Source organism: Sarcophilus harrisii, chromosome 2, assembly GCF_902635505.1.
Source record: "Sarcophilus harrisii chromosome 2, mSarHar1.11, whole genome shotgun sequence".
Classification (NCBI taxonomy): Eukaryota; Metazoa; Chordata; class Mammalia; order Dasyuromorphia; family Dasyuridae; genus Sarcophilus; species Sarcophilus harrisii.
Window position 1 is genome coordinate 47,428,004 of NC_045427.1, and position 114,301 is coordinate 47,542,304.

The 114,301-nt window shown below is 37.7% G+C and overlaps 2 protein-coding genes across 7 annotated transcripts in view; both read right to left on the bottom strand.

Moving 5' to 3' along the window:
- The window catches only part of IL17C (interleukin 17C), a 15,685-nt gene extending 386 nt beyond the window's left edge, over positions 1–15,299 (bottom strand). Inside the window, exons 1-4 of the mRNA XM_012540368.2 lie at positions 15,229–15,299; positions 13,888–14,050; positions 1,325–1,656; positions 1–198 (exon numbers count right to left, since the gene is read on the bottom strand). The exon at positions 1–198 is cut by the window's left edge and continues 386 nt beyond it. Coding sequence (XP_012395822.1) covers positions 1–198; positions 1,325–1,656; positions 13,888–14,050; positions 15,229–15,299 — 764 coding nt within the window. The remainder of the gene's footprint in view (positions 199–1,324; positions 1,657–13,887; positions 14,051–15,228) is intronic.
- Positions 15,300–21,532: 6,233 nt separating this feature from the next.
- On the bottom strand, positions 21,533–107,339 carry ZC3H18 (zinc finger CCCH-type containing 18). Of its 6 annotated transcripts, XR_004231631.1 has the most exons (19): positions 107,028–107,339; positions 98,255–98,871; positions 89,050–89,134; positions 85,234–85,382; positions 84,798–84,890; positions 82,725–82,882; positions 76,027–76,144; positions 74,596–74,864; positions 53,140–53,331; positions 52,384–52,509; positions 46,739–46,840; positions 39,607–39,750; positions 38,535–38,687; positions 35,398–35,558; positions 33,977–34,176; positions 31,506–31,602; positions 25,048–25,144; positions 22,962–23,451; positions 21,533–22,331 (listed from the first exon to the last, which is right to left on the bottom strand). XR_004231631.1 is itself a non-coding variant. In XM_031950154.1 (18 exons), exons 2-18 carry the CDS (start codon positions 98,855–98,857, stop codon positions 23,247–23,249), a joined length of 2,952 nt encoding a protein of 983 aa, XP_031806014.1. In that variant the 5' UTR covers positions 98,858–98,871; positions 107,028–107,339; the 3' UTR covers positions 22,509–23,246. The 6 variants fall into 6 exon arrangements, 5 of the variants coding, with proteins under 5 accessions (XP_031806014.1, XP_031806016.1, XP_031806015.1 ...); XM_031950154.1 differs by lacking the exon at positions 21,533–22,331 and having other exon boundaries at positions 22,509–23,451; XM_031950156.1 differs by lacking the exon at positions 21,533–22,331 and having other exon boundaries at positions 22,509–23,451; positions 106,925–107,339.
- Between the last annotated feature and the right edge of the window lie 6,962 nt (positions 107,340–114,301).

The window sequence follows — 114,301 nt, forward strand, 5'->3', positions numbered from 1 at the left end:
AAGGTGAAGGCCCCTGGGGTCACTTGAGCATCTCCCTTCAGAGCACAGGGCTTGCGGCGGAGGACCATCACTCTCTGTTCCAGTAGAATTGAGTTTAATGAAGATGTCTCCCGACCCGACTTCATGTCAATACAACCTTTGCACAGGCACTCGGCAAAAGCCAGTTTTGGGGGATACCGGTTCTCATCCATGTCAATTCTGCAAGACAAAAAAATGAATGAGCATTGATTGAGTGCCTATGATGTACCGGGCACTAACTACTGCTAATTCCTGGTGATACAAAAAGAAGCCAAAAGCTGTCCCTGCCCTTAAAGAGCTCAAAGAATTATAGAAATATAAGTGATCATTAAAAAGCAATTATCCCTGGGGAGTCGGAACATCCCTAAGTCCATATCTATCGTTAATAACTAAGGTAAGGGGCAGCGAGCTGGTGCAGTGGATAGAGCACAAGTCCTGGAGTCAAGAGTAACTGAGTTCAAATCCAGTCTTAGACACTCACTACCTGTGAGATACTGAGAAAGTCCTTATCGACTCAAAAAAGGCAAACAAGTAAGGTAGTAAGGGGCACAAAGATAGGGGGTGTATCCAGGAGGATCTCAAAGAGACTTATCCTCTGTTTTGGTATTTTGCCCAATTTCTGTTTCCCTCTCTGCTGAATATCCCCAAACCTGTTGTAGGCAATAATTTTCAACTCTTCTTTATCCTTTCCCCAATTAAAATCAATCAACTTATTGACTATTAAGGGGATTGGGCAGAGCCTCTTGTACATCAGGAGAGAAGCAGGTCATTGTAACAGGTACTTAAAAGAAAACTCCATCCAACTAATAAATATATACTCTCCACCCCCATCACTAAGGCAAAGAGGGAGTGGACCTGCCCCTCCCTTCTTCCATATCTCTTAAGGCTCCTCCCACTCAGGAGAATTCTTTCCCCATTCAAGGTTGCTTTTGATGCCCGTTTTGACAGCATGTAATTTTGTGAGAGTCTTAGGCTGGATGTTGGAACAGCAGGATTTAGTCCTGGTTCTGTCATCAGTGAGATAGCAAATTCCTTTTCTCCTGAGGGTCACAGTAAAATGAGAGGAGTGGCCCATGAGATCTCCAAAGTCTCTTCCAGTATGAATGCTCCATGTGCCAACAATTGTGTGCTCTAAGTTCCTTCAGTTCCTACACTTCCAGCTCAAAGGTCATTTTTATAGTGCTGGGAGCCTGACTTCATCTATGCAAATGTATTTTTATACAAGAATATACAAGGCTGCAAGGGCAGCCTTCTCTGAGCCCCTAGTCTGCAGACCTCTGTGCTCTTTGCTGTCTGTGGGGCTTACCGGTATCTCCACGGGGAGAGGGATCGCTGGTGGAACTCTGCTTCATACACATTTTCCAGCTGGAGAGCTGTACATCGGGACTCTTGGAGCTGCCGACGTCTCCGGCCTCCGGCCAGGTCACCAACTTCTAGACCAGCCACCAGCGCAGCTGGCAGAGAGCGGGCCGACCTGGCGGCTTTGCCCATCAGGTGGAGGGGAAGATGGCCGTGGGACAGCTCCTCGGGAGGGTAGCAGCGTGAAGTCTGGTGAAGATTTGGAGCTTCTGAAGGTAGCCAGTGTGGGTGCCGGGAGAAGCAGGCAGGGAAAAAAAGGAGAAGAATCCAGGCAGGGATCTGAGGGAGACAGAGTGGGGGAAAGGGAAGATTAGTGGGGGACTTTTTGTGGGACTGGGGACTTACTGTTCCTCCTGGAAAGCCCTGGGGAAATCTGCCAACTTAGCTAGTTGGAATGTCAGAGCCTCTGGAAGGCAGGACATCTTCATCCACCAGGGGAGAAGTACTTTTTCCACCTGCATCCAGGACAGAGGGACTCCCTAGTTTCAAAGTCATCATGACCTATCCCTTCTCAACCTCTTATGTTATGGACCCCTTCAGCTCCTGGGGAGCCTATTCCGTTCTCAGAATAAGATTCTCAAATGCATAAAATAAAATACACAAGATCAGTTATTTCAATTATATAAAAAAATTCTGTATTATTTTATCAAAATACATTTGGTATTTTTCTCATCTAAGTTCTCAGATCCCTCAAATTATTTCCAAAGAGTCCATGGACCTCAGGTTAAGCTAGCTGGGATGTCAGAGCCTCTGGGAGGCAGGATACCTTCATCCACCAGGGAAGAGGTACATTTTCCACCTGTCCCCAGGACACAGGGGCTCCCTAGTTTCAAAGTTACCATGACCCCCTATTCCTTCTTAACCTCTTATGTTATGGACCCCTTCAGCTCTGGTGGAGCCTATTTCCTTCTCAGAATAAGATTCTCAAATGCATAAAATAAAATATACAGGATCAACTCTGTCAATTATATCAAGAATATTCTCTATTGTTTTTATCAAAATATATTCTGTATTTTCCCCATCTGAGTTCACAGATCCCCCAAATTATATTCAAAGGGATCCATGAACCTCAGGTTAAGAATCCCTGCTCTGAACTTTTTTCTGGTGACTTCAGCCAAAGAAATAAACAAAAGTCTACCTCCCAATCCTCTCCCATAAACTCTTTCCTTGTCTATACCCATCCCTCCAATTCCCCTTCACAGGTTCAAATCCCCCCTCCCAATTTTACCCCCCCCCCAACACATTCTAACCACCAAGGGGAGTTGGGGAGTTGGAAATTATTCTTCCAGTTTTATTCAGGACAAAGCTGGGGCACCCAAATCCATAACCAGAACCCAATCCACTGCAAAAGTAGGAGTAGAAGGGAGGGCAGGAGAGGTAAGAGGATGACTATTTCAGCCCCGGGTTCTTTCTTCTTCCAGATCATGTTGCCAATCCCAGGAAGTCCAGTTTTCATTGTCTCTCTCTACCTCCATCCCTCCCTTCCCAATAATGAGGGCCGGCTCAGCCAGTAACACATCTCCAGCTGGTGAGTGGCCAAGGTACCTCCCACACTAGGCACTGATGCTCTTACCATGACAGGGGACTCCATTGGTTTCAGGAGGAAGAAGTGGAGGCTTCTTTTTGGTCTTCTCTGGTCCTACAGCAGGCACTGTCAAGGGGTCTATTTGGGCTCTGCTAGCTCTGCTAGCCTCCTTATACTCTGGCAGAGAGGGCGGAACACACCTGCGGAAACTCCAGGGGAAAACATTCCTCTGTTAATGCTCTGCTCTTCCTCCTTTGTAAGGAAGTGCCATAGCTCAGTTTTTTTCTCCTCCCAACAATGATCTGGCCTTTAAACGGGGGGTGTGAGAAGACACTTCCCAGAGGGTTCAAATTTCAATGTCACTTTGACCTCCAAGGTTTTTTAAACACTCCATCCAGTTTTCTTCTTGAAGTTATTGCACAGACCTGATCTGCTGCCTACTTTCCCTCTCCAAATCTGTTTCACCCCTATCCTCTCCACAATCCCATCTTCCCCAGTCTTCACTCTATCCTCTCATTCCCTCTTCCCCAATTCATGTCCTCCTCTCCACCCAATACTTTAGCTGTTCTCTACAAGCCCGCCAGCCTTGGCCCTCATCCTAATGAACCCCATTCTCAAACCCCAAACTTTTCTGTCACCAGCTATCTCTGTGTAGAAATTCATTTCCCTGTCTATATTATTTCAAAACACATTTATCTATGACCCTAACCCCAAAGCCATGCTCCCTGTCTGTATCTCTCCAAGAATTCTTTTTCTCAACCTCACTTTCACAAGCCATATCCTCTTTCCCCTTTCCCCAAATTTTTCCTTTCCTTCCTTCTTCCATACTAATCCATTTCCCACATAGAGGATAAATAATTTACTATTTCTTTTTTTAAAAAAAATAATTATCTTTCTTTTTCTTTTCTTTTTTTCTTTTTTTTCTTTTTTTAGTAACCTAACATTTTATTCCAACTATAACAAAGGAGAGCTTGTTTCAGGCATGAGTAGGGAATAAAATGAACTGTTTAACAAACAGACCCCTGTTGACACAGGTAAAGGGGGACAGCTAGATTCCCTTCAAAGAAGTCTGCCCCTTTGAGAGGCAGTATGACTTACTATTTTTAACTACCTCCTTCCTTTCTATAGGCAAATATATATAGTTTCTATATATATCTTTCGTATTATTTTATCTAGAAACACATTTATTCATTCATCTCATCCCAAATCCATTCCCCCCAACCTCTGAAAGAATCATTTTTCTCAGTCTCATTTTCCTTCACCTCTTTCCCCCATCCTCAAACCTGTGCCTCTCCTTCCCTCCCCCATACTCATCCATTTTCCACATTAAGGGGTAAATGACTTGCTATTTTTTAATCCCCACCTTCCTTTCTAAAGGCAGGATGCAAGGAGTCACGAGGAGGAGAAGCATTGGACAAGGAATTCTTTGAGCCCTGTTTTCCTACCTGAAAAATGGGGTCAGTGACTCCATTCTCTCCCTCCTCTCCACCTTTCCTTATTCCTAGGGCTCTCTTGTTAAAAGGAGAGGAAGGAATAGGTACAAAGGATGCATGAAAAATGAGCCCCTCAGATTGAGATGCACATACTGTTTTTCCCATTAATTCATATCCCAACCTTTCAACTCTAAGAAAACTGTAAGCTTTTTGAGGGCAGGGCTCATTGGAAACTCCTGTGGAACCTGATGTTGAGCACAATGGTGGACAGGTCCCAATAAAACATTAATCTGTTCCAAGAGTCATAATATTAAGATCCGGAAGGGATTATTTAATGCAACCCCTTCATTTCACACAGAAAAAAAATGGTCCCAGAATCCAATTCCGTATACTTCAATCGACATCTAGAAAGATTGTAAAGTAAATATACAGAGCACTATGCTGCATTCTGGGAGTGATAGAAAATATTGCTAAGACATGGTTCTTGCCCTCATCGAGCTTATGGTCTTATAAAGACTTATATAAATCTATCACACATATAACTGTCACACAAAATATTACACAGAATTAGAGAGGTACAGATAAAGTATTATGTGAGGGAAGAGCAGGAGAAGGGGAAGAAGCTATTGCTAGGAAAAGTCAGGGAAAGGTTCATGGAGATAATTGGGTTTCATGAATGTCTGGGTAGTGCAGTGAAAATCGTGTTAGTCCTGAAGTCAGGAAGACTTGAGTTTAAATGCAGCCTTAACCTGGCATTACCAGCTGAGTGACCCTGGGCTAGTCACAACCTCTCTACCTCAGGATATGAGGATGAAATGAGGATAAAATAGCATCTACTTCATTTTCATGAAGGATCAAATGAGATGTGTATAAAGTACTTTGAATACTTTAAAATGTTACATGAAACAGAACCAGGAGATCATTATATACCTCAACAACGATACTGTATGAAGATGTAATCTGATGGAAGTGGATTTCTTCGACAAAGAGAAGATCTAACTCAGTTTCAATTGATCAAGGATGGACAGAAGCAGCTACACCCAAAGAAAGAACACTGGGAAATGAATGTAAATTGTTTGCATTTTTGTTTTTCTTCCCAAGTTATTTTTACCTTCTGAATCCAATTCTCCCCATGCAACAAGAGAACTGTTTGGTTCTGCACACATATATTGTATCTAGGATATACTGCAATATATTCAACATGTATAGGACCGCTTACCATCTAGGGGAAGGGGTGGAGGGAGAGAGGGGAAAAATCGGAACAGAAGTGAGTGCAAGGGATAATGTTATAAAAAATTATCCTGGCATGGGTTCTGTCAATAAAAAGTTATTATAATAAAAAAAATGTTACATGAATACTAGCTATTATTATTATTTGTTGTTATTATTGTTTGGTCATTATACTTGTATCTGACTCTTTGTGACCCTATTTGGGGTTTTCTTGCAACTGGAGTGGTTTGCCATTTCCTTCTCCAGTTCATTCTCCGGATGAGGAAACTGAGGCAGAGTGAAATGACTTGCCCAGGGGGCACACAGCTAGTGTCTGAGCTAGACTTGAACTCAGGAAGATGAGTCTTCTTGACTCCAGGTCCAATATTCTAATCACTGTGTTAAGAGGTGAGAAATGTTGAAGGGTGAGAAATACCCTAACAGTGATGATGGGGGTTCCCAGGCCGGTGTCACAGGTTTTTGTGAAAGAATTCACATTCCCCATCTCCAAATAAGGTTTTTTGTTTGTTTGTTTGTTTGTTTTTTTGTTTTTTGGCAAAAGGTTTCCTGTGGGAATCAGGTAGCTTTCTCAGAGCTAGGAGATTCAAGTAGGTGGGGATCTTTCTTAGGAATTTCCCCAGGCTGGGTGGCCCACCGTCCACAAAGATTAGGGAGACAGTTGCTTATTACATCAACTGCACCTCCTAGTTGTCCTATTGTTGTTGTTGTTGTTGTTAAATAGTTAACAGGAGGAGAGAAGACATTCTGGACTTAGGGAATATCATCATCCACTGTTTGGAGAAAAGCAAAGTTGGAGGTATAGCCAGTTACTCAATTTGGTTACAAGGTAAAGGAATCAGTAGTGTTAGATAAGGCAAGAGGGTCGTCCCGAATTATGGAGCATCCTGAATGTCACAGAGCTGTGATGGCACCAGTGGCTGAGCCAGACCCCAGGCTGGTGCTGAATTGATCCAAAAAGGTAACTGGATCCTTGGAAGAGGCAGATTAGGGACTCACCCTTCTCCTCTCCCCCTCCTCCCCATTCTTTTCCACCAACTGACTACCATTAATGCTACCATTACAACTCCATCTTATGTCTGGTCACCGATGACTCCTTTTACATCCAGGAGCAAGCACAAAAACTTGTTTGAATAGTTTCTTGGCCTAAGATTAGGTATAGGAAAAAAAAATCCTGTTTGGATTTTCAGCTCAACCCAGCTTCCTTCCTACTTTTCCAATCTTTATGCCCTACCCCTCTCCCACTCTTCCATCCAGCGACCATGGCCTCTTCCAGTATGGTTTGAATTTAACCTTCCAGCTGTTCTGGGTTGTTCCATGGCTGAAACAATTTTTCCCCTCCTCATTTCTGACTCTGGACTTTCCTGGCTTCCTTCAAATCTCACTCAGCCTATTCCAGTCACCCTTAATCTTAGCACCTTCTCTCTGAGATTATCTCCAATTTATCTTGTTTATATCTTGCTCCTCCAGAGTGGTTTGCATAATTAATTGCAAGATCTTGAAGGCAGGGAATGTATTTTCCACCTTTGTTTGTATCTCTAGTTCTTAACACTGGAGTTTAAGAAATGCTTGCTGATTTGACTTTGACTATCTCTTTCATCTAAAGTCTTATTTTCTATTGGCAAGAGATAGCTAGCTGGAAGATGGCGGACTTTGAAATGAGAAAATATGGGTTCAAATCCCAACTCATCTACTTGTACTCTTGGATTTCGTTTCCCCATCTGTAAAAGGAAGGGATTTTGACTACATGACTTTTGAGATTCTTGAGATTTCTGAATTCCATGATCCTCTATTCCATTGCCTTGTCCTGGGGAATAAATGGTTAAAGCCTGTTTGAACTTCCATGTGGATGAAGGCTCCCAGGACAGGATTGAAAGAGGTAAGAGGAAGATAGAGGGAGACCCAGATGCTGAAAGAGGGTAGGAAGGGAAATGATAGGAAAAGAATTAAGAATGGTAGAACAGGTGGAGATCTAGACTTAAAAGGCACGGAGATTTTCCCTCCCCAAATACACTTTTCCCACAGTGCCCAGGACTGAATTAAGGTACTGCCAGCTCCACCCATTCTCTTTAAAAAGGTAAATGGGCTAAGACATTAAGCAATCCGTCACTAGTATCAGGGGATTTCAGAGCTCAGAACAGTATAGTCAGGGGAAGAACAATAGATTGGGACTCAGAGAATGTTAGTTCAAAAGTAGTTTTGCAATTTATAACCAGTGTTCTTGGGAAAGTCAGAAATTAATGATCTTACTGAGCTTTGGTTTGGTCATCTGTAAGATAGAAATGGCAGGGGAGTGCAGGGGATGAAGTCATAAAGACCTGAGTTCAAAACTGACCTCTGGCAATTAACTCCATTTGCCTCAGTTTCTTCATCTGGCAAATGAGCTGGAGAGAGAAATGGCAAACTACCCCAGTATCTTTACCAAGAAAATCCTGGACAAGAAGAGTTGGACATGATTGAAAACGAATGCCTTCAAAATGAAGGCAAAGTGGTAGACAGAGATTTGACATCAGGAAGATAGTGAAGAAGGAAAAAACAGGGGAGGGGAAAGCAAGTATAAAAGAGACTTTACCCTATTACTCTCAAAATCCATTTGGTGCTTTTGGTGCCTAGAAACAAAGACACCAGTTACCTCAAAAGAATCTTAGAGAGTATTTGGTCAATGTTGGGAAACTAAACATGCTCTGTAACCATTAATTATCCGTTGTTAAAATGAGCTTGGATTCAAAAGCAATGAGCAAATAGTTCTCAAAGGGAAAGTTGCAAATGAAGTCATATGAAAACTCATTCTGAAACACTGAGAGATGCAAATCAGAATAATTTGAGATCTTACTTCACATTCAGAAAATTTCAAAGGATGACAAGCAATGGAAATATTCAATATTGCAGGTGCTTTAGAAGGAATAAGTCTACTGATCATGTTATTGGTGATACTGGATTTGGCCAACCATTCTGGATTAATACCATCTTTAAAAAGTGACATGATACTGTAACCTTTGCTCCAGAGATCTTCCTTCTGGGTATCTAACCCAAGGAAACTAAAGACAGTCCTGTATGCCACAAAATATTCAGAACAGTGCTTTTTGTATTAATTAAGAACCAGAAATTAATAAGATGTCTATTGATTGGGGAATGGCTTAACACATCATAATACGTGAAGATATTAGTACAATAGGGACAGCTAGATGGTCCGGTGGATAAAGTGCTGGACCTGGAGTTAAGAATACTCACTAGTTGTGTGAGCCCAAATAAGTCACTTAACTTCTTCTATTTGCCTTAATTCACGGGAGAAGACAGTGACAAACTACTCCAGTGTCTTTGCCAAGAAAACCCCAAATAGGGTCACAAAGAGTTGGACATAACTGAAATGCCTGAACAGTGACAGGCATGAGACACCCGGGTGCTAGTGTAAGTGAACCAATACAGAGTACATTAAATGGAATTGTAAAGACAATGACTCTGAGGATGTAAATGGAAAGAACAAACAAACCAAAACTTAAATGTGATATAATCGATTATAATGACCAAGAAGCTTGTTCCTGGAGAAGAGCTTGTCTCCTTCTTTTCAAAGGTGGGGAAATATGGGCATTGAATATTATAAGTCAGCTTGTTGGTTGGTATTTTTGAACTGCTTTAAAAAAAATCTTATTAGTAAGAGATGATCTCCTGGGTAGAGAGGAACATGGAGGGCTATTTTTGAAAGAGGCAGTGTAAGAAAAGATTTCAAAAAAAAATTCAGAACAAAATAAACTCAAGTATTCTTTCTGGAACTCATTTTGCCTGGGACTCATTTACAAAATGGAGTTCTGGTATTCGGAGAGTGATAGAAGAATAGGGAAAGAATAAAGGAGAAAGAGAACAAAAAGATGAGAGGAAAAAGGAAAAGTTCAGAAGACAAACATTAAGTGTATTTCTCTCTCATCTCCCCAAAGTGAGGTCAGTTCTGTAGTGCTTCAAAGAATTCATCTCTGTGCCTCAGTTTCTTCAATTGTCAAGTGGGGATACTCATTTCTGCTCTGCCTATATCTCACCTTGTTAGGATCAAAAGAAAGCACCAAAATGAAAATATATTATAGAGAATAAAATATACAACTGCAGGAGATTATTCTCATTATTCTTATTAATTATTTCATCTCTCCTGTGTCATTATGAATTTCATGTTCTAGGATTGAATAAATATCAGAATTGGCCGCCTTTGGTCAGAACCAACCTCCCTCTAGTTCAGGGTTCTACCTTTGACATTGACAGTAGATTGAGGACAGGAGTAGAAGGACAAGATTTCCTTTGGGAACTACAACTCCAAAATTAGGATCTACTTTTGTTTCTTACAACAATTCATTTATTCAGGGTAATTGAAGAATTGTAAATGATAATCAGCAATGAAAGAAATATTAAGATAACATGATAAAATTAAAATCATACAATAAACCATCAACTCCAAAATATTTTTGATTTTTAAAGTTAATTTTAACTTTAATAAAAAATGAAGACAAAAAACACACCTGTTTGTTATAAGCTCCTTTTTTAGTGTATTTTGGGAAAGATTAAATTATAGTTATCTTGGTTCAAAGGTTCAAACATCTTAGCTGTCTTTCCTTTGTATTGCTTTGTTGTTGGCTCTAAATGGCTACTTTGATTCTTCTTTCATGGTGCTGCATCCTTTCATACATGTATTCCTATATTTTTTTGGTATTCTTCATAGTTGTTATTTCTTATAGTGTAACACTATTTTATTAGCTTCATCTGTTTCAATTTTGCCCGCTTATTTCCCATTTGTTGTAAATACCATTAATTTATGGAAACTTTCTATGGTCTGCTGGTGTGTGATTTCGGCCAAGTGATGTCACTTCTATTTTTTTTTTTTAACTAGATTGGGTAATAGCTAACTTTTACATAATATTTTAAGATTTGCAAACAAGCTTTATCTCATTTTATCCTCACATCAATCCTGGGAGGTAGATGCTTATTACCCCTGTTTTACAAATAAAGGAATTGAGGCAGACAGAAATTAAGTGACTTGACCACGGTCACATAGCTAGGAAATGTCTGGGGTCAGATTTGAACTCGGACTCTCCAGACGCCAACCTTAGTATTCATACTATGGTGACTAAAATTACTAAGTTTCAAGTCTTAGGTGACTTTCTTTTGTTTTGTAGATGAGGAAACTGAGTAGCAGAGTTCAAACCCATGAACACAAATATGGGGCTTTTTCCTACCTGCCTCGTGCATGATTAGACTGGAAGAATTTTGGACTAGTTAATTTCTAAGATTCCTTAAAGCTCGGAAACTCTATGAACTATTAATAGTTTCAGTTTATAACAAGTTGCACAAGTTTATAACTTGGGGGATAGTGTACAAGCTTTTCATTTCTACATGACAGAATATTGGGTCAGATCTAAAAAGAGGAAACATTGAGGATCAATGCAAAATTTTAACACTTGGGCTCTAAAAGTCAACTTCATGGGTACAAAATTGGGGAAACATGGTTATATGATTGTTTGTTGGAAAATAATCTGGGTTTCTTTGAGCGACTACTTTATGTGTTGACAGTGCAATAGAACAGCAGAAAGAGATATGAGCTTAGATTGCTTTAAGAGAAGCAGTGTCCCGAATAAGGAAATGTGATAGTCCCATATCCTTTTCCCTGATCAGAGCAGATCTTGAATCTTTTGTTTTGGAGAGAGTCTGGAGAAGGTTAGCCAGGATAGTGGCAGATTTTGAGACGAGGCCATTGTTTGTGGTGATTCTCCGGGGATGTTGAACTTAAAGAGAAGACATAGGGAGAACATGATGACTAACCTTCAAATATTTGAAGGGCTGCCTTGTGGAAGGATTCACTTTGGGAAGTTGCACAGAGGCAGATTTAGGCTGAGTGTAAGGTTTCTGCCTCAAAGCTGTGCCCAAACGAACTGCCTCTAGAGAGAGTGATGAGTTTTCCATTACTGGAGGATGAGGTAGGGCAGTTGGTCCCATTCAGGTTGGACTCCATGGATGGCCTCTCAGATCCCCTCCAGCTCTGAGGTTCTGATGATTTCAAGTAAGAAGGGGAAATAGAATGCCTGGTGATTCCAGGATTTGTTAGACAAGTTACTTCTTTTCCTTTCTCTTCTTGCTTAATCATTTCCTCTTACATTACATCTTTGCAGAAAATCTTTCAAGGGAAATCTGGGAGGTGATCAGTGCACGTAGAACTTCAGAGCAGCTTGACTCATCCCCAGCTCTCTTTTCCTTTTTTTAAGCCAATAATAGTCTCTAAATTCTTGATTTGGACTTGGATTCCACTCAGCCTTAGTTTCCCCGAGAGAGCAAAGCTACTGCTTATCACTTGCCTTGCTACTGGATTCAGGAGGGATCAAGATTGAAATGTCTCACAGGCAAAAGTTTTGACTAAGATCACCCAATTTCACTTCTTAGGTGACTCTCTTCTGTTTTACAGATGAGGAAACTGAGTAGCAGAGTTCAAATCCATGAACACAGATATGGGGCTTTTCCTGCCTGTTGGATAGGGAAGACACCTCAGGATATGGTATCTTAGAACAAGGAATGTTAATGAAAATATTACAGTAGAGCGGGGTTGGAAAGAGCCATCTGAATCCAGAGAGAGAACTATGGATACTGAATGTGGATTGCAGCATAGTATCATATCTGTATCCATCTTCATGAGTTCAAATCTAGCCTCAGATACTTGCTAGCTGTAGGACCCTAGGTAAGTCACGTAGTCCTGTTTGCTTCTAATTCCTTCTCTGTAAAACGAACAGGAGAAGGAAATGGTAAATCATTCCAGTACCTTCACCAAGAAAACATCAAATGGGGTCACAGAGAGTTGGACAGGGTGAACAACAATGGGTGTGTCTGAGACTGTGGCAACACTGGTGCCGGATTCCTAGGAGGGGCTGTTCCACATCTAGGGGAATGCTTTGTGGGTCAAGAGTCTGGCTTTTCCTCCCTCCGTTCCCCCTGGCAAAAGCAGACTCAGAGGCACAAACTCGTGTGTGTGTGTAAACGGGGGATAGAGATTTCCATCCCTTTGCTCGGATGGATGATGTGGCTGAGGAGGGTTTTTTTGGCTTCAGAAGTTTTGTTTGTTGTGATCTTTCTGGAGATTCTCACACGACGGGCTCTCACTGAGTCACTGACAGGCTAAAACAAGTCAGAATCACAAAAAATCCGAGGCCGATTAGTTCTTAGACGACCGGTGCCTCCATTTTCTAAAAGAGGAAACAAATCCGGAGGGGAAGGGATTTATCCAACGTTATCCGTCAGGGAAGTGACTGAGTCTGGCCTCTTGCCCAGAGAATGGGATTCCAGATTCCATGGTCTCTTCCGTGCGCCAACATCTTGGTCCTTTTGCCGACCAAAATACAAGGTCCAAGGTCCAAGGTCCGGCCTCCCCTTGTCTGATAGAAAAGAGCTTCGGGTTCTTGCTCCACACTTAACCACCCGACAAGTCATTTGTCTCTGCGTGCAAGAAGGAAACAATAACATTCTTTCTGACTCACTACCCAACAGCCTCTATGAGACTGACGAGGTCACTGGCCAAAATGAACAGTTCCATCCCACCTCAGGGAGAGCAGGGCTCGCCTCAGGATCCTTTGCTAAATTCAGGGGAAACTGTAGGGGATGGGGCAAAAACTTTCTCAGAATTGGGGAGCGAAAGCTGTGGTTGCTTCCAGGTTCATTTTTTTTCAGCAGCTGGGTATCTGTGACCTTTCTCTGATCCATTTCCTCTCGGGTCATCGCCAACTACCTGCCAGGCTCAAGAAGTCTGCTAGCGGTTGGGGAGGGGAAAAAGGTCCCCGGGTGGTCCGGGCTCCTCGGGGGCTGCAGAAGGGGGTAGGAGGGAAATTCAGTTCCCAGGTCTCTGCATTGCTCTTTTGGGGAAACGGGCTCCCCTCTGGGGATTAAGGAGGGTCCACAGCGAAGGAAAGGAGAAAGAAGGGTGGGGAGTAATTGTAATTGCAATTTTTAGAAGGCTTTAGAAAGGGCTCGCATTACATCCATTCCCCCCCCCCCCACCTCCCCAGGGGGAGGGGAAGTAGGACACGTATTAGCTTTATTTTCCAGACGGGGAAACCGGGGTTTGCAGAAAGGAAGACTTGATCAGCGCTGGAATTCAGGGAAGGCTCTAAGTTCGGCACCCCGTGGGTGGGGATGGGTGGAGAGGTCACGTAAGCCGGGTGCGGGGAGGAGAGGCCAAGGGAAGTGTGACTCGGGGGCTGGGAGGGAGCCGCTGCTGGGCAGCCCCGGGCTGGGGCAAGCGGCAGAAGTCCCAGGTTGGGCAAGACTGGAAAGGGCCCGCGAGCAAAGAGTGGAGCCCGCCGCGACCTCGGCCCCGAAAGGAAACCGAAGGGACTTCCTCCGCCGCCCCAGATAGCAAGGGCCCCGAGCCAGGGCCTCGCCCAGCAGCGCGCTCCGCCGGCCCCGTCGGCGCAAGGAGCCGCCGAGGTTCCAGTTCCGGGACTGTGGCCGGCTCGGTGGAGAGACGGCTCTGTGGGCAGACACGGGCACGGACAGGGAGGCAGAGAGAGACTGAAGGACTCTGAGAAGAGAGAGGCAGAAGGAGGACACGGAGGCAGGGGAGGCACGGAGGGAGGGGAGCCACGGAGGGAAGGGAGGCACGGAGGGAAGGGAGGCACGGAGGCAGGGGAACCACGGAGGGAGGGGAGCCACGGAGGGAGCGGAGCCACGGAGGGAAGGGAGGCACGGAGGGAGGGGAGCCACGGAGGGAAGGGAGGCACGGAGGCAGGGGAGCCAGGGAGGGAGGGGAGCCAGGGAGAGAGCGGAGCCACGGAGGGAGGGGAGCCACGGAGGCAGGGGAGGCACGGAGGGAGCGGAGCCACGGAGGGAGGGGAGCCACGGAGGCAGGGGAGGCACGGAGGGAGCGGAGCCACGGAGGGAGGGGAGCCACGGAGGGAGCGGAGCCACGGAGGGAGGGGAGCCACGGAGGGAAGGGAGGCACGGAGGCAGGGGAGCCACGGAGGGAGAGGAGGCACGGAGGGAGAGGAGGCACGGAGGGAAGGGAGCCACGGAGGGAGGGGAGCCAGGGAGGGAGCGGAGCCACGGAGGGAGGGGTGCCACGGAGGGAAGGGAGGCACGGAGGCAGGGGAGCCACGGAGGGAGGGGAGCCAGGGAGGGAGCGGAGCCACGGAGGGAGGGGAGGCACGGAGGGAGGGGAGCCACGGAGGGAAGGGAGGCACGGAGGCAGGGGAGCCACGGAGGCAGGGGAGGCACGGAGGGAGGGGAGCCACGGAGGGAAGGGAGGCACGGAGGGAAGGGAGGCACGGAGGCAGGGGAACCACGGAGGGAGGGGAGCCACGGAGGGAGCGGAGCCACGGAGGGAAGGGAGGCACGGAGGGAGGGGAGCCACGGAGGGAAGGGAGGCACGGAGGCAGGGGAGCCAGGGAGGGAGGGGAGCCAGGGAGAGAGCGGAGCCACGGAGGGAGAGGAGCCACGGAGGCAGGGGAGGCACGGAGGGAGCGGAGCCACGGAGGGAGGGGAGCCACGGAGGCAGGGGAGGCACGGAGGGAGCGGAGCCACGGAGGGAGGGGAGCCACGGAGGGAGCGAAGTCACGAAGAGGGAAGCGCAAAGACAGACGCAGAGAATGGGATTCGCGGAGGAGGAGGAGACACAAAGAGAAAGAAAAGATCATAACACTAATAAATCACCTTAATATGGCCCATAGCTTTGTCCACATTACCGTCTTGAGTCTAAACGGCAGCTTGGTATTTAGCGTCATCTCTATTTTATGGAGGAAAATTTACAGTGGCAGGTGAGGTTTAGGAATCCGTCTTCCGGACCCCCAGGCCAGCCCTCTCTCCACCAAGACAAGACTGGGGCATCTCGCGAAGAGAGCTGACTTTGGATTCCGAAGATTTTCGTTAGAATTTGCGCCCTGTCACTCACTCCGTCTGTGACCTCTTTGTAAAACGAGGCGCCCGGGATTAGGTAATCTCTGTGACCGATTTTGATCCCGAGATCTAAGATTTCCGAGACTCCGGAAAGAAAGAAGGAAAAGGAGAGGACAAAATCGGGCGAAGAGAAATAAGGAGCAATGCTGCCAGGAGGCCTTGCTACAGGTCGGAGCACCTGCAATTATCAGACATGCTTTAAAAAAAAAATTCTCCCCTTTAACCAATGGAAGTTCAAGAGTCTAATAAACTGCAGATTCTATCCTAAAGTCCTCCAAATCCTCTTCCCAAATCCAGTCACTAGATGAAGGACATACCCGTCATACTACAGGTAAATCAGTGGGAAGCGCAAAGGCCTTTAGCAGACACTAACTGCGTGCCTGGGTAACTCACTTGAACCTCTCTAATTTGCTCCAATTTCCTCACTTCTAAAATAGGGATAATAATAACAGCACTTAGCTCCCAGGGATTAAAGATCATGCTTATTTGCAAAATGCCTAGTCCACAGTAGACACTATAAATGTTAGCTATTATTCTTGCGATCCTATTGGTTATTAGACAAATAACTTTGTGCCTCTATTTTTTATTTGTGAAATGGAAATTTAATTCACTTTAATAAACATCTATCAAGTGCCTACCGTGTATTATGCTGTTCTAGGATACAAAGAAGAAAAAAAAGCACCCTCAAAGTACTTACATTCTAGAGGAGTGGGAGGGAGTTATAGCACAAATAAAAATAAATATGAAATATGTACAAAGTAACAAAATTAGAAGAGATGGATAATTGGGAAGATTCAGGAAAGCCTTTGTATAGGTATGACACCCATGCTATGCTTTGAAGTAAGCAAAGTGGAGGTGAGGAAGGGGTTTATTCTAGATGAGGATAATGGAGTGCAAAGGGATGGAGACTGGAAAGGAAATTTTATTATATGAGATTCACTATGAATGAAAAAGTATAGAAGGGGATCAATAAGAAACACCTAGAAAATGTAAGTGGGAGCCAAGGTGTGAGGTCAGATCTTAGCTTTGACAAACTCACTTGGAAATTATGAGGATTAAATGAAAAATTTAGTTTTAACATTAATATTTTCCCAGTAATGATATGGCAGGAAAAAAACAAAACAAAACAGAAGGACTCCTTTTCTGAAAAGTCACAATTGCCTGTGCTCCCAGAAGAGGTTACAGAGTATTATGAAAGATGTAACATTGAAAGGAAAAGTCTTAACAGATATTTATAGCAGTTACTTGTAACAAGAAATTGGAAACAGGTGCTCACTGATTTTGAAATGGCTGAACAAATTGTAGCTAATGGTTCAAAAGAGTTATGAAAATAAGGAATTTGGGAAAGTTGGACAGATGAAGTAATTCAGACCCAAGAGGACAATTTCCATAATGATCACGGTCATTTAGGAAAATACTAAAATCAGCTCAATGCAGTTGTCCAATCTGGACATTTCTCCAATCACACAACCAAAGCTCTGTACAGTCAGCTCAACCCCTGTGGATTCTGGTTCTAATGAAATATTGAATATTCACATTTTGGTTGACAAAGAACAGGACAATGATGAGGGTCCTCTGGTGATCTTCATTGCTATCTCCCCACTGCCTCACTTCTCCATGACATGCTATATCCCCCATAGATCAGGTCCAAATTCCTCACTTTTGATTGGAGGGCTTTATGAAGTATTTCTCAATCCCATTCTCTCTTGGGCAGTCCATGGAAATCCTGTCTCCTTCCACCATCCTTAACGTGTCTTCTCCAGAAATTTCATGCCAAGCTACCCGCCCAGTAATTACTGAATCACATTATCTAAGTATCCTTAAATTCTGTCTTGCCCTAGGGTCAATGATTTTGGAGTTTTGGAGGTGTCACTATTCTGAATCATGCATGGTTCTACAATGATGTTCCTCCTCTTTGTCTTAAGTCTTATGAAAAATTTTGCATTCCTCAAAAAAAAAAAAAGGGGGGGGGAGAGAGAATGAAAGTGGATTTTACTATGAGAATTTGATAATTTCATAATATACCTCAAGATAATTGGGTGACCCTTCTAGGATCACCATTCATTCACTGATTAAGTGCCTGTATAAAGTTTTGTCTTGATACTGGAGAAGATATAAGATATGGTCTCTGTCCCTAGAGAGCTTTCAATTTAGTTGGGGGAAGGGGAGACACAAGGGTGTAATAATTCAAAGAATTATAACAGAGGAGTCAACAGGGTGGGGGGGGGGCATTCATTGCTTCAGATGGTGCTTACAGAACTACCTTTGGGTCATTAAGGTTCTGTACCATGAAATATTTGGTCTACAAAATCTTATTGAATCGGCTCATCTCTGTACCCTTCTCATCACCATATCCCAACAGCTGCATCCATATCTTTTCCTAATGGGCGACGAGACCTCAGTGAAACCTTTGATCCATTTCTTCTATCTAATCTGTTTGTTGCCTGTCATACCTACTAGTCATAGTTGCTTAATGCATTTGCCCACATGAACAATTGTAGTTTACTTTTTTTTTGTTGAGGCGATTGGGATTAAGCGACTTGCCCAGGGTCACAGCCAGGAAGTGTTAAGTGTCTGAGGTCCGATTTGAACTCAGGCCTTCCTGACTCCAGGGACAAAATTCAGGGCTTGTGCTCTATCTATTGCACCACCTAGCTGCCCCTGTACTTTACTTTTGTAGAATTCTTCATGGTTAAAACATATTCTCATTATATATATATATATATATATATATATATATATATATATATATATATTTCATTAGTGGGCCAATACCTGTTATTATCATTTGACAGGTAATGACAGTCTGTGAGCAGTTAAATCATTTGCCAAATAAAAACTCATTCACAAAATGCTTTATGGTTCTCAAAGGAGTTGCACATCTGGCTCTTCCCTGCCTCCTTGTGGAGTCTGGTAGGCCCTGGCAGTCTAAATAAATAATCAAATAATTAGACAAGGGACCTTAATCCAGCGTTATCACAGAGCCTGGAGCATAGCAGGTGCTTCATAAATGCTTGCTGACTGATCTTGGGGTCTAGTCCAATCTTCTTCCACAACCCCATTTTACAGAATGGGTCTGGAGGGAACCAGCTCAAGATCACACGGGCAGTGGGTTGGCAGGACCAGGATTTAAAGCCTGCTTCCCCAGCTCAGAAGCTGTGCACCTTTCCTTGTTTCCTGTCTGGGATAATTCATCATGTCCTCATCAAAGCTTTCCCTGATGGATTTAACCCCTCCAGAGAGCCACTAGCATGCTAAACCAGAGTCCGAGTTCCAGCTCGGCCCCTTAACCACAGAGACATGTGACTTTGGACTGGTTCTAAGACTCCTTATCTCAGAAACGAAGGGGGTTTCACCAGATGAACTCTGAGGTTCTTAACAACTCCTATTTGCCATTCTAGGATTTCCTGTCTTCGCATAAAGCATCCCTGGGTTAACATGATGGGAGGTGGAATGGTCATCATGGCTACATCATCCCCTTGTTCTTTACCCCCAAATACATGTAGTTGCCTGTAACACAGATAATATACTTTTGTTATTTATGTGGGAACATGCTCAGTAGTCTTCTATATCCTTTGCATCCCCTTCCACATTCCTACAGAAATAACTTAAATTTATGTGATTTAGTGTTTTAAAAAAATCAATTTTGAATACATCAATTGATCTAATACAATCTTGTGAGGTAGGCAGTATGAGATATGATTATGCCCTTTCCACAAATGAGGAAACTACATAAAGCTCAGACCAGAGTCAGATCAGCAGCAGACCTAGAACTTGGGATCTTAAGGTCAGTTTGATGGCCACTGCATATTTTATTTTGCACTATAAAACAGCAGGGACTATTTGCAGATTATGAAAAAAGTCTATCATTGGAGCAAGTGCAATGGAATACTTTGTGGCAAAGATTACAGGAGATCCTCAAAAGGCCAGGACTGAGGCTTTCTGCTGAAAGTTTCTTTTGAGTGACTTCCAAAGAGCCCCCAATCATGTATAAAAAATGAAGGAGGTTAAGATTGGATGATCTCTAAGCTATTTTGGCAGCTCTAAATCCTAGTTCATAATCCTCCCCAACATACAGAGCTCAGATAACTAGCCTCTGGAGACCAGTGGTCAATAGCTTCATTAGGAGGTGGAAGTAGGATCCTGTGCTAGGAATCGGGCAGCATGGGTTCTAGCCATGGCTCCACACTATCTAGCTGAAGCTGCTTAGGAGGTCAATTCCTCTCATCTGTGTGATGAAGGTATTGAACGTATTGAACCAATTAAGCTTCTGATTCCACACCAGATGATCAGGAAGCGTGGTTCTGGATCTAAGGTGTTAAGATTCTATTTTGTAAGCCTTTCTGCACCATTTGTTTTAAATTTTACCAGAAGAATTTTTTACCAGAAGAAAGCAGCTACTCTCTGTGGATGTCACAATTAAACTATCAGCCCATATGTTTTCCCAGAGTATAGAGGGCTGTGATTATGGAAAGAAGCTTGATTTTGTAAAGTGAAGAGCTGGACTCAAGTCCCAATGATTATAGACAAAATTCCTCCATTAATAAGAGAATCAACGTACTTGTACCATCTCCTTCACAGAGTTGCTAGGTCAAACAAGATGCCAGAAAATGTTTATTCTTGCTAAATGTCCTGTCCATAGTATTAATTCTTTTGGCATTTCTGTTGGAAATAGCACACAATTTCAGAGGCCATCTGAAAGAGCTTTTTCTACTACTTATTGAACTTGTTTGAGACCTTAGCGATAAATAACTTCTTACCTTTAACAGAAGCTAACCAGTTGACTTTTGGATAGTTCTGATTTTTAGGAAGTTTTCCTTCTATTAAATCTAAATTTCTCTTTCTGCAGCTTCTACCCCACAAACTGATGCACAGAATAAGCATAATAATGTCTGGTTGAAGAGAACTCAGTAAGTACCAGCCTTAAAAGTTGTGTCCACACACATAGGCCTTTAAAACAAAGCAAACAGAAATGAGCCACATTTACCCCATATTGGATTGATTATATTTTAAGTCTAGTTCACAAGAGAACAAAGCTGTATATTTATTAGTCACCAAGCTCTAGGGCTGCCAGATGACTTATATAGGTAGTAGTCAAAGCATAAGCCATTTAAAATGAGCTAAGTCAAGCTATTCTCACTAGGTAGAGTAAGAGAAAACATTCTAAGTTAAAATCAGTAACTTGTTCTCTGGAACAAGTGTTCTTACTGGGGAGGCGGGGGGGAGAGGGGGAGGGGAGGAAGGAGAGAGAAGAATTTGGGTGGGCCTCATGTGGGAGACATATCTCCAACCATTACATACATCAAAATAGTCCTGGCTCTTGGAAAGGAACCCATGAAAGCAAGAATACGGATTGATCTAATTGACCAAACATTTGAAGACATTCTACTCATATCACATTCCTTAAATCAGCAATAATGCCTTCCTCCCTTCCCCCATCATTTGAACATTTAATTGTGTAATGGATAAGAGCCTTCAATTGGGAAGCTAGGGATAAATCTGGCTCTTCCAACATCTCACAGTGAGGATTTCTCAATTTAGGTTTGACTTTCCTCACAAGAAAAGAAACATTAGTTTAAGTAAATAGGTGTAGTCTTTCCCTTTCCTGACAAATTAGGATATTTGAATTCAATCTTGTGGAACTAAGAACGTTCACAAACTATCCAAGACGGGAGGTGCTTCAGCTTGGTTCTTGTGAACTCTCATTTCATTTGGTGAAAAATGTTTCTCATTTTCCAAACACAAGTCCAGTTATGGTCTGGCAGTAAACTGAATAAAACTTCAAGTATCCAAAACAGTTAAAATTTGGTTACTTACAAAATCTGCTTTGGATTGCAATCTTATCTTCATCATCCTAGGCAGTATACCACAGCAGAACAAATTCTGGACTTTGCATTAGGAAATCTAGGTTCAAATCCCAGGTCTGACACTTATTAGGCGTGTGACCATAAGAAAGTAATTTAACCTTTCTGAGTTTATTTCCTTATCTGTTAAAATTATGAAAATAAAAAAAATATATAATCAACTCAATTCACACCAATATAAACATAGGAAAAGCAAACCAAATCCCAACTTTCATGTTTAATAGTCTAATGACTTCATTTTGACCTCAGGGTTGTGCAAGAGAATCAAAAAACTGAAGGAGTAAGAAAATAAGCCTTTAGGCTGTGTCCCTCTGATGACATGTCTTCTGAGAACTGTGGTTATTGGACAAATCAGCCAAATATTACAGTTTAACTGATGTCTGAATACTACACACTTCTTCTCTTAGAGTCTGGCAAAATCATTGTTCTGAGCTCAGTATCCTTTTCTTTTGAAGGTGAGCATGGATGAGAGTTGACCTTGAACAAACTGAGGTCACTAAACAGCCAAGAGAGCAGGCTTCTTGGTTTTAAGGCACTTCCACGTAGATGACAGCAGAGCTTTAGCAGATTAATTTTCCTCCTCGGCCCCTAGGTTACTCACACATGGCACGCTGACACAAGTCTTCTCTCCTGACCTACACCCAGGAATCTGCAGGGAAGACGGGGCCCCACCATGGGCCATGTATCAGTGATTCTCCGGACGAGCCATCCTCGGCTTTCTCCTTTCAGGCCCGCAGAAAAATGCCACCAACAGGTTGTCTCTGCAGAATTCAGTCAATTTCAATTTTATCAAGAGTCAAAAGCATGACAAGTCAGGGAATATGGCAAAGACACTCACTGCTCTCAAGGGAACCTGCAGAGATGGGAGGCTGGGCCGAGTCACCTAGGAGTCCGGTGCCCCAGGCTTTAGTTTTGAATCTGTACAGTGAGGCTTTGATGTGTATCTCCAATTTCACTGTACCTCATCTGTATTTTCATCAAGATAAGAGGTCAGACCTGGAAGAAAAGTGCTCTGTAAGCTACTGTTAAACTAGGACAAATGGAATCTATGAATTCTACTCCTTAAAGCATCAATTTGTGGTTGCGTGGGTGAGGAGATCCAAAGATTAAGAGTGGGAAATGGGAGAAGAGTCACACTCCAACACACGCAGACATGACTAAAAGGGCAGGAAGAACTGTTTATCAAAATATTTTATTTTAGGAGACCCCCTCAAAAAAAAAGACCCTCCTCATTAGACAGACGCCCCAACAATACCCTTGCTTTTTTTTCTTTTTTAATCAACTAAAACAATCTGATGCTTAAAATAAAAGACAGGAAATATTTCCCAATCAGACTTTAGTCAAGAATATATATATATCTATTTCTATATATATATTTTTGATCCTGGGGATGGGGCAAGAGAGGGGAAGATGTTGCCAGTAGTTCACAGAAGTACTCGGTTTTCTGGTTACACAGGAAAGAGAACAGCATTGCTGAAGACACAACACACAGCAAGGCTAACTAGAATACAACTCGTGGCTAGCAGGGGGTCGGTGGAGGAAGTGGGGAGGAAAAAAGAAAAGAGTGTGTGGTGGGGAGGGGTATCCGATGGGGCTGCAAGGAGGAGTCCAGGATTTATAATTTACATTGAGAATGCTGCCGCGTGTGCCTCCGCCTCGGTGCCGGCCGGCTCTGCCTCTGGGGGTCCTGCTCTGGGGAGAAGGGGCTGATCCTTGGTCTCAGCGGCTGGGAATCAGAGTCATCTTCATTATGTGGGCGGCTTCTTCTCCAGCTGAGAAACTTTTTTTTTCTTTTTTTTAATTTTAAAAAAGAACCGCAGCCAAAATAAGACATTAACTGCACAATCCAAAATGGCTGCGCTTACACTATTTATAAAAACACGTAAGAGTCTCTGCGGGCCCGGCCGGGAGCTATACTTTCCCAGGGATTTTGGCCCGCTTTCGAGCGATGGCATCCTCCACGGCCTTCAGCTGCTTCAAGAGCTCCTCTCGTCTCGACAGCGTGCTTGACTTGCCGGACTTGGCACCAGTCGTGGCCGGGCCCCCATCCGAAGCTTTGCCGGGAACACTGGTGACTTTGCTCGAACTCTTGGACTGTGGGGACAGCTGGCGTTTCCTGGGAAGGAAGAGAGAGAAAGGTAAGAAAGTGGTGGGAGGAGGCTGAAGGGGTCTCCCGGTCCAAAGGGAAGAGCCCAGTGGCTTCAGTACCGAGCTCCTCCTTTGTGGGGAGCTATTTTGGGGAAATGCATTAAGTGATGTCTAAAAAAATGAAGGGTCCAAGGCACCTCTGTGGCGTCAGCACAGCATTCGTGCTTCTCTCAGGGCTCTTGCTACAATCTCGTGTTGAGAGACCGACTTCTGTTACCAGGCTCGGGGTCCCCCGACTCCATCCCAACCGCTTCTTTTAGGTAGCGCCTTGGCCTGGCAAGGCTAGGAGAGGAGGGACCTCCCTGCTGCGACTCTAGCTGGGCCCAAAGCACTCGAAGGCCTTGCTAGTGGCTGCAGCACCATTCCATCAGTCGGCAGTCTCTGCTGAAGGCTAATCCAAACTCTCCCTCTGCTACTTTCTGCCCTGAAGACCAGATTCTAAAATATTAAATGGCATTACTTCCTCTGAAAACTAAGTTGGGAACATGCCCAGCTCCACTCCTCCATTCAGGAAGCGGCAGAATTCCGCTTCTCCCTGGGACAGGGACTGGAATTTGGAGAAATAAGGAAGACCACCCATATAGGAGAATAAGCCCATGTAAGGCCGAGGTCTGTGGCCCTTTGTGCCTCTGCCTCATCTCTCTAGGTCTTTCCTTCCATGTAGTTCCCCTCAGGACTCTAGAATGACAGTTTGATAAAGAAATTTTTGGGCAAGTGACACTTGTAGCAGAAGTACTAGAACCTAAGAGAGCCAGTGAAAACCTACTTTCTGGAAGGGATCAGCAGACCCTAATTGTCCTTTGAAATGGAAGCAGCATGAAAAGATCAACATTTAATTGACTCATTCAAAGCTCCATTTTACAGATGGGGAATCCATGATTCTCCAGCTCTTATCACTTCTTGAGGTTTCCTTTTGCTGTTTCATTTTTGTCTTGTTTCTCTCAGTGCTTGTGCACAATGTTTGGTACATGGTAGGCACTCAATAAATGTTCATTGACCAAATGCCACCAGGCCTTTAGTTATTTGCTGCTTACCAGCAACTTTACTAGCAGAGGAGGCAAAACTCAAGTCAGTCTATTTGTTAACAGGACTTAGGAATTATTTGAACAAAAAGTTAAACTTAATTAAAATAAGGCTTTTAGGTTGTAAATGGATATTATTCATACTCCCCTTAGTTTTTTAATAGAGTTCTTTGTTGGTTTTATGCTAGGGAGCACAAGCTTAGGTTGGCAAGGCTTTGGGCCTCAGACCAGTGATGGACTGACTGATGACTGAGGATGAAAGCTAGGATCAGAGATGTTTATCTCTATATTGGTCACAGGCCAGTGAGCTCCATGGCTGGAAACTGTTGGGGGGGGATCTGCTAAAGCATAAAGAGGTGGTCACCTATGCTAGAGACTAGCATCCCTGAAGACTAAAGCATTCTCTAGCCAGGATTCTTTTTTGTTTAGCCAAGCCTCCTTTGTTCTTTTATGAACTCACAACCAGGAAAGTTCTCTTCTCTTACAGTAATGGAGTCATTGTACATATCTATCTGTCAAGGAAGACAGAAGAGGGTACTCACCTATCTGGTTGAGTCAGAGGTGGTTTGGGGTTCTGTCCTCTCTGGCGTTCTTGTTTAGGAGAAGAGATTCTCCCACCTGGCTTCCTATCACGAGAACCTGGAATACAAGGTGAAAAGCAGTTACTTTTTCCATTTCATGACTTGCCAGGATTCCCTCAATCTCCAATAGTACATTATATATTAAAGATAACCCTTTTTAAATTTAATTTTTTTCCCCAATTACATGATGGTTTGCAACATCCATTTTTGTTATGATTTTGAGTTCCAAATTCTTCTCCTTCCCTCCTTAAAAGAGCAAGCAATCTGATATGTCACACATGTACAATCATGTCAAACATATTTCCACATTAGTCATGGTGAAAAAGAAGAATCAGAATAAAAGGGAAAAGCCATGAAAGTGAACTGCACATAGAGTCCATCAATTCTTTCTCTGGATATGGATGCCATTTTTCTTCTTGAGTCTTGTGGAATCGCCTTGGATAATTGTATTGCTGAGAAGATCTAAATATATCATAGCTGATCACTACACAATGTTACTGTTATTGTGTACAATGTTCTGCTCATGCCACTGTAAGTCTTTCCAGGGTTTTTTGAAATCTACCTGCTTATTATTGCTTATGCAATAATAGTATTCCAGCACATTTATATGTATATTACAACTTGTTTAGCCATTCTCCACTTGATGGGCAATCCCTCAATCTCCAATTCTTTGCTACCAGAAAAAGATCTGCTAGAAATATTTTTGTTCATGTGAGTCCTTTCCCCTTTTTATGATCTTTTCTGAATAGAGGAATAGTAGTGGTATTGCTGGATCAAAGAGTATGCAGAATTTTATAGTACAGCTGCTCGGGCAGTTTCAGATTGCTCTCTAGAATGGTTGAATGTTCACCACTCCCTCTACCGACAAGTTTCCTATATCTTCTCCAAGATTTATCATTCTCTTTTTCTGTCGTATCAGTCAATCTGAGAGATATGAAGTGATACCTCAAAGTTGTTTTAATTTGTGTTTATTGAAGGTGATCTTAAAGAATATGACAATTTGAGATTGTTATTAGCAGGTGAGGCTTAGCTTACTTTTAAGGAAAAGTCTTAATTATAGCCCAGACCATTTAATTTCCTTAAGGAAAATGGCTCCTCACTTAATTTCTAAACCAACCTAGGAACCAAGGGACTTTTCTTTTCAAGTTCTGCAAAGTGTCATATACTTCCTCCCTTCCAACTGTGTCTGCTGGAAATTCTATCATGAATTTTGTTTCCCTTTATGTCAAACCTCTTTCTTCTGCACTCCTCCAGTGCCCCAGTAGACACTGCATCCCAGCCCATCTTCGCTAGTATTAGCTAAGCTCTTTAATATTTCCTTATGAGGAGCAGCAACAGCCAGAGTCACAGACACCTGCAGTTTACTCCTTCTGCACTGTTTAGCCACCTCCCTCTTCTTCCCTTTGAAGTACACTCTGTCCATAGATCTTTTTACTATTGTGGCGGCTGATCTGTCTCCAGTCCCTATTTCAGAGTTTTCCTTTTCATCCTAATCTCTATTACTAATATTTGAGAGACTTCAAAATACACATTGTTTATTTGTCATATTTAAATGTTTCTCTTAGTTGTTGAAGGTGGATTAGAGTGTTTGAATAGACATCAATTCTCTCAACTCCCATGGCCTACAATAGCCCTCTACCTCAGCCATACATAGGGATAATCATAATCTGGATTTCCCCATCATCCATAAGTATTCTCCCTTTAAACTCTGGGATTGAAAATATTCTTTGCAGGCATAACCTCAATCTCTGTTGCCTCATTCTAATTTTATTTCTTATCATCCCTCCTTTTTTCATGTCATTTTCACAATCTCAATTTTAATAAATCAGTTCAGTTGTCCTCTTGAATTTCTTACCCTTTTCCCAATTCTACTGTTCATGTCTTGTTAAACCATAACCTTGGGGGTACAGGTGAGGAAAAAACAAGACATCACTTACCACTACAAATATGTCATCTAATCTTAATTGGGTTCTCATTGTATTACAAAGCAATCCTTCCACTTCCTTAATTCTCTCTCCCATCCATCACAGTGACTGTTCCAAACTTCCTTTCTTTCCTTTCCTTCAACTCTTCCTAAGAACCTTTACTCCTTCCCTCTTGACAAAGGCCCTCAACTCATCCTTGACTGAGAAATTTTTTTTTTAAAAAGCTTCTTTTCCTCTCGTCTTATCTTGCAATGATATTATGCTCCACCATTTCATTCAATCTTTGATTAAAGAGAAAGGGTATATGTGTTCCTTCTCCTTACAAAGGCCAACAAACCTAGAGCCATAAGATCCCATTTCTTCCCATCTCCTCAAAAAAACTGTCCCCACTATAATATCTTCGATCTCTCTCTCTAGCTTCTTTCCCTGTTATCTAAAAACACAAGTATTCCCCATTAAAATCTTTTCTTAGGCTCTCTTCCCTTTTCAAACTTCTTGAGTAAGTCATCTACTCTTGATATTTCTATCTCCTCTTCTCTCACTCCAAAACTCTGTTTGGCTTCTGTCTTCATTACTTAAATGAAATTGCTAGCTCCAAAGTTACCAATGACCTCTTAACTGCCAAATCTGATGGTTTGTTCTCAAACCTGATCTTTCTTGATCTTTCTGCAGCCTGTGACAGTGCTGATTAATGGGAAAGGGTATATAAAAGGGAAATTTAAGAAAATTAGAAAGCCAGGTCTCCTATATACTCTCTTGTCTCTGGGTTATTGATACTGTTTCTTGGCTCTCCCACCTGGTACTTTTCAGCATGCTTTGAGGGATCACATAATCCATGACATGTCCATTAACTATGTCTTTCGTGGCCATTCCTGGATCCTCTTCTCTTTTCTCTCTATATTCTCAATATCACCATCTCCCATGGGGTTCAATTATCTATGCAGATGGTTCTCAGATTTATTTATTCAGGCCTATTTTCTCTCCTGGGCTCCAGTCCTCTATCACCAACTGCCTCCCTGACATTTTGAACTGAATATGCTGCAGGTAACTCAAATTCATTATGTCTAAAACAGAACTCATTTACCTTTCCCCCTAAATCCACACCTCTTCTAATCTTTTAAGTATATGTCAAGTATTGAAAGACTAAGAACTATACCACATCTTTGAATCAGTGCTTTACTGAATTATTTCCACTTTTTTCACATTTCTATTCAGCTGCCAAAGTGATTTTTCTAAAAGACCTTAAAACTCAATAAACTTCAATGATTTCCAATTACCTCTAGGATAAAACATATTTTTTTACAAAAGCAATTAAGGCTGATCACTATGTGGTTTTCTAGCTCTCCAGTTATTATACAGATTACTTCCCATTACAGAGTCTTTGGCCTAGTCTGCTTCACTTCCCATTTATATGCTTTTATACTGGCTGCCCTCCATGACTGGAAGTTACTCCCCATCTTTACTTCTTAAGAGTTCCTGTTTTCCTTCACGATGCAGTTAAATGAAGCCTTCTGAAGGAGTTTTCTCTTGATACCTCAGCTTCTGGTGCCCCCTTTTCCAAAACTACCTTGTTATAGTTTTATATATATTCTATATACTGTTGTTGTTGGTCTTCATTCTTAAAGAGGACTAATTTATTTCAGGATGGTGATGTTTTAATTTGCAAGTGACCTGGACTGAAATGAGACAGGACTGTGTGAAGTCACCAGCCTCACTCCCCTCCAGAGCTGCCTGGGTCCACTGGCAAGACACAGATCAAGATGACTGCAATACACATCCATCCATCCATCCATACATACATAAAATATTGTCTTTCTCATTAGGATATAAGCTCCTTGAAAGGAGGGACTTTCATTTTTGTCTTTTTATCTACATTGCTTAATTTTGTCAATCTCCCTAAGCTACTACTTCACTATTATTATTTCTTTCTTCTCAGCAGAAGACTCTGGGATCTCTGTAGGGAGTTTATCACCCTATTCTAAAAATCCATCACCTTCTTTTGCTCAGCTCTCTGAGGGAGAGGTTAAAGCTTATCCCTTTACTTGTGTTCTTGATCCTATCTACCACTGTCTTCTCTGACAACTCACCCTTCTGATTACCTTTCCTCATTCATCTTCAATCTCTCCATTCCTATTGCCTACAAACACAACTTTTCCCACAAAATCCCGTCACTTGACCTTGCCACCTCAAGTCATTAGTCTACCCCACAGGGCAGGGCAATGGAAATAATATTAGATTTGGTTTTAGACAAACCCCTTTTTATCATTTTCCATATCTAGGTTTCAGTTTAATTTTCTCCAAGTCAGGGAACTGAACTAGATGAATTCCAAGGTCTCTTTTTACTATAAATCTATGACCTTATTGCTTTTATAGTCAAATTCTCAGGAAAAGTTATTTGTGCTAAATTTTCTTTCCTGCACTTTTAATTCTAGCTTCTATCTATCTAGCATCTGATACCACCATTCATCTAAATTATTCTCCCCAAGATTTTCAATGATCTTTTAGTTGCCAATACCTCTTAGTCTGTATCTTATGTAAGCTCTCTGAAATTCCCGACACCTTTTCCCCTGGAAACTCTTATTCTGTGATATTGTTACTATTTCCACCTGCCTGAGTATTCCTCAGTTTAATTCAATGGCTCATTCATTCCTGCTACCTACCAAAAGATATCTGTCTAGGCTCTCTACTCTTAGGTTCTCTTATCTTGATATATTCTCTCATGGCAATCTCATTTTTTTTTTTTTTTTTCTATGAATCTATCTCAGATCAAGGACTAATATGATCAAAGCAATTAGCTCTTAGGGAACACAAGAAATACATTTTCCTTCTCAGAGATAGGAACAATAGCAAAAGGAACTTTTAGGTATGAGATGAGAAGAGGAATCTCACAATGAACACTCTCAATTTTCCCAGAAAAGCAGGTGAAGTTTTCTGCAGAAGAAGAAGAAAGGGGTACCTTAAGGAGAGAAGATGAGATTTGCAAGAACCACTACGGGGAGTACAAGACAGTGATATCAGCCAAAGGAGAAAAAAAGATTACAGCAGTGAGGGCCTGTCTGAGATCATGTAACAAATCTGTAGTAGACTCAGTTGGCAAGACTGTGTGACTTTCCAGTGGTGCTTGGCAGTAGATAGGTTAAAACTGAGGAGCCAAAGAAATGGTGGAGGTAATGGTTGAAATTTGGTAAGGTGTGAGTGGCAATTGGCAAACGGGCAAATGATCTGAGGAGGGATAAAGAGGAAAAGGAGCAAGCATTCATGAATACTTTTGTGTCCCAGACACAATGCTAAGACAAACAGGGGGCGGCTAGGTGGTGCAGTGGATAGAGTACCAGCCCTGAAGTCAGGAAGACGAGTTCAAATCTGGCCTCAGACACGTAATACTTCCTAGCTGTGTGACCTTGGGCATGTCACTTAATCCCAACTGCTTCAGCAAAAACAAAAACAAACCTTTACAAACAAAAGACCAAATAAGAGGCTAGCTAAGTCATCTGTACCAGGTCACAGAGTGCTGAGGCTAACTCTGATTCTAGAGTCACCCTTCCAGCCCATGCCCCATGTATCCAGGGAGTGAAAGGAGTTCAGTGACAGCAGCTGAAGGCTTAGAAGAGGCAACGAAGGGCAAAGATGGGTCTCTTCCTCCTACTGGAGTAGGATGCTAGGGCCCAGAAAGAAGTTGCACTTAGGACTGAAGGTAGCCGAGGAGGTAGGGGTAGGGGGAGAGTATCTTCTAGAGGCCAGATTTGCTTGAGAATAAGAAGAGTCTGAGAGGAGACTAAGATGTGATGAAGTTTGTGAATGACAGAAAGGGTGAAGACAGAAGGTCCAGAATTCATTTGAAGCAGATGAACTTGAGAGGAAAGAGAGGAGGTTTTTGTCAAGGTGGCCTGGGGTTCTTGATCACAGGGAATTTTGTTATTCAGTCCTATTTCAGTTGTGATTTCTGTGCAACCCCATTTGGTGTTTTCTTGGCAATGATACTGGAGAGATTTGCCATTTCCTTCTCCAATTCATTTTATAGATGAGGAAACTGAGGACTATACTGGTAGGAAGAATTAAAGAGCAGATTTGAACCCAGGAAGAGGAGTCTACCTGACTCCATGCCCTAGCTGCCTTTCAGAGTATTAGCAAGCACATTTCTTTCTGAGGGCAGAACTGTCTTACTTTTTAATCTGCATCCCCAAGGGCCGAGCACAGGGTACACACAAATAAATGTTCACTGATCTCTGAATACAGGCAAAAGCTTGAGGGCAAGAGTGGGAATGGAAGGTGATGTGTGTAACTTAACGGAGGAGCTATTCTAGTTGTTATCTTCATAAGTAACTTGCCTTCAGGACCAGGAGGCAGCACATTTTTGAGCTTTATTAAGTCTGGCTCTTACATTTTTGCAGTGAGAGTGGAAAACCCAAAGTTGTGCCAAGACTAGACAGTTGGACCGGATCCATAAAATAAATTCTCTCTTCAATATTCAGATGACAATGTGGTGATTCTTACCTCTTTCAGGAGATAGGTTAGCTCGTTTTGCTGGAGGAGAAGTTTGTCTGTCCTTGTCTGATGGTTCATATCTTTTCCTGCTTCCTTTATCAGCTGCCTAAAATGAAAAAGAAAATAAAGCCAAAGACTGCAGAGAAACTCTGGGTAAGACTCAATTAAAAAAAAAAGAAAGAAAGAAACAAGAAACCCAGCAGTATTTAATAATGGAACTGTCTTATATTCAGAGCAATACTACCAACAGAGTCACTGCTCATCTCCAATGGACATTACCGGGCCTCTATGGGTCTTTGTCCCCTATCTTTAAACGCATAGGAAAGAATTACAAAATACTTTCTATTTCAAGAGGGTATTTTGAACTGGAACACAAAGTTATTCACTTGATCTAAATAGTACATAAATTACTGATGCATGACAAGACATGAATGGCTTTCAAAGTGTGGACTAGAGCATGTGGTTTTGGATTGGACCTGGGATTTCATTGATGATGGGAGAGCTCAAAATAGGGAACTTGCTCTACCAATTGAGATTTAGCAAGTGCTAAAGTGTTAACAGTTTATACAAAGACGTACAAATTAAACTCGACATATAATAAGGCCTATACATTTTTATATCTTTAAAAATCTCTTATTATGTATGGCCTGCTTTTGCAGCAATTCCCTGTCCTAAATGATATGGCACTAAATTCACAAGATTTTGATGTATATGTTTTAATTCATCAAAAAACAAAACAAACACCCCCAAAAACTCAAAACTTTTGTCACATTAGATATTAAACAGACTTTTGATAAAGTTTGTTTTTTCCACGTCTAGATTTGATTCTCAGCCACAAGTTTTCAATAGAGCTTAAATAAGATGAGTTTTTAGGACACTGAAGGATGTTTATCTCTTATTCTTGGATATTTGTATTAACCCTTTGTGAGATGGAGCACAGTGCAAGACTATGTTTGATATATCCCATCTCTATTTAAAACAATTTTGCATTTTAGAATCTATCATTCCTTCCAGGCCTACTGGAGATAAAAAAGAACAAAGTCCCCCAAACACGTTTTGGAGTGGATGTTTTATAATCTGTTTAAAATGGCCCAATCTTACCTGCATGGATTTTTTCTGAAAATAGTTTTGGTACAGCCTTGAATGAAAAAGTGAATTTCATCAGAAAAGTCTACCTTTTCTCAATCTTGAGAACTGGACACACAGCTTTTATATTGTTTTTACTCATGACAAAAGGTTTTTCTTCACAGGAATAGTGAGTAGCTATTTATTTTTAAATTATTCTTCCTATTTTTCCTCCAAGTTCAGGAAGCCTATACTAGATAACAGAGGAATGAGTAATAAAATTTCCACTTGCCAGGTCCTTCTAAGGTCTTTGCCTTTTAAGTCTAACGGTCTCAGTTCTTGCTGGTGTTTTCCATTTTTAGCCTCATTTTGCTTAAAGCTTCTGGGTGATTGATCTTGGCCTTGAAGATCAATTAAAGGTCTGACTTCTTTACATCAACAGCTATTATGCCATCTCTAATACTCATTGAAGTATTTATTTTTATTAAAAGCTACAACTTTTTCACATTTCTGTTCTTTAAAATAATAGAAGTAAAAACCACTGAAGAGAACAATGAAATGTGTACACAGCATGACATGTAGGACCCAGTACAAAGAACTAAGTAGAGCTTCATCTGATCCAGTGTAGACAGTTTGTCAGAGCAGTACACATATATCACACCTCTGCTTTGATGAAAACATCAAAATCATTTCTAGTCCTAAGTAATTTGCACACTAGTATTGTCTAAGAGGTCACTCAGCCAGTCTAAGTCAAAGGGGGAACTTGGATCCAGGTCTTTCAAAGACATGAGTGGTGGATCCCAGGAATGGCAGGAGGGGTTCCAGGGCACCCACAGGCTTCCCTATAAGATGCTATCCTTGAGAGAGGTTAAAAGTTTCTTTATTGTTCATTTTAGGGACTTTTAGGGAGCTTCAGTCTTTCTGATAATTAATATGGTGATATATCTACAATTTACAAAGATAATTCATAGCCCTATTTTTATAGAACATTTATTTATTCACTCAATATTTCATGTTTCCCCTCCAGTCAATACACCTAGTTGTGGAGTCACTGGACAGACTTTTTCTCCCTGGGAATTTCCAAGTCTCATTACTAACATAAAAGTCTTCCTCTTGGCACATTCTCCAATTTCTAAAAATTGTCAAGAAACAAAAATGCAGTTTGACTTGGAAGTATCAGTAGTAAAACCATCAACTCTTAATCATCTGCATGAATCCTAGACTCCCAAGTTCATGGGAGTAGAAGCCATTTCTTGCTATCTTGATAGGTTTCCATTTTCTCTCCTAAAAGTAGGAATATGGCTCTTTTAGGCATATTAGTGAAATTTTTTTGTTACTGATATTCCTCTTCTTCCTTTTCCCTCCCATTAGCAGATTATCAAAAGGGGCTAATATCCTTGCTCTATAGGGCTTACCTTATTTAATAATGTCAGTTTGATCTCTTTGTGAGCGCTGAACCCTCCTTGTTGAGGTTGTGGCGGGAGCACTTGTTGGGGAGGTGGTGGCTGCTGGGATGATTTACTACTGGCTGCAGGTTTTGTGGATTTGGGGGGCTGTGTGGGTGCCTCCCTTTTCCGCTTCTCTTCTTTAACACTGTCTTCTTTTTTCGACTTTCCTGTTAAATGACAATTTCTCAGAGTCAATCACCTGCTGTAATCTCTTCTTTTGGGTTATTTTTGGGGTAATGTAGTTAATGGCAGGAAACATATACAATATGTGGTTGCAGACTACTAGTATTAATATGAAACCAGCAACCTTTCTATATGTGCTGATTGGTTTCTATATGGTAGCGGAAGTGGTAAGTGTATCTTCACCATGGAATGTCTACTATGGGTGGACTCTAGCAGAGGTAGGATTAGGGGGCAGTTAAGACTACAAAGAAGAACGTGTGATTATAACTGAGAGACAACTCAGCGTAGTTGTCTTTGGTGTAGCCTCTTGACACACACTGGTGGTGAACTCTTTTGAGACCATGGGCTGCAAAGTAGGCTAGATGGAAACAAAAGTTTCCTCACTAGGTGTTCCCTGTATCTCTGAAATTATAGGTTTGGACCAAAAAACCCGAAACAAATCTTCTAAACACATTCATCTTCCTTATAGCCAGTGCAGCGAATTATTCCAGAAGAGGCAGGTCCCTGTCCTCAAGAGGCTTACTATCTAGTATATAGATTACAAAAAGATCACAGGGTAATAATATATCTACTGCACAGCATGTGAAAGTCTATGTGAGATCCATATAAAGCACTATGAGTTTACAGAAAGAAGATACCATTCTGGCCAAGAGATTGTGTCCTTTCCTCACTGCCCCAGCCCCCAAATATAAATTCATATTTATAATTATCAAAAATAGGCTGGGGCAGCTAGGTGGTGCAGTAGTTAGAGCAGCAGCACTGATGTCAGGAAGATGTGAATTCAAGTTTGGCCTTGGACACTTAATACCTCCTAGCTGTGTGACCCCTGGGCAAGTCACTTAACCCCAATTGCCTCAGCAAAAAACCAAAACCAAAACCAAAAACCAAAAAACAAACAAAAAATAGGCTATAGTTTTCTATAGTGTTTTTCATTCCAGAATGAGCTAAAGGAAGAAAAACTGGTAAGAAAATAAGTGATACATCTTTTTATCTCAAAATTTAACTTGAAGGCTTTCTTTTCTACCACTGAGAAAGACATTTAACTTTAATTAAGAGTTAACTAATTTCCTTGACCCTGTATCCATGAGTGAGCCTGAGTCACACTCAATTTCCTGGATACCTCAAAAATAGCAAGGGACATTCTCTGGGGAGGTCCAATCTTCTCAGAAGAGGAATCAGCACAAAAGCACCACATGCATTAATACCTTTCTCCTTCTTCGGCTGGGCAGGCGTGGGAGACCGGGAACTGGCCGAGGAAACAGGACTGGCCAGATCAGCATACATGTCCTCTGAATCGGCACTGCGAACAGAACTGCTACTTGACGTGGCACTGGAGATGGAGGAGACGCTGCTCACACTCAGGGACCTAAAACAGATACAGAAATCCATGCACCACCAAAGGGACACGGGATTGCAGGAGAGAAGCAGGAGGGGGAAAGCAAAGGAAGAGGGTGCACAGGTGGAGACTGGCTGCTTCCCTACTGCTGACCAACCTGCCCAGGTCTGCCTATTCTCAAAGGTCCTTGGTGCACTGGCCCCTGCTAGCTGTTGTGCTGTACTTCTCCTCCCTGCTGTGGCTGAAGCCCTAAAGAGGTCTTCCCTCCTTTCTTTACTCCCTGAAGCCAGGCCCTGACCTCTTCATTCCACCAACCTTGTTCTCCTCAGAGTAATTACCAATGATCTTTCGCCAATCCCTGGTCTTCTTGACCTCTCTGCCACCTGATATCACTGATCACTCTCTTCTCTCTAGGTTTCCAGGACCTGTCTCTCCTGGTTCTCCTACACTTCTGACCACTTCTCAGTCTCTTTTGTTGGATCATGGCCTATAATCACAGATGTCCCCCAGGGCTCTGTCCTGAGTCTTTTTTTTTTCAGCAGGTGAACTTATCAGTTAACATGGATTTAATTATCACCTCTCTTTGAAGATCCTCTAGTCTATTTAACTAGTTTCTCACCTTCCAGCTGACACTTCCCTAATAGACATCTGAAATTCGCCATCTCTACCTAGGAGACATTTCAGTTTCATCACCTACAGGTATCTTAAGCTTAGCATGTCCAAACGTGAATTCATTAGCTTTCCCCCAAACCTTACCTGTCCCTATTAGGACTGAGGGTACCATTACCTTGCTAGTGACAAAGGCTCTCACTCCCTACCTTCTACCCCCAATCCAATCTGTTGCCAAGTACTGTCTATTTCACCTTTGAAATATCTCTTTTCTCCTTTGACACTGTCACCACCTTGGAGCAGGCCCTCATCACCTCATGTTGCACTACTGCAAAAGCCTGATGGTTGCTTTCTCTACCTTAAGTTCCTCCCCACTTCAATCCATTTTATACTCATCAAAATGATCTTAAAGTACATGTCTGACTATGTCATTTTTCTATTCAATAAACTTCAATGGCTCCCTGTTAACCTCTACCATCAGATATATAAAATTCCATTTAGCATTCAAAATCTATCACTTGTCTCCCCCCTTCCCCATCTAGTATCATTATATTCTAACCTGCCCCTACATATTCTGTGAACTAGAGACACTAGCTTCCTTTCTGTTCCTTGAACAAAATCCTCTTGTCTCTAGACTGGGCATTTTCACTTGCTGTCATTCTTCTCATCATCTCTTCTTCCTGACTACCCTTGACTTTCTTCAAATTCCAGCTGAAATGCCTCCTTCTACAGAAAGAAATTCTTTCCCAATTCCCTTTATTTCTGTCGTGCCCTTCCTTTGTTGATGATTTCCAATTTATCTTGTCTGTACACAGCAGTTTACATGTTGTCTCCTTCATTAGCTTGTGAGCTCCTTGGGAGCAGGGTCTTTACTTTTTTGATTTTGCACTGTGCCTGGGACATAGTTGGCCTTAATGAATATATTTACTTATTAAAAATTATAAATATTTATTAAGTGCCTACTAGTCAAATGGCTACTCAACAACAATCCTAATTCCCACTGTTATTTTCTAAGGGATATATGGGCTCAGAAATGTAGGATTGAGAAATAATAGAATCTTCTGTCAATTGACTAAAAGGGCTGCCTGTCCAAATAACAAAGAAATGACCAGAATCTGGTGTCTTTGCATGTAATACATGCATGAATAAAAGAGATCCTCCTCTGGTAAACCGAAATGTACAAAACAGGGAAAGACTAACCTACAGAAAAATGAAAAGCCAAATCAGGGATCATTAATACACTAGATTTGAAGTCAGAACTGAGCTCCTATTAACTCTAGGAAAGTTGATCTTGAGTAATCATTAAGTTTCTGATCTAATACAAAAATGGCTCACAAATCAAGTTACTTCCTTATCTCTCTGTCCCCACTTTCCTCATCTGTGAAATGAGTTAGACTAAATAATGTTTTAAGTCCCTCTCAGCTCTAAAATTCCATGAGCTGAGAATCAAACCTGATAAACATGTAATTGAAAGGCACAAAAGGGTATTTTAAAGAAGTAGTAAACTATAACAACAGACACAGAAGTTTTTAAAAGTGGTTGTGGTGGTGTTAAATATCATGTTTTATATCTTTCCAGAGAAAATACCTACCTGAATTTCCTAAGACCATCAGTAAATGAGTGTGGGGAAAGGGAAAGAATCACATTTAAAAACCAAATAGACTATGTGCCTAGGCCAATAAAGAAAATTTTAGGTAAGATAACATAAACCACCCCACTGCCTGGCACACTGAGAAGTATTTTAAATTTATTGATGGCCAAGTCACTCATACTCATTGTGGTTTGATCTTTTCCCTACAATGGTATTAAAATTTATTTTGCAGATCTTTCTTCTCTGTCAAGTGTTTCCTTTCAATGCAGAGCTTCCTTAAAGATTCACTAATTCTCAAAGTCTCACATTGCAAGCTATCAACTTTCCACCTGGAGAGACTTCAATAAAGAAACTTTCTGGAATTCAATAATGTAGTTTCAGATGGCCTGCCTCTACCCATCTTTCTACTAGCCTTTGCTGGATATAGAGAAAATACCAATTCTTCAAATTCTCTCTTAAACTGGAGAGTATGAGATCAGATCTGGCAATTTCACCCAATTGTTTCAGGGAGAAGTACAGGACATCAACTATCAGTCTACATTTTCTAATTTTACTACATAAATTTAAAGCACTTCCTTTCTATGTTAGACATATATTCACTTAGAATATTATTCATCTCTAAAAAGAACAGAATTATGTGTGTGAACTTTCTTTTTAAAAATTAAGACTGAATTTCAGAGCTGTTTTCTAACAGTGTAGCAGCCTTCAACTGCCCCCAGGATATTTTCAAACTTACAGGTTTTACTAGTAATTGGTCCCAGAATACCTCAGGGAGAAGGAAGCTAACACTTGGCTTAACTTCTTACCGGGACTTCCTGGACCCTGATGGGGAGGGAGAAATAGAGGCAGAAGTTGATCGGGAATGGGACCTAGAGAGAGATCTTGACAATGACCTGGATCGGGAACTAGATCCGCTATAGCTACTGGCACTGCCGCTGATGCTGCCGCTGATGGTCCGCCTGCAACACAATCAGACATTCCATTAGAAAGGATTAAGGCCAATTTCTCTCTCTGCTGTGATGAGGCTACTAACTTATCAGAGACAAACAGCTCCAAACCCTGGCTCACACAAATAAACTTCTTTTGATATGTTAAGGGCCCATTTGAACTCCATTTTCTTTATGGAAAAAAAAGAAAATCTCAGTGACAGCTCATGTCAATTCTGAAAAAAAATTGACCATTCTCATGGTCTATCACCACAGTAAACTTGTTTCCATGGAAAGAGACAGAAGTTATTAGATAGAAAGAGACCCTACTGGTCACTACTGTGCTACATGTTCAATTCCACATGTTGAACCTGTGAACATAGAACACTATTTTTAGTAGTAAAAAGCAAGACGACATGGCCTGTCTAAAGACTAAACTTTCAACCTTCGCAGCATTATTCCATGCTCTTAAGTAATAATAATAATGACGACAAATAGCAACAATAGTGGTGATAAAGTGCATGTTCCTTAAAAATTTTGTTTTTAAAGTACTTTTACAGATTACACATCCATTATTTCATTAAACCTCCATAACTACCCTGTCATATAGGCAAAATAGCTCTCATCATTTTACAGAAAGACAATAAGGTGCAGGAAGCTGAGGACTTGACCAAGGTTAAAAAGCTAGTCTGTGGTGTAGTAGGAACTAAAGCCCAAGCCTCTTGCTTCAAAATCAAATGGGTCATTCTACTAAACCGGAATATCAAGTTTTCCAAATTCTTTTTGTTTATGGGAAGACTATCTCTACTTGTTCAGGAATTCTAATTTTAATCCCTATCATGCTGCTTCTGGAGTTTACCATTTTCTGGTTTGTGTTGGAATAACCATTGGGACTGCTCCTGCATAGCATTCACAAACTTTAGTGTCCACAAAGAAAGCACAATGACCTCACCTCCTGGGTGGGGTTCTGGTTGGGCGGTCCTTCCTTCTGGCTTCTCTGTTATCTCCTGGTTTGGTTGGCTCTGCTGCAGGTGTAATGGTTTTAGTGGACTGTGGGGGCACGGGAGGGGGAACTGGCTTTTTCAGAGACTTCTCTCTAAAAGGTAAGAATTAAAATATCAATATTACCAGTACCAAAGATTTTACTCTCTGAACAAAATTCCCGAAATGTAGTCACATCCAGAGTTAGGTATGACAAAAAGCATAATCGTAAGAGTTTTATTGCTTCAACTCAATGCAACATGATATACTAGTAACACAATGTGTCAATGAACTTTCCTATCACTTTGAAGATATTTCATCTATAACTCCTCTGTCTGAAAGAACAAAATTATTCTAAGAACACTAGGTTCTCCTGTGATTAAAAAGTCAAATGAGTTACACTGATTATTTCTTAAAGACTTCAAAGAGAAGGGTTTATTAAAGTAGTTTAAGTAACCTCACCAAGAGCAGGCTGGTAGCAGACTAGGATCAGAGAATGCTGGGGCTGGAAGGGAGTTTGGGATTCACCTGGACTTAATTTTAAAGCTGACCCCAGGTACAAGAAGGAGTTTTCTAGCTTGCCAAAGGCCATTAAAAAAAAAGAAAAACTTGGTTGAAAGTATTTTGGGAAGATGGCAAAAGTCAGAAAGCTTTCAGCTCCCCAAATTTCTTGAACAAAAAACAAAAACCACCCCCCCCCAAGAACATCACCTCAGAACAGCAAAAATAAATTAAGACAATCTGAGAAGACCCCAGGAAAGATCTGGTTTCAGAGGCAGAGATTTGGCCTGAGAGAAGTATAAACACCTCTAGGCCCACTCTGCGGAATCAACAAATAAGCCCTGGGAGCAGCTGGGTAGAGAGGCACCCTCAGCTTTAGAAATTTTGACTTTGCAAAGAGTGTTGGTGTTTGATAGTTGAGTAGTAGACTAAAGGACCATCTAAGGCACGGGTCCTTGAAACTATAGCCCGCAGCCAGATGCGGCAACTGAGGAAGATTATCCCCCTCACCCAGGGCTATGAAGTTTCTTTATTTAAAGGCCCACAAAACAAAGGTTTTATTTTTACTATAGTCCAGCCCTCCAACAGTCTGAGGGAAGTGAACTAGCCCCCTATTTAAAAAGTCTGAGGACCCCTGATCTAAGGGATACCAAGCACACCTGTGATGACCAGAGGCATCCTGGGCTGTGGTTGCAGGGAGAGGAGCTAGCATACCTGATTAGAGCAGTAATGAAGGGTAGGAACGTGCAGGAGAGCAGAGTCCCTAGTTTCAGTTCCAGGGAAGAGAAGACATCTATAGTTTGTAGCCATTGGAAGGACTACAGGACTAAGGTCTGTGATGTAGGACTGGCGAACCCAATACAGACCTCAGAAAAAGAAGGATCCTGAGACTTGGGACATTATTTCCTACACCTTGGATCTACAACTTGATTAAACTAATAGATGCTAAAAACAAAATAAAACAAACAAAAAAATGAGTACACAAAGGAGACATACCTTAACCATAGATAACTACTATGAGAATAGAGAAAATTCAGGTTCATACCCAGTTCCTAAGCACAAAAAATTCTTGGAAGAACTTTAAAAATCAAATGAGAGGTCAAGGAAAAATTAGAAAGAAAAAAAGAACAATCCAAGAAAATTATGAAAAGAAAGTCAATCAACTTGAAACAGAGAATTAAAAACTTAAGAAAAAATAATCCTTGAAAACTAGAACTGGGCAAGGGGAAGCTAATGGAATTCTAAGATAGCAAAAAATGAAACAAAATCAAAAGAATGAAAAATTAGAAAGGGAAAGTAAAATATCTCATCAGAAAAACAAGTGATTTGGAGAATACATGGAGGCAAAATAATGTAAGAATAGTCAGATTTTCTGAAAATTATGATAAAAAGAATCTTGATGCAAGATTACAAGAAATTATCAAGACAAACTGCACTAAAGTTCTAGAATAAGAAGAAAAAACAGAAATAGAAAGAAAAAAAATCCATCAATCACTACATGAAAGAGATCCCAGGAGAAAGGCTTACAGAGGTTTCAAAGTTCTCATCTTAAAGAGAAAATATTGGAAGCAAGAAGGAAAAACAACTTAAATATCATGGAGCTACAATAAAGATTACAGAAGATCTAGCAGCTACCATTTGAAAGACCATATGTCTTGGAATACTGTATTTCTTTTCTTTTGTTAATACTAGCTTTTTATTTTTCAAAATACATACAAAAATAGTTTTCAACATTCACCCCCACAAAACCTTATGTTCAAACTTTCCTCCCTTCCTCCACTAGACAGCAAAATAATCCAATATAAGTTAAATATGTGCAATTCTTCTAAACATATTTCCACATTCATCCTGTTGTAAGAAAAATCAAATCAAAAGGGGGAAAAATAAGAAAACAACAATAACAAAAAAGTGAAAATACTACGCAGTTATCTACATTCAGTCTCCACAGTCCTCCCTCTGGATGCAGATGGCTTTCTCCATTACAAGTATATTGAGATTGCCTTGAATCAATTCATTGTTTAAAATAGCTAAGTCCATCACAGTTGATCACCACATAATCTTCTTGTTGTGTATACAATGTTCTGGTTCTACTCACTTCATTTAGCATCATTTCATGTAGTCTTTGCAGGCTTTTCTGAAATTAACCTGCTCATCATTTATTATAAAACAATAATACTATATTTCATAGTGCAAAAGAACTGAATTTACAACCAAGAGAAACTTAACCAGCAAAGTTAAATATAACCCTTAGTGAAAAAAAGGGACATTCATATTTCTGTGACAAAATCCCCAGAACTTCAGGAAAAATTTGACATAACACCCAGGAAAACTATAAGATAAACATTAAAGGCCAATTATAAGGATCTCAATAAGGTTATTGTTTACTCCGTGTATTTGAAAATGTTAGCAATACCCTTAAGACTACCATTATTTGGGTAGGTTGACAGAAAGCCTTGGGCTTAGCTGAGTATGATGGGGTGACTCCAGAAAAATAAACTGTGTAAGGAGAGATAAGGGGTAATTATCTCATACAAATGAGGCATAAAAAGAAAAATTGACATAGAAGAAGCTAGTAGTATGGATAGTGTTGGAGCCTTATTGGGAATGGGTTAAAGGAGGAAACACACACACACACACACACACACACACACGCACATAACAAATCTAAATTCAGAAAAAAATAAGAGGTCAAAGGCATGGAGTAGGGCGGAAGGATAAGAGAGGGACTTTTAGAAAGCTATGTAGGGTAATAAGAGAGCAAGATAATGGGATGAAGTAAAATAGTGAAGTAAGGAGAGATATGGTAGGAGGAAGTATACAACAAATAATTGTAGCTTAGAATATGAATGGGACAAATTTACCCATAAAACAGAAATGGAAAACAGGGAGTAAAATTTAGTATCTAAAAAAAGCAGGGATAATAAGATGAAGTTATGAGTTAAAACAGATTTAATCATAAGTGAAACGTACAGAAAATACAATATATACAAGCAATATTATTTAATTTTGTTTTAGACCATTTAAACTACTTAGCATAAAACACCCAAGTGTCTACCTGCCAAAACAGAAACAAAACTATATGAACATAAACATAAAAAATTTCTTATACAAATAAACTCAACTCTCAACTGAATAATAATTATGGATAGGTAAAAGTCAATATAATTTTTAAATGACAATTTTACCTAATCTACTTATTCAATGTCACCTCAATTAAATTATTTATTTTATTGAGTTAGAAAATATAGCAACAAAATTCATTTGGAAAAACAAAAAGTCAGGAACTTCAAAGAAACTAGGGGAAAAAAGACATAAAATATAGCAGCAACAGATCTTAAACAGTGTAAAAAGGCTAATTTTGATCATTTTAAATTAAAATTTTCTTCTACAAATAAAACCCATGTAGACAAGCATAGACAGAATGGAAAAACTTTGGGGGAAAACTTTCTCAAACAGTCTCTCAGATAGGATGTGAATGGATTGCTGTGGTGTAGGAAATGATGAGCTGGTTGATTTAGAAATACATGGAAAGCCTTGGACCCATGAAGGGTCCATGAAGGAAGACTACTATCTGCCTTCAGAGAAACAGATAACAGGTGAAAATAAGTATAGTACAGTCCTTTTTAAACACACACACACACACACACACACGTATACACATACGTTTATAGATATCTATGCATATATATTCATGCTTAATTATAAACTTCTTTGGGGTGGGGAGAAAATAGGCTAAAAACTGCACAGTAGAGAACAAAAGAAAACCAAAAAGGAAGCAAAGAAAAGCTGGAAAGCTTTGAAAAAAAAGTAATATTCATTTTATAGGTTTTCTTGAAATGAAAATTGTTTTATAGTGAATGCTCTCTTATAATCTCAATATATACATGACATTTTTTTTCCTTTTCTCATTTTGTATTTAAAAAAAAAATTTTTTTTTTCCATATAAAAAAGCTTGTTGGTATCAGAGTTGGTACTAGAACTTAATTCTGACTCTTGGACCAGAGCTTTTTCTACTCCACCATGCTGCTTCTCAAAAATCAAAGTGCTTACATATGGTTGATAGAACTATGAATTTCAACTACTTTGGAAAAAATAAAAGAATTATATGAAAAAAGCAATCAAGCTGTATTAAACTGACAAAGTAATCCTACTTGTGGTCACAAATTCCCAGGAGATTAAAGACAAAGTTTCAATAGATACTATCCTAGTCACAGGACCATTTATGATGAGGTAGTATGGTTGCACAGATAGAGCTAACTCTCAGAGTCACAAAGACTTGAATTTGTAAGAGCTCTGGGACTAGGTGAGTCATAAACCCTCTCAGTAGTATCTCATAGCAATTATCTAGAAGAGGCAGTATAATACATATGAGGTGTGTTCTGACTCTGGAGTCAAGGAACTTTTGCTACTTATTAACTGTGTGACCACGACTTTCTGGGCTTCACTAGCACTACTAAGACACAGGGTTTAGACTCTGGAGGTGCCTCCAACTCTAGACGCATGATCCCAAGACTAGGTAGTAGAGCAATGGCAGAACTGTACCTGATCTGAGTTAGAGAAGGGAGTTTCCTTATAAGGTCCCTATTTTCATGAAATCACAGATTTCAAGTTCAAAAAATGATCGATCTAAGTAATTCAGAGAAACATGGAAATTATTTGTATGATTAGAGAGTGAAATTAGGAAAATCATAATGACTAATACTACTGTAAGCAATATAAAAACAAATAACATCCATAAAACTTTAAAGACTGAAGGCCTATGAAGGTAAGCCTCACAGCCTCAGTAGTATGTGGAACACATACCCAGTCTGGATATACCATTTCTGTTTGGAGAGTGGTGCTAAAACTGGTCTGGTATGTATAGACGCTTTCTCTGTGTAACTTCCTAGGGATTTGTATCTATGAACTAGACTGCTTTGACAAGAGTTTAAGCAGAATTGTCACTTTTTCCAAAAAAAACCCTTTATTTTATCAAACACGTGTAGCCAGAATGCTATGAACAATGTGAGGAAAATGAGCTCCCTTTCAGCTGCAGGTGAGGTTAGAGAAACCTATCCCATCAACATATGTTGTTTTAAATTTTAAATCTACCATGGATGCTATGCCAGGCAATGGGGTTTGAAGACAGATACCAATGTAAATTATTCTCCTAGTTCTGCTCACTTCACTTTGCTTAAGTTCATGTAAATTGTCCCAGATTTTCTGAAATTCCTTTATCATTTCTTACAACACAATGATATTCTATCATATTCACGTACCATATCTTGTTAAGCCATTCCCCAATGGATGGATATCCCCTCAGTTCCCAATTCTTTGCAATCAGGAAAAGAGCTATAATTTGCAAGTTCTTTTCCTCTTTTGGAGTAAAAATCTAGTAATGGTACTGATGAATTAAAGAGTATACAGAATTCGATAACTTTTGGGGCACAGTTCCAAATTTCTTTCCATAATGACTGTCCTTGTCAACTATACTCTACTAATGCATAAAAATAACTTTTCCAATAGCCCCTCTGGCATGTTTCAATTTCACTTTTTTGTCACCTTTGTTAATATAATGGATGTGAACAACTACCTTAAAGTTGCTTTAATTTCTATTTCCAGCATTTCTTTCACAATAGCTATTGACAGCGCATATTTATTCCTCTGAAAACTGTCTATTTATATTCTTTCAAAACCATTTTCAATTGGGGAATGGCTCTAACTAGACTCAGTTCATTTAGAAAGAAAAAAATCCTTTTTATAAGAGAAATTTGCTACAAAGATTCTCTCCCCATTTCTTGCTTCTTTCCCCCCCCCCCACCTTTTGATTTGATTTTTTCTCACATAGCATGATGAATATGGAAATATATTTAGAAGAATTGTACATGTTTAACCTATAATGGATTACCTGTCGTCTAGAGGAGGGGATGAGGGGAAGAGAGGGAGAAAAATCTGGAATATAACGTTTTGCAAAGGTGAATGTTGAAAACTATCTTTGCATGTATTTGGAAAAATGAAAAACAATTAAAAAAAGAATTAAGATGTCACAGAATCAAGATGTCAAAAAATTTTATTTAATTTAGGAGAAATTGAAAAAAAAAGTCTCTTTAACACTGCTTTTGGTTTTTTAGCAGACAGAAGCAACAGATATTTCTACGACATTTTAGAGTGGATAAGATACCTGAGAACAACCCAATAGGAGTAGGTAATTCATTATAAACTAATTTTTAACAGTAATCTAAGCTGGAGTTCAGGAAAACTCTCTTTTAAGAAAAGCCTATTTGCCAATGTAAGAGATACTAAATTATAGAAACTTGCATAAACATGAAAGATTTAACTTTCCTATTTTCACCTGTTAGAATACAGGCACATCTACTCAAAAGCATTTTATTATAGAAATTGGTCACTTTACATTCACTTTCTTGCTTATCCTGTCACTTGATGTCCTGCCATCAATCACAAATATTTAACAGAACTCCATTTTATAAGACTTTCCTTCTTTATGAATCTCCTTCCATAATCTCAAACACATAAGAAAAAAGAACAAATTAGTTGGAAAAATAGGGAAACTGATAATTCTTCTAAGAACTTTTTTGAGTAAGTAAAAATCTCTCCAAACTCACCCTTTTCCAGCAGGTGGAGCAGGCTCTCCTTTAGTTTTTATAGAAGGTTTGTGTGGGGATGGTGTTGGCGATGGAGAAGGGGAAGATGAAAAAGACCGAGACCTGGGAAGCAAAACAATAGGGAATGGCCATCAGGGACAAACATGGCATAAATACATATAATTCAAAAGCACAATTGTTAAAATAATTACCATGCTACATGCCTTGCAAAATGTAAGCTCATGTGAAGGGTTAACATTTTGCTGAAGCATTTAGGCTAGACTTATGGAAAGATACTAATTATTTATTAGTAGTTGGAAAACTTCATGAATCTTTTCTCCACACTGCAGATCACTTTTGTTTTCAGTTTTTTTTTTTTTAATATCCCCTAAAATTATAGTGGGAGAACTGCAAGGAATATATCAAAAGATAAAAATAAGTTAAAAATATTTGATGGAATGCAAATGAGATTTATGGTAGTAGTTATAGAAACAGTTGTTAAAGATGAGGACCCTGTGCTTATGGAGTTTAAAATCTATTGGCCATATGGAGAGAGAAGGTAGAAATATAACACCAACTCCTAAAAACATTTAATATGGAAGGAGTGAAGAGATATAGAGCAGAAGGGTGAAGCATTAGGTATTTTAAAATGGAAGGGCCTGTGGCAGCATCACTATTTGACTGAAATCCCTCTCTTTTTCTTTAGTTTAAAAGTCTCCAGAATCCTTCTTTTCTCTAACTTCCCACTAAAAATGCCTTTGTCTCTGCTAACCTAATTTACTGTGATAAGATTCTAAGTGGTCTTTGATGCCTTCAGTCCATCTTGTCTTCATTTCATTTCTCACAACACTGCCCCAAGAAATCTTACTGTACTATTCTGATAATGTCGCTCTTCAAAAAGATTCAATGGTCCCACATTGTTTACTGAATTAAGAATAAACTTGGCCTTTTAAGGACTGGCACAAGTTAGTTCCAACCTAGCTTCCCAGCCTTATCCCATAATACCCACATAAACGTACGCTATAATCTAGAATCTAAATCATTCTGCATCCTAGTTTTAAAACACAAATGATAAAGAGATTAAAGCTGGAGAGCTCATGTAGTCTAAAGCTCTCATTGCACAGATAAGATTAATGTTAGCCCACAGAGAGGAGTGATTTGCCCAAAGTCACAAAGGTCTTAAGTGATAGAGAGCATGGATTTAATTTATAGGCTTCCAAATCTAGTGCTTTCTGTTCTAGCCCCAGGCTGCCTCCTGATTCCTCCTTTTCCCTCCTCTTTTTTTCAAAGGCTCAAGTGTAGTTCCTACCTTTTCATCAAAGGCTTCCCTGACTGAATACCCATGCTCATCTCACTTTCCACTACCTCCAAGGTGGAGACAGGAATGTGTGATACAGTGGGAAAAAACATTGATTTTAAGTTCAAAGGCTTGGATTCAAATCCTATGGACTTCTAGGATATACTAAAATTATGGATTCCATAATTCCAATATTCCATAAAAGGACCATCTTTAGGTCAGTTTCCTCCTCTGTAAATGAGGAGTTTGAATCAGAAGACCTTGATGATCCTCATATTTATATTTCTAGTGCTTTATGTGCCCCCACAACTATTGGTTGAAGGAATGAATGGATATGAGTTCTGTATCAGATCTGGAAGGATACAAATGGCTGAGGAGAAATGACTTGTATGGTGGCAATGGTGGGAAGAAGCTGGTTTTCTGTGGAAGATCATCTGGCTAGACTAGTGCAGAACTTGGACCAGTGAAGGGATTGGGGTGGTGGTGGTGGGGGAACAGGCTTGGGGTGTGAAAATGCATCAAAGCTGTGACGAAGTTGAGATATAAAACAAGGAATGGGATGATGGGCAGAACTAAAAGTAGCCTTAAAACTCCATTCCATCTCCCACATTTTACAGATGAGATAACTGAGGCCTCTCTAGAGAAGAAATCACAAAGGTACTAATGGGCAAAGATGGAATTTGAATGAAAGTCCTCTCATTCCAAATTTATCACTTTTACCACCATGCCACAATGCTTTTTCAATAAAGAAAGGACATGAGAAAGAAGTGTTAAAAAAATTATTTTATCATGTGGAGACAGTGGAAAACAGGGAAAATATCTGAAAACTAGCAACTCCACAAAAATGACAAACTCTGTTTTTGACAAGATAAATTTAAGATATTAGTGGATTATTCGTCTGGAAATATCCTACAGGCAAATGGGGACATCAGAATAAATAAAGGGAGAAATGGGTGGTTAAGCTGAAAATGTACTTAAGGTTTGAGGGTCACTCAAAAGTCATTTCCTGGACTGAGAGCCCCTTACGCTAGTGAATACTAAAGAGCCCAAAGAAGATTATTAAAACAAACCAATCAAAACAGGTAAATGTTTTGTGGGACTCATGTCATCAATGAAGCAAATGTCTAATATGCTTGTATTACATTTTTCCTTATTAAAATCTGTCATGCAAATATTTCAACATTTTCTGTTAACTCTGGAAGCCAAACACAAAAAGGATGATTATAAACTAATTACTACTATACATCCATGTAGAACAGTAAAGTTTTCTTTTTTTAAAAACTTTCAAGAAACTTAATGATCCAATTCCATAACACTATTCACTGAATATTAGTTATATGATAGAAAATATTTATAAAATGATTCACTAGGATACAAATTCATTATTTTTTTAATAGAGTGGGAAGGCCCAATGATAGTAAGTTACAGTATGTTATTACAGTTGAACGCAAGAGTATTACTTTTGTCTTTCTTCTAAACCTGTAAGAACTTATTTCATAACAAATTACCTACTTGCAATACACAATCTTTCAAAGAAATCCATCACCCCCATTTTCAAAAATGACAAATTAAGAAGAAAAAAAGAGGAAAGAGGGAAGCAAGAAGTACTCATCATTCTTGAAACTTTCTCTCTGACAAACTAAGTTGTACCAGGATTGTTTAAGTTGTCACTCATCAATTATTTGGGAAACAACTACTAGCATTTTTCTTCAAAGGCATATAACATTTTCATGTAACTGCTAAGATTTTAATGTTTAAATCATGGGACTTATTAGGTTTACAAATAAAATCATTTCTGGTACAGAGGTTTCAATAGTTGTGTTTGAGTTTAATTAAAATTGGATTCAAGAGCTGGGATAAAACTTCCAAATTACATGCTTCCAATTTTGTCATCCCATTAAATGTATTCTGGCTAAACTCAACAGAAAAAGGGAAGCTCCTCTGTTCTTATGGTTTAAACTGCCACCTGCACAAAATTACATCCAAATGTATTTCTCTGGCTTTTCTGTCATCACCAACAGTATTATTTTCCTTCCAATTCTTCTATTGGGCCTTCAAGGTTTTCTATTAAATTAAATTTCTCAAACAAATCAAACTTAGCACATAATTTGCTTGTTTCTATCACTGTCTTTCCACATACCAAGGCACCACCACTCATTATTCCAAAAGACTTGCCTGTTATTCCTAACTTACTTTCCTGAGGAAGTATTTCCTGGGTTAACATTATTTCCTGAGTTAACTATAATTTTAATACTTCTTCACATTACAGATTATTATGTACATGTTTATACTCATCATTTATATTCATTTGTATGAGATTTTGATATATGTTTGAGGTTCACCAGTGGGTAGAGTCACTCATAGTTCATAGCTAGCTTTTTCTGGAAGCATCAAATATTAGTGAAATGTCATAAAGCAAACTACTTTTTTGGAGCAGAGTTTTTTCTTTTGTCAAGTAGGGAGATGGGCACTTGCTATGTTTACCATGAAGAATAGGTGAGGCAATCAAATGAGAACATTGTTAATGTGATATAAAAATGATAAAACACCACAGATATACCAGAGTATTTTAACATTCTAGATGATCTGGAAAAGTCTTTTTCCACATACAAATGTATATTGTATGAATCTCATTTTCAGATTCATGAGGGCACAAGCAATATTTTCTAATTCCTGGACCAAAATTGTTTATCCAATTATACCTAGAAGAATGGTCAGGTCATAGTAGGTGTTCAAAAATGTTTGAAATTTTTATTTATACGCATTATTTCTCTGTGCAAAGTTATATGATAATATAACTTTCCTTCAGTAAGGAATCTGTTAGAACTTTGTTATTCCATAGCCTTAGGAATCATATATCAATCAGAATTGAGAGCATTAAAGGCTTTATACAACAATAATTTCCAATAATAAAGTTTCACAAGGAAACCATGGGGAAAAGGAGGAAAAGCATCATTCCTCCAAAAGCTAATATTAAATTGTTTTAAATATACTACTTAATGAACTTTAGCTAAGAGTAGTATATTCTAGTTATTAGTAAATATAAGGGTGAAGCAATACTATTTCTGTTAGGTTTCCTAGCTCATGGTATATTAATAATATGATCTGCTTCCCAGTCCAGGATAGAATCTAAAACAGAAGCTGCTTGCATGTGGAGCCCAACTCACCCATTCAGTACAGAAAGAAAAGGGCTGGGTTTAGTTAGAAGAATGTCTCTGACACTTGCTGCTGGGAAGAAGTTTGGGCAAGTTACTTAAATTCTCCACACCTTACGTTCCTCACCTGTGAATGAAGAAACTGGACTAACTGGCTTGTAAGGTACTTTCTAACTCTAAAGTCAGTGATCTTAGAAGCCCTTCCTACTGTTAGCCAATCTTCTCCAAATCTGTGATTAGTTACATAAATAAAGGAGAAAAGGAGAGTTATGCTGAATACAGAAACACTTTGTTAGTAAAGTGTGAGACAGTGTCAGAATCTGTTTATTTATGAAAATGCAGTGGGGTTTAAGCCTGAGATGATCTGTGAACAGTTGAGGTAGTTGTTAAAAGTAAAAAAGTAGAAGTACAAAGGGGAAAGGCAATTAAAGAAGTATAGAGCTTTAAGCATTTGGTGAATGTAGTTCATTTAAATTTCATTCAGTTCTGACTTATAAGCAAATGAAAACAAATGGCTAAGTAAAATTTGGAATGGAATGTTAACAATTAAAAAAAAACAAAACAAGTTCAACAGCAGTTCTAAAAGAGGGAATTGTCTAAACTTTTAGTAATAAATACAGATTACATTTTGGTGGTTGGAGAAGCCCAAAACTGGGGTATGTGCAATGGCCAGCTCATTTATTATACAGCTCCTAATTTGTTTGAGGGTCTAGCTCAATTCCATCATACTAGGAAAATATACTGAAACTGGTATTTCTAGAAAAACAGTTTATGTTTTCATTTTCATTTCATTTATCAAAACTTACAATTATATTCTATTCCATTTAGTCTTAGGACATATTAATAACTTTTAAAACATAGCATTCAACATTTTATAGTTAACACAAATCATTTCAAAGCAATCAAACATTTAGCAGAAGAATATAGCCTACCTACCTGAGACAAGGAGACAGAGACCCTCCATGGAGAGCAAACTACCTTGACCGGAATTTAGGAATTATTAAAGAAGTACCCTGGTTGACTGCCTTTGTTGCGAGGGTACATGGGGAAAGAGGCCCCCAAACTGTAAGTAACCAAGGCCCCAACTGAAAACTGTATAAAAATAAAGTCGTTCAACACAAAGTCCACAGATTGCCTTTGACCCGCTTCCATCTCTTTTTCCAGAAGAGCAGGGAGGCAGTAACGCTGGAGAGCACTGGCCAAAGAAAGTATACCTGGATCTGCTGCCTGAGAATGAGCTGTGTCTAGAAGACCGACTAGAATAGGAGCTGTAGGATGAGGACCTGGACCGGGATCGTGAGGAGCCAGAACCAGAGTATGACGATGAACGAGAAGATGACCTAAAAAAAGAAAGGGAGGAAAAGCATTCTATTAACTTAAGGAAAATTTGGTTACTTAACTTTGTTAACTCAGTTTTGAGAATTCTCTCTCAAAATTATGTGTTCCTTCTTCCATTTAGAGATTCAGCCAAATTCATTTTTATAATTTCTTTTTTTCTGGCATTGTGAATAGCTTGTCAATGTCTTCTCATCTGTCTTACCTGTCCTGTCCCCTTCCCCCTATCTAGAATCTTAGTATTTTAAATGCTTTCTCATAAAAAGCATTTAATTTCACCATTCTGACACGCTGAATTTCCACCAGCTATCAAAGACTGGCCTTAAAGGTACAAGAGATCCATTGGTTTTTTTGTTGTCTTGCAAAAATGGTTCTATGTGGCTATTACTTTCATTTTACTCCATAAAACACCTCAGATTATTTACAAATTTTGTATATCTGGAAATTAATTCTCACCTTTTTCTATTTTCATTGGGAAACAACTTCATGTAAGTTTCATTCACAATAAAAACTAGTCCAAAACGAAAACACAGCTATTATTAATAACAATAAAACAAAATATCTAAAGAATATAATTCAGGAATTTTACTGCACTGTATCCTAAACTTCACTTTCCTTCAAAGTGCTCTTGTTACCTGGAGGAATTGGATGCAGATGCTGATGAGGCAGATGTTTTTCGACGCCTCCGTGCACGGCTTGGAGAAACTGATACACCAAGTTTCTTTTTAGGGGACTTAGATCGTCGCCAAGGATCCTTCCATTCATCTGCTCTTTTCACCTGTGGGCCAGTTGATGTGGTTTCCTTCTTTGGTGGCTCAGGTTGACGGCTGAAAACATGTACATACCAATTTTAATAAAGAACAGAGTTCTCTTGTTATCATATGGAACTGAAGTTCCAAAGCTACAAGAGCATTCTGTCTAATAAATGTCTTCTAATCAATTTATCATCTAGCTTTTTGGTAAGAGAACAACTTTGTAAATAAAAGGCAAAGATATCTAGAAGCAAACAGGCACTTTCTCTTGGGGGAAAATGATCTTTTAATGGAAGATTCATTCACTCCACTGAGCAAAGTAGTGTAAGACTCCCTTATGTCTTTTAACCCAATGCAATAAAAAAGTCTGTGTATAACTTAAAAATCCTTCCTTACAAATTTTAAAATACAGAGTATGACCTTTAAAAGATAAATTTTATTACTTCAATAAGCAATAAATATCCTAGTTCAACCATAAAAACAGAAAGATCCTGAAAAAATTATCAGGAAAAGAACTAGGAAACCAATTCATAAAGTATCATGAACATAGACTAGTAAGAAAGATCAAAAGTATTAAGACTGATAAGAAGATATCCCACAAGGCCCTAAATGTAAATTAATCCATATAATCAATGTTGACTTGTATATTATAATGAACTTAGTGGACAATGGTTTGCCAAACTGACTATAATGAAAAATAATCCGATAAAAGCAAATATCTGAAGTGAGACTATCCTGAGCACTTTGTTTCCTATGGTATGAAAGCTCCCCAGGTTTGAATCTGTTCTCCAAATGATTATGTATAGGTCTAGCTGGCTAAAATGGTTCTTACAATTAAAGATGGAGTTGAGGAATACTATTTGAAGAAAGAGTAGATGCCTAGAATATATGACTTTTTTTTTTTGCTTACATTCCAGTATATAAATATATTCTGACAGAACTAGGTAGTACCGATGTTAAGGATAACAGTTCAGAATTCTGGGAAGCTAATGATTACAGATCCCTAAGGAAAAAGTTGTAAGATAATCAAAATTACTTATAGAATATTACATCACATATCAGATGAAGCTTGTCAAGTGAGACAAATGATCAGAACAAAAAAATGTGTATCAGTGTTTCAATTTTTGGTTTTGAGATTTGCTTAGTTAACAGATTTTTTAGTACTCTGGGGACCCAAAATTTTAAAGTATAACACCTGAGTTAACCAAAATACACGTTACCTCTAAAACCAAGAATAAAAATTCCTCTCATCTCAGCTTAAGTCCCTCAACCATAACTATATAACCATACCTGTATTAAAGGAAATGAAAAACCAGCTGCCATTCTGAGAAGCAATTTAAAAGTTTCTTTCACTTTTTTTACTTCTGAGTTATCATCTTAGCTTAAACATTTAAACAGGAAGTTTGTATTTCATAATCAGGATTCCCCTTAATCATTAGAGTATTTCAGTCCAGCTAAATACTAATAACAAAGGGAAAAGGAAAAAAGAAGGGAATTAAAAAAGATAGGATGCTCTTTGCTGTGCCTGTGATTGGTCTTAAAATTTTAAACTTTATGCTATGATAGGAAGAAATGCAAAAAGAAGTTTGGTTTGTCTCCATGATCACAATCATGCCCAGAGAGAGTATTTTAAATTGTAGACAGACTAGTTAATCTAAGTTGTCTATAATTCTTTAGAGTCAACATTTTCACATCATTAAGAATTTCCCTTCTATTCTGTAGTTAAAACTATCTGGAATCCAGATGAATTGGCTGCTTCAACAGTAGCAATGTGCAGCCCAGAAAGTATTTGTGTGCAGTCTTCTCACATAGTTGCATTATAGGAAATTCTGGATATATTCCAAGCACCTTTACCAACAGCTTAAAAACTGGAAAAAGTTCTTATGAACTGATGAAAAGCTATTGGATCTTCTACTGACAGAGATAGCCAAACAGTATCTTTATTCTCAAGAACGGATTACTTTAATTAGCAAATAAATAAATAACTAGCAATTAAGTTATCATTCAGGAATTCATTTCTGTAGGATATCCTGCCAGCTGCTATTCAAGGCTAACTCCTTTTAAATAATAATTCCAAAAAACTTCAAAAATGCTCTTAAATCTAGATACCAAACTGAAACTGTACCAATTTTAGTGGGAAATCATATTTTTTTTGAGCAATGGACAATTATACTCTCAAAAACACCTTGAGGACAGGCAATGATTTATTTATCTTTGTTCTATATTCCATTATCTTGTAGATGTATCATCCATGACAGGCACTTAATATACCCACAAAAGAAATGAACACAATACTAGACTCCACTTGCTTTGTTCTTTTTTTTTATATATTTAGATAGTACAGAGGATTATTTTTATACATTTAAAGGATTTTATTATAGGAATACTGATTTTCTACTGTCTATTTTGTCTATTTTGCCATTTATCTTATTTTTAGGGAAAATGTAGTTGACATATTTTTATCTATTCTTACAAATGAATTAGCCAATGAAATACTTTTAACTAAACAAAAGAATAAATTTATGCCAAACACTATGCTAAGCTCTCAGGATTCAACTAAAAAAAAGGAGACAGTGTGGCTCAAAGAGCTTACACTTCAATAAGGGAAGACAACACAATAAAAGACTCCAGCTGAAGGGCAGATGGAAAGGCCTGCAAGAATTAAGGGTGCTGGGGCAGGGCAAAGCATAGTGCTGAGGGAATTTTAGCATAAAGAGTCAAGACAGATAGTAAGGTATAGTAGTTCTCCACCTCACTGGAAGGCTTGTAGTTGGTGACCCTAAACTCATCCAAGTGATATGAACAGCTATCCCATTCTTACTTTTTGGTTGGGTGAGCCCTGACTAGAACTTCCTTTCCTGGGAAAGAAAGGTAAAGGGGAAAAGGAACTTAAGATGATGAAGCTGAAAGGAAGAAATGGCATAGCATTATATAATAAGATCAATTGATGTGAGGAAATCTAGTAATCATAAGGTTGGGAAACACGACTTCAGATATTTTGGGTGAAAGTCAAAAGAGGGAAAAGGAGAAGTGATTTTGCCACTGGAGAAAAATATAGAGCATCTAGACAGAAAAGGTAAATGGATGAGAAGAAGTTTGGGAAACAGAGTCATAACATAATATAGATAGAGGATTTTAATTAGCCAGAAATCTGTTCAAGTTCTTTCTTCTAAAAGCCAGAGTAGCTAATGACATCTTGATTTGCCTTTCTGATGATTTCACCTTTTAAAATTTAGAGGAATCAACAAAATTATACTCTGGATCCGAATCTCACTAACAAGGAAGAAATGATTTTTGGGATAGAAATGATGGAAAACTTAGGGGGAAATGTCTATTCCATTCCAGAGTTTATGATAAAGGAGAAGAAACTTGGGCATAATCTGACATGAATCCAAGATTTTAGGAAGGCAGATTTCAAATGGTCCAGAGGAAAGGTAGGATCCTTTGGTCTCATGCTTAGGAGAAGTAAGCCCAGGAACAATGAGAGATACTTAAGAATAAAATTGCAATATCATTTAGAAAAACAATTCCATTGAGGAGGGGAAAAAAAGCATTTGTTGAAATTAGTATAAATGCACATGGAACTAATCAACCAACTGATATTTAAAATAAGAAATGGAAACTGCCAGGTAACAGAAGATGGCTTGATCCTGTAAAAATAATTCCAGGAATGTGAAATTTCAAGAGTGAGTTGTTTCAGTCCCCCTTTCACTTCTTCCCCTTCCTCTTCCCCCTTAGCTTTATTAAGGAAAGGTGGAGGATCAAAGGTAAGGAGTTTGTCTTAGGAGATAACTGAAGAAAAGAGTGAAGATAGAGTTATTCAATTCTTATTTCATTTCTGTTTTATCTGAAGAGAATAACCTTTACACTAGATTAATAAAACAAATTGATAACCAAGTAAGAGATCAGAAGGGAGTATACTTATTTTACTTGATGACTTCATGTCACCTGGCCCAGATGAATTACATCCTTGGGTCTTGAAAGAACTGAGATATATGATCATCGTGCCACTCTCAATGATCATGGAAAACAGAACAAGTATAAAACTGGAGAAGAGAAAATGCTGTTCCCAATTTTCAATAAAGGAAAGAGAATAGAGTAAGAGTATACAAACTGTTGTCGGGTAACTTTGACGTTAATTTCTGGAAAAATTAGTGTTAATTGAATTTAAAAAGCTTTAAAAAATAATTCAGGTCATGCCAGACTAATGTAATTTCTTTCTTTCTTTCTTTTTTTTTTTTGGACAGGATAATTAAACTAGTAGGTGAGGTGAAAAATGAAGATACAATTTACCTTGACTTCAGCAAAATTTGTATTAAAGTATCTCATACAATTGTTCTGGAGAATATGGAGAGGTATGGATTAACAATAATATAATCAAATAGATACTAAGATGGATGACTGGACCCAAAGAGTGGTTGTTAATCGCTCAATATTAATATATATATATTAATATCAATATAACATAACAATATAACAGCAGAAGATCTCTAGCACATCTCCTAAGAAGCTGTGCTTTGTCTTATATTGTTACCATTTCGATATATTGACTAATAACATAAATAAAAAATGGTATATCAAATTTATGAATGACAATATTAGTTAGGATAGCTAACATACTGGATAAAAGACTCAAGATCTAAAAGGATCTTGACAGGCTAGAGTCGGTGGGCTGAATCTAATAAGATGAAATTCGATAGGGATATATGTGAAGTCCTTGTGCTTGGGTAAATAAAAAAAATCAACTTCATAGGTTTAAGATGAAGAAAACATAGATAGATAACAGTTGTTTTGAAAAGGATCTGGAGGTTTTAGTGAACTCAACATGCATTGGTTATAGTATATAGTAGTGAGATATAGTAGCATTGGCTAAGATCACATCTGAAGTATTTTGTTTAGATCTACCAGCCAATCAACAGTCAACAAACATTTACTTGTATTTTACCATGTGCCTAGAACTGTGTTAGTAATAAAAGCAAAAAGACAGTCCCTGACCTCAAGAAGCTCATATTCTAACAGAGTATCATTGATAGCATGCCAAAAAAAAAAAAAAAGTACATATAAGATTTACACAATGCAAATGGGAGGCGATAGCAGAAGGAAGTCACTAGTGCCAGTTCTGGCACATTTTGGGGCATTGTGGTTTGAGAAAGACATTGTTAAGCTAGAAAAGCATCCAGAAGGGGATCATGATGGTGAGAGGCTTTGAACCCTGAGACATGAGAATCAACAAGAGCCAGGCATGTTTAACCTACAGAACAACTCAAGGAGCACATCATAACTATTTTCAGGTTTCTGAAGGGTTGTCAGGGTTGTCATAATAGAAGAAAAGATTAGATTTATTCTGTTTGGCCTAGAGGGTAAAAATTGTAAAGAGGAAAAATTAAATTTGTTGTTAGAAAAGACTTTGTAACAATTTAAAAAAAACACCCAAGAAGGATTATGCTGCCTATACTTTCTATATCTTCAAGCTCATTTCCAATTATTCTAGCAAGTTAAATTTAATTTGTTTGCTGCCCAATTGCCCCAAGCCCCAATCCTAATTATTTATTTCTTCTTCAGTTCTTTTTTTCTGTTTTCAGTTCTTTGTTCCTTTCACCTGGAATACTCTCCATCTTCCACACCAATCTCTGACCCTCACTGTTTCAAAACCTGGATCTAAAATCACATCTTCTAAACATGTGTATTTATATACTACCTTATTTCCTATAAGTATTATATACTTAACCTGATAACATACTCTTTGTCCAGGGAGGCCCAGTCATTTGTCCAAGGCTATACAAATAGTGTCAGAAATAATAGTTGCACCAAGATTCTCTCACCCTATAAGTAGAGCTTGTGTTCTCTTTCTCTCTCTCTCTCTCTCTCTCTCTCTCTCTCTCTCTCTCTCTCTCTCTCTCTGTGTGTGTGTGTGTGTATCTATCTCATAAGCAATGTGTCAATGATCTAAAAAAGGTTGCAAAAAGATTGTGAAAGAACTTAAATTCTTCTAGACAGAAGAATTTACATTTTTATCTGGGTAAGCTTGCCCTTTAAAGTGACTAATTTTGCATTTGTATGGAATTGGATTTGAATGATGTGAGTCTAGAGGCAAAAAGACCAATTAAGGGAGTATACAAGTCTAAGCAAGAGGAAATATGGGACTGAACTAGGACAGTGATTTTATAGGCAGAAAAAAGATGAGAAATGAGAGATGGTATGTGGGTAAAACTGATCAGACTTAGCTAACAATGTGAGAGGGATCACAGTGAGGGAGAATTAAGATTAAAGGATAAAAATATTAAGGATGACTCCGATGTTATAACTCTAGGTAGTAATGCACTCTTACAGAGAAGGGAAACAGGTAATGGGGAACATGGGGGGAGAAAACTAATTTGTTTCTGTTCTAAATATTTTGAGCTTAAGATGTTTATGGGACATTTAAGTGGTGACGCAGGAATGGGGCTCACAAAACTTGAGGGCTAGATTTGTGGATCTCGAAGTCATCTGCCTTGAGATGAACTTAACTATTTGAGCTAATCAGAGAAATCAGAGAAAAGAGTCCAGCATTGATGCATTGTTGGTGGAGTGTGAACGAATCCAACCATTTTGGAGAGTAGTTTGGAACTATGCTCAAAAAGTTATCAAACTGTGCATACCCTTTGATCCAGCAGTGTTACTACTGGGATTATATCCCAAAGAGATTATAAAGAAGGGAAAGGGACCTGTATGTGCACGAATGTTTGTGGCAGCCCTTTTTGTAATGGCTAGAAACTGGAAACTGAATGGATGTCCATCAGTTGGAGAATGGCTGAATAAATTGTGGTATATGAATATTATGGAATATTACTGTTCTGTAAGAAATGACCAATAGGATGATTTCAGAAAGGCCTGGAGAGACTTACACGAACTGATGCTGAGTGAAATGAGCAGGACCAGGAGATCATCATATACTTCAACAACAATACTATATGATGACCAGTTCTGATGGACCAGGCCATCCTCAGCAACGAGATCAACCAAATCATTTCCAATGGAGCAGTAATGAACTGAACCAGCTACGCCCAGCAAAAGAACTCTGGGAAATGACTAAAAGCCATTACATTGAACTCCCAATCCCCATATTTATGCCCACCTGCATTTTTTATTTCCTTCACAAGCTAATTGTACAATATTTCAGAGTCTGATTCTTTTTGTACAGCAAAATAATGTTTTGGTCATGTATACTTATTGTATCTAATTTATATTTTAATGTACTTAACATCTACTGGTCATCCTGCCATCTGGGGGAGGGGGTGGGAGGTAAGAGGTGAAAAATTGGAACAAGAGGTTTGGCAATTGTTAATGCTGTAAAGTTACCCATGCATATATCCTGTTAATAAAAGGCTATTAAAAAAAAAAAAAAAAGAGTCCAGGGCAGAACTCTAAGGAACACCCATAACAAAGAGGGTAGGATCTTAATGATTATCCAGTAAAACAAATTGAGGAAGACTGAGGAGAACCAGGAGAAATAGTCAAGAAAACCAGGAGCTTACAAAATGGCAAGAATTTAGGAGCAGAGAGCATCTAGGGAGAGGGAATGGTCAACAGGGTTGACTTGAAGAAAGAAGTACAACCCAAATTGGCATTCTCTACATACCTCTTCTACAAAAATCTTGGAAACACATCAGATCTGACCAGGAAATCCAAGAGAAAAAAAAAAACCAAACAGTTGGTCATTTTCTAGCTCAGGTCAGCAGATTGGGGCAGAGATATATGCAGACATACCTCTAGCTGCTGAAATTCTAGCGGCCATGGACTGGAAGGCAGCAGAGACTGTCCATGGCACGAGGGCAGGAAAAGGTCCCAAGGGGTCCCTGAATCAATGCATATGGAAGCTTACTAAAATGTTACGCACTATCCAATTACAGGTCATAGATGCAGGGTAGTCTGTGGAGGAGACCTGTTCTGAGTAACAGAACCAGAACAGACTGAGAAGACCTGGGTCTAGATATTGTGGTGAGGCACAATCCTGGGCTCAATTGTGTATGAAATAAAGAATAAATTCAGAAGCAATGAGTATCTGGTCTCAGGAGTTTGGGTCTCCAAGATAGGCTGAAGATAGGCTGAATCCTGCAGTAGAATAACCAAGCTAGTTATCCCAGACCCAAGAGGAGCCTATAGCTTTTTCACTTTGAAACTGCAGAACTTCCTGGTGAGTATTAGTCCAACAGTAATCTATTGGAAAATTCCAACCAGGGACAAGCTGAAAGACATCTTGATAAGACTCAAACCTGGGTCTTGTAGAGCTCAAACCATCAAACCATCATTTAACACAGTTTTTGTGTTCCCCATATAATGAGGAATCAGTGGACCTGATTTTTGGCACACAAGAAATAATTGACCATTGCATTAAAAACAAAGATATCAGGGGAAGTTTAATTTTAAGCAATCTGTCCTCACTTAGATCATTAGAGAAAAGTGAGTGTAATTAGATGAAATAGAGTGAGAGGGTGGGGGCATTCCACTTATTACATAGTTCTTAGTGCATTTATAGTATCTATGGAGTCATATATAATTATTTTTTACTCTTGAATTAGTATATGTATGTAATAAATTAAAAAACACCCCAAGAAACAAATACCACATGACTACAATTATCTAGTTAGCTCATTTACTATTCAAGGAGTCCAGGCACAACAAAATTCAAGATCCATTCAATTCCATAAATAAAACATAAGGTAATAAATGGAATAGAATGGAAGCTTTGAAAAAGTTGCAGATAACTGAATATAGCAAAGTTAAAAAAAAAATCATGAAAAGCTTCTTTCCAAAGAATCTAAAGAAAAAGAATATCAGGATTTGGAAAAAAAAGAAAAATTCAAAATTGAAATATGACATTTTTGCAGAAAACAGGATTCGGACATTATCCCTATTTTATAGGTGGGTTAAAATTCAGGTACAAACACAGGCCTTCCTGACTTTAAATACAGCACTCTACAACTCTTGGAAGTGTGATTGCAGACTATGTCCAAAAGGCCAAAAATCTGCATATTTTTTGATTTAGCAGTGGTCTCTCCTGAGTCTGTATCCCAAAGAGATCTTAATTATTTGGAAAAATATTTATAGCAGTCTTTTTTGTAGTGGCAAGGAACTGGAAACTAAGTGGACGCCCATCAGTTAGAGAATGGTTGAATAAGTTATGATACATTAATGTAATGGAATATTATTGTTCTATAAGAAATGATCAGCAGGCTGATTTCAGAAAAGCCTGAAAAGATATGAACTGATGCTGAATAAAGTGAGCAGAGGCAAGAAAACATTGTATAGGGGTAACAAGATCATGTGATCATCAGCGGTGATGAACTTGGCTCTTCTCAGGAATGCAGTGATCCAAGACAATTCCAAAAGATTGGGGATAGAAAATGCCATCTTCATTCAGAGAGAAAACTATAGAGACTGAATGTGGATTGAAACATATTACTTTCACCTTTTCATTTGTTTGCTTTTTTTTTCTCATGTTCTTTTCCCCTTTTGGTATTGCTTACAATAAAACCCTATTTTTTTTTTTTTTTTTAAAACAACTTAATAATTTATTTAATGGAGACCATTACTGGGACCAAATGGATCCATGGTTTGGTCCCAAGGCTGAAAGAGACTATCGTCTCAAAGAACCCAGCAGCGAATGTCAGATACAAGATTCTTTTATAGGGTTACAAGAATGATGACATAATGGGAGAGGCACCTGGATGGGGATGACCTAATGGGGGGAGGCACCTAGGATGATATAATGGGAGGTACTGGAGAGACTCCTGATATGCTAATGCTATAATGATATAATAATGGCATAAAGACCTTTACCCCATCAAAAATTAAGAGGGAATGAGTACAGCCTAAGGTCTAAGATATAAGACCTTTATCCTATCAAACATTAATAAGAGGGAATGAAAACCCTACTCTTTAATAAGGGAGCAAAAAATAAAATCAACACATTGCACAAAGTTTTTGTACTCTGTTAAAGATCTGAAATATGGAATAATTTTTGTAGTATTAGATCAGAAGGTTCTGTTCTAAGTTAAGAATGGCACAGATATGGGGATGGGAAAAAGACCATACAATATATAGAAAAAAGAAAAACACAGATCAAGTTAAAGAGTGAACCATTAATTCCTGCTAGATGACAGTTTTAAATGTAAAATAATAAACTATTAAAATAAGATGGGAGAAAATAGAATAACATGTTATCTCCAAAGGAGAGATGAATGTTTTTTGATTGAGAAGGAAAGGGAATTAACTGGGCCTTGAGCTATGTTTAAAATTTCTGTAAAATACAAACAGACCTCCCTCCCCAAACATGTTGGAAATAGGATAGAAATCAACCAAAATTGAAACTATTACCACTCATATGAAAGAGTGTTCCAAATCACTATTAATCAGAGAAATGCAAATTAAGACAACTCTGAGATACCACTATACACCTGTTAGATTGGCTAAGATGACAGGAAAAAATAATGATGAATGTTGGAGGGGATGCGGGAAAACTGGGACACTGATGCATTGTTGGTGGAGTTGTGAACGAATCCAACCATTCTGGAGAGCAATCTGGAAATATGCTTAAAAAGTTATCAAATTGTGCATACCCTTTGACCCAGCAGTGCTACTACTGGGCTTATACCCCAAAGAGATACTAAAGGGAAAGGGAGCTGTATGTGCCAAAATATTTGTGGCAGCCCTGTCTGTAGTGTCTAGAAACTGGAAAATGAATGAATGCTCATCAATTGGAGAATGGTTGGGTAAATTGTGGTATATGAATGTTATAGAATATTATTGTTCTGTAAGAAATGACCAGGAAGATGAATAAAGAGAGTCTTGGAGAGACTTAGATGCTGATGCTAAGTGAAATGAGCAGAATCAGGAGATCATTATATACTTCAACAACAATACTGTAAGAAGAGGTATTCTGATAGAAGTGGATTTCTTTGACAAAGAGACCTAATTCAGTTTCAATTTATCAATGATGGACAGAAGCAGCTACACCCAAAAAAAGAACACTGGGAAATGAATGTAAACTGTTTGCATTTTTGTTTTTCTTCCCAGGTTATTTTTACCTTCTGAATCCAGTTCTCCCTGTGCAACAAAAGAACTTTGGTTCTGCACACATATATTGTATCTAGGATATACTGCGACATATTCAACATATATAGAACTGCTTGCCATCTAGGGGAGGGGGTGGAGGGAGAGAGGGGAAAAATCAGAACAGAAGTGAGTGCAAGGGATAATATTGTAAAAAAAATTACCCTGGCATGGGTTCTGTCAATAAAAAGTTATAATAAATTAAAAAAAAAAAAAAAAAAAAAAGAAATCTGAAACCAAAAGATTACAGCAAAAATGGCAGATTAAAAACTCCTCATCCTAAAATACATGTTGGGTTTTTTGTTGTTGTTATTGTTTTTTAGTCATTCTTTATGTCTGACTCTTCATGATCCCATTTGGGGTTTTCTTGGCAAAGATATTTGTCAATGGTTTGTCATTTCATTCTCCAGCTCACTTCACAGATGAGGAAACTGAGATAAATGGGATTAAAAGCATTTTACCCAGAGTCACACATCTAATTGAGCGCCTGAGTCCAGATTAAACTGACTCTTATTTACTATGCCACTCAGATGCCTGCCCCAAGATGTATGAGGAACTGTTAAAATTGTGGCAACTTTCAATCCACAATGAATAAAAACCCCAAAGGATCTTTATCCTTTTTTATAATTATAATTTTTGAAAAAAATATAAAAAAGTATAATTTTTGAAAGAAGAAATACATTTCTAATAATCCTTTGAAAAATGTTCAATCTCACTTATAATCAAAAGTAAATTAAAAAAAAAGAAACTCGAGGTACTCCTCACTTTTATTGAAAATAAAAACTAAATAGAGGTGCTGGAGAAGTAAATTCACATATTTATTACTGTCAGAATGATAATCTTTTAAAATCTTTCTAAAATATAGTAATACACAGCATTGTTAAAAAAAAAACAAAACATATTCTTCAATCAAACAGTACTTATTAAGTATTTACTATGTATCAGGTATCAGGCTATTCACAGGGGATGCAAAGACAGAAGCAAATAGTACCTGACCCTCAAGGAATTTACTTTTAATAGAGGGAGCACACATACATGCTATGTAGAAAGAATGGCTCAGAGAGTAAATTACTTGGAAGGAGCAATACTTATGGTGTGATTTCTTCTGTGATATCAATAGTCATGCGTATGCTGACATTTTAGTGGCTCAGAATGTTTGATCTTGACTAGATAAAACAGAATTAGTGTTGCATTTCATGACATACCCACATTTCATTGATTTCTTTGGTTTGGTTTTTAAAAATGAATATCATAATAGTATCAATTACTCTGAAGCTCAAAACGAAGTGAGGCTGAAAATGAAAAACACCACGGAAGAATTGAAACTGTTGATGCACGAAAGCCTAGTTAAACCTTTGAAAACAGGTAAAGACCTTCAGATGAACTTGGCAGATGGAATGTTTGTTACTGATTTCTCTGTGGTCTAGTACAGGCCTCCCTTGAAGAAACAAACAAGAATAATTTAAAAACAAATAGCTAATTGTTCCTACGAAGAAAAACCTCATTATATATAAAATAAAAACTAGAGTACTCAAGATTGAAAAAAGTTTTTAACTGATGAAACTCACCTTTTCATTCAAGGTTATGTCAAAACTACTGCCAGAAAAGATTCAGGTGAGTAATTAAAACTGAAGAATTTTCATTCCACTATTAAAAATCTACTCCAAAACAAAACATGTTTTGAGGACTTTTTTCACTTCCAGTGGGTCTGGAAATCTTGTCCCCACTGAGGGAATATTAAATTATGGCACTTATTTATCCAAGAAATAGAGAAAAAGATAACTTAGCTGCCTATGAACTTGGAAAAATGAAATGTTTGTTGTAGAAGATATGTTTAATTTATTTCATCTGTATTAATTTAGACATCAATATGCATATTATATGCTAAATAGATACAAGAAGGCCAATTTGGTCTTAACCCGAGTACACAAATGGAGGGGAATAAGGTATAATAAAGCTGAAAAGTAGAGCCAGTTACGAAGAACACCAAATATCAAACAAAAGAGTTTAGATTTAATACCAGAGGTAATAGGAATCCAGTAGAGATTACTGTGACATGATGACAGTTTCTATGCTTCAAGAAAAACACTCTGGTATGGAGAATGGCTTAGAGTAGGGAAAGGCTTGAGGCAGGGAGACCTTAGGAGAATGTTGCAATAGAACAGGATACAGATGATATGGACTTGAACTAGGACAAGAGCAATATCGATGAAGAGAAGAGTATAGATATAATAGATGCTATGGAGGTAAGAACAGCAAGATTTAGCTATTTGATATGTGAAGTGAGTGATAGCAGCATTATATTAAGGTTACATGGACCTCTGTGTCTAAACCTTTTGCCAAATAACAATATCATAAATTATAATTAATACAAAGAAATTAACTTAAGTATTGCAAAATAAAAGACAGAATAAGAAGATGGGATCAAGTATTCTGACTGAAACTTAAAGAGATTGAAAAGTTGTTACTTTATGTGTTGTCAAAAATTTTAAATACAAATGATTGTACTGATATTTAAATATTGTTTAAAAAAAAAATTAAAGAGCAACCTGAAAGTAAATACTGGGCAAAATGAGAAAGTAAGAAATTCTCAAAGTAGAAATACAAACAATATGAATTTAGCAGCTAACATGCTAGAGCAGAGCCATCAGGGGAGTGAAAAAGAACTAGTAAAAGTATGTAGAAGGAAGAAAATGAGAACTGTCCTAAAATAAATATTCCAAGAGGGGCACTTAAATGGAGAAGATAAGTGATGCAATGGATAGAAAATTGGGTCAGGAGTCAGGGAGACATCTTCTTGAGTTCAAATTTGGCCTCAGATACTTAATGCATGGTTCTGGGCAAATCACTTAACTCTGTTTGCCTCAGTTTCCTCATCTGTAAAATGAGCTGGAGAAGGAATGGCAAATGCTTCAGTATCTTTGCCAAGAAAACCTATATGGGGTCACAAGGAATAAGCACAATGAAAATGAATTAATAACAAAAAACATCCTAAGTAAGGAAGTTACATCAAAAACTAGAAAAAAAAATGAGGGTTGGATATTTTATAATAAAGCTTTTTTGAGTCGGACCCTTTCTTTGGCAGTCTGTCAAAACTTATGGACCTCTTCATAGAATTATCTGGATGAAGAGATTTTTAAATACATAAACTAAAATACAGAAACCAATTAGAGTAAAATAGTTATCTATCTATCTATCTATCTATCTATCTAAAAACTCCAATGAGTTCATGAATCCCACCTAAGAAGCTTTGGTTTAGAGGAACACACTAATTTCTTCCTCTCTTAGACTTTACTGATACTTTTGATTTTTTTCCCCTTAAGGATATGTGATTCATTGATTTATCAGATTGCTATTAAGTCAGTTGGATTTCAAAAAGAGATAAGAAAAATTTCACTACCAATCTTGTGAACAATTTTCCCAAGCTAAATTTATGCTGATCCTTGGACAAGGAAAAAGGTAGTTCACTATCAGGTTCATACTTTCTTAATCTGCCCTTAACTTGAGAGTTAATTCCAATGCTAATAAAGTTAATGTGTAGAGTTAATATTTCAAAAGCAGAGGAAAACACAATGTGTTCATATTTTGTATATGTCTTTCTCACTACATTTCAGGAAGCTTACCTTCTTGGGATTATAAGGCCTAAGTTTTGTGATTTAAAAGGTTCCTACTGATTTAGAATTTGCATGAAAGACTTAAAATTAAGTAGACTAAGTGAAGATTATTAATAAGTACTTGATTGTGATTCTGAAATTAAAATTTCCAGTAAATATTCTATCATGTTGCCATAATATATCATTAATCTTTTTAATATCTGGAAACAAATTAGAGCTAAGTTCAGGATGGTATTAGCAAATGTTACGACTTTTGGATACTCTTGAAATGCTACAACTTAGATAAAGCAGTGTAACAGATGCTGATATCTGACAAAATTCTTACACTTATTTCAATTTTAATATATATTTGATGGATATAGCTCTCCTCTTTGTAGAAGAAGAGAATGTGAAAAAAATCTTTAATCATAGTCAATCAAAATTCCAAAATGTCTGAAAAATTTGAGACATTTAACTTATCCTGGAAGGGTGATTAGAAAGGCATAATTGTTACAGAAATGGGATACCCTAATTAAAGTTATTGCTCTAATAGAGACTTAAAGTTTCAATCCTTTTTCTCTGGTCTTTGGTACAATGAAATGTTCATAATAAAATATTTCATGATTAAAAAAGATAATTTATTGTTACAAACCTGGATGCTCAAAGGAAATGGCAGTATACCTTTGGAAATTTTGGTCTACTTGAAGCTTTAGGACTTTGAGAATAAAGAGTTCAGCTAAATTAGAGTAATAGGTTCTAAGATTAAAAAGCCTCTTAGCACCAATGAGATAGGTATGTGGAACAATCTTATCAATAATCAAAGTTAAGAGAATGGTATGAATAATTACATGAGGATCTGATCCAGCTTTATAGGTCAGAAGCAACATTAATGGTCAAACAGTTCTACCTCCTCATTTTATAATAAACAAGTTTCACAAAGTTTAAGCAATCTTAATCGATCCCACAGCACTAATTTGTGGCAGAGCCAGGATAAGAATTTCCAGTCCAGGGCATTTCTATTAAATTTGCATTCTTAATTCTGAAACTTTTGATTCATAAAAAAACCCACAGAAGTCTAATTCAGGAAGGTATGGACACAAAACTGAAAGTAGATGATCTGAGTCTACTAGCACATTCTGTAATTAAGCCATCTGCCTCTCTATCATGCTAACTTCATTAGGACATAATAATGTTAAAATTCATGCCTTCGGTAAGTTCAAAAACAGAGTTGGTTCTCCCCATTTTTTACTTAGTTCTAGTTCCATTCTTCTTCTAATCAAAAATGGTAAAGAATTCTTAGTAAAATAATTTTAAATATGAATATTAAGGAACACAAGTGTTCAGAAGTTTAAAAAAAAATCTTTCTGACTTAAAAAGTCAAATTGAAAATGCCACATGTTTAAGGGAAGGAGAACATTTAAAAAAAAAAAAAAAGAAAGAAAGCTTTGAATAAACTAGAAACAGAAACTCCTGGGCCTTTTGAGTTATTTTTTCTTAAGACATGAAAAAGTCAAATTTGATCCAGTTTCAAAGTTATCAAAAATTAATGAAGTAGAAGTTTTTTACTATTTATGAAAATGTTAACAAAAAACTCCTAGAAGGCGATTTTGAAAAATTACAAAAGGTTTTGTCATCTTAGTGTTCCTTTAAGTAAGAAGCTCTTCTAAAACATTCTTGACGTGATTTAATTTAGATGCTTATTGTGAAAAGGGAGTTATACAAATACAGGTAAACCTAAGTCATAGATTGTGAAAAACACTAACTGCTTTTAAGACATCTTCTGTCATAATGTTCAAATCCATAGTGATGTCAGAAAACACCTTTAGCATCTACAGAATTCATCCACAATTCAAGAACATTTATTAGATTTTTGCTTGGAACTGAAAAGCAAAAGATTTAGCCATACGTCAAGTTTACTTTTCTGTCTGTGAGACCAAAACATTGGCATCATGCCATAAATTCAGACAAAATACCAGTTGGTGGTCTGCCAACTCACAATGAATTAGGTGAATTATTTTTATATCTAGAAGGTGATGAGGAAATTTTGAATAGACTAAAAAAAAAGGGTACAGAGCAAAGGTCACAATCACATGGGTCAAGATTCCTATCTATATCTTACCTGACTACTAGAACCTCTAATTGACTGTCTCAATAGCTGGCAAGAGAGCCAATGAATTAAAGGGATTGATCACACTTTGGCAGAAAAATACTGAAAGAAGATTAAAACAGGACATTCAAGGTTAAGTCACAAATACATGAAAAACTAGAGGTCTACCAATGGGAGTCTATTTTTCAACCCTAGCATCAATCAACTCCTGAAAGAAAACCCTAAATGAAAATGTGGAGGAACAATACAGACAAAATCCAGAATGTCAACACCAAAGGGAAAAAAAAAAACTTAATTTGCCAGAAGAAAAGAGTCCTAAGTCCTAAGGAACTACAGTTAGATTCACACGAGATTTAGTACCTACCATGACAAAAGAGCAAAGAATAACAGAAAACAAAGGCAAAACCTTATAACCAAGAATAACTTACCCAAGAAAACAAAATGGAATACTACAGGGAGAAAATGAACCTTTAATGAAAAAGGATTTCTAAGCATTCCTGATAAAAGTTTAGAGTTGAGAAGAACTTTGAACTACAAACACAAGAGGAAAAAGATTATAAATTACCAATAAAGATAAAGTATTTGCCTTCTAAGGGGAGAGAAATGATAAAAGCATCTCGAGAGCTACAATGCCATCTGGAATCATAGAGGGAGTTCAATATGATAGCTGATCTGGGATTATTTTGGGTTATATTGTGATGATCTTGCAAAAACGAAAGCGGAGGAAGGAAGAGGGAAGCATAAACAAGGAAGAAAGGAGAGGAACAGGAAGGAAGAATTTATTTTCTCACATAATCAAGGGGCACAAATAGAAGCCATACAAATAAGATAAGGGTAAGACAAATGCAGAGTGCAATAAGCAGAACCAGAATAATTTATAATATAATAACATTATAAAAATGTACATTTTAAAAAACTAAGAACTCTAATCAACCATGATGCAGAATGCTGCCTCCCTCCTTAGAGATGATGGACTAGATATACAGAGTAAGACATGCATTTTTTGGACACGGACAATTTGGGGATATGTTCTATTTGTGTGTGTATTTGTTGCAGGGAATTTTGATTTACTCCCTAAAGGTGAGGATGGGGATATGGGGGGACAACAAAGTGAGATGAGTAAATGATTATTAATGGAAAAAATTAATTAAAAAAAAAAGAAGAGTTGAATAGTACTATCTTTAAATCATGACAAGTAGTATTATTATTGCTTACCACTATCTATTTTCCCCCCCATTTACTAAGCTGTAAAGGAATGGGATGGTCCTCTCTGAGTTGTGCCAAATATCTGTCCCTCCCCTTTCCAGCCAAACGCCTAAGAAAAATCTGCCTTTACTCTCTGCCTCTACTATTACTCCTCTCAGTGCTTTTTCAAATTCTTGTACTCTGGTTTTCAACCTTAATACAACTGAAATTGCTCTCTCCAAAGTTACCAACTATGTCTTAACTGCTAAATCTGACGCCTTTTTCTCAATTGTCATCTTTGTTAACCTCTCCAAAACGTTAAATGCTGTTGACTATCTCCTATTCCTGGATACTGTCTCTTTTGTGACTACTCCCTTAGTTCTTCTTCCTGACTGCTCTTTCTCAGCTGGCTTGACTGGATGACCATCCATATTGTGCCCCCTTATTCAGAGTGTGCCATGATGCCTTCTTGGGCCTCCTTCTCTTTCCTTTCTCCACTCTCTTATTTCATGATCTCCTAAGCTCTATGCTAGTGAGTGACTCATAAATCTAAACATCCAGTCACAGTTCTTCTCCAATCCCTTATATCCAACTTCCTTTTGGACTTTTCAAACTAGGTATTTTACAGATGTCTCAAACTCACTGAGTTTAAAACAATTTATTATCTTTCTCCAAAATCAATCACTAATTCTCAGGTACTCAGGATAATAACAACAGTGTCACCTTCTACTTCTCACTCCAAAAATCTAGTTTCCCTTTGACTTTTACAATCTGTCTTGCTTTCATTCTCTTCTATTATCATGCTAGTTAGTTCCCCTAAAGTGTGAACTAATTCTAATAGACTTCTTACCTTAGGTTTCTTCTTACTCCAATCTATCCTCCATACAGCTGCCTTAGCAACTTTCCTAAAGCATAGGTTATCCTTCTCTTTGGGTTCCAGTGGCTTCCTATTAACTCCTGAGTCAAATATAAACTTCTCTATTTGTCATTTAAATACAACTTTACAACTTGGTCTCCACCAACTATCTTGTCTTCTGACACATCACTCCCCTTCACATTCCCAGTATGCCATAACCTGCATTCCATATCTCATTTTTGCACTGGCTAGTTACCATGACTGGAAGGCATTCTTTCCTCATTTTTGCCTCCAAGGATCTTTAGTTTTCATCAAGATTCAGCTCAACAATAACCTTTCACAATAGACCTTTTAAAAAAATTTTTCATAATAGTTCCTTGTATCTTTCCCCAAACAAAAATTACTTTTCATTTGTTTTGTATATACTTATAAGTGTATATGTCATAATGTCATAATTTAATTTCTTTAGGAACACAGTTTCACCTCAGTCTTTGTATTCCAGTACCTCTCTCCAATAGTACTTAGCACATATACTAGATGCTTAGTAAATGGTAATTGATTAAAAAAAAAGTTTCCAATAGCTAAGTAAAAGTCACTACAAATTTTTCTATAAAGTGGATCTGATTTAAAGTACCCTAAGTCAGGAAAAGTAAATTTTTGATATATACATCAGAAATTTTAAAAGAAAATATAAATTTTACAATCAAATTTAACTAATTCTTTTCTCAAAAACTTTTAAGACATTGTGCTCAGAGTTTATCATCTTTTTTCTTCTGTTATCTATCTTTGTATTTGTCTGTTTCTCCTACTCCTTCCCTAGTTCTATTCCACAGCTCATGTACTATATTTACCTTAGTGAAGAATTTAGAAAGAAGTTAGACCTCAATTTTGCATAGCTAAGCCTGGGAAATTATAGGGTACATTTAAGCCCATTATTCCTCATTTCTATCACACACAGAGAACTTCTATTTTTGCAGTCCTTTTTTCTTTTAACAATTTTGTGAACAGGAAGTATATATTTTTTATTTTTTCAGAAAAGTAAATTCTGCTGCAGAAGAACTCTGACCATGACCTCACCATTTTTGTTACTGTTTAGTTATTTCAGCAGTCTGACTCTTTGTGATCCCATTTAGGGTTTTCTTGGCAAAGACACTGGAGTGGTTTTGCAATTTCCTTCTCCATTCTTTGTAATTCGAGACCCAGACACTTATCTGCCACACCATCTAGTGGCAAGTTGTTGTTGTTTGTTCTTCCTTTTCCATGAGGATCATGACACCAGGGGGGTAAAGACATGACATGCAAATGAATTGGATTGAAGTGAGGGAGAGCTGTGCAAAGTTACCTGCCTCACTTTCCCCTCCAGAGCCATCTAGTTTCAACGGTCAGAGATCAAGAAGGTTGCAGATGGCTCTAGATGAAAGGGAATATCTTGGCTTTTTTAAAGCTAAGATCTTCAACAGGTGTCCATTTGACTGAAGCCACACCCATTCAGTGATTAAGACTAGGACCACAAGTATCTTAAATTGGATGTGTGAACTCAAGTCTTCCTCCAAATCTAGCACTTTGATAATCATTTAGAATTTAGATGAGGACCTCCCAAACTGTTCCTCATGAACTATTTTTTAAGTCTTCAAAGTTTTGTCATGAGATACATATGACAATAACAGTTTTAGAAAGGAGAAGGGAAAAAAAAGAGAAAAAGAAAGGAGAAGAGAGAACAGCTGACTTGGAGATGAATCTGAAAAAAGCTTCAAAACTGACAAATTTCAATATTAAGGAAATCTATCATCTGGACTAAGTCCTCCGACATCAGCCCAATCATGTCCTATTATGACATTATTTATAACTTTTCTCCCAGGAAGTTACATGAATACTGACTTCAATACTATGTAATTACAAAATATTATATAATTATACCTTTGACTTTTAGCATATCATACAAGTATCTTTATGTAAGATTTTTAGAGTTCAAAGTATTTTAAAACTATGCAAAAACCACACCAATGTACTTATTTTAAAAAATCCATTATTTGATACATATAGTCTGTTTTCCTAACTCAAGTAAATACTATTCAAGTAAGCAATTAAAGCATCATAGGATGGAAGGTTTGTTTATAAGTCCTAGTAGACTGGTTGAGAAAATTAATCATCAGATTATGCCGATCATCATATGTGAAGACACTACTGTATCAATTGTACAAAACTTAAAGGGATCTAGAAAAAACAACCACCTAGATCTCCTGGCTATAAGTATTTTAGTGTTGACAAAAATGAAATAACCAGATACTCTTAAGTTAGAAACTTTATAATCTAAAAAACAAAACTGTAAAGGTAGTGTCTTTTAACTTCCTTCAGCACCAAAAGAATAAAACAATATTTTGTCCCAGGGAACACAGAACAGAAATGAGTAATTGTCTTAACTGGAACACCAAGTCTACTGGAGGAGATGGCAAATACTCCCAAATCTCACCTGCCCCTACACCCAACATTCTTGGGAAATATCCTACCTTGGTGGTTGAGGGGATCTAGGTTTTGGTTTTTCCTTTTCTTTTTCTCGCTCTTTTTCTCTGTCCCGGTCTCTGTGCTGCCTGTCTTTTTCATCTCTCTTGGCTCGTTCTCGTTCCCACTCCTCTTTCCTTCGTTGGCGTTCTTTGTCCCGTTCTCTCTCTCTCTCTCGCTCTCTTTCCCTTTGCCGCCGTTCCCTTTCTCGGTCTCTCTCACGTTCCCGTTCCCGTTCTCTCTGTCTATTTTCTCTCTCTCGTTCCCTTTCCCTCTCCTGAGTTAAAAAATACACACAACACAAAACTATTTAAACACATTTACTTATTTGATTATAAAAGAAACAAAGTTTAGTTTTGAATAATGAGTAATTTCAAAGTTTCACTTGAGGAAATAGGAAACAATGAAGTTGTTACTGGGTACAATGTTAAGGAATGGATTCCACACAAAACCAGAGTTGCTAAAATAAAGTTTGATTATTAAATTCAGTTCAACAAATACTATCCAGGCCTCTGGTATAGCAACAAAGGCTTATTTTGAGATTTTCCTCTATTCTTATTCTGAAATGTTCAAGTCTATCATAGTACAAAAACTAAGTGCTCCCTCACTTTCAACCCCTAATTACTGTATAAAGAAGAGGAACTAGCTTTACATTGCCTTGTGGTGATATCCTGTGCAACAGCATGGACTGCCTTACCATGGCCATTCACCTTTTCACAAAGGAGAAGTTCTGTGGCTAGTGTTCTAAGGAACTCCTTCTGATTCCTAAAACATGGACTTTGTCCCCATTGCAGAAAAGCAACCAACCCCTACCCTGGGACAAGAACAAAGCTAATCAGCAGAATTGCTGCCTGACATTAAGGATATATTTTTCTAATGTGGTCATCAGGCCAATTAAAATTACTTTTATTATGTGTTCTGACTTTTGTTCTGAAACTCCACTATTTTGTAATCATGCCTCATAAATCATATTAGTGAGAATAATCTGATAATGGTAATAGCTCCTAGCTAAATTTCTGCTAGACACATCATGATTCAAAGTGATGGATAAATTATGAACCACTTGTAAATACCTGGTCATGGATTAGTTACTCACAAATACAGACTAACTGGCCAGAAAATCCAATCTGAACTAGTTGAGTCTAGATTATATAGCTTTAAAACATTAAGAAATGCAGCTTTAAGTACCCAACGTACCCCAAGAAAAAGTGCTCAGAATTCAGATCTACGAACTGAATGATAATCAACACACCAATAATATTTAGTGCTTTGTGGTAACCACAAATTTAGTAAATGTCTGAATGAAATTTAATTATAAATAGAAATCTTAATCATTCATTTTAGCTATGATAACCTGGACACTGTCAATAAAATTCAAATCTTAAAAAAAAAAAAAAAAAAGCAAAAAATTTAGATATGTATATTTGACTCAGACTTACTCGATAATTATGATATGGTTCAGTTTCTGTGTATTGCACTCTGAAGTTCTCATATTGTCCACCACGCCAAAATCGTTCTATTTCATAATCATAATAAGGATCTGAATATGGTTCAAGTCTGAAGAAAGAAAAAAAAGATTGAAAGTAAATTTTACTTGGAGAATGGAAAAAAAAATTTGCATACAACATTATGAATAAACAAGTATTCAGAACTTACAGCCTAATTGTGCTTTATACTAGAGGAGACCCAAATCAAATTATGAATTCTAATCACAAAATGCCCACATCTTACTGAGAAACAAACAACATACATATAAAGTAATTAGATGATAAGAAAGTCTATAATGTACTGCTTAGTATATAGTATGGATGATAAACACCAGAGCTAGAAAATAGAATCAACATGACTGGAGTAATCAAGGAAGGCTTCTACAAATGGAATCTGAGAAATTGAGCAGAATCTTCTTAGTACAATATTTTATTATTTATTTGTTTTTAAAATTTCCAATTCCAATTTTTCTCCCCTTCCTCTAAGCCCTCACCCATGCTTTGAGAAGGCAAGAAAAATAATAACCATTATACATATGAAGGCATACAAAACTTTCTACTTAATTAATTTTTTTTTTTTTTAAATTTTCAGTCAGTTGACTTAAAGGAGGTCTGATCCAATAATCTCTTTTTCCCTTTTTATAATTTGAGGAAAGGAGATGGGGAGAAGGAAGAGAGAAGAATCTATCTCCAATTGTCCTTTAGTGTTTTTATTTGTGGCTTCAATTATCTTCTCATTTTACATGACTCAAAAATCTATATTCTATTCTGACATCCTTCCCGAACTCTAGTTCTTTATATAACACATTATAGCATCTTTATTGACTTAGTAACCTAGTCTTGAAGACTTAAAAAAACTTCTGACTCTTCCCTTCTTCCTCATCTTTCTCCTAACAATGCCATCTAATTTACTTCTGTCAATACTGCTAATTTTACCTCTTCTATATCTTCCAAATGCAATTCTCTTTTTTTTTTCCCTCCCAAAGCAACCCCTGTAATACAAGACCTTATCCAGGAATATAATAGTCTCCTAACTGGATCGTTGGCATCAAGCATTTTTAATTCTCTACCTTGCCCTTTTAATCTTCCTAATGCTTAGACCACAGGCTTTTATTATGTCGCTCTTCTGCTAAAAACAACCACAATCACTAAACTTTAGTGGTTTTCCATGTATGTATAGAATAACCCTTGTTCTGACATTTCAAGACCTGATAAAAAGACAACCTAATTTTTCAGAACTCTTTCATTCTATTTCAGCATCCACTGGTAATAAATCTATGGGAAGGGGATAAAAGTTTCTCCTTTCTTCAAGACCTAATTAAGGAGTCCTTCTGTGAAGGCTTTCCTCATCTATACTTAGCTGCAAGAATATCTCCCTCAAGTTTTTCCACAGCACAGAATGTCAAGTCTATTCTTCTGATCACATTCTGTCTCCCATTAGTTATTTGTACATGCATCTTCTGATAAATTGTCAACTCTTTTAAAAGCAAGAATAATTTTAGATACTTTATCTGAGAAGCAATAGTACAATACTTAGAATACACCTATTACTCAAATATTTGGTGAAAAGAATCAAGAATCAATATTGGTGATGAAGCTCAAAGATCTAGGAGAAATGAAGGGAAAGATATCAAAGTTTTTCTAAACAAGAACTAATGCTTGAGTCACTTATGCCCTTCAAGCACTAGTAAGCAAGAACAGAGAAAATATGACAAGAGGAGATGCAAGAAGAAAGAACAAGTATGGTTTTACAACAACCCAAATGATTCCTTTCCTGGCAATAATCTGCTCCCTGCTCAAGACCTAGAAAAACCCAACTAAGTATCAGGAAATCTTTTTACTGGCAATTTCTACTACCCATACAAGCAAATGGAAATGACATCAGGTACCCAATTTAGATCTGAACTCTTTAACTGAAACCTCAGGGCCTCTAGGTATTTGTTTACAAATTGGAAATGAATCTAAAACTCCCAGATGGTGCAATTCCTTACAATTTTTTCTCATTTATTTCTCTATAATAGCAATAGGCAAAGTTAGTAACTAGAAAATAGTCACCCTGTTTAAGTTGAGTGGAACCATAATATATCAGCTAGTAAAATTTTTCTATAAATTATAAGCTAAAAATTTCTTAGGTAGAGATAACCTACTTAGTCATCTTTGATTAATTTTTTGAAGCTTCCCTCACCAAGTTATCTAAAAGATAAAAAGTCTTCTAAATTTAGACAGGAAGTTTTGCTTTCATCTTCAGATCCTGTTTAAAACAACAATTATCTCCTCCCCCTAAAACCTCTGATCAATTTTCATCCATTCCAGCAAATATGTCTTTTATTTATTTATTTATAACAATTTTGCTTATCTTCTTGCTTTGATGCCTCTACCAATTTTTTCTATATGATTTTATTTGCATCAATGGTGCCCTGTTTTTAATTGTTATGTGCCTACTGTGCTATTTCTAATTTGTTTCAAAAATCACCCCCTAGAGTTCTTTATTTAAGACAGGGTCAGCCCTGTGTATATATGTTAAGTTTTTCACTTTAAGATAAAGTTAAACTAAACTTCATTGTGTTCAATACAAGTACTATAGCTATAAGTTAGGATTATGATCTTATAGAAAAGAAATTCCTTTACCTAAAATAATTCTCATAGGAGTAAACTGTGTTTAATTTCTGTAAAAATTTAATGAAAGAAGAAATCACTTTCCTCTGATGAAGTTGTCTCAGGATGTTATTTTCCATGCAGTTTTGAAACAGGCAGTGCTTAAAATGACTGTATTCTCACTCACCTTAATTATTGGAATATATTCCTAACAGAACTTCCTGTTCTACTCTTCTTTCATTCCAATCCATCTTTCACAGCACTAGCTACAGTCAACTTTTTAAGATCAGATCTGGTCAGGTCACTACTTGGCTAATATTTTCTGTTGCTCCTGATTGCCTCTAATCAAGTAAAATTAAAGGACCTCCCCCTGGCATTCAAGGCAACCTTTCTTTTTGGCTCATCTATTACTACTCTTCATATACTTTGCTCTTGCCAAAATGAAATAACTTCTGCCCTGCCAAACAAGCCCTAAGTTGCATGTCTTTGCTCATGCAATGCTTAAAATATTCTACTACTTACGGAATCATTTTTTAAAAACCCAAATAAAATTCCAACTCCTCTATGGAATTGTTCCAGAACATATTCTAATCCAATAGAAACCCAACAACTTCCTTTTTAGAACTCACATAGAACTTTACTTTGAACCGCTCATTTTTCATCTAAGAGTTTTATTAAATTTTACCTATAATTTTGCCTTATATTGCATAGACTGCAATTTACACAAAGGCAGGTTACATACCTTTACTTAAAGGTATAGTCTACAAAAGCTTAAGCGCTTAATTCAATTAAAAACCATTTATTAGCATCTACTATGCAGAAAGTACTATAACAGGGATAAGGTTTCTACCTTCAGGGAGCTTCCCTTCTAGAGGGAGAAGCAACGAGAAACACCACATTTACTCAGATTAATATAACCATCTGAATAGGGAAAGAACACTAATAAGTAGAAAATCATATATGCCTGTTTGACTGCAAAAGTATGTGTGAAGAGAAATAATATGAAATAAATCCAGAAAAGGAGGCTGGATCCAGGCTATGAAAGGCTTTCAATATGAGAGAATGAAAGAATAAGGCGGCCTTTAAAAGGGAGGTATGAACTAGGCTGATTGGGATAGTGGTGTACTTAAGAGAAATTACCAAAGTTTGGAGAAGAGGTATATTTATAATATTAATAATGGATATTTATATGATATTTTAATGTTTGCAAAGCACTTTACAGAAACTCGTTGATTTAAACCACAAGATTTTGAGATTAATATTACATAAAACATTATCACCATTTTTACTAAAGAAGCTAAGCCTCATAGAGGTTAAGTTACTTGCCCAAGATCACAAACCTAGTATTTAAACCAAGAAATCTTTTCTAGAACCAGGAGTTTGAAGTGTTGATGGAAGTGGGAAGATTCTGAAATGAAAATGTCCAGCAAATAATGAGTGACGAGAGAGTGGATTTCAGGTAAGAGATTCAAATCAAATATATTGATGTTAGCATAGAGATGATAATGAACACATGGGAGCTTACTAAAAGAGATCTTAAATTTAAAAATGGGCAGGATATCAACATGAATACTTAAGATTATAGCATTTGGGGATTATAGTGTTTTATATTAGAACACTTCTGCTAATGATACCTTCAATCTGACATTCAAGAATCAAGGCATTTGTTATATGAAGGCATATAGCTATAATATTACTTTCTAATGTTAATTAACTGTCCTTTTCAGATGGGATGAAAAGCTCAAACGAATAGTATTCTCTCCACTTTCCAAAGTGATTTTTTAAATCTTAAATTATTTAAAACACCACCACCACCACTACCACTACCCCAGCACATGGCCTGAATTTATTATTTGTACTCTAACATGCTGTGTCAAATGTGCTCTTTTTCCTGTTAGAAGAATATATAAGCATACATATATACACTCCCATACACAGTTTCATAATGTTTGCAAAGCACTATATAGTCACTGGACACAAGATGGTATGGAGTTCTTGGTTTAAAGTCATAGAATCAAGGAATTATGGCTCTGACATTGTGTAGTTTTGGGTAAAATGTTTATCTCCGAATCTTAGTATCTTCAAGCCTAAAACAGGTAATTATGTCAGTACTGATATACATACATGGGGTTGTGGTGGGGAAAGCATTTTTGTAACCCTTAACATACTACATAAATATAAATCATTTCTATTATCATTATCATGAGCAGTTATGGCAGATTTTTAACTAGAAGAGATTTTAGTGTACCTCTGCTCCACCAGGCATGGAGAGCTGACATATCTTTAATAACAGAAAAGACAAAAGGCAAACATTAGGTGAAGAAGCTTTAAATTAATGGCTGTCCCTTCATACGTCCATCATATTTTCTGTTCTATTAAATTCCTATCCTCCCACCTCTTGTCCAATTTTATAAAACATGTCCAGATTTGTGAACCAGTCTTTGGATATTTACTTCATGGGAAATAATTCATTCACAATAACCATTGTGAATACCCATTTGAATCCTTCCCCATATTATGCAATAAAACAAGAAAAATCTATAGCATATATTTTCTTTGTAGAAGAGATAAGATATAATCCAGAAAAATTCCAAATACTAATTCACTGAGTCCAAATATAACAGTCTTTTCATTAGCAAAATGCTTCATCCACATAGGTCTTTAAATCCCTGCCACTTTGACTTAGGGTTTATTCCTTTCTAGCAGTTCTGATTATACTTATTTGGTGAAGCTAATAGATCATCAATCTTCTGAGAGCAAAAAAAGACCTTGACAATAGTCAAAAAGACTATTTTTTAAAAATTCATTCCACAAAGAGTACCTAAGAACTTACTATTTACTAGGCATAAATAAAAGTTTCATTCACATCTATACCTCAGTCATTACAAGGACAAAGTTAGGGGGCAGCTAGTGGTATAGTGGATAGTGCACCAGCCTGAAGTCAGGAGGACCTGAGTTCAAATTTGGCCTCAGACATTTAACACTTCCTAGTTGTGTGACCCTGGGCAAGTCACTTGATCCCAATTGCCTCAGCAAAAAAAAAAAAAAAAAAAAAAGAGAGAGAGAGACAAAGTTAGGATTGAGTTTTCTTTGAATATAGACTATAAGGGATATTCTGAGGCCATGTTTGCATATATTTTCATTTCAAAATATACTTAAGAAATCAAGGGTCAGTTAAAGTTATATGACTGAATCCTAGACAAACATCTATCAGTCCCATTCATCACTAAGTTTTTATTTTCATTTAAATTCATTAATACAATTCATGTTGATACATGATGAATTTTTCCATGACCAAAGGTAAAAAAATGACCAACGTATAAAATATTGAAAAATCAATCTGAATTGTTAAAAGCATTTTTAGTTTATGCCAAGTAACTAGAATGAACCAAAATGCTTCTCTTTGATAGAAACCGGGTTTTAAGGTGTTTTTATGCCTGAAAGGTGATATAAATAATAAACTTACAGAGAAAAGCTGTGACCCCACTAAATTACAAAAACGGCTCTATGCTGCCAAAAGCATGCTCCCATAGTCAAAGTTTCCAGCAACATGGTGAAGAGAAACAAAGGCAGTAGTGTTGGCTGGCAGAAGGATCCATAACCCAACCCCCAAGTTAAGGCTTGCAGTATGCCTTCTGTGTTTTTGTGTCGAACTCTACAGATTTCCTGTTTCCTGATGAGAACATGCAGGGCTGAAGGAAGCAGAAAGGAGAACAAGGCTCCTAAAACTACAACATATGCTCCCAAACTCGATGGGAATAGCAGATAGCTTGTTACTAAATAGAATCTGAATAAAAGAAGAGTCAATTACTAATATATAGTCAGAATTTGTTTTAGAGATGCCAAATATATCACACTGGAACAAGTTAATACACTCTAGGCAATCACAACTTATAACCTACTGCACTGCTGTTTTGCAGATAAGTAGACAGCTTAAAAAAGAAGAGAAGCAATTCCTCTTTTAAATAAGTACCAAAGAGTTTGGAGATTAACACAAAGATATATTGGCATTTCCCTCCCACAAATCATTAAAGAAAAATGGTTTCACTTCTTACGCTGTATCTCTGACATCTCTAGTAATCCGATAATTCCATTCTCTGAAAAATTCATTTTCTTTGTCAAATTCTCGCTCATCTTCTCCAATGGTCACTGTAAATCTTTTTTCTTCAAAATCAGGTTCCTGTTCTTTTCGAATGGTTGCCTTTTTTAAAACCTACCATTGCAAGAATAAAATGACATATAAATCATTTAAAAAGGAAATATTATCACAATAACTGAGGATGGGAAGGGGTGGGGAAAGGGAAGGGGAAAAATTAGCAGTCACCTGTATTCTGGTTTGGCATCTAGCACTCCCAGAGACCCTAAATGGAAAGGATGCTAAAAATTAATACAGCAGTCAGGCAGAAGCTGCATGATGGTGGAGACACTTTGAAAGAAAAAAAAAAAATGATGCCTATAGCTTTGTAAAAGAGTTAAAGCACAGAAAAGTTATCAACAAAATGAAAATTCTTTGGGACTCAGCTTCTTCATTTGTAAAATGAGGCCTTTAGATTAGATTTTTAAAGGCCTTTCCAGATCTAGATCCCATGATCCTAAAGGCCATTGGTTTTTTTGAAGAAATAAGTAAATCAAGGTCTTTATTAAACCATCAGAGTTGCATCTAGTATTTAAACCAGGCCCACCAAACACAGCCATGGATTTTCCTTATATTCCAACGGGCAAAGATCCTATAATTATCTACAAATAGTTTTGGAGTTGAGCCAAGACTGCAAATAGTAGAACAGGAGACAAAAACCTTATTACAACAGGGCTAAGACTTAAAAAAAAATTGCTAAGTGTTAATATAACTGTTAAGGTCACTCAAGTTTAAAAAAAAAAAGTGGTGCAGGAGGAAAGAGTGTGGTAAGATAAGAAAAAAATTTAAAAAAAAAAAATCTATAGAAGACAGAAAAATGCATTAACTAATTTGCTCATCATTAAGAGTTTTTCCAGAAACAGAGGGTAACACTTTATCTATACAAAGACTGTGAAGAATTTTATGGAAGTTAAGGAGGAGGATGATTCCTTACTGTTGAAGGTTAAGCAAGGCTATAAGCCACAGATCTTTAGGTCAATTATATTTTGTGAAATTTGCTCTAGTAAGAAATTTTATTTAAGAGCAAGTTAAATATATTTTTACCATGTTTAACATATACTGGATTATTTACAGCTAGGAGAGGGAGTGGGAAGAAAGGTGGGGGGAAAATTGGAACACAAGGTTTTTCAAAGGTCAATGATGAAAATCATGCTTGCATGTTTTGGAAATAAAAAATTTAAATTAAAAAAAGAAAAAAAGAAAAAGAGCAAATTAAATCTTCTAATAGAGTATACTTGCACAATGCCCCTGATAAATTGCTAAATTTGGTTTCATTTAAATCAAATATAAAACTAGTAATAACTCATCTATATATTATATATTTGTATATTATAAAGTTCAAATATTTTCCTAACTACTTTATAAGATGTTCTATCACAATTTCCACAGACAGATGAAATGACTTCTTTATGGTCAGTCACAGCTAATTTTAGAGCTGGAACTCAGACCTTTTGATTTCAAAACCTTTGCTTTTGCTACTACACTATGTTGCTTTAAAATATTAAGTAAATCTAATTTCTTCTTCCATATAGGTAGTCTCAGGCCTTTTCCAGGAAATGAGACCATATAATATAAGGAAATCTTTAAAATTTAGGAATATATTATTTATCTATGTTTCTTCTTAAAAAACGAAACAAAACAAACAAAAATCAACAGCAAAATAAAATGAAAGATATAATTAGGACTATAGTATTTAGACTGGAAGAAATTTCAAGATCATCCATTCCAACCCTATATTTTACATATGGGTAAACTGAGGCCTAAAGAGGGGAGGGAAGTGACAAACAGGTAGTAAGCAGCAGAAGCAGGATTCGAACCCAGGTCCTCTGACTCCAAATTCGGATAGCATGAGTCCACAGAAGTGTGAAAATAATTTCCAGTGTCTTTATTGTGTTTCATTTCATTCTCTCTGGATCAGATAAATGCTAATAATGGATTTTAGGCAATGAAGAAGACCGTATTTTTCTTTTCAGGTTTTCTGCTGTCCTTTTACCTCCTTTGCATGCCGGAGTCCTCTCTCCCAGGCACTCTCTGTTGGGGGTTCTGGAGGTGGTGGAGGCAGAATTTCATCAACAACTGGTCCACCCTAGTAAAAGAATGACCAAAAATAATCAAACAAATAAATAAACTTTTACTGGATTCCAGAAAATAGAGATGACAAATATAGCCATAAGTTATCCAAACTGCATTATAACCACCTTTATAAATGGCATGTCTAGGACCACTGACAAAGAAAACATGCATTTGAAAACATTACCTAAAGCTGTAAAAATGCCTTCTTACAACTAGAGAAATCATCAGATTTAAGTTTAAGAACACTAACAAATCTCAAAATTTCTTATTCAGTTGGTATCAAAACAATATTTTAGGTCTGAAATTTATTCCTATCCTACACTTCACAAGGCTTTGATGAAAAGAGAAGTTCCTACCCAAGGATTGGCTGGCATCAATGGATGAGGTCCAACAGGCGGTGCACCATTGGGTGGAAAAGGGTCTGGTTTTGTGATCAAAGAATAATTTCCTTTGTCATTCACTCCAGGATGGATAAACCTACAATTCATCCCCCATGTACAATGACCTATTAAAACATAAAATCAGGTAAGAATTTGTTCATATCTATTTTTTAAAATTCTACTAACAGTTCTGTATAGAATAAAGAAATTCAAGATACTATATAATATTTCATAAATTCCAAAGACACAAACAATAACTATTCCTTCCTTTTTAGTTAAAGCAAATCAGTTGGAACTTAAACTGATTTTCTTGCATGAAATTAGATGAACCTTCAACTGGAAAACAATACAATTAACTCAGACATGTCTTTTTTAAAAAATAATTTGTTCTTACAAATCGGCTCTTAATCATATATTCAGTTTGAAAGATAAAAAATATTCATCAAATAGACGGTAAAAATTATAAGGAATGAATTACATGTTTAAGAAATTGAGTATTTGAATAGTATACTATAAGTTATACCTTCAATATGGACAATAAAGTTAACAAATATCTATTAAGAACTAGGCACTGTGTTAAGCTGCTTAGGGCAATGGGGAAAGAGGGGAAAAAAAAAAAAAACCCAAACTACACATACCCTTGCCAATGGGAAACTTAACAGACAAGGTATGATGATCCACTTATATGCAGATAATCTGGAAGAAAGATACCCCATTTCTCCTGCTTCAGCACAGTGTTATACACATCTGACCTATGACCATCAGCTTAAGCAAGCTGTAAAATGGATAACAAAAATAAAGATGGCCCTGAAGCTGGGAGCAAAATGATTTGTTTAAATGACTTACAATATCAGAAATTGGCTCAGGAGTATTTAGAAAAAAAAAAAAAAAAAAGATACTTTATCATTGAGCCAGAAAAAAAAAAAATTCAAGGTAGCATAAGGTATGCCTTCATTCTGATCAAATAGAGCCAAACCCTAAAAACAGAGACTACAGTGAAAGTGGCTAGACTTGGCCTTAATTTATTCAACTTTACATTTCTTAAATAAAAAGAAATCCTACCTAAAAAAATTGCTCAAACTCTACCAGTATTTTAATCAGCTACAACAGCTTGTTTTTAAATACTTCCACTGCAATAATTTCTATGATAGAATAATTCTTTACCAAACTGCCATTTTCAAAGTGAATACTGCTTAAAGATATAATCTTTAACTAGGTTTTCTTCAATTCTTTGGTGCAACTGCAACTTGTTAGGTTAACTCTTGTCCCCATTTCCCACTTTTCCTCCATTAAGCCTGAATGAGAAAGAGTTGATTTTTAAAAATAAAACATTAATAAAGACAAAAAAAAAAAAAAAAAAGTTGCAGAAGCTGCTAAAATAAAACCATACATTTTCATATATACTGTTGTTCAGCTTTATTTGACAGTAAGCCAAGGAAAATGATAAAATTAAGTAACTAAATAATTCAAAGCTTTCAACAACCATTTTCTATCTTGTTTCCAATATCTTAATATTCAAAGATTCTGATATCTTTAGGAATGCATACAGTGAAACTAAAGAAATCAATTCCATGGCTATACTTTTATACAATGTGTATACAATACAAAATGAAGAAAAACTAAGCCAGCAGTGGTGAAAATATAGGAAAGAACCAATACGGTGAATGGAATTGGTCCACATTCTACAAGAAGCATACATTAAAAGGCTAAAATATGACAATGGAAATTTTTTTTTAAATGTCCAATTCACTCATGTCTTAAATTCAAAGAAAACTATATATGTGAAGTGAAGGTGTTTAAATATGAAGCATTTTGTAAATATCTACGAATCATGGCTATTTTTGTTTAACTTTTATTTAGGATAGTCACCTCAAAACTAAATAACTATTTCACAGAACTACATAACTTAGTGTGACTACAAATTGTAGAATTTTGTTGAGTAATTGGGTAAATGAAATAAAGCAATGAGACTTAAATATCTTTGAAGTTCCTCTGTGCTTTTTATGTTATTCCATACGATTCTTGAGAATGCCTAGGTAATTTGTATCTGAATATGCGGTGATGCCTCACATGCATTAAGGAATGAAGTTTTCCAGATGACTAAAGCTAATCCTTTAAAAAATCAATTTATTTCAGTAACTTTTGTTTTCAAAATACATTACACTACCCAGCTTACTTAAACAGAATATGCTGAATATAACAAAGCCATATTTGGCTTTTTCAATAACTCAGGCCATCATTATGAATATAAATTATTGTTCTGTGCTGTGCTGTTACCTTTAGAATTTACTGAGCTGTATAAGATTATTCTGTGTCTCTAGATTAAGTAATTCTAGGCTTCTCTATTCTTTTATGTGGGGAATTCTTTGGTTCCCGAAAGCTGATATAGGGACCACTTCTTCCTAAATAAGTTAATATTCATTTATCATCTTATACACAATTTTTTTGCCTGAAACATAAGGATTTCTCAATGATTATTGCCTCCCCATTCAAAGTCTATTTTCCCTTATTTATCTGTATTATAGAGTCGATCCTTCCAGAAGTTAAGACTTCCATAAAAGCCAGAGGACTAGAAGTTGTACTAGACCAAATATGAACAGATTACATCACTAATTTTAACTAGTTATAAGTCATTTCAGAGGAAGGAGCAGAGAATCAAAATTTTAGAACTGGAAAGGAATTTAGATGTTTTTTAATTCTATTTTTCATGATTCCAAAATTTTCTTTTGACTAATTTTCTTATTTAAAATTCTTAAACATAACTTTATTATTACAATCTACTTTAAGTTCTCCCACATGCAAACGAAATTAATCAAGTTTAAATCATGACATGACATTTTGATTTGGGAATAGCAATTAGATAAAGATCAAATCACCATTTGCATTAGGTACGTTTGAACTTTGATCTTAAAAACAGGAGGGAGAAAAGTTAATTTGGCATTAACAAATGTCAAAAAAGGGAGCAAGAAAGTAGGTTGAAATGAGAAGAAAAAAACATTTTACAACTTTGATAGGGAAGAATAAGTAAGATCATAGCAAATAAAATGGTCAAAAGAACATGATATAGCATGCAGCCTGCTAAACAAATTAATTTCAAATTCATAATGCACAACTGAGTTTCTGAAATCACAAATGAAAAAGCCTTTCCATATGAAAAACAAAAAGAAAAAAATAACCAAAAAAAGACACAAACACAAAATTAAAGTCTCTTCCCATAGTATCTTAAAGCAAGTTTCAAAGTAAAAACAGAAGATAAAAGTGAAGAAAACAGGTGTTAGTTCAGATTTTAAAGATAAAAATCTTCATTTCATAGAGAAGAAAGATCACCGTTTCTTTCTGAAGGCTGCTCCGCTTTGAAATCCATGCCGAGAATGTTTCTGTTGCATCCTGTTGAAAGGGGGAACCCACCTTATAGAGGTGGGACATGATCAAAGATAATACCTTCAAAATTTGGCCTTGTAAAAAGGGCCTTTCCTTATGAGAAGCAATTTTTTTTAAACAAAACATTTTTTTAAATAAGGCCCTGGTACTATAATCATTTCTATATTGCCAACTGTATGGTGGTTATTGTTAATCAATTATTTTATTAATGATCAGATATGGGTACAGTGGGATGTGGTATCAAGACACACAAGATTGTAAATAATGTCACAGCATGGACCCCAGAGAATATCAGATTCCAGCGTACTGAACACTGTTCTGCTCTCAATAATAAGTCACTCTCAATTTTGGGGGATGTAACAGGCTTTTACAAATGATGGTCTCAAGCCACCTGACTACACATACAATTACCTTTCATAAAGAATCGGCAGGTGGGACGAGGCCTCACCTTCCTATCACTAGGATCCTTTACTTCTCCTTCTTCCAGATCATCATCCTGAAACAGAGAATAAGATGAAGTAACAGAAATTCCAATGATAAAAGTTCCTTTTTACAACAAGCAGGAGAGAGAAATCTGGACAAGGTGCTACTGTCATGATGCTTATATATGGAAAAGCCAGAGGCAGTAAACTGTGGCTATTTTCTTTTTCAGTGTCCATGGATAAGATGCAGACTGGCCAGGAATCAGGAAGACCTGTTTCTGACACATACGAGTTGGGTGATTGTGAGCAAATCATTTAATTTTTCAGTGGTCCAAGCTACTCTCTCAAGACAAGGGTGGGGACCTAACAAGGTCCATTTAGATATTTATAACATCATTTGAGGGTCATAGAAAATTACCAACTTAAAGAAGTCAAGCATGGGGACTTGGTATCAAGCAATCAGTTCATCATTGCCTGAGGTTGCCTGAGCAGATGATTTCAGAGTCAGACATTCCCCACCCCTGCTCAAAGCCTACTTAAGTTACAGACAAGCTGTTGATCTATATTGACAGGTGAGTTCTTGATATTAACCAGAGAATCTCAGGTTGAGTTTAAAAATCAAACCAACCCCAACTATCTCCCCATGGGTAACTTAAATTTGTAAAGGATGAGAAAATTTGGCTAGTTAGGCAAATAAATGACTAAAGAGTTTTTTGTACTTCACAATTTAATCCATTTAAAGTCTGCACTGTATATTCCTCACAACTCTGAAGTAGACAGCAGAAATAGCATTATTATTATGAGTTTAATTGGTAATGGGACACATTTTAAAAGCATAAATATTTGTATGATTTGATTCTTAGGAGTAGGTATTACTAGGCTGTAACAAATTACCATCAAGGACTTGCATATGACAAGTAGAGTAAAAGTCATTATCCATGACATGCTTCATGAAAAAAGGAGGTTGGCTCATTACAAAGAGAATGAAAGTTAAATAGATAGGCATAAAACATCCAGAGAAAAGCCTTTTACATGCTGATAGCATGGATAATATTTGCAAAGCACTTAATGCAGTTTCTGGCACAGAGAAGATGCTTGGTAAATGTTTGTTTCCCTCTCCCTTAGCCACGTAAGGCAGGTCTTCTTTGGAGGATTTATGAAAAGACGGAAGAAGACAGAAGAATCATATAAAACGAGAGAATGTGGATAAGCAGTGGAAATATCTACACTGATGAAAACACATTCGTCAAAGTACTGAAATAGTAATATCTGTATTTCATCTATTCTGAAAATAAGACACTCCCTGAGCCCATTAAGTGAAGAACTCATATCATATCATGTAAATAATACAAAATTGTTTTATTATCGTCGTACAAAATATTTTCTACTTGATAAGATGTTATGGGCTTGTTAATTTTTTATGTTTTCTGAAAGTAAATTTTAAGAACAAATCAGTTTTGAGATTATGAAAACCTTATTTAAACAATTAAAATGAAAGATTTCTAAAGCTAATCTTTCCCAAGGAAGTTAGTAGAGGTCTTTTATTTTTATGAAAGCATCAAGTTCATACTGTTTATGGTAATTTAAGTCTATTCTCTTCCCATTTTCCATTTAGCTCTTTTTGAAAAAGATTATCTCATAAAATTATGTGATCATTACTTGATATTACATCTAATATTAAAGTCAATCTAACTGAAAATGGTTAGGCAGCATGATACACTGAAAAACTCTCAATGTATTTTATTAAGAAACTGTAACAGTCAATTCAGTAAAATTATAAAAAAAGTAACCTCAAAAGACAATTTCTTTTTTCCTTTTTTCACAGTGGAAAAACCTTTTTAGAAAGGTTTATAGTCACTTAACTCTTCCTGTTAGTCCTAGAAGGTCAAGCATAGATAATAAAATTATAGATAACTAAGTGACTTAGTTGACAGAGGACCAAACTTGAGTCAAGAAGACCTGAGTTCAAATGTGGCTTCAGATTCTACCAGGTGTGTGCCATAGGGCAAGTCATTCTGTACCTACCTCACAGGACTGTAGTAAATATCAGATGAAATAATATGTGTAGAAACACTTAGCACAGTGCATGGGACATGGCAAGGCCATGTGTGCTGTCGTATGCTTTCTCTCTCTCCCCACATACATTCATACATGTATATGTAAATATAAATTATTAAACAATATATAGGTATCATCATATTATTATATTAGACAATAATTTCCAAAAATGAGTACATGACAAATATTGTTAAGACCATTATGAACTGAAAACTCTAATGTTCTAATTGTAAATTCCAATTATGAAATTTTAAAATACAATATAACTAGATGAATTTTCAAATAATTAGTTCAGACTTCTAAGTTGTAGATGATTAAAGCATACTGTCGTTTTACTAATATAAATCTTACAATATGCATAAAACACTAGGAAAAGGGACACCTAAATCAAAAAAAAAAAAAAAAATCAAAACAACCAATTTACTTACTTAAATTACTTAAAGAACAATTTAAGCTACATTTAGTTTGTTGATTATTCAACTTAAGTCTTCCAAACAGCTGCCTGCTTCTCATAATCTGATAATTATCTACCAGGCATCAGAACCATACAATATGACCAAAATAACCAAAAGGCAAAGAAAAGACAATAGATTCAAACTTATCTAGCGAGGGCAGAATCTATAATAAAGAGTAATACTAGTGATCACCTCAGCAAATAAAACCACATTCAATTTTCTTTGAATTTGAGATTGATACAAAACATTCCCATAAGACAATGGCTCAATGGGATCCAAAAGAATAGCAAAATGCTGGCATCATCAAGAATAACAGAAACCTGACAATATATTCTCTTCTTTGTATAAAAAATCATAATAGATTCCACCCAGATAAACTGATAACAAAGATGCCAAAAACCTTCAGAAGATCTTAAGAGAGATAATATGAACAGAAGAATATTTTAACAGGTATGTAAAGGAGAGATAAAAAAAAAAATAAGACCAATTTGGAAAAGCAAAAAACTGAAAAAGAATGTAATTGAAGGATACAAAATCACAAATGAAATAGTGAAAACAAAAATGGGCTTGTGCATGAAATCCTAAAATATTAAAATGAAAAGATGCCCCTCAGAAATATTTCACATCTGGCCTCATTCACAAGTAGGGAAAAATCCTCACTCTACAATTTTTCTCTACCTCAGTTTTCCACAAAACAGGGATAAATAATAGCACCTACCTCAACTCACAGGGTTGTTTTGAAGATCAAATGAGACAATATGTGCAAAGTATTTTCAAACCTTAAAGTGCTACATAAATGTTAGCTATTATTAAATGGCAAGCTTAGGACAAAAAAGTTCCAATTCACAATGCAGACTACACATTTATGAAACTTTACCTGACTTGAAAATATGAAATATATTTTTAAAAGGCTTAATAAATTCATGGATAATTCACCTATAAAAATGATGTGAGCCAGTGGAAATCTAAGAAGATCCTAAAAGACCTTATGTCAAAGAATTTGACCATGTCATGTCACATTATCCCCTGTAGAATCCCCATCAAAGAAAGAAGGCTGGCCTGGTTGGACCGGGACTCAAATCCTTCATTAAAATGAGTCTCATTCATGAATCAGTTTCAATGATTCTTTTATTCCTTTACCTTGCAATCAAAATAATTCAAAAGTTTGCCATAAATAGAAAATTTTATCATGGGAAAAAATGAGTGATACAAAGCATTAGTAAAAAACGTTGGTTCAAGTAAAACATGTTCAAAGAGTTTGATATATGCCTTGATGTCATAATTAATTAAAGTAAAGACTACAAAAGTGATGGGAACAGAAAAAGGAAGCGAGCAGTTTACCTGCAATAATAACCTATAATTTAAAAGGACAAATAGCTTGATGTGTGTGTATGTCACCCTAACAAAGAAGTACTGGTAAAATAGGGAGAAAAAAGACAAATTCAAGTCACTTTCTAGAATTAACACAATTAATAAATACTTGTAGTTCTTCTAGATCCTGAGATAAAGAAACAATGAAATAACAAGACAAGATCTCCTTTGGTAATGAAATCTCTATGTTATTCTTAAAAAGATTTAAGTGAGATGACTGCTAACCAAATCAACCAAAACCTTCCTGGATGCTATGAATATGCGCTAATTAATTTTTAAAAAAGATAATCCAAGTATAAGATTTTTTTTCTTAATTTGGAAAATTTTAGACAACCGACATATCACAGCATAAAAACGTTCATTGCTTCATGTAATAAATATGTAAAAGTCATTATGTCATTCAAAGCCAAAAGTATTTTACAGTTTTTAAATGCTGGATCCTGTACCAAACAACTAAAGATTTTGTACTGATTTTCCACTTATTTCCAAATACTAAAGCAGTATAGAGTAGGCAAAATTAAAGAGGAATGAAAAGTCAATACTGGCATGTTTGAAAAAGAAAATATACAAATAAATATCAATGAAAACTGACCTAAAAGGGACCAATACCCAGCAATTGATAACAGGTTAAATTTATTATGGGACACAAGATTTGAAGGAGGAAAGAAAAATTTAAAAATTGGTCCTTCATACAGTATTATCCCAGGATAATATGTATTTTTTCATCTTGGTAAGAATTCATAGTAGACTATCTACACTATCCCATCTATTCATCTTTGAATACATTGTGAATTGGTTAAGACTTAAGAATTATGGCCTGTGTTTGTGGAAGAGGATTTATTTTGCTCTCTAAAGAACACTAGTCCTAAATGAGAGTGAAGGGAAACAATACACTGTAATGAGTACTTTGTCCTAACTAATGAAATGGTCAAATAGGAACAAAATACCACTCAGAAAAATAAATAAGCAAATAATTCGGATTAAATCCCAGTTCTCATTCATTTCCTATTACAACAGGAAAGAAGACTATTATATTTTAGGAAGATTTTTCAATATGAGTAACAATACAAAGGTTTTGTGGTTAACCAAAGTTTAGTGCACAAGAACATCCCATTTTTGTGACATCATTTTATCTGAGGTTTTACGATATTTAGAATTCATTCAGTAGGGATTGCAGAATTAGAGTGGGAACAGACCTCAGAAGTCACCTACATCAACCTTCTTTTACAGATGAGAATATCTAAGGGTCAAGGACGTTGAGTAGCCAAAGTCACATGGGCAGTGTCTCTGTGGAAGGAATTCGAATTAACCAACAAATATGAAGGATCTACTCTATACCAGGCATTTGGAGATACCAAGTAACAACAAAACAGTTTCTTAATGAAGGATGTTTACATTCTATTGGAAAATGGAACAAGATCAAAGATTCACATGCTTAATAAATGTATGTTAATCAATGCAAATATCTGCATGGGAGCTAAAAACAAAAGTGATATTACTTAATGAGGGGAAGTCTTAGCAGCCAGCAGCAGATCAGGAAAGGATCCAGTGTAGAAGGCACTAAAGCGAAATCTTCAAAACAGGCTGGGGTTTCTAAGAGGTGAAGGTAACAAATTTGTAATATGGGAGATAGTGTCAAGGTGTGGAGATGGACAATGGAATGTCACATATGAACAACAATAAGAACACCAGTTGGTTGGGTCTAACATTTAAGTGGGAATGATAGATAACAACAGTTTGAAAGGAAAGTTGGACCAATGTAGTTGACCCCAGATGTAATAAGGAGCCACTGGGATTTACTCTATAGGGAGACTAACACAATCAGATCAGCATTTTAGGAAAAACATTTTGGCAGCTATATGGAAGAAGAAAGACATGAGGCAGGGAGAGGCTTTATAATTGGGCCACTGTGATGGTCCCAGGTGAGAAGTGAGAAGTGCCAGACCTACTGTGGCAGGTACTAAGTAGAGAAAAGGAGATAAATACAAGAGATATTGTAAAGGTACAAATGGCAAGATTTGACAAATAGCTGGTATGTAGTACGAGTAAATTGAGACCATCACTAAGGGAGAGACTTGGGTAACTGGAGGCACAATGGTATTATATAAAGACAAGCATTTATAAGCTTCTTATTATTTGCCAGGCCTATGTGCTAAGTATTTTACAGATACTGTTTCATCTTATCTTTATTAACAACTCTGGGAGTTTGGTGCTATTATAATCTCCTTAGAGGTAAGGAAACTGAAGCAGAGAGTGGTTAAGTGACTTGCCCAGGGTCACACATCTATGGAGTATCTGAGGCCAGATCTGACTTCACATCTTCCTGACTCCAAGACTCTCTCACTACTTCTAGCTGTCTCTACTATGAACAGAAATAGAGAAATCAGAAGAGAAGAGGGTAAAGGTTGACATCATCATGTTGGGGCTAACGTACAGTGTGTTTGACTATGGCTAATTAGTTGAATATGAATGAGCATGGAAGGCTCTAGCATAGGGTGGATATAGATTATCTGTGAACATTTGGAATAGAGATGTCTCTAGATTTGCCCTTCTCCCATTTCCTTTGCGCTACTGAGGGACAGTGCCTTCTTTGAGGTAAGCATGCCATGCTGGGCAGTTGTATGCCAGCATCTCCCATGTCTCACAACTGATATCAAGTTCTTCAGAGAGACCTTGAGAGTATTTTTTATAGCTTTTTTGACCTCTAAGCATTGGGTTAAAACAGGGGAAAAAATAATGAATTGTTGAGATTTTTACAAGATATCCAGTCTGACATGTAGGACTGAGAGAGATTAGAGAGAGAGAGAGAACTTGGGAGTCACCTGCATAGAAATAATATAAATAAGGAAGCTGATAAGGTCACTAAGGAAGAAATTTCAAAGAGAAGAACACCAAGGACAGAGGCATGATAAGGATGATAATCCAGCAAGAGTCTAATTAATTAAGAGAGGTAGAAGAACTATATGAAAACCTAGACAGCAGAGTGTCTAGGAGACTCTCTTTCTATCTAGAGAGACTATCTATCTAGGAGAATTAAGTTAATAGTGTAAAATGCTATGGAGAGATCAAAAAGGAGAAAAACTAAGAAAAGGCAATTAAAAATTAAAAAAACAAAACAAAAAGATTAGGTAATTATTGATAAATGTGGAAGTGATCATCATCAATCCAAAAGAGCCAAATGGAAAACAGCTAGAGATAGAGAAAAATGGAAATTAAAGCACCAACTGTAACAGCTTTTTCTAGAGTTTAGCTGCAAAAAGGAAAGGAAAATATGACAATAGTTTAAAAGAATGATAGGATCTAATGATCCTGGGGTGGTTTTTTGATTTATTTTAAGAATGAGTGATTTATAGGTAGCAGGAAAGAAAACAGAGGAACAAACTGACAATTAGAAAAAGGGAATGAAAGATTATGGAAACAACCTTTGGGGACCACAGAAGGGAATGAGAGCAAAGAATTGGCTTTGTTGACTCAAGGGGACCACATTTCATAAACAACTAGAATAAATGAGAAAAAAGGGACATTAATGATATTAGGAATGTGAGAAAGAAGAAAAGGAGCTCTCATGACCTCCACTTTTGAATTTCAACTGTAAGCATTAGGAGACAGAATAGTAGTGAAAGTTTTAAAGAAGAGAGGTTTTGGTACAGATGCTACAAGTGACATAAATTCATTTAAAGAGAAGAAAAATGAGACCCCAGTTGAGATTAACTCAAATTTGTAGCAGATCCAGTGAGCATGACTGAGTGACTTCTTTTAGTTACATTCAGTGCCTAGTGAATAGGAACAAAGATGGTACATAGTGGGAGTAATCCAGGATTAATATGTGGGAAGGCATGAGTAGGGGTAAGACAAGGGAACATGGTATTTGAGAGTAGAAGATCAAATAGAATACTATTGGTTAAGTAAAAGGTTGAGGATGGGAAGGGAGGAAAAGTGTAGCAAATACAGGGGTCATGGCTTAGGAAAGTACAAGCTAGGAGTAAAGCAAAAAGAGACATGGAATGATAGGAACTGTAGAGTTTTTGACTGACTTTGAGAGCAAGAGTGTGCTCCTCTCTGTGTGTGGTTGAGGTGGAATGATGGCTAGATTTGAGGAACTTAAGGTCTGAGAGGGTAGAGTAGTTGAAAGAATATCAATATGTACTTCTAAAGTCCTTTAGTATAAAAACAGTAATTCGAGATTGAGAGAACGTCTGAGGCAGGGATGGAGTTTTTTGAGAAAAAAGAGATTATGACGTGTGATATAATTGCCACTAGGCTCCACATTGAGTGACATAATTGGATAGAGTGGACTTCAAAGGAGGAGAATGGGCCGAGTAAAAATGGAAGAGAGAGAATCTGAAAATGGGGAGCGTTCTGATCATCCCTGCAGGACCAGCATGTGGTAGATATTGAAGAAGATAATGGCCCTGGAAAAGAAGGCTGGATCCTCTGCCTCTAGACCCAGTGCTTTCCTAATGCACCATGCTGCTTCCCAGTTTCCAAAAAACCTCTTTTCCCTAAAACATAGTAGCCTTCTGCTCTTTGGAAAGTATAATCCATTGCTAGAGGCTTGTGAGACATGAATATAATATTAGAACAATTGACTTTCCTTATCCAGGTTAAGGTTAATTTACTATCTATAATCCAAACAAGCAAGAATAATCAAAATTACTAGATCTTCATTAAAAAACAAAAAACAAAAAAACAAATCTGATAATCCAAAACTGACACTTGAAATAATTAACTTTACTCTTTTTTGTTGACTAACTTTTAGTCAAATCCAGCAGATAGTAAATTAGCTAAATTTGAGTTTCAAGGCATTTTCTTTCCCATTTTTACTGTACTATATGGCATAAGCAGCAATGATCAGTGAAGTTTACTAAGCAAGGTACTATGAACAAAACTGATCCATGACCATTTATTTTTCAATTCAATTATACAATCTGACAAGCACCACGTCATGCTTATTATGATTAGCCAAGTGACTAGTCCGGGAACATCTTTTATAACATTTCCTGGACCATTATCATTTTGCAATGGCATCCTTAGTACACTATAATTATGACATATTAAACCAAGTCCTATAAAATGATGGAACCCCAGCGAATCACTTTTTAATAATATAAACTGTTTCCCCTACATCTTTTTGCCTAATGTCACATTTCAGATCATCAATTAATGACATTGGGCAATGCAGTTAATGTGTGTGTATACACAAGCACAAATTTATGCCCAATACACAGAAAATCTTGTTTATTTCTTTGGGAATGGGCAGGAATGCTAAAAAACTTCAAATGTATATTAGTTTTCAAGGCCTTTACTTACATCAATTTCTCCATCATCTATTTCTCCATCATCTTCCTCTTTTTTTTTCTCCTTAAGAGATTCTGGGTGTTCTTTTTCCTCCCCATTTTTACCACTGGATTTTTCTTCTTCCTCTGGAGTACCTTCTCCTTTCTCGTCCTCATCTTCTCCACCAGCCTTCTCAGCCTCATCCTCTTGAGCAGTAGTTGTGGGTTCCTCAGGAACCTCCTCATCATAATCTAATTCATGTTCATCCAGTTCTCTAGTGACTGAAGAGGCTTCATCTCTAAGATCATTTGTCCTGTCTTCCTCCTCCTCCTCTTCCTCCTCCTCCTCCTCCCGACATGGAGAGTTCTTAAGATCTCTGCTCTGATCATTATTATCAGAGTCCTGAGATTTGGTTTCACTTAATCGGTCCTCCTCATCTGAATGATTTTCCTCTTCACCCTGACTCAATGCCCTTGCTGCATCTTCTTCCTCTTCCTCCAAATCAGTGCCCCTCCCACCCTCTCCATCCAACTCGCGATCAGACCCACTTTCTTTTAGAATGTCATCATCTGAGAGCTCTTGCTGTTCTTCCTCTGGAGATCCAGGATCTCGATCAGGGCTCTCACACACATCCATCAGTATCCTCTGGTCTACAAAAGAAAAGAAATATATACATTTACCAAATTCAACACAAGAAATAAATCTTACTTCTTAGCTCTCCTGGCCTGAAGGGGAGAAAGGGAGTGTGTATCTTTCTCCTTCAGCTGACTTGTAGCCTACACATTTTCTACAATTTAGACTCATTCCCCAGACTACGGAATCTATGCTCCCTAGGATTATATATTTAGAACTGAAAAGGGACCTCAGCACTCCCTAATTTTAGAGATAAGGGGACTGAGCTCAGCCCAACCTTAGGTCTTAATTGGCAGAGCAAGGATTTGAACCCAACTCCTTTGGCACTCAATCTAGATAACTATCACTACTGTACTATTTGAAAAGAAAACAGGTAATTAATTTTAAAATCATACAGATCTAATTAAGAATTATAAACTAATGTGATATCTGTAAATGACTTGAGATTTTTAGCAATGACAATTTAAGCGAATTATGTCAAATGGATAAGATCCTTCATATTCTAAACATGTTACCTCCCTGAACTCTACTTTCCCTTAAATACAAATGCAATTTAAAGCAATAGCTCAATGTTACAATTATGAAACATGATTTCCCCCCTTTTAATTATAACAATTACCAGGAAAAAAAAAAGTCATTAAGATCTTCTGCTGCAGGAGATAATACGATTTTATGTGACATGTTGCTTTTGAAATTAAAGATGGCCTCCACATGGTAACCACTGATATTGTACATGGTACCAGATTGTAAGCCATAAACATACCTTTTGCTTTAGAGTTAACCTTAGGGGCCTAAAGCAGAATAACTGTAGACAATTCTTTAGCAATTCTCAGCATGCATTTCAAAGGGTGTCCACGTTGGTGCCTGTCACTTTTCATGTATAGATACTGTGTTAACATCCACCCAGATCAGAATACCTATTAAAAATAAGTTAGGATAATAGACAGTGGGCACTATTGGTCCATTTTATGACCCAGGAAAACTCTATCCACTGGAAGGGATGGATTTATCTGTATCAACTTATACTCTAAAAGTAGAAAAGCACTTAATTATGCAAAAGATGCCCACAGAAGCAAAGATTTAGAATGCTACGAATTAAAGAATAAATAACCTGGCCTTCAAGGATAGTAAATGGAGACCATAATTCAGTATAATATTTAAGGCCATTTTGTATTGTCAAGTAATTTAGTGGACACTGTCAATTCTACAATGAAGGACTCCTTCCTTCCCACCAAAATTGTGACTCATGACTTTGATACAAACTGCCAATGGGTATATTCACCTGTAGAGAAGAACTTCTGGTAGAAAATTCTCCATATTACGAGAGCTGTGCTTACATGATGCTGACAGTCTCATTCTGCTCTATTTCAGAAGATATTCAAGTCTATTTTTACTACTCCAGATTTAATTATAAAGTGCACACATGCTGGTATCCCACTCAGATGCTTTAGGAGGGTACTTTGTTCTTCCTTCTCCTGTTTTTAAATGCAGGGCAAGATGGCTGACATTTACTAATTTCATTCTGCATGTTGGTGGCAGAAAAAACACTGAGCAGTTTTCATGCAGTCCTCTGAAATCTACAGGGATGTACACACTGGCTACATTCACAGCATCACAGGATTTAGAGCTGAAAGAGACTTTAGAGATTATCTAGTCCAACCCCCTTAGATGACAGAGGAAGACCAGGGTCAGAGATGGGAAATGGCTTGCCCAAAAGTCACATGGTATATTCAGGGATAGGGTATTTCTCAATTCCACCCCCTCCCTCACACAACGTCCCCCCATCAGTAATTACATTTGAACCCAGGTCTTTTTTACTCTAAATTCAACGTGCATTTCAATACAACACAATGTGGCTAACCTTGTGTCCTGGTGAGACTTCTACCTCAGTCTTTCCTTAAATAGCATTGTGTGAATATTAGTTTCAGGCTATGCCCTCCATGACATACCACCCCATTCTAACACAGCCTCACACAAATCCTCCCACTTCTGAGGTTTTCTCTCTCTACCATAATCTCAGTAACGAAACCAAACAGTATTATCACAAGCACACTATTATCTTGGTGATCTGGAGCAAAAAAGCCTAGCAATAATTCAATGCTTACTGGTTAGAAAGTTTTTGGGGCTCATTCCTTTCAAAGGTAAAAAAACATATAAAAGTAGAGCCCAAATCTAGAAATTCGCTCTCAAGTCACAACTCAGAAAACAATTGTTTTAACAAATGAAAAATTTCTCTTTGAGGGACATGTGATGAAAATTTATTTTAAGATGTGTCTGTTTAGAACCTGGGATTTCACTTGTGTAGCCAATTTGGTAGTTCAAACTCCCTCCATCAATGAAGTTAGGCAACTCTGTAACGTAAGAGTCTTAAGACAGTTGCCTGATGGTAATGAGGTCAATGATCCCACAGTTAGTATGTGTCAGAAACAGTACTTAAACCCAAGTTTTCCTAATTTTAAGGTTAGCCCTCTAATCCCTGACTTGTTTGCAGAAAGTGGCCGGCCAGACAGAAGGAAGGGAAGAAAAAAAAAATAGAAAGAATAATAGACATGTATGAGCCGTTAACAGAAAATATGGGGCACTTGCTTTCTCACCCCTCTGAAATCACTAAAAAGCATACATTTGAGGATGACCCACATCTTATTCTATAAACTATTCTACACTATCATAAAAAGGAGAAAAAAAATCCTTGAATGGGAATGGAAAGGAGAGAAAACTGAGGATCTTTTCTTTTTGCAAAGCTATCCTGTTTGAATTTCATGCTTCATGCTGCTTTAAGCAAAAAATAAAGCTAGAAGGGGGAGAAAAAAACTGATCCTCTGCTCCAGAAAGAACAGGAATTCTGATCCGTCTACTGACACTTTTCACTTCCTCTCCCTCAGTCAAGGGTAGGCACCAATTAACAACAGCTGCCAAAAGGTCAGTAGCCTAAACTATAACAAGATGAAAACCTAATTTTTCAAGGTCTGGTGATGGGACAGTAGCAACATACTATATATATACTAAAGAGACACTTTTGCAGAGGCTATTTAGTTACCATTAAAGAGCCTTTGTATTCTACGTGGATTAATTTAGGAAATCCTTAAAAGAATGTCTTATCTATGCCACTATCACCTAAGAAATGAGCAGATGCCAGATTTCAAAGACTGCCTAAAAAAAGCAAATTTATCTACAAAATTAAGTTATAATTGAAACTATAGCTAAAACTATGTACCTGATGGGCTACAAATATCTCCTGCATATAGTCTACTAAACACTAAAATCCATAGGTGGATTTTAAAGATTACTATCTGGTCCAACCCTCATCTAGCCTAATTTTTGGTTACAACATATTCTCTTACTCAAAGCTCTTACGTTCCCCATCTATCACAGTCTCGTTCTAGACCTTTACACATATAGACAAATCATTATAAAGCATTCTAATCTGGTTTAAATTTAATTAGGTAAAGAACCAACTGCATTTTACATTTAGGTAAAATTGAACTTGTAAAACCTTAAATGAGAAATTTAGAAATGACTGAATTAGTCTTAACCAATCCACAAAAAGGACTTCTAAGTAAACAGAAGAAAATTCATTTTTAAAACCTGCGATGTTTTTTCTACATGGAAAGACCTTTATAAGTAGTTCCCAATTTGCAAACATTAGATTTCAAATAACTTTTTACAAACAGAAATAGTTATAGCCATCACAGCCTGACTTGCCTTCTGGATGACAGCTTTCATTTCTGCCACCAGGAGTAATATCTCATTTCTATGGATTTCATTCTTTACCCAAAATTCTCCCTCATCCTGTAAGCACCAGTGAAGCTCCAACCTAGAATGTTCCACACCTTTTATTATAATCTCATTGCCTATTTGCATAAATTTCAGAGATTCAAAAAAAATGTAAGAAATCTTACATATTATATATAGTTCAATCATGTTATATATTAAAGAGACTTTGGGGGCTACTCTGGAAACCTAAGTTTCCATTTTATTTGATGGTAAAATGGTAAAAGTACCATTTATAAGAACTGTTTCTATGGAAAAAGCTTTACTTCACAAATTCCAAATAACTGGCTAAAAATGATCCTGTGGAACACAACTCATTCCTAAACTGGGAACTGCCTACAGTAACAATAGTGGGACATTTCCTCTGAATTGTGTTCTTCCAATAGTGGTTGACTCATCAAGAAGCATTTATTAAGTGCCTACTATATGTCAGGATCTATGTTAAAAACTAGGGATACCAAGAAAATATCAAACATCTCTTACCCTCAAAGAGTTTACATAGTACCAAAAGAGAAATGTATACAATCAAGTGTTCACTTATGTCTTACTTTTGTTCCTGTGGAATAGCTTATTTAAGCCCAAGGAATAGTGATGGCCAAAAGAAGCATCATATATGAGGCCTCAGTCTTAAGATTACTTAATGGCAAACTTATCTATGATTTGAATCTGGGATTATAAACGGTACTACACCAGACAGATATAAACACATATACATTTTTTAAATTATAAAAAAAATTAAGGGGCAGCTAGATGGCCTACTGGATAGTGCACCAGCCCTGAAATCAGGAGGACCCGAGTTCAAATCTGGCCTCAGACACTTAACACTTTCTAACTGTGTGACCCTGGGCAAGTCACTTAATCCCAATTGCCTCAGCAAATAAAATAAAATAAATTAAGCACTTGTCCCTTTCTAAATTTGGCTCTTTTAAAGTTCTGCTTTAGCATGTTGGAAGAAGTTACTCACAAGAACTCCCCAAATTACATTCCTTATCCTTTTTAAGGCTGAAGACCAGTTTTCATGTACTCATAAGAATGAGCCGGAGTAATAAAAAGCATTAAACAAGACTACTACTCTCAGAAGGAAGCCTTCGCTTTCTAGACAGTGAGTTTTGCCTTCTCTTGTAAGACTAAACAAAATTTATAAAGATAAATGGTTTTACTCTCTGAAGTTTTTCTTTTCAACACAACAGTGAGAAATCTGAAAGCCGGTGTATCATAAAAATAATCTTTAGCATAAGGGAAAAAGCCTGTGACCCATGAGGCTGCTTCCTACCTTTGTGAACCTTGGGCAAGTCACTTAACTTCCCAGGACCGCTTCCTCATCTGTGAAATGAGGGAGCTGCATCACGGGGTCTCTGAGGTCCCTTCTAGTTCTAATTCTCTAGGTCCATGAATCCACAGGCACCTGAAGGAAGCATGAGACCAGTTGTAGCAACACGGTTTAGTCAGAGAGTCCTGTACTAAGTCAGGAGATCAGGTTCTTCAATTTGTCACTGACTACTTGTAACGACTAAATCCCTAAAAAGAATATTGACAACAACCACAACTTTAGAGCTACATGTAATTTTACAATTTTCATGGTGTTTTCACATTGTCTCATAGGATCTCTAGTGTTCCTTGCATATTTAACACTCTACACTATAAAAGGACTAGCTTAAAAAAAAAAAAACAAAACACTTGGCTTTACTTTAACAAATGAGACATTTTCTTAACAAAAGACTTAGCTGACGTAACAATTTTGGCCAATTTTGTCTTCTTAGAGGATTTAAAACCATCCTATGATCATGAATTCATGTCAAGATTTAGAGTCTAATCTTCAGGCCCCTGTTCAGACATTTAAGGACTGGACTATGATACATGAGATATGATTGAAGTGATGAAACTGATTTTTAAGACACAAATTTTGAGATTCATGATTTCAACAACGTGAATATTCTCTCCACAGAACGTCTGTAATAACTGCATATCTACACAGACTATTTTAATGGATTATAGGTGTCAAATAAATTCATTACCCTGTCTAGTGATGAGCTTTCACTGGGCTACACTGATCCTTAAACAAGCAATATAGCTAGACCCCTACTCAAAAAGTTGTTACAAATTGCTCTGCTGATACAATCTTCAAGAATGCAATTATCTATTCCACACCATTATAAAGCAACTAGAAAAATAATTTAGTTAAGTTTTTATCCCTAAATTATGTCAATCATCCTGTAAGGCAACACGTTTATTCCAACAAATTCAGCTCATTCATAAGCCAAAAGAAAATTTTAGTTACAAGTTTTATTTAGTTAATTACAAATTTTATTTATTTTAAAAACTTCTCTTTCAGAGTATATGACAGTACTTTCAAATATGTTCAATAGTGGCAAGTCTTTGTTCTTTGAGGAACAATTTGAGTTTAGAAAATTAAAAAGCAACCTGATCTCATAAATAATTGTAAGATCAAACTGGGTAATAACATTTTTAGTTAAGAAACAAGTCCTATAAATAATCATCCTGGTATTCTTCTTTATCTCATAAAGGTTTTGAAAGCAAAGAAGACTCCTGAAAATGTTTTGTCCAATAACAGCATTATTCAAACAATTATGTAGCTTTCCAAGGTGACTTCTTTGAAGGTCAAAATTCATTTGGCTTATGAGCTCTTATATGCTTATTTTTATTCTATTTTGTAAAGCATTCTACTTTATAGTCGCAACTAGAGACCTCAAAAGAGAACTACCTAAACTAAAAGGTGAACACTATCAGAAAGAAACAGCATGGTTGGTAACAGAGCATTTTTATAATTTCCCTCAAATTTAACAATGAGATTCACTGATCCATGACTTCTCAATGAAGCCTGGGGCAGTTATTTCTGCTTTATCAAGAATTAATGAAATGTGGTAAAATCAAAAAACATTTTGATCACAGTTAAGTTTTTACTGTACCTTTTCTGAAATGGCAATACTGTTTCTTTTTGGTTACAGATCACCACCCAAAGCCTTGGGACGCACTCCCACCTCAGGAAACTGGCTATCAGCAACTTAAAGTAAAAAGATTTCCTGGACTTTGGTAAAGATGGCTCAATCAATGGGTAAGGTTTTATCCTTTGATGAGAATATGCCCGCAATCCTCCATAAGTGTGGGGACGAGGGATATGGAATAAGAGGAGATCCCAATCCCCTATCCCCGAAAGGAGCTAAATGACTGAAGGACTGCTTGCAGGTCACAAAGAAAACCAATGTCACAAAATGAAATGCACTCACAAATACAGACTAATGGGACTCCATTCTTCTCTTATTAAAAAAAAATTATAAAGTTCTCCTAAATTAGCACAGTTCCTGACACATAGTAAGCGCTGAATAAATGCACACCTCAACTTGACGATGAGTTTAGAGATTTTAATCAACTCTCACAAGTCTCTTTTTCATCTGTAAAATGGAAACACCATTTGCACCAAGACTTGCAACTTCTAAGTATTTTTAAAGGTTTATGCACGAAACTGCACTCTCCACAGCAAAGCACAGTAGATAGATGCCGTAACAAAGTCTAGGTTCAGCGTTAGCTCCGCTACTGGGAGAAAACGTGCACAAGAGCCGAAATCTTCATGCTTTCCCTGCCACTGCTACAGTTACCTCGAACCAATCAATAACCCTCCTAGTCTGTTTCCACCTTCCTAATCAAAAGGACACGGATTTTACGTGGCAGTTTTCCGCTCCGAGTTGCTGCGAGCGGGGCCCGCAGCGCCGGCAGCACATTCCGGGCGCTCCCCACCCAAAACTTTCTCTCGCCCCAACTTTCCGCGCGGGGAGCCTCCGCAAGCAGGGCCGCTGCTCTTTGTGATCGGGCGGCGTGGGCCGCGGCATCTCGGACCGGCATGCGTGACAGCTCCGCACGGGCCGAGCAGCGATCCCCGCGGGCGACCCGTCCCAGCTGGCCAGCCCCCTGCACAGCCGGGGTCTTCCAGGGGCCAGCCGGCAGCGGCCCGCCCTGGGGACGCAGGAAGGGAACCTGATCGCGCGTGCTTCGGACCGCATCCCCTCGCGCGCGCCGCTTCCCCACGGAGCCGGGCGCCGAACCTGGCCCCTCCCCCCCACGCCCCACGCGCGCACGCGCACACACTCTCGCGCGCGCCGGGGGAGCCACGAGCACTGAAGTGCTCGAGCCCCTCCCCCCTCCCCGCCTCCGAGGCCCCGGCGCGCGGCCCGGCCTCTCCTCCAGGGCCGCCGCCCCCCGGCCGGCCCCCGCCGCGGCCTCCAGCCCAGGCCGGGCCTGCGCCGCCGCCGCCGCCCAGCCCCCGGCGCCCGCTCCTCACCTCACCTCAGCGCGAGGGCGGCCGCGGAGGAGAGGAGGGGGACGGGGCGGGGGAGGGGGAGCGGTGGCGCGGAGAGGCGTCTTCCCGGTCCTTCCGCTCCTCACAGACCTTGACTGCTTCGGCTCCGGCTCCGACTCCGGCTCCGGCTCCGGCTTCGGCTTCGGCTTCGGGGCGACGCGGGCGGAACAAACGGGCTCCACTACCCGCGGGGGCCGGCCATTGTGCGACGTCATCAGGCCGCGACCGCCTCTCTCCAGAGAGCGGGCTTCCCTCCTCCTCCTCTCCCTGGCCCGGGCCGGGCCGCTCCGCCCCCTCCTCTCTCCGCGCCGCGCCCTACCGTGCGTGCCGTGCGTACTGTGCACGCCGTGCGTGCCGCGCTTAAAGAGACAGGCGCTGCCCTCAGCGTGAGACCTTGCGGAAAAGCGAGGCGGGAGGCGCGGAGGAAGGGGAAGGATGGAGGAGCAAAAACGGAGACGTGCCGGTCAGTCAGTCAGTCAGTCAGTCCTTCGTATTTACTAAGAATCCATTACGCACCTGCCGGGTTCTGACCATTATGCTACGCGCCGAAGAGACAAAGATAAGAGCGGAACAGCTCCTGCCCTCGGAGAGCTTCGCTCGGACGGGCGCGTCTGTGGGCAGGCTCGGGAAGAAGATACGGCGGGGGCAGTGAGTGGGCTGGGGGGGGGGGGCACGAAGAGCCGATGCAGAGGCCCGCGTCTGAACCGAACCCGCAGAGACGGCAGAGGATTCCCGGGAGGAGGAGGAGGCGGCGAGGACGACTGGGGCGGGGGGAGGGGCAGGCCTTTTAAGCGCCCCTCGAGGCCCGGGGGGGGGGGGGGGGGGGGGGAAGGGGAAGGCCGGGCTGCCAAAATGCCACGGAGAACGTGCTTATTTCTGTTGGAGATAGTTAGTGTTCATTAACAATTGGGAAGCTGCTCTGGCCTCGGACACAGGCTGTGCCACCCTGGGCAAGTCATCTGTAAAAAGGAGCTGCAGAAATGACGCCCCCTCCTGGGCCCCGAGGAGTTCAGGGAGAGGCTGACGCGGTTGGAAAATGACCACGGCACAAACTCAGATGTTAATTGAGCGTATGGGAGGTGGTTAAGGCTGGTGTGGGGGTGGCCCTGCTAGTAGGGGCCAACTTATCCTTTAGGGGAATAGGCGTTGCGAGGCTTACGGAAGGCAACCAGGCGGCAGCGATGAGAGCCAGGACCGCCGGGGGGCGCTGTTTCAGAGGAGACAAGCGAGCAAATAGCCACTCATTCAGCCCCGCCGGGTTCCGGGCGCTCACTGAGGGGTCTCGCGGGATCTTGGCAAACTTCCTGGCAGGTAGTTGCTATTATTATATCCATTTTGCAAATGAGGATTTTGAGGCAGGCGACGGTTAAGTGACTTGCCCGGGTCACCTACGGGGTCAAACGGGTGATAAGGGTTGGAGCGTCTACCTAAACTCGCTTCCTGGGTCACAGAGCTGCGAAGAAAATCTCTGGGAGAGGAACTTTTTTAAAAAAGAAAGGGGAAAAGAATGACTTCTGTTTTGAGTTTGGTGGCTTCAGGAAATTGCATAGATCTGCAACTTTGGAGAGAGACTAGCGTTGGCCGTATCGGTCTGGGAGTCATTTGCACAGAAATCATGGAACTCCTGAGGTTGAAAGCCGTCATCAAGTAGGAGTGAAGAGAGAAGGCCTTGGCCGTGTGACACGAATGATGACCCAGCTAAAGAAAGGGAAACTCCAGAGGTTAGGCAGGTAGGAAAAACACCAAGAGAAAACTGTTAGAATCATGTGTTTTAAACCCTTCCTGAAACACCTAGATAATTCTGTTACGCTTCATTTTGTGCCTAAGGCACCCACCACTAACAAGCATCTTGCAGTTCCTTCTGTATGTTTACATATTACCCAATTCACCAACTGTCAGCTTTGTCACCCTCATTTCAGTAGCCTCGCTGACTTGATTTCACATCTTCCTACCATTAAGTTCCCATAGTGTTCCGGCAGCCCAGTGTTTTGGGGGTGGATGTCTCTGATCCTGTGCTTAAAATTCAGAGTGTACTGTACCTCATCCATTCTGGCCACAGGCTTCTAGAACAACTCTCCAAAGACCAAAGTAGACTTTTCCTGGAAAAGCGCTCATTCGTGTATTTTCTCTCTCTCTTTCTCTCTCTGTTTATTGATATTATTTGATTTGCATACATATTCATTTAACAGTTTATTCCTTCCCCAATTCCCTTCCATCCCTAACAAAATTAAAAATTGAAACAGAAAAAGAAATATCAAAACAAAGCAGTACAAACAAGAGAACTGTATGGTTCTGCACACATATATTGTATCTAGGATATACTATAATATATTTAACATGTATAAGACTGCCTGACATATATTGGAGGGGGTGGAGAGAAGGAAGGGAAAAACCAGAACAGAATTGAGTGCAAGGGATAACGTAAAAAATTACCCATGTATATGTTCTGTCAATAAAAAGGTTATTAAAAAAAAAAAAAACCTAAACAGCACATCAACTTAAGCCAGATGGTAAATGCAATATCCCATACCCAAAGTCCCTCACTTCTTCAAAAGAAAGGAGGAATGAGCATTTCCTCTCGTCTTGGAGTTAAGGTTAAATTTGGTGTTTATATTTGAATAACATTGTTTCCTTTTTTTTTTTTATCCCATTTAGGTTGCACTGTACATTTTATATATTATTTTCCTGTTTCTGTCTATCAATTATATTTGTTTTCCTGAACTCTGAATTCATTATTTCTCTGGGAGTAGTAATATTCCCATTCTTTTCATGTATTGCTATTTATTTAGCTATTCCCAAATCCCATGGACTCCTACTCCTTTTTTTTTTTTTTTTTTTAAGTTTGCTTTCAATTAAACTGGTTTTAAAACAGTGGAGCAGCAGATTAAAAGCCTATTATTTGTAAAGAACCACAAAAAACAAAACCTAAATAATCCACTTTCTAGGAACTTAATACTCTCTGCCGAGCTTGAGGGTGAGATGATAAAAATATAATAGACTCTGAACATATTATAAACATGAGGTAATTTAATGAGAGAATTAACAAAGTGGGGAAAGTGAGAGGAATCGAGGAAGAATGCTTCATGGAGGTAGTGGCTTCCCTGCTGTGCCTTAAAGGAAATGACTCAAGAGTCAGAAACTGAGAAGGGAAGATATGCATTCTAGACATAAAAATAATGACTAAGACAAGGAATGGAATATTGTATTCAGGGAATTGCTATTCCAATTTGGTTGGAATATGGCCTGCATGGTGAGGGAGTAAGTAATATGTAGTCTCCTATGCAAGGGAGTTGCATGATCAGATTGTAGTCTTAGGCAGAGTCCTTTGGCAGCCATTCTGAAAATGGATCAGCAAAGGTAGAGTGTAAAAGTAGATTAAGTAGAAGGCTGTTACAAAACACCAGGTAAGAGGTTGTTGTAATCTTTACAAACTGTTAGATCATTAGAGTTGATAGAGACAATAATTATCTAATTTAGCCTGGTTCAGTATGATTAATCTGATCCTACAAGGAGATGTTATGGGCCAGAAGAAACAAGGTACTAAGTACAACTGATAGAAACAATGCTTGTGTTCATACCTTTAGAGAGCTCATATAAGCAAGAAGTATATAAGTACTCACTGGAGTTGGCACCGTTTGGGAGATTTCAGGTTTTAGTGTGAGATATCCGAATTCACACCTCCCTTAATCCCTGCTTCCAGAAGGAGGAGTTAACCTTTGGGAGATCATATATAAAGAGGCTTTTAGCTTCGGGTGACTTACTTCAGAACATTCCCAGGGGTTGGAGAGGAGCACTCTGGGAGGAAGCCCACAAGCCCTCTCTCGGAGGCAAGAGAGATTCATTTCATCAGATTTGCAGGCTGGAGGCTGAAGAAAGCAGAGGCAGAAAGGACAAAGCTGCAAGGAGAGAGAGAGGCCTCTAAGAAAGCTAACCAGGCTATATTGAAGGACACAATAAAAAATCTGAACTTTTAGCACCTGGCTGCATTTGGGTGATTATTACTTTTAACTGAAACTGATGAAACCTTGAACCAGAGGGTGTTTGTGTGGATGAATGGTAAATGGTAAAGAAGGATTTGACAGAGATGTAAAGATATAACAAGGTTTAGAAACTGATTGGATATAGGGGGGAGAATGTTACCATGTGAGGGGGAGGGAACAATAACTATAAAATTACTATTTTAGGTGAGGGGGAAGGGAAGGGAAGGAGGAATGGTGACATTCTTCATAGAAAGAAGAACATTTTTAAAAGGAGTATTTGTTAGTCTATCTCAGGGCTTTATGTATAGTAAAGACTTGATACATTATTGATCTGATAAGTGATCTTTAACCGTGATAAGTACAACACAGGCCTTAGAGTTAGTCAGTTGTGGGTCCACAGCTACCTCAGGCACTTACTAGCAGCAAAGCAGTAGGTAAATTATTTAACCTTTCTTGGCATCAGTCCCTCACCTGTAAAATGGGGAAGGGTGACTAGAGAGCTCAAAGGTTAGTACATGAAAGTAATGGAGTATTATTGTTCTATAAAAAACGTTGAAGCTGATTATAGAAAGGCCTGGAAAGATTTACATGAACTGATGCTGGAGCGATAAGCAGAACGTACACAATAATGGCAAGAATGTGTGATGATCTATGAAAGACTTGGTGGTTCTCAGTAGTTCAGTGATCCAAAAGAATCCCAATAGGCTTTGGACAGAAAATGCCATCTGCAACCAGAGAAAGAACTAAAACTTGACTGAATTGAAATCAACACATGCTGTGTTCACTTTTTTTTTTTTCTGTTTTGTTTTTTTATCCCATAGTTTTTCCCATTTACTCTAATTTTTCTCAGAGCAATTTCATAATTCATAAAATAATGTATATTAAAAGTAAACTAAAAAAAAAAAAAACCTCAAAGGTCCCTTCCAGGTATAAACCTCTCTAAGACTCATCTATAAAGCGAAGATAATACTTGAGATGTAGCTTCTTGTGGCAGGTGGAAGAGGACTAAATTGATAAGACCATCAGCAACTACAAGTCTGAACCTCAGTACCTGACAGTTATATGAAAATGTTTTTTCAAACAATAAAACTATACAGAATCGACTTGATAAGAGTTTCTGAGAGTCAATGGTAATTTTTTAATGATGAATTTAAAAAGATCATGGAGAAGCCTGTTATCTGCTCTAGAGTGAAGAAAGAAAGAGTGAAGTGATCTCCAGATTGAGAACTGCCACACCTACTTCCCTGGGCTCAATTTCTTTACCTATAAAATAAGGGCTTTGTACAAGACAGTCTTCCTAACTCCTTTCTAGCTCTAAATCTTAAAATATTAAGATCTTTGTCTATTATCTTTTGATAAGTTTTCCATGTAAGTGAATTTTTCAGATAGTTGAGGATTATCCTTTTAAGTCCTAAAACACTCCTCATCAAGTTATCCATATTTTCAATTAAATTTTGAAAGTGATGAGAGGCATTGTGGCTTAATGGAAAGAGAGATGGCTTAAGAGTCAGGAATCTGAAAGGAAAAGCTAGGTACCAAGATAAGCTTCAAATAGGTACATGATTTAGATGAACAGGGTGATACCTTAAGCAAATTAGGGGAGTATGGAAAAGATTACTTGTTAAATCTATGAAAATAAAATTACTTGTTAAATCTATGGAAAATTTATGAGCAAAAAAGAGAGGATCACAATAAAATGAATAATTTTGATCACATTAAATTAAAAAGATTTTACATATGAAAAAACACTGAAGCCAAAATTAGAAGGAAAGCAGGAAACTGATGGGAAATGGTGTAACAAAGTTTCTCTGATAAAGGACTCATTTCTCAAATATATAGGGAACTGAATTTGTAAAAAATAACTTCCCAATCGATAGTCAAAGGATATGTACATGTAGTTTTCAGAAAGAAAAAAAAAAAGCTATCAATAGTCATCAAAATTCTCAATCACTTATCAGAGAAACACAAATCAAATCAATTCTGAGGTATCACCTAATACCTATCAGATTAGCTAAAGTGCACAGTTAGTGGAGCTGCAAAGTGGTCCAACCATTCTGGACAACAATTTGAAACTATGCCCAAGTACTATAAAACTATATATACCTTTTTTAAAATAACTTTTTATTGCCAGAACCCATGCCAGGGCAATTTTTTACAACATTATCCCTTACACTCACTTCTGTTCCGATTTTTCCCCTCCCTCCCTCCAGATGGCAAGCAGTCCTACACATGTTAAAGAGGTTACAATATATATATATATATACCTTTTGATCCATCAGTTCCACCAATAGATCTGGACCCCAAAGAGAATTAAAAAAGAGGATTTGTACAAAAAATATTTATAGCCACTCTTTGTGGTAGCAAACAATTAGAAACTGAGGAAGGTCCTTAATTGGGGAATGACTGAACAAGTTGTGGTATATGATTGTAATGAACACTATTGGATTGTAAGAAATGATGAAGGGAATGGTTTCAGAAAAACCTGAGAAGACATATCAGCTATTGCAAAGTGAAATAAGCTAAATTAGAACACTGTACACAATAGTAGCAATATTATAATGATTTCAACTATGAAATACCTAACTACTCTAAACAAGGATCCACAACAATTCCAAAGCACTCAGAGTGAAAAATAGTATTCATCTCCAGAGAGAGAATTGATGGATTCTATGAGAAGACTGAAGCATACTTTTTTTTACTTGTTTTTTCTTGCTTTCCCCCTTCTGCTTACATGACTAATATGAAAATATATTTTGCATGACTTCATATATATAATGCGTATTCATATTTCTTGCCTTCTCAATAGGTGGGGGAGGAGCTAAAGGAATGGAGAGAATTTGGAACCGAAAATAAAAAAGTAAAAGAGTCAGGAATCTGAGTTCAAATGCTGCCTCTGGAACAAGTGACTATAGTCAAGTCAATTGTTTATTTCCCCAGATAATGCATATTTCACAATTTAAGCTAATGTGCATTGGTAAAGAGAATTTCCTCATCAGAGTTCCTTACAGCAAATAAATCATGTCTGGATCCCTTTTCCCTCCAAATTTCACACTTTTATTTTTCTTTTAGAAGGCAATGAGGGTTAAATGATGTGCCCAGGGTCACATAGCTAGTAAATGTCTAAGATCAAATTTGAACTCAGAAACTCCTGATTGCAAGGTGGGTGCTCTACCTGTTCCCAGAATTACATATTTAAACAGAACATATTCTAATACTTCAGAGGGTCTGGGGTTTCATTAATAATGGTTGACATTCTCTTCAACTCAGATCTAAACCCCTTTATGACTTAGTAGAAAGACTTCTTAGGTGACTGGCTCAAAATATTATGCATATTAGGACCAACTTTGTGGTAATGAGGTTGGTGCTCAGAGAAGCAGCCTAATT

Bases quoted from the DNA above. Each gene is read 5' to 3' on its own strand.
- ZC3H18 (XM_031950154.1), bottom strand. From the start codon at position 98,857: ATGGATGTGTGTGAGAGCCCTGATCGAGATCCTGGATCTCCAGAGGAA. The intron at 85,383-89,049 runs GTAATTGTATGT...ATGTTTTAATAG, and splicing joins CTGCCGATTCTTTATGAAAG to GTCATTGTACATGGGGGATG. The intron at 25,145-31,505 runs GTAAGAATCACC...CTTGTATTCCAG, and splicing joins TAACCTATCTCCTGAAAGAG to GTTCTCGTGATAGGAAGCCA.